The sequence below is a fragment of the Grampus griseus genome, assembly GCF_964374135.1.
Source record: "Grampus griseus genome assembly, chromosome: 2".
NCBI lineage: Eukaryota > Metazoa > Chordata > Mammalia > Artiodactyla > Delphinidae > Grampus > Grampus griseus.
The window spans coordinates 31537328-31681506 of record NC_139018.1 but is presented as its reverse complement, the minus strand read 5'-3'; the positions used below and the strand labels follow the sequence as shown (position 1 = coordinate 31681506).

General features: G+C 39.7%; 3 protein-coding genes across 4 annotated transcripts; all 3 read right to left on the bottom strand.

Moving 5' to 3' along the window:
• Positions 1 to 23565: 23565 nt before the first annotated feature.
• Positions 23566 to 25959, bottom strand: LOC309819412 (disintegrin and metalloproteinase domain-containing protein 20-like; the record flags this gene model as incomplete). Its single annotated transcript, XM_082649558.1, has 1 exon — positions 23566 to 25959. The coding sequence occupies one exon, from the start codon at positions 25957 to 25959 to the stop codon at positions 23566 to 23568; it is 2394 nt and encodes a 797-aa protein (XP_082505684.1).
• Positions 25960 to 57458: 31499 nt separating this feature from the next.
• Positions 57459 to 127378, bottom strand: MED6 (mediator complex subunit 6). Of its 2 annotated transcripts, XM_082648036.1 has the most exons (9): positions 127345 to 127378; positions 124337 to 124496; positions 123178 to 123269; positions 121481 to 121563; positions 121066 to 121174; positions 119519 to 119634; positions 109945 to 109972; positions 109212 to 109338; positions 57459 to 57674 (listed from the first exon to the last, which is right to left on the bottom strand). In XM_082648036.1, exons 1-9 carry the CDS (start codon positions 127364 to 127366, stop codon positions 57656 to 57658), a joined length of 756 nt encoding a protein of 251 aa, XP_082504162.1. In that variant the 5' UTR covers positions 127367 to 127378; the 3' UTR covers positions 57459 to 57655. The 2 variants fall into 2 exon arrangements, with proteins under 2 accessions (XP_082504162.1, XP_082504163.1); XM_082648037.1 differs by lacking the exons at positions 57459 to 57674; positions 119519 to 119634 and having other exon boundaries at positions 108684 to 109338.
• Positions 66314 to 68652, bottom strand: LOC309819005 (disintegrin and metalloproteinase domain-containing protein 20-like). Its single transcript, XM_082649072.1, has one exon. It carries the CDS (start codon positions 68611 to 68613, stop codon positions 66409 to 66411), a length of 2205 nt encoding a protein of 734 aa, XP_082505198.1. The 5' UTR covers positions 68614 to 68652; the 3' UTR covers positions 66314 to 66408.
• Positions 127379 to 144179: the final 16801 nt, after the last annotated feature.

Genomic DNA, 144179 nt, shown 5'->3' with positions numbered 1-144179 from the left:
GGCAGTGATTCATCAAAAATCTTGCTCACCACACTGCATGATTCATCATAAAAAATGCTATCATTTCTCCCATCTTATTACCAGATTTCTCTAGACCTTACTTCCCCATGTTCTTAGCCCGTTTCTTTGTTCTCACCTGCAGTAAAATTTCTCAAACAAGTTGTCTGTGCTTGCTGCTCTTTCCACTTTCTCTCAGATCCATTCCAACCATCACTGACATCATGTTACTAAATGCACCGTTTAGCTCTCTGTTCTCATCTTATTTCATGAGCAAAATTGGACACCGTTGATCACATTTTCCTTCTCTTCCCTTAAACCTGGTTTTCCTTTTACCTCACTGAGAGCCCTTCTCAGTCTCCTGTATTGGTCCCTCCTGTACACCCCAACCCTCTGAACTTGGAGTACCCCCAGGGCACAGTGTTTGATCTACTCTACCTACATTAACTTCTATCCACAAGCTTAATGCAAGCATGGTGACCGCTGCTAAAGTAGAAGACCTAAAGAGAATATAAAGTTTCCTAACATACTATACAGAATGTCCAAGATAAAATAAACATTCACTTGTTACAAGAATCAGGAAACAGCAACTTGAATTAGGAAAGACTATCAAGTGACATTAGCAAAGATTTTAAAGGAACCATCATAAAAGTGCCTCAAAGAGCAATAAACAAATGAAAATTTAGAAAAATCTCACCAGAGCCCCCCCAAAAACAAAAAAAGTGACATCAGTGAAATGGCAGAGTAAGAATCTCCAAAACCTTCTCCATTAACGCAATGAAAACACTGGCAAAAGTTGTCAAATCTACTTTTTCAGAACTTTGGAAATTAAAAAAGGCCTGCAGTGATGTTGGGAACATTTATGTAAGGAGAATGACTGAATCTCGGTTAAAGCAGAAAGCTTGGTGGCATTTTTAGCCTACCTGTTCCCACGACTCGACCCACACTCCTTGGTAAACATGAAAACCAGCAGTCTAAAATCATGATATAAAGCAGTAACCGCTGGAAGGGGCATAATGGGGTGGAGCTCCTTGAAGTCTTATTCCCTGAGAATTTTCATTATTTGACCAGTCTGGTGGTTCCCTGGAAGACCCACTCACAAGGCTGTCTTTAGTTTTCCTGACTTGGAGTTCAACTAGTGCAAACAGACTTCTCCCTGGAAGTGTTTGCTGAAAAACTTCAGAGGCCATTGTTTAACATCATACTGCCTGAGGTGGTAGAAAACAGGGCAAGGAATAGTCTAACCAAAAAACTCAAAGGAAAATATGAGCCATAAGGTGTCCATAGCGGACTCTGAAAAGCTCAAACATATTCCTGACACTCTGGAAGGACATGCACATGAGCAGAACTGTCCACGTGCCCAGAGCAGCGCGTAAGCTCAGGAGAGATCTGAGAAGGCCCTAAACACTCACCTGTGGCTAACCTTGAGGCTCTGAGCAAGCAAGAAGTAACAGCTTAAGGCGAAGTGTAACCTGCCTGGGTACTGAAGGCATACCCAATCAAGCACACAGAGCCCCTTGACAAACACTGGGAAACTTACTGCTTCCAGGTGTTTAAGAAAACCTCTGCCCAATAAAAACAAAAACAGCCCCATTTAAAAATGGGCAAAGGACTTGAATAGACGTTTCCCCAAAGAAGATATACAGATAAACAATAATCCACTGTATGAACGAATGTCCTGCATCATTAGTCATTAGGGAAATGCAAATCAAAACCACAGTGAGATACCACTTCACACCCACTAGTAAGGGTTTAATTTAAAAAAAAAAGTGGACAATGAAAACTGTTGGCAAGAATGGAAAAATCAGAAGCCTCATATATTGCTGGTGGGAACGTAAAATGACGTAGTTTTTGGGAAATAGCTTGGCAGTTCCTCAAAATGTTAAACATGGAGTTACCATATGACCCAGCATTTCTACTACTAGGTATTTACTCAACAGAAATGAAAACACATCCATACAAAAATCCGTACATGAATGTTCATAGCAGCATCATTCATAATAGCCAAGAAATGAAAACAACCTAAATGTTCATCAATGAAAAATAAATATTCCAACTGATGGAATATTAGCCATTAAAAGGAATGAAGTTTTGATACGTTACATGAATGAACCCTGAAAACATTATGCTAAGTGAACAAAGTCAGTCACAAAAGACCATAAGTTATATTATCTATGAAATCTATAGACAGAAGTAGATTAGTGGTTAACTAGGATGGGAGAAGGGTAGAGGACAACACGAAGTGGCCACTAGTGAGTATGGTGTTTCTCTTAGGGTGATGAAAATGTTCTAAAATTAGACTGTGGTGATAGCTGCATAACACTGAATAAACTAAAAACAACTGAACAGAAAACATTAAATGGGCTCATTTTTTAGAATGTAGAAACCAGTAGTCACTGGTCAGATTAGAAAGGTAAATTCTGCCGACTAAATGCACAGTGTGGAAACTGAAACAACAAATATACTCTCTTTTTCAAGTGGTTTGGGAGACAACAAATATATTCTCTTTTTCAAGTGGTTTGGGAGAGCAGGGAAGGACAGTATTATTGGCCTATACCTGGTACTCTAAGTCCTCTTCTGTATGTTGCTGAATAAAGATTCTTATGAAGCAAGCATTAACATTTATCTAAGAGAGGAAATAATTTCAACTTGAAGTATAGTAGTATACTATAGTAATTACGGAATATTTGACTGATACATGATGAAGAGATGTATCTTTAGAGGTCTTTCTAGTAGTATTGGGTTTTAGAGTACTGAATTCAACATTTTCCTCTACAAAAGTAGTTATATGTCTAGGACCCATATTTTGAAACAGCACAGACCTAGGTCCAGTATAGTACAGGTCCAATATAGACACACAGATCAGTATAGAGAAATACACTTGGGAAGAAGTCTACTGTGGTAGTCTCCACTCCATGAAATAAAACAAATGAGGGAAACCTTAGAAGGTACTTTAATACTACTGGTTTTAAGAGCTTAGCTTTGATGATTTTGAAAGATAAGAAACAAAATCAAACTGTCTTCCAGTGGGACATGCAGGTGACCTCAAGGTAGTGACTACAATCACAGTATTTTTGAATGGATCTCTATTTTGTGGCAGGGGAATCTACAGGGAGGATAGTTTTTACACATTCCCCATCAGCTACATTGTCTTACAGCTTTCTTTAAACTTTTAGAAAGATAGATAAAAAGGAGTTTCCGAAGATGAGCAAGAAATCCGCATTCATCAAAGATGAGTAAAAAATCTCATTACTTTTCTAAGGTCACTTCCTTCCTTTAGTCCTGCTTAAATGCAAAAGCTAGTAACTTCAGCTGTACCAAATCCATACCAAAGTAATAAACTATTTAAAAGAAAGTGGACTTTGTCCACATGCTTTTCATTTAAATTGTTTCATTTACTATGACATCAAGGCTTGCTGAAGCAAAGTAACTTGCCAAGGTCAAACTGAAAAGAAACGGAGTGGTCTCGCTGGATTCCCACTCGGGTTGGTGGTGTGTTAAGCCAACAACAATCTAAATTTCAAGACGAACGCAACCTTCTGGGAACTCCGCGTAGGAATAGATGCAAAGAAATAGACACCAAAACTACTTTCAACGTGCTTTAAAAATATCAACTATAATTCAGCGACCATGTTTTGAGGGCTGCTACAACGTGCTTCGTTCAATTCACAAGGATTTATTTAACTCATCACAACCCTGGAAGAATTAAGCCAGTTCACAAACTAATAAGCTGACACCTGAAGATGCCCGAAATTATACAGTTAAATTAAGTAAATACAACTAGTTCCAATGCTGCAGAGTGTCGTCAAGCTGTAGCTGGGGGCGGGCGGGCGCGGAGCGGGGTAGGATGGAAGGTTAGTAATCACCCAGACTTGGGTTAACATCTGGTTCTCACATCACTCCAGAAGCACATCCAGGTAACTACCAAAGAGGTAAAAGGGGGACTCGAGATCCCACTACCAGCGCGGGGAGAGACTAGGAGACTAGGACCGCCTAAACGCCAGCCGCTTCCTAGCCCAGACTGCGGCTCCCGGTCGCACGCGCTACAGTTTCACAGAACTCTCCTTCCAGCCAGACTTGTGGTCCCACCCCTTCCGGAATCCCTCCCCCACTTTTTTCTCACGGCGCTCACCAACATGGGAACTCCGTAGCGAAGAGTCTTATTCTTGCGCAGGGCGCGCATCACCGCGGGGGCGAACATGACTGAACTCTCCGACCCGCTTGGATGCCCAGCCAAACAGGGCAGCTTGGCTTCCCTAATCTCAGTGGCTCTGGGTCCCTCCCGAGGAGTACGGTCCTTGACTGACCTCCTTTCCTTTGCCTTCCCAGTGCAGGGCCCTTGCAGATAGGTCTCCGCCAGGCAAAAGCAATCGATCCGTAGTAACATACTCACGCTTCCCCCCGGAAATTCGAGCGTCAGAGATTTGGTCCGGCAAGCTGGTTTGCAATCGGGACTTAGGGACTTAAGTCGTGTGTGTAGTAACCGTCAAAGGATATAGAAACCTGTACCTCCTGTGTTGTGGGTCTCTTCTTAGAACACTCCCTGGCACATAAAATCAGCTCAATAAAATCAGGTTTGAAAAAGTTACTTTGAACCCAGTACTCTAGCCTCTATAGTTACGTGTGGGATAAGGATGAGGCAGGAGATAGATGGGCTCCAGGCTAGGCATTTACAACTGGCCTCCTTTTCACACCTCCTGGGGTAAGAAGATGAGCTCCAGGCCGGACATTCATTACCAGCCCCCTGTTTGCAATTCCTGAGGCAAAAGACAAACGGGCTCCAGACTACATATTTATGACCAGACTCCTGTCTATATTTCGAGATCTGCACTTCAATATAAGAAACAACAACAGGAATAGAGTAGATAACTGGACATTGGACACTTTTATGGCAGGGACAGAGAGAGGCTAAACCCTGTTAAACGATCAAGAAGTCATACATTTCCCATCCTTGGGGCAAGGGAGACATTGCACATGTGCAGAAAGGCTCCTTGGGGGTTAAAAAGGAGGGAACACTATCCCATAATATTGTGATGCTAAGGCCATCCCATAGGCCTCTGGGCTGTAATCCATCTCGGAAAAAAGTTGCCCACTTATGTTGGGGAGGGTCCTAGGGCAGGTCAGGTGTGAAAAAAGAAATCAGATAATTGGCCAAAGGTAAACAAAGACCTGGAAGAACCTCCCTGTATAAATGACTTAACTGCCTCTTTCCTGAGCTCCTCCTCATTAGGGAGGCTGCCCACACCCTTTCTCTCCAGGTGTGCATCTCTGCCTTGCTTCTATCTTAACTAACCAAACTTTCTCTGTGCGCTCCCACTTGTTTTTGTGCTGTGTCTCTAATAATAAACTTGTACCTATTTTTACAGGTTTTGTCTCCATGAGAAATGCATTTTTCACTGGGGGTAAGAACCAGGGGCGTGGTGGCCAGGATTCCTGGTTTTCATCCAGGCTACCCAGGTTCAGTTCCTGGGCAGGGAATTAAGATCTTGCTTCACACCACCCCTCACTGCTGCCTCCCTGAGATCAGGTAGTTCACCATCTTAATAAAAATAGGGGGGAAAAGTGCTATGAGAGTTTAGGTTGAATGGTAATTGATGTAATGTCTTGGTATCAGTGAACCTTTAATGCTAGTGCTTTTACTGCCAGATAGCCTGTAATCTTCAGTCATTTATGAATGTCTAGTTTCCACTCAGTCACCAACCATTCAGCACACCTTTCTGTAGGTCATTAGGAACCTCGAGGAACACAGAGGTGAAAAGATGATCCCTGCCATAAAGAGGATGGCAATCTAATGGGCAGCAAATGAACCACAGGTAGCTTGGCAAACAGCCCCCCACGTGTGCCATTTGCCAGGGTGAGTCAGAGGAAGCCTCAACTGTCAAGTGTTTGAGATCACATAATAGTATAGAGAGCAGGTGACATAAGACTCATGCTATCCCTGAAATCTTTCCATCTATCCCTGCCTCTCTGTTGCCACTGAAATATTTCTGGTTTAATCCCTTATCACCTTTCTATCTATTAAATTCGCCCCTAAGTGTCTGTAGAAAAGAAATTCCTGATCTCCTTCCTGCCTTTAGGCTGATCTAGTTAACACTCATATCTAGGCCCACCGGGTCTAAAAGAGCAACACAAACAAACAAAAAACTTAATTATAGGGGGACTTCCCCGGCAGACCAGTGGTTAAGACTCTGCACTTCCAATGCAGAGGGCGACAGTTCGATCCCTGGTGGGTAGGAACTGAGATCCCACATGCCATGGGTGCGGCCAAAAAACTTAAAAAACAAAAACAAAACCTTAATTATGAACTCAAGTCTATCTCCCACACTGCTGACAGTTATCTAAGAGACATAAATAATGATGAGATTCTCTTTTTTTTTTTCTGCCTACAGTAGTCACTCCAATTTTCTGAGCAAGTAATTGAAGGGCGTTTGTAATATTACTTTGGCCTGCCTTTACGGCAACTGTTCTTCATTCACTCCATGCTCCATCCTGGAGGAGATATTAACTCCGTGAGTATTGCATGAACTTCCACATCTTCCAGATGCAGCTTTAGGGACACCAGGTTCTTGAAGCCTCCCTTACTCCACAGGCAATGTAAATTATTTCCTCTTCAGAGCTCCACTAGTCTTTGGCTAAAATATATCACAGAGCTCTATCACACTGTATTGTCGGTTTTGGTGTACAAAGTCATTGTTGTCCAAACAGTATATAAGAAAGATGAAAAAAAGGAGAGTGGAAAGAATAGTTCAGGGTTTGAATTTGAACTTTGGGGTTTTGTTTTGAGTTTTGGGGCTGAGCAAATGTATCAACACCCTCCCCCAGAGCATCACCTGAACTGAACCAGGAAGATTATAAAGTGATCAGCGTAAGGTTTATTAAAGTAAGACTGCTAATCCCTTCTCTTACCCCTATTCTTCCAATCTTCCCCAACCCCAATCTCTCCAAAAAAGAGACACCTTGCAAACCTGGGGACTGGAGCAGTAAGAAAGGTGGGAAGACTTAGCCTGAGAGGTTAAGTCACACTACATAGTTGCTGGGAGGAAATTATTTGGATTCATGGGAAAGAGTCTGGAGCAGTTGTAGAATACAGGAGAATTTAGGATTGCAGAGATGGTCTTGTGAACAGGGTTGCTAAGGTTTATGAATAGTCTCCTTCAGTGCTGTGATTCCTTTGTATTTTATTTTGAATTGTTTGGCTTACATTTTTTGTTGTATGTTTGTTTGTTTAACTTATCTCTGTGCAGAGACAGAAACATATAGGGCCATAGGATTTATTAGAGAATGTATTGTGAAGTGTGCAAGAATTTGTATATGGCATTGCCTCTCGCCTTAGTCACTTCTTTTGATACTTCAGAACTCATACAGCATCCAGGTTAGTCAAGTGTATTACTTCTCCAACTTTTCCTCATATCTTAAATGCCGAGGGAACTGTTCTAAAAGTCCAGACCTTTACTTACCTTTTCACTACATAAAATGTCACCTTATGGATCTGACTCCAATAAAGGCTGGCAGTCAGCTAATAGTCAATAATGGATTAAATCATATACATGTATTCTAGGTAATGCCATAGCTAATAATCTGTTATCCTTATCAGATAAAGCATATATTCAATTTAAGAGAATATAGGTCTTCAGTCTCCCATTCATTCCATCATCCAAATAAGCACTTATTAAGAACCTTGAAATGATCTTGAAGGAGCAAATAAATAGTAAGAATTACAAGTATGCTGGAAGATTTTCATGAAACAAAATTTGGGGCAGTGAAAAATTTAAGCACCTAACAAATAATATATATTCTCACTTTAAGCATCACTACTGTATACCTTAGTACATCTATCTGTTAAAGTGATATTTGTCATCATTTTACAATTCTCACAAAAAACACAAAATAACTCATCAGTATGGCTTCTGTTGCTTTCCCATAAATATGACTCAAATCTCAACTGTGTGTTTCTAGTGTTAATAAACAGAAAAATAGTTAACCCAGCCATCTTAACTGTCACGCTTCCACGTGGCAGTTTATAAAAATTTACATCCAGAAAACAAGGCATCTCCACCGTCCATGCCAGTCCCTCAGCACTAGTATGTTCTTGATATCTAGCCAAGTTACATAATCCTCCAGTATCTGCTCTGCCATCACTTAACTCATGCAAGTATATGGGAGTGTTGTTATCAAAATCACCAATCCAAGGGGCTTCCCTGGTGGCACAATGGTTGAGAGTCCACCTGCCGATGCAGTGGATGCGGGTTCGTGCCCTGGTCTGGGAAGATCCCACATGCCGTGGAGTGACTAAGCCCGTGAGCCATGGCCGCTGAGCCTGCGCGTCTGGAGCCTGTGCTCCGCAACGGGAGAGGCCACAACAGTGAGAGGCCCGCGTACCGCAAAAAAAAAAAAAAAAAAAAAAAAAAAAAAAAAAAAATCACCAATCTTGAGAGCTTTAATACCAAAGTTAGGTTTTAGAACTATGGCCAAATTTAATAACTATGGTACAGAAAGATTACTTCATGAATCATCTGGTTTCATAATTGACATCTAGTATATAATTTAATTCACTAAAAATCTTAAAATTTTGGAAGAGCATGATTCCAGACTCATTTTACAGGTGCACAAATTGAGGCTCAGAAAGGTTAAGAAGCTTGCACAACAGTTCACATCTGTACTATTTGTGAACTAGTACAAATGCCCCAACTTGAACTAAACTTCCTATAACATTTCACAATACTATCTCCTTCTTGAACTTCTCTCCTCCCATGGCTTCCATGAATGTTTGGCTCCCATGGATCCTCTCCAACTTTGAGACTTCCTTTTGTCTTCTGCAGCCTTATAAACCTTCAACTGGGGTCTTTAGCTCTCTTCCATTTTTTTTATTTGTCCCAGTGACTCTCAAACTGTAGTGTGCACAGGATCCCCTGGAGAATTTATCAAAACACAGATTGCTGTGTTCCATCCCCAAGGTTTCTGATTCAGTAGATCTGGAATGGGACCTGAAAAACTGGGTTTTCTAACAAGCTTCCAGATGCTGCTGCTGGTGGTGGTGGTCCAGGGACTACACTATGAGAACTATTGCTGTATCCTCTTTGCTGGGTAAACTGAACTTTCACCTTAGCTTCAAATTTTATCACAGTGTGCATGACTTCTGCTACATTTCTAGTAGCCTAAATGGTTTTCTAACACCTCAAAGTCAACATTCCACAAAGATCTCCTTTTGGAGGGGGTAAGGAGTCTTTCCCTCCATTCTAACTAATTTCTATAGCTAGAACTAGAGAGTTGGCTACTCAGTTTCCAATTCAGTCCAATTTCAAACCACTTAAAATTAGTCCTTGACATTATTCAATTAGGAAATTCACTGTTTTGCCTTTATTGCACATTTCTCCTGATAGTGATCATTAACAATCCAGTTTTAGAATTATTCATGTAGTTGTCTTATTACTTTTTATAGAGTATAGGCTACGAGATGAATGGGACTGTGTCTAATACATTTCTGTCCTCCATGACTTTTTTCATAGTCCTAAACCATAATTCATACTTTTTGGAAAAACAAATGAAATGGCAACTGGAAAGGTGGCAAGAGTTTCCCATACCATGCTATACAGTGAAGAATCCCCCATTACTGATTCCTAAACCAAACAAAAATCTGCTGCATAACACTTTGCAGAGAATCAAAGGTAACTCTTCTATACAAAAGTGCTAGAGATCTCTTCTGTACAGATTAGTGAAAGCAAAAAAATTCAAAGTTAATTGCATTGTCTTGAAGTACACTTACTACGTTGATTAAAAACAAGTTTCATGAAGTAGAGAAAATCAGGAAAATTCTAACTTTCCAATTGCCATGGGACTATAAAGCCCATTGAAAGCTTTCTGAATACTGTCAATTAAGCTAACCAGGGCTTCCTTTCTGAGCAGGTGAATGCGTGCTTTTATGATATAAGTCAATGGTGAAACAGGATTTTATCTATTGAAATTTATGTTTACAAACCTTTGCAGAAAAACATATTTAGAAATGTAAAGACAAATCTTTGAATCCAGGGCAAGTAAAGTGTATTTTAATCTAAAGATAAACTTTTTGGAAAGGAAACCATTAAAAAAAATGGCCTATCTGTGGGCTTCCCTGGTGGCGCAGTGGTGGAGAATCTGCCTGCCAATGCAGGGGACACGGGTTCGAGCCCTGGTCTGGGAAGATCCCACATGCCGCGGAGCAACTAAGCCCGTGAGTCACAACTACTGAGCCTGCGCGTCTGGAGCCTGTGCTCCACAACGGGAGAGGCCGTGACAGTGAGAGGCCCATGCACCGCGATGAAGAGTGGACCCCACTCGCCGCAACTGGAGAAAGCCCTCGCACAGAAGCGAAGACCCAACACAGCCAAAAATAAATAAATAAATATTTTAAAAAATGGCCTATCTGTATGTGTGTTTTAAGTGCTTGAGTGACATCTGTTGCTCCGGTTAAAAAAAAAGTCAAATATCATTGTACTATAAAGTTTCCTATACAACAAAACACAATGCACATCCAATAAAAATAGAACTTGACACCTCAAAAGTAAATCTGCTTACTAAAGTGCCACTTCAACATCATGTAACACTTTTTTTAATTTAATTTTTTTTTCAGTTTTATTGAGATAAATTGACACATAACATTATATAAGATTAATGTGAACAACATAACTGGATATACATATATATTGTGAAATGATAACCACAATAAATTAACATTCATCACCTCATATAGTTACAATATTTTTTCCTCGTGTTGAGAACTTTTAAGATCTATAACACTATTAGTAATACTACTTTGCATAACCCCCCAAATCAAAAAGGGTATCAAAATAGAAATTATAAGTTATGTGGCAAGTAATAAAAAGGAAAAAATTTTCATATGAAATCTATTATTTAAGATGACAGAAAATAAATATCCGACTTACAAAAAAAGAAAAAGAAGAACCAAGAGAAAGTATAAAGAGAGAATTAGTCAAAAGAAAAGCTAAGATAAAAGAAATGGAAAACAAACAAAACCAGAAGAATGGATCAATAAAACCAAAAGCTGGTTAGTACAAAGAATCAATTAATAGATTAAGGGAAACAAATTAATGTTAGGGATGAGGCAGAAAATAAAAACGTGTCAAAGAAAATAAAAATGATTACATGAGAATTTCAAGTTATAGTCTATTACAGTAAATCAATTGAACAGCTAGATAAATTGATGTTTTGGTGATAAAACATAAATGATCATTTAAAAGTCGAACATAACAATTACTATGGAAATTGGAAATTTACCATTAAGAAGAACTAGGCAGTTGGCTGTGACACAGGAGGAAACATTCACGTTAATTGAGCCAAACCATATCTTGCAAAAGTCTAGTTCAGGGGCTTCCCTGGTGGCGCAGCTGTTAAGAATCCTCCGGCCAATGCAAGGGACACGAATTCGATCCCTGGTCCGGGAAGATCCCACATGCCGGGGAGCAACTAAGCCCGCACGCCACAACTACTGAGCCTGCACTCTAGAGCCCGTGAGCCACAACTACTAAGCCCGCACACCTAGAGCCTGTGCTCCGCAACAAGAGAAGCCACCACAATGACAAGGCTGCCACCACAACGAAAGAATAGCCCATGTCACCGCAAGTAAAGCAACGCACAGCAACAAAGACCCAATGCAGCCAAAAATTAATTAACTAATTAATTAATTTTAAGAAAGTCTAGTGCAAAATTTTATTCCTCCTCTATTAAGATCTTCTTAGGGACTATTATATAGGTACTTTTACTGGTTCCTTAAAGGAATTTACCATTTCATGGATTCAAGAGCCTTTTCCCCGACACTGTATCATCACCGACCTGATATCAACTTCCTTTGCCAGTTGTTTGAAGGTTTCTGGAAGAATTTGAGTTCTTATGGCTTGTCCTTTATGTCCTCCCTAGGTGCAAAGCCCTTTACTGTCTACATATGTTGGGTATCCCTCAAACAAAAAAGTATCACTTTTTGTGGAGCCCCAGAGTGGATGCCCAGGGAAAATTTAGAAACCCAAGAGGAAGGATTGGAGTCTAGAGTGACAATGAGAAAATAAGGCAAATTTGAAAAGAAGCATAAATGAGTAAGTAGTTGGTATTAGAATGGACTGATGGGTGGAGAAGCTAGATGTTAAAGGGGAGCTGGAAACTTCTAGGGGATTTCTAAGCAGGGGAGAGATGGGAATACAAGCCACCCCACCCCCTCACTGTCCCCCAGAGCCAGGTGAACAAGGGGTGTCCCATGGGTGGCAGCTGCAAAAACCAGGCCACCAGACATAAAAAACTAAGTCACCAGCCGTATGGTGGAGTAAAACTCCCCTCCAGGAGACACTGGTGCACTGGAGTGTAGCAGAGGGACAGCTTTAAGACAGTGCCCGCCCTCCAAGGTCTCTGAAAAGGATTAGAGTCAGCCCTTAGATGAATGTTTAGTTAGAGGCCTGCCCCTCAGATCGCAGTCATGATGGTTAGCTAATAGGCTTCCTTCACAGAAAGACCAAGCATTTGGGTCTGTTGCCTTTTGCTGTGTCCTGGGGGCGGTAGCTGTTTAAGAACTCTTTCTCTCTTGGCTACAATCCTGTGGGACCCAAGATCATAGGCCCCACTGTCCTCCAGAGCCAGGCAATGTAGAGGTGTCTCCTGGCAGCAGCCACAAATATCTGGGTGCCAGACAGAGGGGTATGAGCGCCTTTCTAGGTGACATCAGTTATTACAGTCCCACGGGACAGGAACGCAAACTCCCCTGGCCTCCAGAGCCAGGCAGTTAAGATGCACGCCTTTGGCAGCAGCCGCAAAGATCTGGGCAGCAGACGCATGGAAAAGGTCCCTTCCAGGAGAAACGGGTGCTCTGGAGCATGGCAAAGGGAGAGTGCAAAGATGGCACCCACCAGTCTCTGTCGCTGGAGAGTATTCCAGCAGGCTCCCGGATGTATGTGTTAAATTAGATGCCTGCCCCTCAGGCTGATGCTTTAATATAAGCAGGTGAGCCTCCTTCACTTTATTTTTAATTTTTTTAAAGTTTTATCTATACAATTTTTATTTTATATTTTTTAATTACAATGTCTTCTTCCAATTTTATTGAGATGTAATTGAAAAACAGCTCTGTATAAGTGTACAGCATAATGATGTAACTTACATCATGAAATGATTACCACAATAAGTTTAGTAAACATCCATCTCATAAAGATACAATATTAAGCAATTAGAAAAAATTATATTTTCCTTGTGATGAGACCTCGGGATTTACTCTCTTAATGACTTTCACATATAACACACAGCAGTGTTAATTATATTTATCCTGTGGTACACTACAATCCTGGATTTACTTATTGTAAAACTGGAAGTTTGTACTTTGTGACTACCTTCATCCCTCCCCGCAACCCTGCCTGCGGTAAGCACAAATCTGATCTCGTGTTCTGTGAGTTTGTTTGTTTGTTTGTTTCGAGGTATAATTGACCAAAAACGCTATATTAGTTCCTGGTATATAGCATAGTGATTCCATATTTCTATACGTTTCAAAATGATCACCATGATAAGTCTACTTACCATCTGTCACCATGCAAAGACATTACATGATTATTGACTATATACTCCACAGAGTACGTGTCATAGCCATGACTCATTAGTTCTGTAACTGGAAGTTTCTACCTCTCAATCTCTCCTCCCCTGCCTCCCCTCTGGCAACCATCTGTTCTCTGTATCTGTTCTCTGTATCTATGACTATGTTTCTATTTTGTTATGTTTGTTCATTTGTCTTGATTTTTATTTATTTTTATTTTTTTATAAATTTATTTATTGTTTTTATTTTTGGCTGCATTGGGTCTTCATTGCTGTGCGTGGGCTTTCTCTAGTTGCGGCGGGCAGGGGTTACTCTTCGTTGCAGTGCGTGGTCTTCTTATTGTGATGGCTTCTCTTTGTTGCAGAGCATGGGCTCTAGGCACACAAGCTCCAATAGCTGTGGTGCGCGGGCTCAGTAGTTGTGGCTTGCAGGCTCTAGAGCACAGGTTCAGTAGTTGTGGTACCCAGGCTTAGTTGCTCCACGGCATGTGGGATCTTCCCAGACCAGGGATCAAATCCATGTCCCCTGCATTGACAGGCGGATTCTTAACCACTGCACCACTAGGGAAGCCCTGTCTTGATTTTTAGATTTCACATACAAGTGAAATCATATAGTATTTGTCATTCTTTGGGTGACTTGTTTCACTAAGCATAATACCCTTTAAGCCCATTCATGTTGCCACAAATGACAAGATTTCATTCTTTTTTATGGCTAAGTAATGTTTTACTCTATAGATGTATTGTGTGTATATATATATATATAATGCATACCACATATATAAAAATACATATATATAAATACATATATATATATATATATCACATCTTCTTTATCTATTCAACTATGGATGGACTCTTAGGTTGCCCCCCTATCTTGGCTATTGTAAATAATGCTGCAATGAACATTGGGGTACATTTATCTTTTCAAATTAGTATTTTCATTTTCTCAGGATAAGTAACCAGGAAGGGAACTGCTGGATTGTACGGTAGTTCTATTTTTCATTTTTTGAAGAACTTCCATACTCTTTTCCATAGTGGCTGCACCAATTTACATTCCCACTAACAGTGCACGAAGGTTCCCTTTTTTCCACATCTTGCCAACACTTGTTATTTGTTGTCTTTTTGATGATAGCCATTCTGACAAGTGTTTAATATCCCTAATGATTAGTGATGTACACCTAAAACTAATAGAATATTATATGTCAATTATACATCAATACAAATTATTTAAAATGTACTGGTGCAAGGGGCAACATCATCTTTAAGGAGTTCAGTTGAGTCCCTCATCTGTAGAACAGTCTGATGATACATTGTCACAGACCAGTGTTTGTTAAGAGCTCTGAGGATAATGAGTTCTCCCAAGTAACAGAGGTCAGGGGCTGCACTTAAGAGCCTGAAACTACAGGACCAGAATTAGCATCAAAATTGCCAATATTGGAGGGGCTGCTGAAGTGATTTACCTTTCACCTAAGGACTTCTGAGGTGCTAACAGACAATGTCATTCTAAGACAAACAGATGAGTAGCCAGAGAGTGCTGCTTAACATCTATAATCAGAAGAAGGCAAAGTGGGAGGAGCAGGAGACTGAGAATGGTCGCACCAAAAAAAAAAAAAAAAAAAAATAGTGATGCCTGCTCAGTTCATGTGGCAAAGCTAATTTTCAAATACAGAATCTGTTGACTAAAGAGATCGCTGTGCTCCTAGGAGGAAGGACATATCAACATCATGACAAATAGATTATGTAGTGATTCTCCCAGTCCTTTCCCCAAGAAACCTACAACCATTTCCTTGGGAGACAATATGATAGGGATAGAGAAACAACTAGAATTCAGAAGAAACAACTAGAATTTGTTCACCGTGGGAAGGTAGACACAAGCGTCACCATTAAAGACTAAAAGAGGCAGTAGTGGTTATACGTTTCACATCACCATTGAAATCACCAATCCAACCTTTACAGGAAACTTATCGATCCTAATGAGTGATTATAGACAACTAACTCTCCCAAGTATAATGTCTTATTGTGGCTTCTATGTCAGATATACTATCATTGCTAGAGGATATTAAAATGGCCTCAGGTGCATAGCATGCAGCCATTGATTTGGTTAACTACTTAATTTCTATTTGGATCAGAAAAAAGCATCAAAAGAAGGTAGCATTCATGTGGCATGGATAACCATATTTGTATATTTGCCTCCAGGGCCATGTCCACCTTTCTACATCTGGCATATTATCTGAACAGATTTAGACCCTCAGAACATACAGAGGACATCGTACTGATTCATTATATCAAGAGCATCATGCTGATGGGACCAGGCGAACGTGAGTTGGTTAGTTCATTAGAGGGCTTATAAGGAGATATACATTGCAAGGTTAGGAGATAAATCTTACAAAGATTCAGGGACAATTCACATTATCAGAGTATTTAGGTTTACAGTGGTATAGGTAATATTCAGACGTACCCCGAGAGTAAAGGCAAATTGCTTCATGGTGCCTTCCTTACCACAAGGAGGGTGCTGGCTGATATATATACTTCTTTGCATTACTGAAGCAAACATTTCACACCTATGAATATGATGCTGGATGATAATGAAGGTGGCCATCTTTGAGTGGGAACACAAGGCAAGAAAGGGCCTTGCTTTCTTGCTAGCCTGTGTAAGCAGAAGCCATAATTTGGGCCATAAAGTCTGGCACGGCTGATGTCTTTGACCCTGTGGGAAACTGGTGGTAGGGGTGAAGATGTGGTGTGGAATCTGTGGCAGGCCCCAAAGGAGAATCACAACATAGGCTGTAGGGTTTTGTAACAAGGCCATGCCATCAGACTATGGAGAAACAGCTCTCTGTGCATTGGGGGAACCTGAGCAAAGTGAGCTTTTAGTCCATGTGGCCCCATATGAGCACGTGTCCTGAATCATTGTGTATCAGCTAGGTTTCTCTGGGCCTGGCAATCCATAAAATCAGATGGATCTGGCAGCAATTCACAGAAAACTCAAAATAGAACATCCAATACCAAGCTCATACAAGAGGAGAAGACATGTGTACGTTGTATGAGCAGGTATTTGAAGTCATCATATCACTCACCATGGTTTCACCAGTCACTTCACTCAGCTTCCATATATGCCCACATGGGGGTTTTGTTCAGTCAGCTAAATGAGGAATAAAATGCCTGACTTTGGTGCATGGTTGGGTGGGCTTGGTATGTGGGTTCAAACCAAACATGGAAGATGACTGCATAATATTCCTCTTCAGAGATGACTCTAAAAAGAGAGAAATAACAAAAACTAATATTCTTGGGCAGTTTTATGGCTAGTACCTTGGTCGTCTACCTTATGTGGAAGGTCTCCAATTAGACTATTTCAGGTGGCTAAGAGCCTTGTGAGCTGGTCAGGGCCTGAAATAAAAAGGACTAGAGTGTCAGAGAAAAAGGTGTTCTAGGGTAGAGCTCTGTGGCTGCTCATATAGCTGCAATCAGGAAGTGTGAAGATTTTCTTTTTTAAGTATAGTTGATTTACAATATTATGTTAGTTTCAGTTTATAGCAAAATGATTCAGATATATCTCTCTATATATCTCTATGTGTATCTATCTATCTATCACTATATGGTGCAGATTATTTTCCATTATAGGTTCTTACAAGATATTGAATAGAGTTCCCTGTACTATATAGTAAATCCCTTTTGCTTATCTATTTTGTGTATAGTAGTTTGTATCTGTTAATCCCATACTCCTAATTTATCCCTCCACTCCCTCCCTTCCCCCTTTGGTAACCATACGTTTGTTTTCTATGTCTGTGAGTCTGTTTCTGTTTGGCATATAGATTCATTTGTATTATTTTTTAGACTCCACATGTAAGTGATATCATATAATGTTTGTCTTTTTTCTGCCTGACTTACTTCACTTAGTATAATATTACCTAGGTCCATCCATGTTGCAGCAAATGGCAATATTTCATTTTTTATGGCTGAGTACTATTCCAGGGTATACACATACCACAGGTTTTTTAAAAAAAATCTTTTGGCCACGCCACACAGCATGTGGGATCTTAATTACCCTAACAGGGGTCGAACCCGTGATCCCTGTGCTGGCAGAGCAGAGTCTTAACCCCTGGACCACCAGGGAAGTCCCACATACCATATCTTCTTAATTCAATCGTCTGTAGATGGGCATGTGGGTTGTTTCCATGTCTTGGCTATTGTAAATAGTGCTGCTATGAACATTGGGGTGTGTGTATATTTTTGAATTAGTGTTTTCATTTTATCCGGATATATACCCAGGAGTGGAATTGCTGAATCTTATGGTAGTTCTATTTTTAGCTTTTTAAGGAATCTCCATACTGCTTTCCATGGTGACTGCACCAATTTACATGCCCACCAACAGTATACAAGCGTTCCCTTTCCCCCACATCCTCTCCAGCATTTATCATTTGTAGACTTTTTAATGATGGCCATTCTGACAGTTGTGAGGCGATACGTCATTTTGATTTTGATTTGCATTTCTCTAATAATTAGCGATGTTGAGCATCTTTTCATACGCTTCTTGGCCATCTGTATGTCTTCTTTGGAGAAATGTCCATGTAGGTCTTCTGCACTTTTTTTTTTTTTTTTTTTTTTTTGCTGTACGCGGGTCTCTCACTGTTGTGGCCTCTCCCGTTGCGGAGCACAGGCTCCGGACGCGCAGGCTCAGCGGCCATGGCTCACGGGCCCAGCCGCTCCGCGGCATGTGGGATCTTCCCGGACCGGGGCACGAACCCGTGTCCCCTGCATCGGCAGGCGGACGCTCAACCACTGTGCCACCAGGGAAGCCCTTCTGCACATTTTTGATTGGATTTTTGTAGCACAGGTTCATGCCTATCAAGAAGCATCCATCCTGGAAAAGGCCCTGAGCAACCAGGCAGACAAAATGACTCAGCCAATCAACATTAGACAATCTTCACCGTTGACCCACCATGGAACTGGCACAATGGGCACATGAACAGAGTGGCCATGGTGGCAGAGGTAGTGGCTACACTGAGCTCAATAGCATAGACTCCCACTTGCCAAGAAAGTCAGTCCAGGTACTACCGTCTCTAAATGTCCAACTTGCCACAACAAAGATCATTGCTGAAGTCCTGAGAAGTCATTATTTCTCAAGAAGACCTAGCAGTTAATTGGTGGGAAGTCAACTACCGTGGGCCCCTTCCAATCTGGAAGGGCCAGCATTTGGTCCTCGCAAGAATAGATAGTAATTCTAGATGTGATAAGTAGCCTTTTGTGCCTGCAGAGCCACAGCCAGCATCAGTATTGGGGGCTTGCTTATGAAATGTGTGATCTTTAACCATGGAATCCCACGTGGCTTAGGATGTGAACAGAGACCTCAGCCTTCAGTGAATGAGGTAAAGGAATGGGCCCATCCCAATGGAATCCATTGTTTGCACCACATCAAATATTCACTGGCAACCACCCGCACACTGCACTGCAATGAGCTACTGAAGGCACAGCCGAAACATCAGCTCAGAAACAATATCCTGGAAGGATAGAGTGCCATCCTTCAGGGTACAGTGTGTATGTTCAATCAAAGACTGCTACATGGTACTGTATATCCATTATGAGGAATATATGGGACCGGGAAGCAAGGAGTAGAAGTTGGGTGGCCCTACTTACCATGACTCTTAATGATCCACTGGTGGTTTTTCTGCTTGTCCTCCCAGCAACTGTGTATTCTCCAGGGCTGTAGGTAGGTCTTGGTCCACAGAGAATGCACTTTTGCCAGGGATACAGCATGAATGCCATGGAACTGCAAGGTACAGTGGCCATCAAGGCCCCTCAGTCATCATATGTCCAAAGACTAGCTTGTGAGAGCAGGAGTCACCATTATGGATGGAGTCATTGACCTGGAGTAGCAGGGGAGTTAAGGCTGCTATTCCTCAGTAGAGGCTTGGAGGATTACCTTTGGAACCCAGGTGATACTCTTGCCAGACTCCTGGAACTCCCTTGCTTGGGCAATGGTAACTGGAATGGACTTGTGCAACAATCTTGGCCTGAGAGGTCTCAGACTCCTCGAGGATAAAGATGCAAAATTTTTTAACAAACAATATAGAGAGTCTCCTGTTTTTCCTGTATGTTGTACCCTTCCCCATCTGCTTTCTCCTTTCTTATACTCATACCCCATGAGTATCTAAAACTACCACAAGGCTTGCAGAAACAGTTCTCAGCAATAGTGTTCTGTTGGTTATCGGGACTCCTTCAAGGGGCAGGATAACAGGAAAGAGCCTCATGCACTCGTCTTGGTTAAAGGTGAAACTGCTGCTAAAGTTAAAATATAGGACAGTTCCTCCGATTCTTCCTCTTACAGAAACCCTGAGCCTGCTTCAGCTGTGAAGTCACCTGGTCTGCTGTTGTTCTCTGTTATGCCTCAACTCAGTGAAGGCTTTACCCTCTATTGGAGTCACAGAAATCTTAAAAAAAAAAAAAAAGTTGGTGCCATTGCTTGGGAGAAGGTGGAAGAATTTCCAGCACTGCCTGGTGGGGTCAAAAACAGAACTGATCAACTGATCTTTGGTGTGGAGGTAAGTCCTCCATCTCTTCTTCTTATTTTTTGTTTGTTTTTGGTTTTTTTGCTTGTTTCTTCATAGTTGGAGTTGCGGGGCCATGACCATCCCTTGAAGGTCAACCTTTTGTCAGACTGAGGTCAGTAATTTTCTTCTGCTTTCTGGAGAATTTTGGACAAGCAGAGAATTAGGCATTTTTCCTAAGGTAGGTCATGTCCCTCCTTCTACCTCAGACTTCTTTTACCCGGGCAAACTCCTCTTTTACCCAAACTGCTGGTCAGATTTACTCTAGAAATATGGTCTGCCAGAAAGATCCTTACTCTATTAATTTCTTCTCAAAGTTGCATGGTTTCATTGAGTACGATCTCAAACTGTAGTGGCCCTTTGGTTCCTTGGGCATGTCAGACTTGTGAGTGTGGCACCTTAGAAGAAAGGGCATTAGAATAGCCATCACACCATGGGCAGTCTACCTCAGTTTGAGGTAGAGATAGATGGGCCCCTGGGCTGCACAGCTGGTGTTTGTCAAGTGGAGTAAAAGTGAAGCTTTGTTCTCGCCCCAGACACTCCAAGGGCAAAGCTAGTGGCAGAAGCTGAGCTCTGCTGAAGTAAAGAGATAAGATGACCACTCCTGAGGTCAAGGAAAACTTCCCTGTCTGCACATGCGCAGGAAGGCTCCTCGGGGATCAAAAAGGGAGGGGCGCCACCCCCTAATAATCTGTGGACATACCCCTAGGGGCCTCTGCGGTGGGATCCATCTTAGCAAAATGTTGCACGTGCATGTTGGGGAGGGCCCTAGGACAGATCAGGTGTGAAAAAAGCAACAAGATGATTGACCAAAGGTAAACAAAGACCCGGAAGAACCATCATATATAAGTGATTTAAATCACCTCTTTACTGCACTCCTCATTAGATTAGAGAGGACACCCATACTCCTTCTCTCCTTTCTCTCTGGGTGTGTATTTCTGTCTTGCTTCAGTATTAAATAAACAAACTGTTTCTCCGGTGCTCTCCCATTTATTGAGCTGTGTCTCTAATAATAAATTTGTACCTGTTTTTGCAGTTTTTGCCTCCTTGAAACATTCTTGCTTTCAAATGGGGGCAAGAGCCATGGGGACTTTTCTTCTAGCCTCTAGTCCCTGGTGGTCTAGTGGTTAGGATTCCTGGCTTTTCACCCAGGCTACCCAAGTTCAATTCCTGGGCAGGGAACTAAGATCCCTCTTCAGGACAGCTCATTGCTGTCTCTCTGAGATCAAGTTGGTACAAAGAAGCCAAGAAAGGAAAGATTTTGAACAGATTCTAATATTCTGCGACCCCTAGTATACAACTTTCACATTGCTTCTTCCTGTCCCAGAGACCTTGTCTTTCTATGTCTACCTATGTTTGTGTGTCTCACAACCCCACTCCTTTCTCACCTTCCTCCTATCCTTCCCCCTGTTTTCCTTTCTGCCCCCTTGATTCTCTTCTTCACCTTCTGGTGCTCCCACTTACCTTTGTTCTGGAACTTCACCCTTTCTTGATATGCCATAGCCCTAGCAATAGGAAAAAAAAAAATCTTCTAAGGCTATCCCTGAGCGTGTCTGCCCTTATTTGACTGGGAATAATCCAACCACATGAACTTGACTGTAATGATTCAGTCTCACATATCTGGCACCAATTAGAAACTGCTTTTCAGGAATACCCATGTTGGAGCTTAACACGAGACAGCCACCTTTTAAAAGTATGGCCTATACCTGGAATATCAAATGTTGTTTAGAAACATAAAATAGACTGGAGATCACACTCAGCCTCAGGGTAAAACACTTAGGTCAAGATTTTGGAGATAGCCTGGTAACCAAAGAGAAAACATACACAATTGACTGTATGGTACTACAAATTAAACACCTTGAGGGAAACAAAAGGTCCTTCACCAGTGCAAAAAGACCAATAAGGACATGAATAGATATCAGAAAAATAGAAATAGAGAAAAAAAGCTGTAGGGGCCACAGTTTTCACCTTTTGGCAAATGGACTGCTAATTTGAAACAAAATCACCCCGACCACACACCCCGACCCACAGGAAGAAAGATACTTTGTTTTCATCAGGTGCCTTTGGATCAAGGAGAAGTAACCATGTTCGTAAATGGTCATCCAACTTCGATTTTAATAGATATTGGTGCAAAGAGCGAATGCTGTAACATATGTTTGACAAGGGTATAGTAAACTGGGTCTCAGACCTGTCAAGGATGAAGATCCAGATTACTCTACTAGATAAGCTCTGTGGACAAGAAATGCTGCCTAAGAGAACTCTATAAAAGTTGGACAAATTAAAATGTCACAGAGTGGCAATCCCATTGATTCTCTACTGCTGCATCCTTCCTCTTCCCTTAGGTAGCTACCCTCATCTGGACTCCATATTTAGAAAGGGATTTGATCCAACGTCTGAGACATTTTAATAGCACGAATATAACACATCTCACTTATGAGACCTGCTTCTAATACTCTCTGATGAAGCGATTGCTTCCTGTTTCCTTTTATGTAAGTTTTTGTTCCTGTACGTATTATACATCAGGCACGCAGTTTCATCCTGTACTTTATAGACTGGCTGTGCTTGGGCAATTCCTAGGATTTTAAATGTGAGATGGTATGACATTAATAACTAGGGCCCATAAGAAGTGATAAATCAGTGATCAATGGCTCCTTGTGTGATGGCTTTACAATAAAAGATATCAAATGCCGAAGTCCTTATACTTGGAATACTTCTGTTTTAGCACTACCCAAGATAATAATGAGAATGAAAGAGTCAGCATTTATTAAGTGCCTAACATATTCCAGGCCCTTCTTGGGGCCTTTCTTTGGACCATCACAAAACCCCAGAAAACTATATTTCATCTCTCAGTGTAACGTGTCACATATAACCTTGATCCTCTGAAAGCCTATGACTTTGGACAAGATCACATACTTAGCAGGTTGTTGAACTACTGTTGATATTCATGCACTTATGACCCAAAATTTTTGATCTTCCTACTGTATCTGTCAAGGTGTCTTTTATGCTATCTTTTATGTTAGGCTTATTTAACACTAGCAAAAACATGAACGAATGACACAAATCTAGTACATAATCAACTAAGGGAAAGTCTAATAAACTATTAAACAAGTGCATACCGGTTCAAACAAGGAGTGCTACAGGCATATCTGTGAAACTTTAGTATGCACAACATAAATAAGTATAAGTCCTCTTGTTGTTGAATCTAACAGTTCCCACTATCATCTACAGGAGTAGTAAGACTATGATCAGATATAAAATATTAAATGCATTTAACCACACAGACCCTTTTTAAATTGCCAAGTCATTTTATTTCAAGATAACAACTTGGGAAGAGTTATAGAATTACGTAATTAATCCTGTAAGAGTGATTATCGATCATTTCTTCCAGTAAGTGCCAAAGTAATTTTCTCCATTTTGTGTGTTCCAGTTTGTATTTACTTGGGTTCAAGAGGTTATTTTTTCCAACAGTTTATTTTTCGTTTTCCATAGTATCTTTTACATAGAAAAAGGCACCTATCACCGCTGAAAGCAAAAGAAGGGAAAGACGAAGAAGCAGTAGAGCTGTTCCTCTGTTTATATTCTCTAGTAGCCTGGCTCGAATACCTATTTCTCTGGCAGGTGGGGGGCCACTATCTACACTGCCGCCTGGTCCTTTCTTGCTACAATTTGGTGGTTTCCAGCCTTGCTGACAGTGACAATGTCTTCGGTTGTTGCATACCCCTCTGTAATTGCACATCTTGACATCACAGTCAAAACGCATGTCTTGAAAAGAAGTACAGTTTTGGTTCTTACAGTATGATCCTGGGCCACATGATGCACCATCCACTACAAGCCCCATTTCTGGTGAGTCTGTCCCAAAGTGGGCATCGTACCCAAAGCAGCTTTCTGGTTTAGTACCTTGTACTACTATATGATGAAATGTAGTGTGCTCCCCACCACCAGGAAGTACCTTCACATTAGCACAGTGCAGCATTCCACACAGAACATCATCTTGATCACATTTTACAGGTTTTCCTCCTCCTCGAAGCACCCTCACACCACAGTTCCCAAATCGGTCACCTATGATATTCAATGTATTATAGCATGCTGGTGCAGCATCTTTTACCTTATAGCCAAAGAGGGCTTGACACTGCATATCACGGTCACTACAGTTTCCCTTCACGCAAACAGCTAATGGCGAACATGGGGTTCCATCCTGGATATAAGTGTCAGCTGCACAAACATGCGTTGTCCCGTTACAGTATTCTGGTAAATCACAAATACCAAGAGTATCTCTGCAGAGAGTTCCAGGTTGAGCATATTTACACTTAACACAGCAACTTCCTTCATTGCAATCACTGCCACGGGTGAGGACACAATTGTTCTGACAACACGGATCCCTAGCACAGTCTTTTAAGGTGCCACAGTCACATTCTTCCCTCTGATTTATGATCTTGTCACCACAGCGAGGAGCTACATAAGGAAAATTACGGTATGGTACATTTGGTATACTCAAACAAGGATCCCACATAGAAACCCGCTTATACAGTTGGCTATATGTACAATTGCTCATCATATCTAGAAGACCAGGCTCAGGAGCCATGATGCAGTGATCTCTTCGAAAACAGTGACAACCTGGACCATCGTGTACACAGCCCAGAACATGACCTATTGCATGTGCTGCAACAGTTGCAGCTAAAAATATGTGATAATTTGAAACAAATACAAACGATACTCCCCAATTGGGGTTGCATATTCCTTCATGGGAGCTAAAATATGAGGACCCAGCGATTTTATGTCCTGTGAAAAGCATTGAAGTATCATGAGGAATTTGTTTAAACCATCCCCACCATTTCCATAAACCAAATTCCCTTACTGCAGCTGCAGCATCAGGCCACTCATATAAATTCATCTTATCCATGCCATCCCATATGCACATAAGACGAATCAAAACCTGAAGTTGACCCTGGTAGAAAATGGTATGCAATATGTTGTTTATAATCACTACATACTCTATTATATGTGTATGATTAGTGTCCTGAACAACTAATGAGTTAGAAACTGTGTAGTGAAGTTTTAAGTATTTCCTATGCGGCCACCACAAATACACAGGAGCTGCTCTAGGTATCTCAGCAGTCATCGCCTCCTCATATGCTCGATTTGTATCTTTCCTTTCAATCTTACATTTTGCATCCTCTGCTGGTGTTTTTTGCGACACAAGCTGAGAAATCACATGCTCGAATTTGGAAGAAGCCTCCAGTGGTTTGATTTCGTAAGTGAAGTCATCCACCTGCAGCATGCCACGCAGACCCCCATAGCAAGTGTCCAGTGTGCCCATGGACCCAGGAACCCCTTCCAGGTAGCTAAAGTAGTAACAGTCTCGGGGGATAAAAGGGTAGTCCTCCTGCACGGCGCCTTGGTCGTTATCGGTGATAACAGGAAAATGCCTGGGCAGCAAGCTCTTCTTGACTCTCATGTGAAGCACGTGTCTTTGGCCACTGAAGCGAATCTTGTAGGAGAGCTGGCCTTGTGTTGCAGCTCCACGCACTCTGTGGGACACCTTCCTGGGGATCACAATTTCAGAGGAAGTGAAGCGCCAACCTGGGGGGTCATGGGAGCAGCAGGTCGGAAACAGGAGTAGCCAGAGCAGAGGCAGCCAGAGATCACCTGCCAGGTGGGCCTGGGCCCAGGCAGGCCCCATGAGTGAAGAAGCCTGTGACCAAAGAAATCCACTCCAGCGGGAGGCAGGCAAGACTATCCCTGCAACAGCAACTGCTAAACAGCAGTCTAGTCCTGAGGAGAGCAGAGAGAGGCTGGAGGCTGGGCCTCCCCAGAGAGGTGGAGGAGGGAGGGGGAAGCTCTTACATAACAATGGTGTATTCATGAGGGGGAGGGGCTGTGCTAAGTGATCCTGGGGATCCTGGCACAGGGCTCTTAGAGAGGAGGAAACATGGGAGAAATTAGGAAAAATGGAGTGTATAGCTTGGGCTGAATGGTCCCACGGTCTCTTGGAGAAGTCACAGGGGAAGAATCAGTGGTTTGGTGCAATTTTAAGACAGTGATTGACATTTTTTCCCTGAAACCAAAATGAGACAAGGCTTCAATTTGTAATCAAGAAATTACGAAATGGAGAGGAGAGTGGAAGCTTCTTTTTGTAAGAATTTTGAGGAAAGAATCAGATTCTCTCATACTTTATAAAAATGGAATGTGTTGGGGGTGATTTACGGAACAAAAGAATAAATAGTGTCACGAGTAGAAAAGGTAGGCTGGATAATAATAGTTTCTAATAAAGTTAAACTTATACTTGCCCTACGTCTCAGTGATTCCAGCCATAAGACGTTCCCCACAGCGATTCGTATGTGGATATTCATAGCAGCATTATTCACAAGTTTATTCCAGAGACTGGAAACAAACAACCAGTACTCAATAGATGAATGGCAAACAAAATGGCATATTCATTCAGTGGGATAATCCTCAATAAATCTGAACAAGTTTCCAACATGTGTAAGAACATGGATGTATCTATCTCATAGATATTATGATGATAGAAAGAAATCAGACCAAAGAAACTTCATATAGGACTTCATTTGTATGAAGTTCTGGAATAGTCCATAGTAATATAGGGGAATAGAATTTAAATCACTGTTTTCCTGATGTGAGGGAAGGGAGGGATGGAGGGAAGTTTCTGGAGTGATGGGAAACTTCTGAATCTTGATTGGGGTGTGCTCAAGATGAACGTTTGAAATCCTCACCCCCAAGGTGGTGGTATTAGCAGGTGGGGTCTTTGGAAGGTGATTAGTGCTTTTATAGAAGATGACTCAGAGAGATCCTTCACCCTTTTACCCTGTGTGGTTATGGTGAGAAGATGTCATTTATGAGCCAGGAAGTGCTTCTCACCAGACATTAAATCTGATGGTGCCTTGATCTTGGACTTACTGGCCTCCAGAACTGAGAAATAAAGTTCTCTTATGTATAAGTCACCCAATAATGGTGTTTTGCTGCCTTAACATAATATAACATAAAATCGGTTCCTGGAAGTACTGTTGTAGGTAACAGTTACCTGAAATTGTGTGAATGGCATGGAACTAGGTATTGGATAGAGATTGGAAGAGTTTTGAGCAGAAGACTAGAAAGCCTACAGTGCTGTGGACAGACTCTTGGTGACAGCCTAGAAAGAAAAGAGAAAAGTTGCATAGAAAACCCCCAACCTCCTTAGAAAATACCTTAGAAAATACCTAGGTAATCTTGAACAGATTGGTAGGATATGGACTGGAAAGGCCATATTAATGAGGCAGAAATGGGGATTATGTTATTGGACAATGGAGGAAAAGCCATTTGTTATCAAGTAGCAAAGAAATTTGGCTGGAGTGGGTTTGGCTGGAGTGGGTTTGTGTCCTAGTGTTTTGTGGAATGTACAACTTTAGAAAATAAGTTGGATATTTAACTGGGGAAATATCTCAGCAAAGTGTTGAAGGAGTGGCTGGCTTATTTCCTTTTGCTATAAGCTTCTAGTAAAATGTAGGAAGAGAAAAGTGATTTAAAGATGGAATTATTCATCAAAGAACAGTGGAACTTTAAAGATTTGGAAAATTCCCAGGCCATCCATATAGAAAAGACTGAGAAAGCATGGTCTGAATAGAACACTAAGGATGTGGTCAAGCAAACCACTTGATAAGATTAGTAAGTCATCTCCACAAGTCAGGAGCTATGTACAAGACAATAGCAGAATCACCCCCTTGCTCCAAAGGGTGATCCAGAGATCATCAGATCAATTTCAAAGGAGGGATCTCCAGTGCCTTCAGGACCTTTTCATGCCTTATCAGAGGCATGACAGAGTTGCCACACACTTGGGTTCCATTCCCAGCACTCCACAGCACAGGCAACAGTAGCCACTCCTCTAGAAGGCACAGACAGCAGGCTTTGGCAGTGTCCACGCTGGGCATTCTCCATTGGTGTGCAAATTCCACCCAGATTTTGAAGGATGGAGATTACTGGAGCCGAGGGCCTATGACCCTGGAGAGGCGGCCACCTTACAGAGCACACACTAGGGTAGTACCCAGCAGAGCCATGGGGGCAGGCCACTTCCAGGACCCCAGACTAGTAGAACCACTGCACATTATTTAAGCCTGGGGAGCCACAGGCATATGACTTCAGTCCATGAGAACTGCAGTGTGGGCTGTGCTCAGCAAAACCATGGGGCAGGCCTCCAGGAGTCTTGGGTGTCCAACCTAGAACTGCCAGCCCAGTGTATCTGGAAGGCAGGACCTTCACTCCAATGGATCCGGAAGTGAAACAAAATCCCCAGTGTGCCTAGAGGGAAGAACACGGAGCCAAAGAGAATTAATTATTCTCTTGCCTTAAGATTTTGGACATACTTGGGACTGGTCGCTCCTTTCTTCTTTCCTATTTCTCCCTTTTGGAATGAGAGTGTCCATCCTGTGCCTGTCCCACCATTGTATTTTAGAAACATATAATTTGTGTGACTTTAAAAAAAAATTATTCAGGGAGTTCCCTGGTGGCCTAGTGGTTAGGATTCTGGGATTTCACTGCTGTGGCCTGGGTTCAATCCCTGGTCAGGGAACTTAGATCCCACAAGCCACATAGTGTGGTGAAAAAAAAATTATTCAGAAATATCCCTATATAATTTAAAGATAAAGATTGAGGCTTTGGGGAGGACCTTCAAGGAGTAAGGAGGAGTAAGACGTGGTGATCACCTTCTTCCCCACAAATACATAAAAAATACATCTACATGTGGAGCAACTCCTACAGAACATCTACTGAACACTGGCAGAAGACCTCAGACTTCCCGAAAGGCAAGAAACTCCCCACGTACATGGTCATGTGGCTGACATGGTCTTGGTGCTCCAGCCAGGTGTCAGGCCTGAGCCTCTGAGGTGGGAGAGACGAGTTCAAGACATTGGATCACCATACACCTCCTGGCCGCACTTAATATCAATCAGTGAGAGCTATCCCAAAGATCTCCGTCTCAATGCTAAGACCCAGCTCCACTCAAGGATCAGCAAGCTACAGTGCTGGACACCCCATGTCAAACAACTAGCAAGATAGGAATACATCCCACCCATTAGCAGAGAGGCTGCCTAAAATCATAATAAGTTCACAGATACCCCAAAACACACCACTGGATGTGGTCCTGTCCACCAGAAAGACAAGATCCAGGCTCATCCACAATAACACAGGCACCAGTCCCCTCCACCAAGAAGCGTACACAAGCCACTGAACCAACCTTACCCACTGGAGGCAGACACCAAAAACAATGGGAACTAGGAACCTGCAGCCTGCAAAAAAGGAGACATCAAACACAGTAAGTTAAGCAAATGAGAAGACAGAGGAATACTCAGCAGATGAAGGTAAAAGTAAAAACCCACCAGACGAAACAAATGAAGGGAAATAGGCAGTCTACCTGAAAAAGAATTCAGAGTAATGGTAGTAAAGATGATCCAAAATCTTGGAAATAGAATGGAGAAAATACAAGAAACGTTTAACAAGGACCTAGAAGAAAAAACCGAACAAACTATGATGAAAAACACAATAAATGAAATTTAAAATTCTCTAGAAGGAATCAATAGCAGAATAACTGAGGCAGAAGAATGGATAAGTGACCTGGAAGATAAAACAGAGGAAATAACTACTGCAGAGCAGAATAAAGAAAAAAGAATGAAAAGAATTGAGGACAGTCTCAGAGACCTCTAGGAGAATATTAAACGCACCAACATTCAATTATAGGGGTCCCAGAAGAAGAAGGGAAAAACAAAGGGATTGAGAAAATATTTGAAGAGATTATAGTTGAAAACTTCCCTAATACGGGAAAGGAAATAGTCAATCAGGTCCAGGAAGCACAGAGAGTCCCATACAGGATAAATCCAAGGAGAAACATGTCAAGACACATATTAATCAACATATCAAAAATTAAATACAAAGAAAAAATATTAAAAGCAGCAAGGGAAAAGCAAAAAATAACATAAAAGGGAATCCCTATAAGGTTAACAGCTGATCTTTAGCAGAAACTCTACAAGCCAGAAGGGAGTGGCAGGACATATTTAAAGTGATGAAAGGGAAAAACCTACAACCAAGATTGCTCTACCCAGCAAGGATCTCATTCGGATTTGACGGAGAAATTAAAATCTTTACAGACAAGCAAAAGCTAAGAGAATTCAGCACCACCAAACCAGCTTTACAACAAAGGCTAAAGGAGCTTCTCTAGGCAGGAAACACAAGAGAAGGAAAAGACCTACAATAACAAACCCCCCAAAATTAAGAAAATGCTAATAGGAACATACATATCGATAATTACCTTAAATGTAAATGGATTAAATGATCCAACCAAAAGACATAGACTGGCTGAATGGATACAAAAACAAGACCCGTATATATGCTGTCTACAAGAGACCCATTTCAGACCTAGGGACACATAGAGACTGAAAGTGAGGGGATGGAAAAATATATTCCATGCAAATGGAAATCAAAAGATAGCTGGAGTAGCAATTCTCCTATCAGACAAATACACTTTAAAATCAAGACTATTACAAGAGACAAAGAAGGACACTGCATAATGATCAAGGGACCAATCCAAGAAGAAGATATAACAACTGTAAATATTTATGCATGCAATATAGGAGCACCTCAATATATAGGGCAAATGCTAACAGCCATAAAGGGGGAAATCGACAGTAAACAAAAATAGTAGGGGACTTTAACACCCCACTTTCACCAATGGACAGATCCTCCAAAATGAAAATAAATAAGGAAACACAAGCTTTAAATATCACATTAAACAAGATGGACTTAATTGATATTTACAGGACATCCCATCAAAAACCAGCAGAATACACTTTCTTCTCAAGTGCTCATGGGACATTCTCCAGGATGGATCATATCTTTGGTCACAAATCAAGGCTTGGTAAATTTAAAAAACTGAAATCTTATCAAGTATCTTTTCTGACCACAATGCTATGAGACTAGATATCAATTACAGGAAAAAAATCTGTAAAAAATACAAACACATGGAGGCTAAACAATACAGTACTTAATAACCAAGAGATCACTGAAGAAATCAAAGAGAAAATCAAAAAATACCTAGAAAAAAAATGACAATGAAAATACGATGACCCAAAACCCATGGGATGCAACAAAAGCAGTTCTAAGAGGGAAGTTTACAGCAATACAATCCTACCTCAAGAAGCGAGAAACTTCTCAAATAAACAACCTAAACTTACACTTAAGGCAATTAGAGAAAAAGAACAAAAAAACCCCAAAGTTATCAGAAGGAAAGAAATCATAAAGATCAGATCAGAAATAAATGAAAAAGAAATGAAGGACACAATAGCAAAGATCAATAAAACTAAAAGCTGGTTCTTTAAGAAGACAAACAAAGTTGATAAACCATTAGCCAGACTCATCAAGAAAAAAAGGGAAAAGACTCAAATCAATAGAATTAGAAACGAAAAAGAAGTAATAACTGACACTGCAGAAATACAAAAGATCATGAGAGATTGTTACAAGCAACACTATGCCAATAAAATGGACAACCTGGAAGAAAAGGACAAATTCTTAGAAAAGCACAAAATTCCGAGACTGAACCAGGAAGAAATAGAAAATATAAACAGACTAATTACAAACACTGAAATTGAAACTGTGATTAAAAATCTTCCACCAAACAAAAGCCCAGGACCAGATGGCTTCACAGGCGAATTCTATCAAACATTTAGAGAAGAGCTAACACCTATCCTTCTCAAAATCTTCCAAAATATAGCAGAGGGAGGAACACTCACCAACTCATTCTATGAGGCCACCATCACCCTGATACCAAAACCAGACACAGATGTCACAAAGAAAGAAAACTACAGGCCAATATCACTGATGAACATAGCTGCAAAAATCCTCAACAAAATACTAGCAAACAGAATCCAACAGCACATTAAAAGGATCATACACCACAATCAAGTGGGGTTTATCCCAGGAATGCTAGAATTCTTCAATATATGCAAATCAATCAATGTGATACACCATATTAACAAATTGAAGGAGAAAAACCATATGATCATCTCAATAGGTGCAGAAAAATCTTTTGACAAAATTCAACATCCATTTATGGTAAAAACCCTCCAGAAAGTAGGCATAAAGGGAACTTACCTCAACATAATAAAGGCCATATATGACAAACCCACAGCCAACATCATTCTCAATGGTGAAAAACTGAAATCATTCCACAAAGATCATGAACAAGACAAGGTTGCCCACTCTCACCACTATTATACAACATAGTTTTGGAAGTTTTAGTGACAGCAATCAAAAAAGAAAAAGAAATAAAATGAATCCAAATCAGAAAAGAAGAAGTAAAACTGTCACTTGCAGATGACATGATATTTTACATAGAGAATCCTAAAGGTGTTACCAGAAAACTACTAGGGCTAATCAATGAATTTGGTAAAGTAGCAGGATACAAAATTAATGCACAGAAATCTCTTCCATTCCTATACACTAACAATGAAAGATCAGAAAGAGAAATTAAGGAAATAATCCCATTCACCACTACAACAAAAAGAATAAAATACTTAGGAATAAATCTACCTAGGGAGGTAAAAAGCCTTTACTCAGAAAACTATAGGACACTGATGAAAGAAATCAAAGATGATACAAACAGATGGAGAGATATACCATGTTCTTGGATTGGAAAAATCAATATTGTGAAAATGACTATACTACCCAAAGCAATCTACAGATTCAATGCAATCCCTATCAAACTACCAATGGCATTTTTCACTGAAATAGAACAAAACATTTCACAATTTGTATGGAAACACAAAAGACCCCAAATAGCCAAAGCAATCTTGAGAAAGAAAAACGGAGCTGGAGGAATCGGGCTCCCTGGCTTCAGACTGTACTACAAAGCTACAGTAATCAAGACCATATGGTACTGGCACAAAAACAGAAATGTAGATCAATGGAACAGGACGGAAAGCCCAGAGCTAAACCCATGCACATATGGTCACTTTATCTTTTTTTTTTTTTTTTTGTGGTACACGGGCCTCTCACTGTTGTGGCCTTTCCCATTGTGGAGCACAGGCTCTGGATGCGCAGGCTCAGCGGCCATGGCTCATGGGTCTAGCCGCTCTGTGGCATGTGGGATCTTCCCGGACTGGGGCACGAACCCGTGTCCCCTGTATCGGCAGGGGGACTCTCAACCACTGCACCACCAGGGAAGCCCTGGTCACTTTATCTTTGATAGAGGAGGCAAGAATATACAATGGAGAAAAGACAGCCTCTTCAATAAGTGGTGCTGAGTAAACTGGATAGCTATATGTAAAAGAATGAAATTACAACACTCCCTAACACCATACACAAAGATAAACTCAAAATGGATTAAAGACCTAAATGTAAGGCCAGACACTATAAATCTCTTAGAGGAAAACATAGGCAGAACACCCTATGACATAAATCACAAGATACTTTTTGACCCACCTCCTAGAGAAATGGAAATAAAAACAAAAATAAACAAATGGGACCTAATGAAACTTAAAAGCTTATGCACAGCAAAGGAAACCGTAAACAAGATGAAAAGACAACCCGAATGGGAGAAAATATTTGCTAATGAAGCAACTGACAAAGGATTAATCTCCAAAATATACAAGCAGCTCATGCAGCTCTATATCAAAAAAACAAACAATGCAATCAAAAAATGGATGGAATACCTAAATAGACATTTCTCCAAAGAAGATATACAGATTGCCAACAAACACATGAAAAGATGCTCAACATCACTAATCATTAGAGAAATGCAAATCAAAACTACAATGAGGTATCACCTCACACCAGTCCGAATGGTCACCATCAAAAAATCTACAAACAACAAATGCTGGAGAGGGTGTGGAGAAAAGCAAACCCTTTTGCACTGTTGGTGGGAATGTACATTGATACAGCCACTATGGAGAACAGTATGGAGGTTCCTTAAAAAACTAAAAATAGAACTACCATATGACATAGCAATCCCACTACTGGGCATATAACCTGAGAACACTATAATTCAAAAAGAGTCATGTACCACAATGTTCATTGCAGCACTATTTACAATAGCCAGGACATGGAACCAACCTAAATGTCCCTGAACAGATGAATGGATAAAGAAGATGTGGCACATATATACAATGGAATAGTACTCAGCCATAAAAAGAAACAAAATTGAGTTATTTGTAGTGAGGTGGGTGGACCTAGATTCTGTCATACAGAGTGAAGTAAATCAGAAAGAGAAAAAAATACCATATGCTAACACATTTATATGGAATCTAAAAAAAAATGATTCTGATGAACCTAGGGGCAGGACAGGAATAAAGATGATGACATAGAGAATGGACCTGAGGACATAGGGAGTGGGAAGTGTAAGCTGGGATGAAGTGAGAGAGTGGCATGGGCATATATACACTATCAAATGTAAAATAGATAGCTAGTGGGAAGCAGCTACATTGCACAGGGTGATCAGCTCGGTGCTGTGTGACCACCTAGTGTGGTGGGATATGGAGGGTGGGAGGGAGATGCAAAAGGGAGGGGATATGGGGATATATGTATAGATATAGCTGATTCACTTCGTTATACAGCACAAAGTAACACAACATTGTAAAGCAATTATACTCCAATAAAGATGTGAAAAAAATTAAAAATAAAATAAAAACAGTAGTGGGAAAAAAAAGAGATTGAGGCTTTCACTGAAGGTGGTTTGAACTTATCTGGGCCATTATGTGACTGATGTCACCTTTCAATCATCTTTTCTTCCTGTTTCCTCAGGTCATGATCTCCCAATGTCCAGTGTAGCATCTCATTTATTTCTAGAGTGATTAAATTTCTGGAGGCTTAGAAGTCTGAGATCAGAGTGCCATCATGGTTGGGTTCTGGTGAGAGCTGTCTTTAGGGTTCCAGGCTGCTGAATTCTCCTTGTATCTTCTCATGGCTTAAAGAGACTTGTGTGTGTGTGTGTGTGTCTCATAAGAAGTTTATTGTGTCTTCAAGACCCTACAATGTAGACTCTTCTCCCAGAGAAGGGTCTTTCAGAGACAGGGACCCATTATCCATATGAGTTGCTCATTTGTCATTTTCATAAACAGCTGGGATCCTCCTCTTGTATTTCTTAACCTCCTGGATTCCCCATGTTACACATGATAAAACACTACAAATGGCAACGTGATGTGAAGGATGGACACCCAAGTGCAGTGCAGTGTGTTGAGGATGCGCTTGTTGAAACACTGCAGTAAGCGTGCTGCTGGAAAAGGGGAACAAGGTCATCATGTGCTGCATCCCCATCAGATTCCCAGACTTGCAGCAGACCATGATCACAGTGGTGCCTGAGTCATCTCACCCACTACGGTTGTGGGAAGCCACCTGCTTTTTTCTTTTTTTTTTTTAGTATTTTCTTTTCCACTTCCAAGGTAATCAAGGCAGAAGAAAAGAGAACTTACTGTCTTATCAGAGAGTAGAAGGTATTTTGTTGAATAATATAAAGAGTTAACAGTCTGGCACTGTGTCATCTTAAACATGAAAGGATGTTGTAGTGAGACATATTGAATATTCCAGTAAAACTATTGTGATGATAGTCCCTCTGCTAAAAGACCCCCATATTTTTTTCAAATTAAATCATAAACAGTATTTGAGTATTGATATCTTTATTCCCATTCTACCAAAAAGAAAACAAAGAACATGAGCAATTTATCTACTAGTCAGAAAAAAAAAGGTTTATAACTAAAAAAGAAAAACAAAAACAAATCTTTACTCTCTAAGAGCTGTTGATTGCTGAAATCACTTAAATTAGAGATGTCAGTGGAATTTTAGCAGTAAATAAAGTAATTCCTATACATGTTCATATGGAGACAAAAGGCAGCTGCTCCAATTTACTGATTCTCTTTTGAAATTGTTTTTTGTATAAAAAATTTTTAATTTTGTTACAGTCAAATGTGTCAATCTAATGTTCTTTTATATTTACTGGGTTTTATATTTTCGCTTGAGATAACTTTGAGATAATCCTTTTTATTTTCTGGGATTATGTTGACTTCAGTTTTCATGCTTAAATTTGGAATTTATTTTGCTATAAAAAATTAAATAGAAATCCAACCATATGTTTTTTCAAATGGCTAGCCAGTTAGCCCAATACACTTTACTGAATAAGTCATTGTTCACTGCTTTAGTGGTGAATTAAGATTCTGTATTATATTTTAAAGTTAATTTGTTAGAGTCATATTATTTTCCTTGCAAATTTTTACAAGAAGCTGTAACTTTTGCAATATTTCTAATTTGAGGAAAAGCTGCATTGTTATTTTATGTTGGCTGAGTTAATTAGGGCTGAGTATGTCAATTATATCAAGATTAGTGGATAAAATTAACCTCCTTATAACAAACATAGAGTCTTACCTACTCTCTAAATTTGGGTTCCCCAAAAAGCATGTGCTGAGACCAGGGTTTAGGTGGAGTTAGTTTATTTGGGAAGCACAAAAAAAAGTATATTATGAGCAAGTTTCCACTGTGGGCTACTGGAGCCATTCCCTGTGGACTCTCTAAGTCATGTGAAACACACCTTGGAATATTCCTCCATGGTGTAGGAGAAAGCTGTCAGGAAAAGAAGTGAGATACAGCATTTGAAATAGGAAACTGTCAGAGAATGGAAACTGTCTCCTGCAGCTGCCAGTGAACTAAGGTGGAACAGGGGGATGTAGAGTGGACCATCATATACTGTACCCAGATTCTCTAGAAAATAGATGCTGAGGCAAGGATTAAATGCATATGTATCTTCTGTAGTATGGTGACAATTCCTATACAGACTAGTGGCTTCCTACTTTACAGGAGTGTATTTGGCCCATCCATGGAGCAGGCTAGGAGCAAAAAGGAGTGAATACATCTGGAAGCAACTCTTAACCAATGAGAAATGTTTTGCGAATAAATCTCACAGTTTCCCCAGTCCTCATGGGACAATTCTGAGGTATCTGACAGTGTCTCTCAGAGAGTCCACAGTAGAATTGTGTCCTAGTTGCTCATGTGGTCACTCACCCATTAATGTATGCTTGATTTGCTTTTATCCCTTTCCTGTCTCAGTTTCCCACTCCTTTACCATGCACTCAAATCTTGGAATTTCATCCCAAATAAACTGCTCATACTCAAATTCTTGTCTCAGGATCCATTTCTAACAGTTGATACAAGAAGTGTTCCTTCAAAGAAGGATCCATAAGATGTGAGATTTTAGAATTGGATCAGTTACTTAGATTGCAACTAGAACACATAGTCCAGCCAGTAGAAACTAGTGTGCAGTAACATTGTAAACTAAGACTCTCACTTGTGGTGTGCTGGGATGAGGTACAGACAGAAGTAGTGCCCTGGATTATACATTACTCCTGGTATCTGAATTAGAAATGCAAGAATTATGAGGTTAGTTAACTAGTGAAGAAGCCATGAAGAAAGAAAATTGCAGGTTCAGGTTAAAAAATGTGAGTGTGGTGTGACTGTCCCAAGACCTCTATGACAATGTTTACAGAGAATCTCATCCTACAGACTGTACTGAAAATAATACCCAAGATTTGTCATAAATGTGCAGAATTATAAAGATCACTGGGTTTAGATGTCTGGTATGTTCCCCTAAAAAATCAAAGGTCCTATTAGAGGAGAATTGTTATCCTAAGATTTTGGATGAGGACATCTGAGGGGATGCATTTGAAAACTTGAATTGTGAGGTTTTCTTGAACACTCTGGGCCAGGAGAACTCATTCCCTAACACTTGCTAGAAGAGAGCAGTCTCTCATTGCCTGGAGACCATGCTTCACCAAAGACTACGCTTACCCTCCTGAAGATCTGTCCTTAATTTCCCCTCATAGCATCTAGACCTATAACTAGGGTCAGTCCTCAAAGTGGCCCAAGTGGGGCTGTACAGTTCTTAGTATGAGAGGAACTGGATCCTTTCTCAAGAGAATGTAGGGAACTGGCTAACATATACCATTAGAAGCCAGAAGGATATATATAGGAATATATCCTGAGGATACTGGATGAGGAGAAATAGAATATAAGATTATATAGGGGAAAGCTTTTACTTGTTAAATTTTTTAATTTTTTATATTTCATTAATGTGTCATTCATTCTTCCATGAATGCTATAGATTTTAGCCTAATGAAATATCTTTTTCCAGTACTTCTAATTGTCCATGCTCTTATTTCTATTCATGTTTCATTAAAAAAATTTTTTATTGGAGTATAGTTGATTTATAATGTTGTATTAGTTTCGGATGTACAGCAAAGTGAATCAGTTATACATATACATATAACCACTCTTTTTTTAGATTCTTTTTCCATATAGGCCATCACAGAGTATTGAGTAGAGTTCCCTGTGCTATACAGTAGGTTCTTATTAGTTATCTATTTTATATGTAATACTGTGTATATGTCAATCTCAATCTCCCAATTTATCCCTCCCCACACTTATCCCCTGGTAACCATAAGTTTGTTTTCTACATCTGTGACTCTACTTCTATTTTGTAAATAAGTTCATTTGTACCCCCTCTTTTCTATATTCCACATATAAGTGATATCATATGATATTTGTCTTTCTGTGTCTGACTTACTTCACTCAGTATGACAATCTGTAGGTCCATCCATGTTGCTGAAAATGGCATTATTTCATTCTTTTTTTATTGCTGAGTAATATTCCATTGTGTATATGTACCACATCTTCTTTATCCATTCCTCTGTTGATGGCCATTTAGGATGCTTCCATGTCCTGGTTATTGTAAATAGTGCTTCAGTGAAAATTGGGGTGCATGTATGTTTTCGAATTATGGTTTTCTCAGGGTATATGCCCAGGAGTGGGATTCCTGGGTCATATGGTAATTTTAGTTTTTTAAGAAACCTCCATACTGTTCTCCATGGCGTCTGTACCAATTTACATTCCCCCCAGCGGTGTAGGAGGTGATACCTCACTGTAGTTTCGATTTGCATTTTCTAATAATTAGTGACGTTGAGCATATTTTCACGTGCTTGTTGGCCATCTGTATGTCTTCTTTGGAGAAATGCTTATTTAGATCTTCCCCCCATTTTTTTGATTGGGTTATTTGCTTTTTTGATATTGAGCTGCATGAGCTGTTTGTATACTTTGGAGATTAATCCCTTGTCAGCTGCTTTATTTGCAAATATTTTCTCCCAGTCTGAGGGTTGTCCTTATATAGGGAAAAGCTTTTAAATAAGGAAGTTCTTAGGACTTAACATTCTTGCAAGGATGCCCAGAGCTTATCCTCATGTGCTGCTGGAATTATTGCATCTTCATGACTTGGAAATGTTGGTGGACTATAATAATTGAGGTGGAAATGCTAGAACTACTTTGGCAGTTAAGTGAATTTGGGGGTCAGAATATTCAGGGAAGAAGGCTTGTTAGGAAATGGATTTACTACAAATGACCAGAGAAATCACTGCTGACCTTGTTTATCTGGAGGTCCTAGAGGACACTATCTTCACTCAAGCTGTAAGAAATTCACTTGTCAGAGGAAAGCAGGCATCATTGGGACCTCAGTGGTAGCTGTCTTTGTAGGCCAGATATGATGGCCTACAATAATAGTAGAAAAAAGGAGACAGCCCTTAACTAAAAACAACGGTGGACATAATTACTGTAATGGGCAGTAAGACTGTAATTGCAAACATTGGGCCCTGACATAAGTGTATTTGATGCTATCTCTAATAGATTTTGGTTCTCCTAGGGATGAGATAGCTGGGCAGGTAATGAGGGCATTTATTACTTTACACAGCCAATAAAAGATCAAAAGCTGGTGATCAATAGACTAATGAAACTTCTGCAATGGGCATCTCTTGTCCAGTTTTCAGACCGAAGTCAGAATATCACCGATCTTTTATTGCCAATTAAAGGAGAGACCAGGTATTTTTTAGGAAGGACCCTGAAATGTCATCACAAATATATAAAATAAATATTCCCCTGACTTGTTCCCCCAACAGGACCTTGTTTCCCGAAGGGGCATGTTCGTCAAGTGGATACACATGTACCAGAGTAACCACTCAATGGGGAAAGAGGGAATACTCAGACTATCAGATGCAAGGTCTGACCTGACACAGATACCACAGAAACCAAAATGCCTCATGAAGGAGACCATATAAGAAATAAAATCCTGATCCAACGGCATCTCACAATGGGTCCAATGGGCACATGAACCCATTCTGTGGTAATTTCCCTGGGTCCTGAGTGCCTAAACTCAGAAGTTGACAGTATCCTCAAAGTGGTTCTTTGGTCTATGGAGTAAAAGTTATAGTGGAAGGAAATACCGAGTAAGAGGACCTAAAAATTTTCCCCACATCCATGCACCTCCAGCCAAAATAGTAAAACAGAAGGACTAATACATCATGAGTGAAAGAGAAGATCACTAATGACTTAAGGGTTGAAGAGTGGTGATCCACATCACATTCTCATTTAATTTACTGCTTTTCTGCTGCAAAGATCAAATAAGTCTTGGTGAATTACCATAAACTTACCCAAGTAGAGGCCTCAAACATGCATAGCATGCTGGGTATATTAACTTTACTGGAAGAGATCAGCACAGTATCTGGCACATGATATATACCCATTGATCTGACAGATACATTATTTTCAGTCTCTATCAGGAAGGAAGATCAAAAGCAGTTAGCATTCTCTTGGGATAGAAAGCAGTATACATTCAAAATCTCACTTCAAGGCTATGTTAACCCTTCTCTTCTCTGCCACAATATAGCTTAAAAATAATTTGATCATCTTGACACTCCTCAGAACATCACACTTGTCCACTATATTATGGTATCAGGTTAATCAAGGGAATCCCCATAAGGTTATCAGCTGAATTTTCAGCAGAAACTCTTCAGGCCACAAGGGAGTGGCATGATATACTTAAAGTGATGAAAAAGAAAAAGCTGCAACCAAGATGACTGTACCCAGCAAGGATCTCATTCAGATTCGATGGAGAAATCAAAAGCTTTTCATACAAGCAAGAGCTAAGAGAATTCAGCACCACCAAACCAGCTTTACAACAATGCTAAAGGAACTTCTCTAGGTGCGAAACACAAGAGAAGAAAAGGCCCACAGAAACAAACCCAAAACAATTAAGAAAATGGTAATAGGAACATACATATCGATAATAACCTTGAGTGTAAATGGAGTAAATGTTCTGAACAAAAGACACAGGCTGGCTGAATAGGTACAGAAACAAGACCCATATATATGCTGTCTGCAAGAGACCCACTTCAGACCTAGGGACACATACAGACTGAAAGCAAGGGGGTGGAAAAAGATATTCCATGCAAATGGAAATCAAAAGAATGCTGGAGTAGCAATACTCATATCAGATAAAATAGACTTTAAAATAAATACTGTTACAAGGAATAAGGAAGAACAATACACAATGGTCAAGGGATCAATCCAAGAAGAAGATATGACAGTTATAAATATATATGCACCCAACATAGGAGCATCTCAATACATAAGGCAAATGCTAACAACCATAAAAGGGGAAATTGACAGTAACACAGTAATAGTGGGGGACTTTCTAACACCCCACTTACACCAATGGACAGATCATCCAAAAAGAAAATAAATAAGGAAACACAGCTTTAAATGACACAATAGACCAGATAGATTTAATTGATATTTATAGGACATTCCATCCAAAAACAGCAGATTACACTTTCTTCTCAAGTGCTCATGGAACATTCTCCAGGATAGATCACATCTTGGGTCACAAATCAAGCCTCAGAAAATTTAAGAAATTGAAATTATATCAAGCATCTTTTCTGACCAAAATGCTATGAGATTGGAAATCAATTACAGGAAAAAAACCCTGTAAAAAACACAAATACATGGAGGCTAAACAGTGCAGTACTAAATAACCAAGAGATCACTGAATAAATCAAAGAGGAAATCAAAAATTACATAGAAGCAAGTGACAACAAAAACACAACAACCCAAAACCTATGGGATGCAGCAAAAGCAGTTCTAAGAGGGAAGTTTATAGCAATTCAATCTTACCTCAAGAAACAAGAAAAATCTCTAACCTTACACGTAAAGCAACTAGAGAAAGAAGAGCAAAGAAAGCCCAAAGTCAGTAGAAGGAAAGAAATCATAAAGATCAGAGCAGAAATAAATGAAATAGAAATGAAGAAAACAATAGCAAAGATCAAAAAAACTAAACGTTGGTTCTTTGAGAAGATAAACAAAATTGATAAGCCTATAGCCAGACTCATTAAGAAAAAAAGAGAGAGGATGCAAATCAATAAAATTAGAAATGAAAAAGGAGAAATCACAACTGACACTGCAGAAATACAAAGGATTATAATAGACTACTACAAACAACTATATGCCAGTAAAATGGACAACCATGAAGAAACGGACAAATTCTTGGAAAGGTACAATTTTCCAAGACTGAACCAGGAAGAATTAGAAAATACAAAAAGACATATCGCAAAATGAAATTTAAACTGTAATTAAAAATCTTCCAACAAACAGAGTCCAGGACCAGATGGCTTCGCAGGCGAATTCTATCAAATATTTAGAGAAGAGATAGCACCTATCCTTCTCAAACTCTTCCAAAATATTGCAGAGGGAAGAACACTCCAAAATTCATTCTATGAAGCCACCATCACCCTGATACCAAAACCAGACAAAGATATAACAAAAAAAGAAAAGTACAGACCAGTATCACTGATGAAGATAGATGCAAAAATCCTCAACAAAATACTAGCAAACAGAATCCAACAGCACATTATAAGGATCATACACCACGATCAAGTGGGATTTATCCCAGGAATGCAAGGATTCTTCAATATATGCAAATCAAACAATGTAAAACACCATATTAACAAATTAAGGAATAAAAACCATATGATCATCTCAATAGATGCAAAAAAGCTTTTCACAAAATTCAACACCAATTTATGATAAAATGTCTCCAGAAAATGGGCATAGAGGGAACCTACCTCAACATAATAAAGTGTATATATGAGAAACCCACAGCAAACATCATGTTCAATGGTGAAAAACTGAAAGTATTTCCACTAAGATCAGGAACAAGACAAGGATGCCCACTCTCGCCATTCTTATTCAACATAGTTTTGGAAGTCCTAGCCATGGCAATCAGAGAAGAAAGGAAATAAAAGGAATCCAAATTAGAAAAGAAGAAGTAAAACTGTCACTGTTTGCAAATGACATGATACTATACATAGAAAATCCTAAAGATGCAACTAGAAAACTTCTAGAACTAATCAATGAATTTGGTAAGGTTGCAGGATACAAAATCAATGCACAGAAATCTCTGGCATTCCTATACACTAATGACAAAAAATCAGAAAGAGAAATTAAGGAAATAATCCCATTTACCATCTCAACAAAAAGAATAAATACCTGGGAATAAACCTACCTAAGGAGGCAAAATACTTGTACTCAGAGAACTATAAAACACTGATGAAAGAAATCAAAGATGATATAAACAGATGGAGAAGTATACCATGTTCTTGGATTGGAAGAATCAATATTGTGAAAATGACTATACTACCCAAAGCAATCTACAGATTCAATGCAATCCCTATCAAACTACCAATGGTATTCTTCTCAGAATTAGAACAAAAAATGTTACAATCTGTATGGAAAAACAAAAGACCTTGAATAGCCAAAGCAATCTTGAGAAAGAAAAATGGAACTGGAGGAATCAGGCTCCCTGACTTCAAACTATACTACAAAGCTACAGTAATGAAGACAGTATGGTGCTGATACAAAAACAGAAATATAGATCAATGGTACAGAATAGAAAGCCCAGAGATAAACCCACACACATATGGTCACCTAATTTATGACAAAGGAGGCAAGGATATACAATGGAGAAAAGACAGTCTCTTCAATAAGTGGTGCTGGGAAAACTGGACAGCTGCATGTAAAAGAATGAAATTAGAACACTCCCTAACACCATGCACAAAAATAAACTCAAAATGGATTAAAGACAGAAATGTAAGGCTGGACACTATAAAACTCTTAGAGGAAAACATAGGAAGAACACTCTTTGACATAAATCATAGCAAGATCTTTTTTGACTCACCTCCTAGAGTAATGAAAATAAAAACAAAAAACAAATGGGACCTAATGAAACTTAAAAGGCTTTGCACAGCAAAGGAACCCACAAACAAGACAAAAAGACAGCTCTCTGAATGGGAGAAAATATTTGCAAATGAAGCAATGGACAAAGGATTAATCTCCAAAATATACCAAGAGCTCATGCAGCTCAATGTCAAAAACAACAAACAACCCAATTAAAAAATGGGTGGGGGGCTTCCCTGGTGGCACAGTGGTTGAGAGTCCGCCTGCTGATGCAGGGGACACGGGTTCGTGCCCCGGTCGGGGAGGATCCCACATGCCGTGGAGAGGCTGGGCCTGTGAACCATGGCCGCTGAGCCTGCACGTCCGGAGCCTGCGCTCCGCAACGGGAGAAGCCACAACAGTGAGAGGCCCACGTACCGCAAAAAAAAAAAAAAAAAAAAAAAATGGGTGGAAGACCTAAATAGACATTTCACCAAAGAAGATGTACAGATGACCAAGAGGCACATGAAAAGATGCTCAACATCACTAATTGTTAGAGAAATGCAAATCAAAACTACAATGATGTATCACCTCACACTGGTCAGAATGGCCACCACCAAAAAACCTACAGCAATAAATGCTAGAGAGGGTTTGGATAAAAGAGGACACCTTTGCACTGTTGTTGGGAATGTAAATTGATACAGCCACTATGGAGAACAGTATGGAGGTTCCTTAATAAACTAAAAATAGAACTACCATAGGACCCAGCAATTCCACTACTGGGTATATACTCAAAGAAAACCATAACTCAAAAGGACACATGTATCCCAATGTTCATCACAGCACTATTTACAATAGCCACGACATGGAAACAACTCTAATGTTCAACAACAGTTGAATGGATAAAGAAGACGTGGTACATATATATAATGGAATATTACTCAGCCATATAAAGGAACAAAATTGGGTCATTTGTAGAGATGTGGATGGACCTAGAGTCTGTTATACAGAGTGAAGTAAGCCAGAAAGAGAAAAACAAATATCATATATTAACACCTATATGTGGAATCTAGAAAAATGGTAGAGATGAACCTACTTTTAGGGCAGGAATAGAGACATAGATATAGAGAATGGACATGTGCACACATTGGGGGAAGGGGAAGGTGGGACTAATTGGGAGATTAGGTTGCCATAAATACACTACCATATGTAAAATAGCTAGTGGGAACCTGCTGTATAGCACAGGGAGCTCAGCTTGGTGCTCTGTGATGACTTAAATGTGTGGGATGGGGGGTAGGAGGGAGGTCCAAGAGGGAGGGAATATAGGTATACATATAGCTGATTCACTTCATTGTACAGCAGAAACTAACACAACATTGTAAAGCAATTTTACTCCAATAAAAAATAATAATAAATGTTAGCTACACAAACACTAATCATAAGAAAGTACAGTTGATAAATTGACACCAGAAAAAGTTGACTTCAGGACAAAAAATTACTACCAGAGATTGAGAGGGACATTTTGCAATGATAAAAAGGTCACTTCATCAAGAAAACATAACAGTCCTAACTCTATAGGTGCATAATAATAAAAACATAATAAACATAAAGCTTAAAACTGGCAAATTAAAAGGAGAAATAAACAAGGCCATTATAAGTGATATGATGATTTCAACACTCCTTTCTCACTAATTGATAGAACAAGTAGAATATCAATAAAGATATAGAAGACTTGAACAGAAGTATCAACCAATTTGACTTATGTGATATTAGGAAACATTCTACCCAACAATAGGAGAATACACGTTCTTTTCAAGTGCACATGGAACATTCACTATGCTGGTCTATGAAATAAGTCTCTGGAAATTTAAGAGGTTTAAAATTATTCACAGAATGTTCTCTGAACAAAATGTAAATAACTTAGAAAACAATAACAAAAAATTTAGGAAACTCACCCAAATATTCCGACATTAATCAACACACCTTTAAATAACTTGTGGGTGACAGGGCAAATCATGAGGGAAATTAGACAATATTTGAACTGAATGAAAATAAACTTACTACATATCTAGATTTATATATTTAAATATTCAAATAAAATATAGAATATGTAGTATATAGAATATTGCCTATTCTAGGATTTCATATAATTTAAAGAGTATGCATTCTTTTGAGAATTGCTTCTTCCACTCAGCATATTTTTGGAGGTTCATCCATTCTACCTATTCATGAAGTCTCTGTAGTTTTGTCATAAGAAAAGACATATAGATCAATGGGACAGGATAGGGAGTCCAGAAAGAGATCCATGCATACATACTCTATTGATTTTATGGCAAATTTACCAAAGTAATTCAACGAGGAAATGAAAGTTATTGACTCTGGCACAACTGAATATCCTTTTTTGGACTTTATTATTACTACTTTAAATTAAAATATAGTTGATTTACAATGTTATTAGTTTCAGCTGTAGAACATAGTGACAATATTTTTATAGATTACACTCCATTTAGAGTTATTATAAAATAGTGGATATATTCTTTGTGGTTTACATTACATCGTTGTATGTTGCACATCCTTGTATCTTATTAATTTTATACCTAGTAGTTTGTACCTCTTAATCCCCTTCCTCTGTTTTCCCCCTCTTCTCACCCCTCCCCTCACTGGTAACCACTACTTTGTTCTCTGTATCGATGAGTCAGTTTCTGTTTTGTTATATTCATTCGTTTTATTTTTTTGATTTCACATTTAAGTGAAAATATACAGTATTTGTTAGGTTGCTTCCATATCTTTGCCATTGTAAATACTTCTGCTATGAACATTGGGGTACATATATCTTTTCAAGTTAGTGTTTTAATTTTCTTTGGATATATACCCAGGAGTGAAATTTCTGATCATATGGTAGTTCTATTTTTACTTTTTTGAGGAACCTCCATACAGCTTTCCATAGTCGCTGTACCACTTTACAGTACCACCAACAGAGTACCAGGGTTCCCATTTCTCCACATCCTTGCCAACATTTGTTATTTGTGGTCTTTTTGATGAAAGCTATTCTGAGAGGTATGAGGTCTTATTGCATGGTGATTTTGATTTGTAGTTCCCTGATCATTAGTGATGCTGGGCATCTTTTCATGTGCCTGCTGGCCATCTGTATGTCTTCTTTGGAAAAATGTCTCTTCAGGTCTTCTGCCCATTCTTTAATTGGGTTGTTTATTTGTTTGTTTTTTATATTGAGTGGTATGAGCTGTTTACATATTTTGGATATTAACCCCTTATTAAATATATCATTTGTAAATATCTTCTCCCATTCAGTAGATTGTTTGTTCACTTTGTTGATGGTTTCTTCACTGTGCAAAAGCTTTTAAGTTTAATTAGATCCCATTTGTGTGTTTTTACTTTTAGTAAAAGTTAGTTGCTTTAAAAGAAAACAACAGATTTCTTTTGTTTCTTTTGCCTGAGGAGACAGATCCAAAATAAAATTTATTTTTAAGACTTATATAAAAATGTGTACTGCCTATGTTTTCTTCAAGGAGTTTAATGGTTTCCAGTCTTACATTTAGGTCTTTAATCCATTTTGAGTTTATTTTTGTATATGTTGTGAGGAAATGTTCTCATTTCAATATTTTACATGTAGCTGTCTAGCTTTCCCAGCACCCCTTTTGAACAGACTGTCTTTTCCTCAATGTACTTTTGTGTCTTCTTTGTTGTAGACTGTGACAGTTTGCTTCTGGGCCCTCTATTCTGTTCCATTGATCTATATTTCTGTTTTTGTGCCAGTACCATACTGTTTTGATTACTGTAGCTTTGTAGTACTCTCTGAAGTCTGGGATGGTGATTCCTCCAGCTATGTTATTTTTTTTCTCAAGATTGTGTTGTCTATTCAGGCTCTTTTGTGGTCCCATATGAATTTTAGGAGTATTTGTTCTAGTTCTGTGGAAAATGTCATGAGTATTTTGAAAGGAATTGCATTAAATATGTAGATTGCTTTGGGTAATATGGCCATTTTAATATTAATTCTCCCAATCCAGGGACACAGGCTATCTTTCCATTTCTTTGTATCATCTTCAATTTCCTTCATCAGTGTTTTATGGTTTTCAGAGCACAGGTCTTACACCACCTTGGTTAAGTTTAATAGGTATTTTATTCTTTATGGTGTAATTTTAAACAAGATTGTTTTCTTGCTCTGTCTTTATGATAGTTCATTATTAGTGTGTAGAAAAGCAACAGATTTCTGTGTATTAATCTTGTATCCTATAACTTTACTGAATTTATTGATTAGTTCTAATCATTTTTTGGTGGAGACTTTAGGATTTTCTCCATATATTACCAGGTCACCTGCAAATAGTGACAGTTTACTATTTTCTTTCCAATTTGGATAAATTCTATTTCTTTTTATTGTCTGATTGCTGTGGCTAGGACTTGCAATAATATGTTAAATACAATAGAAATGGTGAGAGTGGGTATCCCTGTCTTGTTCCTGATTTTAAAGGAAAAGCTTCACCATTGAGTATGATGTTAGTGTCGGTTTGTCATAAATGGCCTTTATTATGTTGAGATATGTTCCCTCTATACCCAACTTGATGAAAGATTTGTCTTGAATGGGTGTTGAATTTTGTCAAATGTTTTTTCTGTGTCTATCGAGATGATCATGTGATATTTTATCCTTCTTTTTGTTAATGTGGCATATGACAATGATTTTTTTCAAATGTTGAATCATCCTTGCATCTCTGAAATAAATCCCACTTGATCATGGTATTTAATCCTTTTTACATATTGTTAAATTCAGTTTGCTAATATTTTGTTGAGGAGTTTTGCATCTATGTTCATCAGAGATATTGGCCTGTAATATCGCCTGTTTTTGGAGTATCTTTGGTTTTGGTGTCAGGGTAATGGTGGCCTCATAGAATAAATCTGGTAGTGTTTAGTCCTCTTTAATTTTGGGGAATAATTTGAGAAGGATAGGTATTAATTCTTTATTCGTTTGGTAGAATTCCCCTGTGATGGCTTCAAGTGCTGGACTTTTGTTTGCTGGGAGTTTCTGGATTACTAAGTCAATTTCACTGCTAGTGATTAGTCTGTTCAGATTATCTTTTTCTTCCTGATTGAAACATTGTATGTTTCTAGAAATGTATTCATGTTTTCTAGATTGTCCAATTTGTTGGCATATAACTGTTCATAGTATTCTCTTATGATTGAGTTTCTGTGATATTGGTTGTAATTTCTCCACTTTTATTTCTTATTTTGTTTATTTGGGTCCTCTCTCTTCTTTTTTAATATCTTTATTGGAGTATAATTGCTTTTAGTTTCATTGATCTTTTTATTGTTGTTTCTTTCTTTCTTTTGGTCTCTATTTTATTTATTTCCTCTCTGATCTTTATTGGTTCCTTCCTTTTGCTGAATTTGGGCCTTGTTCTTTTCTAATTCCTTTAGATGGTAGACTAGGATGGTTATCTGAGATTTTTCTTGTTTCTTGTGGTAGGCCTGTATCACTATAAACTTCCCTCTTCGAATTGCTTTTACTGCATCCCATAGACTTTTGAAAGTTATGATTTCATTTTCATTTGACTTGAGGTATTTTCTGAACTTCTATTTAATTTCTTCATTGACACATTGCATTTTTAGTGGCGTGCTTTTTTTTTTAGTTTTCATGTGTTAGTGTTTTTCCCATTTTTCTTCCTGTAATTGATTTCTTGTTTCATACCATTGTAGTTGGAAAAATGCCTGATATAATTTCTATCCTCTTAAATTTGTTGAGACTGGTGGCCTAGCGTGTGATCTATCCCAGAGAACTTTCTATATGCACTTGAAAAGAATGTGTATTCTGCTGATTTTTTAAAACATCTTTATTGGAGTATAATTGCTTTACAATGGTGTGTTAGTTTCTGCTTTATAACGAAGTGAATCAGTTATACATATACCTATGTCCCCATATCTCTTCCCTCTTGCATCTCCCTCCCTCCCACCGTCCCTATCCAACCCCACTAGGTGGTCACAAAGCACTGAGCTGATCTCCCTGTGCTATGCAGCTGCTTCCCACTAGCTATCTATTTTACGTTTGGTAGTGTATATATGTCCATGCCACTCTCTCACTTTGTCCCAGCCTACCCTTGCTCCTCCCCGTATCCTCAAGTCCATTGTCTAGTAGGTTGGCACCTTTATTCCCATCTTGCCCCTAGGTTCTTCATGACCTTTTTTTTTTTTTTTTTGGTTCCATATACATGTGTTAGCATACGGTATGTGTTTTTCTCTTTCTGACTTACTTCACTCTGTATGACAGGCTCTAGGTCCATCCACCTCACTACAAATAACTCAGTTTCATTCCTTTTTATGGCTGAGTGATATTCCATTGTATATATGTGCCACATCTTCTTTATCCATTCATCTGTTGATAGACACTTTGGTTGCTTCCATGTCCTTGCTATTGTAAATAGAGCTGCAATGAACATTGTGGTACATGACTCTTTTTGAATTATGGTCTTCTCAGAGTATATGCCCAGTAGTGGGATTGCTGGGTCGTACGGTAGTTCTATTTTTAGTTTTTTAAGGAATGTCCATACTGTTCTCCATAGTAGCTGTATCAATTTACATTCCCACCAACAGTGCAAGAGGGTTCCCTTTCTCCACACCCTCTCCAGCATTTATTGCTTGTAGATTTTTTGATGATGGCCATTCTGACTGGTGTGAGATGATATCTCATTGTAGTTTTGATTTGCATTTCTCTAATGATTAATGATGTTGAGCATTCTTTGATGTGTCTGTTGGCAATCTGTATATCTTCTTTGGAGAAATGTCTGTTTAGGTCTTCTGCCCATTTTGGGATTGGGTTGTTTGTTGTTTTAATGTTGAGCTGTGTAAGCTGCTTGTAAATTTTGGAGATTAATCCTTTGTCAGTTGCTTCATTTGCAAATATTTTCTCCCATTCCGAGGATTGTCTTTTCGTCTTGTTTATGGTTTCCTTTGCTGTGCAAAAGCTTTTAAGTTTCATTAGGTCCCATTTTTTTATTTTTGTTTTTCTTTCCATTTCTCTAGGAGGTGGGTCAAAAAGGATCTTGCTGTGATTTATGTCATAGTGTTCTGCCTATATTTTCCTCTAAGAGTTTGATGGTGTCTGGCCTTACATTTATGTCTTTAGTCCACTTTGAGTTTATTTTTGTGTATGGCGTTAGGGAGTGTTCTAATTTCATTCTTTTACATGTAGCTGTCCAGTTTTCCCAGCACCACTTATTGAAGAGGCTGTCTTTTCTCCATCTGCTGATTTTGGATGGAATTTCCTTTAGATATGTATTAAGTGCAGCTGGTCTAATTTGTCATTTAAGAGCACTGTTTCCTTATTGATTTTCTGTCTGGATGATCTGTTCCTTGATTTAAGCAGGGTGTTAAAAGTCCCTTACTTTTTTTTTTTTTTTTTGCTGTACGCGGGCCTCTCACTGCTGTGGCCTCTCCCATTGCGGAGCACAGGCTCCGGATGCACAGGCTCAGCGGCCATGGCTCACGGGCCCAGCTGCTCCACGGCATGTGGGATCTTCCCAGACCGGGGCACAAACCCGTGTCCCCTGCATTAGCAGGCGGACTCTCAATCACTGCACCACCAGGGAAGCCCTAAAATTTATTTATTTATTTATTTAGGCTGCGTTGGGTCTTCATTGCTGTGTGCGGGCTTTCTCTAGTTGCAGTGAGGGGTTACGGTGAAGGGGAGCTACTCTTCACTGCAGTGCATGGGCTTCTCATTGAGGTGGCTTCTCTTGTTGTGGAACATGGGCTCTAGGTGCACGGGCTTCAGTAATTGTGGCACGTTGGCTCAGTAGTTGTGGTTCATGGGTTCTAGAGTGCAGGCTCAGTAGTTGTGGCGCACCTGCTTAGTTGGTCTTCAGTGTTTGGGATCTTCCCGGGCCAGGGCTCGAACCTGTGTCCCCTGCATTAGCAAGTGGATTCTTAACCACTGCACCACCTGGGAAGTCCCCTGTATCATTATTTTAGATGCGCATTTAAGTGATATCATATGATACTTGTGTTTCCCTATCTGACTTACTTCATTTAGAATGATAATCTCAAGGTCCACCCATGTTGCTGCCAATGCCATTATTTCATTCTTTTTTATGGCTGAGCAATATTCAATTATATATATAATGGAATATTTTTTATATATGCATATATCCATTCATTCTTCTTTATCCATTCATCTGTTGATGGACACTTAGGTTGCTTACATGTCTTGGCTACTGGAAATAGTGCTGCTATGAAAATTGGGGTGCATGTATCTTTTCAAATTAGAGGTTTTGTCTTTTCTGGATATATGCCCAGGAGTGGGATTGCTGGATCATATGGTAACTCTACTTTTAGTTTTTTAAGGGACCTCCATATTGTTTTCTAAAGTGGCTGTACCAATTTGGAAACTTTGTAGACTTTTTGATGATGGCCATTCTGACTGGTGTGAGGTGATATCTCAGTGTAGTTTTGATTCACATTTCTCTAATAATTAGTGATGTTGAGCATCTTTTCATGTGCCCATTGGCCATCTGTATGTCTTCTTTGGAGAAATGTCTATTTAGGTTTTCTGTCCATTTTATTTTTATTGGGTTGTTTTTTTGTTATTGAGCTGTATAAGCTATTTGTATATTTTTTGAAAATAAGCCCTTGTCGTTCATGTTGTTTGCAAATATTTTCTCCCATTCCATAAGTTGTCTTTTCATTTTGTTTATGGTTTCCTTCACTGTGCAAGAGCTTATAAGTTTGATCAGGTGCCATTTGTTTATTTGTAGGTTTTTGATTTGTGGTTACCATGGGGTTCAATATATTATTACATCTACTTGTTTTAAACTGATAGTCATTTAAGTTCAAACACATTCTAAAGGATCTACAGTTTTTACCCCCCTCCCCAAGGTTTTGAAATTAGATGAAACAGTTAACTGTCTTGTGTTTTACATCTTTATACCTACCCCTTAATTGTTTACTGTGTTACAGTTGATTTAAAAATTTTTGTATTTTAAACTTTGCACTAGCTTATTTAAGTGGTTGATTCACAGCCTTCAGTATATGTTTGCCTTTACTAATGGAATTTTTCTTTTCTAAAAATTCTTACTTCTTGTTGTAGCCTTTCCTTTTCCACCTAAATAAGACCCGTTAACGCCTCTTGTAGGGTTGGTTTAGTGCTGGTGTACTCTTTTAGTTTTGCTTGTCTGAGAAGTTCTTTATCTCCTTCAATTCTGAATGTTAACCTTGCTGGATAGAGAATCCTAGGTTGTAGATTTTCCTCTTTCAGCACTTTAAATATATCATGCCACTCCCTTCTGGCCTATGAAATTTCTGCTGAAAATTCAGCTGATAGCCTTATGGGGGCTTTCTTGCATGTTACTCTTTGTTTTTCTCTGCAGCCTTTAAAATTCTCTATCTTTAACTTTTGTCATTTAATTATTATATGCCTTGTTGTGGGTCTCTTTGCGTTCGTCTTTGTTGGGACTCTGTGCTTCTTGCGCCTGTTTCTTTCTTCAGCTTCAGGACATTTTCAGCCGTAATTTCATCAAATATATTTTTGGCCATTTTCTTTTTCTCTTCTCCTTTTGGGATCTCTGTAATGTGTATATTAATACATTTGACATTGTCTCAGAATTCCCTTAAAATTTGGGGGTTTTTTTCTGTTCTGATTAGGTGATTTCCATTATTCTACCTTCCAGATCGCTTATGTGTTCTTCTGTATCACTGTGTCTGCTGTTAATTCCTTCTAGTGTATTTTGCATTTCAGTTATTTTATTCTTCAACTCTGGTTCTTTTTTATTTCTAGTTCCTTATTAAAATTCCATGTTCATCTATTCTTTTCCCAAGTTCAATTAGCATGCTTATTACTAAAGTTTTGAACTTTTATCTGGTAAATTATTTATCTCTTTTTCATTAGTTGGTTTTTTTCAGGTTTGTTTTTTCTTATTCTTTTATTTGAAACATATTCCTCTGTCTTCTCATTTTGTTTAATTTTCTCTATTTCTATGAAATTAGGTGAAACAGTTAACTGTCTTGGTCTTAAAGACATGTCCTGTGTGGGGGCATCCCTATGCAGTCTACATGTGCCCAGTGGCTTTGCTGGGAAACTGGGATCTGAAGTGAGCACTGGCTGTGTCATCCTCTGGGGTGTGCTGGCCACCACTGCCTTGGTGGGAGGTATGGCTGGAGTTTCAGGGGCTAGAGTCAATTCCAGGTGTAAGCCTGAGCCTCTCCCATGCTTAATGTTCAGCACTCCCTGTCAGGAGTGGAGGCAGTGTCCAAAGGGCTGGAGCAGGAGCCCTGAGGGAGTTGGGTTTCTCCAGGTTGTGATGGCAGTCCCCACCTTGGTTTGGGGTGTGGCTGGGTCCTGAGGGCTTAGGACTGTTCTTCTGTGCTCATTTCACTTTTTCCCAGGTGTGCATACCCTGGTTAGAGGCTAGGTCAGAGCTGGAGGGGTTGGCATCACATTACTGAGTTTATTTCACCCCCCACTCTCTGAGTATGCACAGGGACACACGCTCCAGTGATGGTGTTTTCCGTCATGGAGTTAGTTTTGCTCCCTCCCAAGTGTGTGCACTGATGCATGTGCTGGCAGTGGCTGCCTCTGTCCTGGTCAGAGGCAGGGCCAGCGTCTGAGCCAGCTCCATTCCCTCTAAGTGTGTACACTCTTGTTGGCAATGGCAGCCTCTACCTTAGTGGAGAGAAAGAGTGGCTGGGGCAGGAGCTCAGTGCAGGCTGGGGAGGGGAGCTGGGAACAGGTGCCGGGGCAGTTCTGGCAGGCCAGCCAGAACCCCAGGCAGTTTTCAATCTGCTGCCTCCACACTGTGACTGTGAGTGAGCAAGTCTGTGCATGTGTTCTTTAAGAGCAGAGTCTCGGTTTCTTATAGTCGTCTGGTTAAGTCTCACTGGTTTTCAAACCAGCTAAGGGGGCTCATCTTCTTGGTGTTGGACCCCAGGGCTGTGGTTCCTAAGATGTGGCTCAAAGCTCTCACCCCCCAGGAAGATCCCCGAACCTGTGATATCCCCCTCCTCTTGTGTGTCCCCTGCTAGGGATGTGGGTCCCAACCAAATCACTTCTCCTCTCTTCCTAACAGACTCTGGGTGGATCTTTATTTACATTCTTGGTTGTGGAAGAGCTTTCTTGCTAGTCCCCAGGTCTATTTCAGTGAGAGTCTCTCTATATGCACTTGTAGTTTTGATGTGTTGATGAGGGAAGGTGAGCTCAGCATCCTCCTACTCTACCATCTTGATCTCTGCCACAACTGAATATTTTTATTTAAAAATAAAGAAGAAAACCCGCCACCACCTTCCATAGTAAACAGAAATAAACTCAAGATGCATCACAGATGCAACTATAAAAGTTAAAACAAAAGAACTCTCCCCAAAATAGGGGGAAATCTATGTAATATTAGGGTAAGCAATAATTTTATACAGCATACAAAAAGCACTAACCATAAAATAATTGGTAAATTAGATTTAATCAAAATTAAAATTCTCTGTTCTCCCAAGACACTGGTGAGAAAATGACTGGGAGAAAATATTCAATGTACATATACATGAAAACACTTCCAAAAGAAGACATAAAAATGGTTAGTAAATACATGAAAAAAATGCTCAAGGTCATTAGTCATAAGGGAAATGCAAGTTAAACCACAGGTATATACCACTACAAATCTACCAAAATGGTACAATTAAAAGTCTGATGGCACCAGGAGTCTGGAGGGTAGAGTAACTGGAGTACTCAACCATTGTTGGTGGGAGTTTCAACTGTTATAACGACTTTGGAACACATTTTCGGCAGTTTCTCATAAGATGAAATATACACTTATTCTATGCCCAATAACTCTACTCTTGGATGTTTACCCGGCAAAAATTAAACACATGTTCTCCAAAAGACTTGTATATGCATGTCCATTGCAGCTTTACTTACAAACAGGTAAAATACTGGAAACAACCCAAAGATTCATTAACAGATGATTGAAAAAACAAGTTTTGTTAGAATCATATAATGGAATACTGCTGATACAAGCAACAACATGGATGAATCTCAGAAAGAAAAAAAAAGCCAAGTGAACAAAGCAAGACTCAGATAATACTATTTGATTGAATTTATATGAAATTCTAGAATAGGCTACATTCTATAGTGACAGAAATCATATCAGTGGCTGCATAAGGTAGAGAATAGGGGCACTGACTGCTCAGGGGCACAAGGAAATTTGGGAGGTAATGGTATTGATCCATATGTTGATACATATGTATTATGTGTCAAAACTCATCATACTGTTACACTTAGAGTGGGTGCATTCATGATATTGTATATAAATTATACATGAATAAGTCGACCAAAAAATCATGAATTCATATTAATACTTTCTTTCAAAATGAAAGATAATAAAATTTTAATTTGACTTCTTTGATTGCTTACTTGTAACTTTTTTCTGTTACATTAACTTTGCTACCTTTTGCTTTATCCTATGCTGTATATCAAATACAGTCAAAGTAATTATACCAATATTATTACTAACAATAAGACTGTTTGAAAGTCACTTGAAACAATTCTTTTGTCTGTGTGGTTATGTCATCAACATGATATGTGTTTAGGTTTATTTATTTGTTTCCAATTTTGAGTAATTGGTATTTTAGGGGTCAATTTTTCTTTATATCAGTCATTTACATGATCTCAAACTGAACCATATAACCAGTGCTGTTCAAATAAGTCTTATTTCTATTCTGAACTCTCCCCCATCTTATTTTCCCTATTCCCCTCTAAGTAACCATTTTATTAACTTTTGGTTTATTTTTCCAATCTTTCTTTTTTTTGCAAATAAAAGAAAATAAATGTGCCTATCTGAACCAATCCTCTTTCTTACAAAAAGAGCAGCTGTATATTACATGTAACGTGATGAATATAGCGTTGTATCCCTTAAGAACAGGTCCTGGAGATCACGTCATATCAGTGTATGGAAATCGTGCTTATCCATTTTAAATGTTGCCACGTATCCATTGTGTGGAAGTATCATATTTTATTCAACTAGTCCTCTGTGGGTAGGCATTGGTGTGGGTAGGCTCCCAATCTTTTGCCATTATATGCCACAAATAACCTTATACCAAAGTAATTTCAAAGTTTTGAAGTATATCTTTAGGATAAAATTCCAGAAGGATTGCTGAGTGCAAGGTTAAGTGCACATGTATTTTTGCTGAATATCAACAAATTCCACTCCATAGAGGTTCTACCAGTTGTCTTTACCACCTGCACTGTATGTGAATTTTGTTCCCCATAATCTCACCAAGAGAGTGTGATACATTTGGTAGCTTAGAGAGGGCTGCAACTTCTTTGACCCTACTCCCCTTGATATGTGGGGTCTATTTATATCCCTGTAACAGTTAATTCTATGTACCATATTGACTGGGCTAAGGGATGCCCAGATAGCTGCTAAAACATGATTTCTGAGTGTGTCTGTATTTCTGGAAGAGATTAGCATTTGAATCAGTAGACTTAGTAAAAAAAAAAAAAAGGTCACCCTCACCAGTGCAGCTGGGCATCATCCAATCATTGAGGGCCTGAATAAAACAAAAAGGCAGAGAGGAAGGGTGAATTTGCTTTCTCTGCTTGAGCTGAGACACCCCTTTATGCCACCCTCGGACATCAGTTCTGGTTCTCAAGCCTTCAGATTTGGACTGGGTCTTACACTATCAGCTCCTCTGATTCTTAGGCCTTAGACTCAGAATGAATTACACCACCGGCTTTCCTCGTTCTCCAGCTTGCAGATGGCAGACTGTGGGACTTCTTGGGGTCTATAATCACGTGAGCACATATACTACCAGTTTTATTTCTCTAAAAAACCTGGACTAATATGGATTTTGATACCAGGAGTGGCTTTAGAGGAACAGAATTTTAAAGATGAGTTTTCTGAATTGGTTCTGGCGTTGCTGAAATTGGCTCTCTAATCTGATTAAAGACTCTAATAACTCTTTCCAGTAGTAAAGAGAGTACTGATAGTCTGTGGTGAACTGTTGATTAAAGATAGGTAATATATCTGCATCGGAAACTCCTAATCAACCACTCTATGAAGCAAAGAGAGAAGTGGATACTTTTGGATATTTTTTTAAAACTAAGGGATAAATGACATTGGTTGGTTGCCTAATGTTGCTGGACAAAGTGGTGAAAGAAAAGCATGAACCCAGGGATTCCAATTCCCAGCTCAGGCACTCCGTAAGTGCTCTAAGAGCTCCTACGCACGCCCTGAAGTAGAGCCTTATCTCTAGGAGTCACAGGGCTGAAACTGGTGAAAATGAAATACAGAAACTCATTTTGAGATAGGCTGAATTACAACACAAATTGAACTCCCAGCCTCACTGTTCAAGTGAAGGGACTGATTAGGAAAGAACGAGATCCTGTAAGTTAGGATGGGATGTGTGAGAAGACCCTGATGAAACTGTGGAAACTGAGCCTTCTCTAGTGAGTCTTCCTAACCAGGGGAAGAGTTCTCCCCCACACACACACCCAGTAGCAGCAGCCTCCCCACCCACAGTGGTAGCAGCTTCTCCATCTCTATCTGAGGGGATTAACCCTGCATTGCCTGAGGAAACAGTAATGGCCTCCCCTGAGATAGCTGCCACGGAAAACAATGCTGATTCTCCTCAGGACCCACCCCACTACACGCTCTGCTTCTGGACCTACAACTAGAGTCAAGACTTAGCAGACCTCTAGAGGTGAGGTACAAAGTGTGACCCATAAGGGTGTGTACTACACTTCATGAGAACTATTTGAGTTTTCTAATCTATACAAGCAGATGTCCAGGGAACATGTGTGGGAATGGACTCTGAGGGTGTAGGATAATGCTGAAGGGAATGTAAAGTTGGATCAGGCTGAATTTATTGGTATGGGCTCACTAAGCTGAGATTCTGCATTTCATGTTGCAGCTTGGGGAGTTAGAAAGGGCTCTAACTGGAAATACCCAGCCTCTCTTGGTTTAATGTAAAGGAAGGGATTCAGAGGCTTAGGGAGACTGAAATGTTAGAGTGAACTTGTCATTTAAGACTTACTCACCCACACTGAAGGGGTTCAGAGGACATACCTTTCACTAATATTTTGAGAAATAAATTTATGAGGGGAGCCTAACATCCTTGAAGGGCTCCATGATGGCTCTTCCCTGGAGGACAGATCTTAGAGTGGGAACCACGGCCACTCAATTGGGAAGCCTAAATGCAATAGGAATATACGTATCCTAGGGTGGCAGGGGCCAAGTGGTGGCACTCAAGCACCAAAGACAAGGAAGGCAAGATTACCATAATGAACAGTAGAGACAAAGCAGCAATCAGAAAAGTCAGACTCATGCAAACTTTTGGTCTTGGTGAGTTAATCACGATGTTCCTAGAAGAGAAATGGAAATTCTCTCTTGATCTAAATAAGCAGAAAAGCTCTAAGTCAAGTGAACAAAAGTCACTTAACTCAGAAAAACAGAGAGTCACAGCCATTCAATCAATTCCCAGAGTTAAGCCAGTTTACAGACCCCAAACCCCTTGAATGAATGGGAGACCAGTTCCCCTTGAGGAAGGACCCTGATACACTAATGAAAATTTGTACAGTTAACTTTTCTCCCAGCCTTCCCTAGAGGGACCTGTGGCCCTTTACCAGGGTAACTGTACATTGGGGGAAAGGAAATAATCATACCTTTCAGAGACTACCAGACAGTGGATCTGAACTGACACTGATTCCCGAAGACCCAAAACATCACTGTGGCCCTCCAGTCAGATTAGGTGCTCATGGAGGTCAGGTGGTCAATGGAGCTTTAGCTCAGGCCCATCTCACAGTAGGTCCAGTGGCTCTCTGAACCCACCCTGTGGTTATTTACCCAGTTGCAGAATACATAATTGGAAAAGACATATTAGCAGCTGGAAAAATCCTCACATTGGTTCCCTACTTATGCAGTGAGGGCTATTATGGTAGAAAAGGCTAAGTGGAAGCTATTAGTACTGTCTCTACCTAGGAAAATAATAAACCAAAAGTAATACCACATCCCTCGAAGGATCACAGATACTACTGCCACTATCGAGGACTTGGAAGGATGCAGGGGTGGTGATTCACACCACATCCTCATTCATCTCTATTTGGCCTGTGCAAAAGACAGGTGGATCTTGGAGAATGACAGTGGATTACTTTATTGTAAGCTTAACCAGGTGGTGCCTCCAATTGCAGGTGCTGTACCAGATATGGTTTCATCGCTTGAGCAAATTAACACATCCCGGGGTACCTGGTATGCAGCTATTGATGTGGCAAATGTCTTTTTCTCCATACTTGTCCATAAGGTCCGCCAGCAGCAGTTTGCTTTCAACTGGCAAGGTTAGCAATGCACATACACTGTTCTCCCTCAGAGGCATATCAACCCTCCAGCCCTATTCATAATTTAGTTTGCAGGGATCTCAATCACCTTTCCCTTCCACGGGATATCATACTGGCCCATTATATTGATGATATTATGTTGATTACACCTAGTGAGTGAGTAGTAGTAACAACCCTAGGCTAATTGGTAAGACATTTGCGTGTCAGAGGGTGGGAAATAAATCTGACTAAAATTCACTTCTACCTCAGTGAAATTTATAGGGGTCCTGTGGTATGGAGCATGTCAATATATCACTTCTAAGATAAAGAGGAAGTGGAATCTGGCTTTCCTACAACCAAGAAAGAGGCTCAGTACCTAGTGGTCCTCTTTGGATTTCGGAGGCAACATATTCCTTCCTCATTTGGTGTGTTACTCCAGTCCATTTACTAAGTGACCTGAAAAACTGTTAGTTTTGAGTGGGGCCCAGAAGAAGAGAAGGCTCTGCCCCAGGTCCAGGCTGCTGTGCAAACTGCTCTGCCACTTGGGCCATATGATCCAGCACATCCAATGGCGCTTGAAGTCTCTCTGGCAGGTACGGACACCGTTTGGAGCCTTTGTCAGGCTCCTATAGGTAAATCACACTGCAGGCCTTTAAGATTTTGGAGCAATGCCGTGCCATCACCTTCGGATGACTGCTCTCCTTCTGAGAAACAGCTCTTGGCGTATTAGTGGGCCATAGTAGCTACTGAATGCTTGATGATGGGCCACCAAGTTGCCCATCATGAAATGGGTATTATCTGACCCACCACGCCATAAAGTGGGCCTGCACAGTACACTCCATCATCAAATGGAACTGATATATACAAAGTCAGGCCCAAGCAGGGGAGCCTCATGGGGAGTTCCCTGTGATCAGTTGACAGGGGAAGAGAAGATCTGGGCCTGGTTTAGAGATGGTTCTGCATGATATACATGCACCACCTGAATGTGGACAGCTGCAACACTACGGCCTTTCTCTGGGACATCCCTGAAGGATAGTGGTGAAGAGAAATTCTCTCAGTGGACAGAACTTTGGGGAGTTCACTTAGTTGTGCACATTGCTTACAAGGAGAAAAGGCCAGATCTGTGATTATATACCAATTCATGGGCTGTGACCAAAGGTTTGTCTGCATGGTTAGGGACATGGAAGAAATATGATTTGAAAATTGGTGACAAAGAAATATGGGAAAGAGGTATGTGGATAGACCTCTCTGAATGGTCAAAAAACATGAAGATATTTGTGTCCCATGTGAATGCTCACCAAAAGCTTACATCAGCAGAGGATTTTAATAACCGAGTGGACAGGATGACCCATTCTGTTGATACCAGTCAGCCTCTTTCCCCAGCCACCCGTCATCACCCAATGGGCTCATTAACAAACTGGCCATGGTGGCAGGGCAGGGTTGGCAGTTATACATGGGCTTTGCAACATGGACATCCACTCACCAAGGATGACTAAGCTACGGCCACCAATAACTGCCCAATCTTCAGTGGCAGAGACCAACACTGAGCCCCAAATATGGCAACATTTCCTGCAGTGATCAGACAGCTACCTGGTGGGTGCATGCCAGAAGAGGGTTCATTACACTGGACTGCTTCCTGTACAGAAGGGGAAGCATTTTATTCTTACTGGAGTAGACACTCTGGATGTAATTTTCCCTCCCTGCACCCAATGCTTCTGCCAAAGATACCAACCATGGACTTACAGAATGCCTTATCCACCACCATGGTATTCCACACAGCATTGCTTCTGATCAAGGAACTCACTTCATAGGAAAAAAAAAAGTGGCAATTGGTCCATGCTTATAGAATTCACTGGTCTTACCATGTTCCCCACCATCCTGAAGCAGTTGTCTTGACAGAATGGTGGAATGGCCTTTTGAAGACTCAGTTATAGTGCCAGCTAGGTGGCCATACCTTACAGGGCTGGAGCAAGGGTCTCCAGAATGCTGTATATGCCCTGAATCAACGTCCAATATATGGTGCTGTTTCTCCCAAACCCAGGATTCATGAGTCCAGGAATCAAGGTGGAAATGGAATTGACACCACTCATTATTTTTTATTTTTTAAATTTTATTTATTTATTTATTTTTGGCTGTGTTGGGTCTTCATTTCTGTGTGAGGGCTTTCTCTAGTTGCGTTGAGTGGAGGCCACTCTTCATCGCGGTGCGCGGGCCTCTCACTATCGTGGTCTCTCTTGTTGAGGAGCACAGGCTCCAGATGCCCAGGCTCAGTAGTTGTGGCTCATGGGCCTAGTTGCTCCGCAGCATGTGGGATCTTCCCAGACCAGGGCTCGAACCCGTGTCCCCTGCATTAGCAGGCAGATTCTCCACCACTGCGCCACCAGGAAAGCCCAACACCACTCATTATTAACCTTAGTGACCCACTAGCAAAGTTTTTGCTTCCTGTTTCCATGACTTTACTCTTTGCTGGCCTAGAGGTCTTAGTCCTAGAGGGAGGAATGCTTCCACCAGGAGACACAACAATGATTCTATTAACTGGAAGTTAAGATTGCCATCTGCCATCATCAAAACATCTACAAACAATAAATGCTGGAGAGGGTGTGGGAAAAGGGAACACTCTTGCACTGCTGGTGGGAATGTAAATTGATACAGCCACTATGGAGAACAGTATGGAGGTTCCTTAAAAAACTACAAATAGAACTACCATACAACCCAGCAATCCCACTACTGGGCATATACCCTGAGAAAACCATAATTAGAAAAGAGTCATGTACCACAATGTTCATTGCAGCTCTATTTACAATAGCCAGGACATGGAAGCAACCTAAGTGTCCATCATCGGATGAATGGATAAAGAAGATGTGGCACATATATACAATGGAATATTACTCAGCCATAAAAAGAAACGAAATTGAGTTACTTGTACTGAGGTGGATGGACCTAGAGCCTGTCATACAGAGTGAAGTAAGTCAGAAAGAGAAAAACACATACCGTATGCTAACACATATATATGGAATCTAAAAAAAAAAAAAAAGAAGTCTCTGAAGAACCTAGGGGCAGGATAGGAATAAAGACGCAGACATAGAGAATGGACTTGAGGACATGGGGAGGGGGAAGGGTAAGCTGGAACGCAGTGAGAGAGTGGCGTGGACATATATACACTACCAAATGTAAAATAGATAGCTAGTGGGAAGCAGCCACATAGCACAGGGAGATCAGCTCGATGCTTTGTGTCTACCTAGAGGGGTGGGATAGTGAGGGTGGGAGGGAGATGCAAGAGGGAGGAGATATGGATATATATGTATATGTATAACTGATTCACTTTGTTATAAATCAGAAACTAACACACCATTGTAAAGCAATTATACGCCAATAAAGATGTTTAAAAAGAAAAGAAAAGAAAAAAAGACTGCCACCTGGCCAGTTTGGGCTCCTCATGCCTCTGAATCAATAGGCAACGAATGGAACTATGGTGATGGCTGGGGTGATTGATCCTGATTACCCAGGGGAAATTGGACTACTTCTCCACAGTAAAGGTAAGGAAGAGTAGGTCTGGAACACAGGAAATAGCTTAGGGTGTCTCAGTATTACCATGCCCTGTTATTAAGGTCAATGGAAAACTATAACAACCCAATCCAGCATTGGCCCAGACCCTTCAGGAATAAAGGTTTGGATCACCCCACCAGGTAAAGAACAATGATTAGATGAAGTACTTGCTGAAGGCAAAGGGAACAGAGTGGGTGGTAAAAGAAGATGGTCATAAATACCAGCTACAACCATGTGACCAGTTATAGAAACAAGGACTGTAATACGTTGCGAGTATGTTCTTATTTTTATATGAATACATTTGCATTCATATTTCCTGTTTGTTTTCTTTCCTTTCTTTTTCCTTGTTATTTCCTCTTATTCCCTTAACATGTAGCATAAGACATATTGAATTTATATCATAGTATCTCATTATTAATTTCACATCATAGTATTTAAGTTACCGGATATCAGGAAGAACAAACATCCCTGAGGGCTTTACTTCCTCTTCTGGGGAAAGGATAAATATATAAATCACCATATCCTGTTGGTTCTGTTTCTCTGCTGAACCCTAATACAAGTACCATTCCATGATGGGTTGTACACACTAAACCAGAGGCCTCTACATGGGTGGGAACCAGGGGCTGGAAGGAGAAGTGGCACCACTTACCATCACTACCTATGACTCACTGAGGTGGTTCGTGCCTCCTGTCCCCTGCAACTCTAGGCTCTGCAGGGTCACCAAATGGGTCATACTTTCACAGTAGGACAAAGCTGGAGTCCCACCTGGGCATTTGGGGCTCCCTGTGTCCCTGCAGTAGCAAGAAGAGGTGTCACAGTCTTGACAGGCATACTGGAGCCTAATCATTGAGAGGAGGTAGGGCATATGTGTGGAACCCAGGTGATCTCCTTAGGTGCCTCTTTGTATTTTCTAGCTCTATTGCTACTATAAATGGATAGATTCAGCAATCCGAGCCTGAGAAAGACATGGTGACCAGGCACTCGGGTGCTTTAAAGATAAGGGCCTGGGTAATAACACAGGGTTAACATCCAACCCAAGTCATCAGAATGCTATCTAGAGATGAGGGAAACTAGAACAGATAGTGGAGAGACAGTATCAACTTTAGCCCCAGAACCAAACACGGTACTAGGGTCTCTGCTTCATCCCACTAACCTCCCTCTTCTATGGTTCCCCACAGGCAGAGATGCCTGCCAGAATCCTGGAGGAGCTGTTTCCAGAACATATAAAGAAAAGTTGATCAGAGCAATGCAAAGACCAGACTGTGGAATTTCCCAATGAGCCACCTTCATCCTCCTCCCAGGAAAGTCTTGCTGACCAGCTGCTGGGATTACGATCAGCACAGAGCCTCCAGATGTTAGCTCTTTGGGGTCAGTCTCAGTTGCTGGGAGGTGCACGGCCAAGCTCTTACCCTTCCCAGGGCACTCACATCCAGTGAATAAGCAAGAGGAGGGAATGAAGACCAGGCCATTTTGGACCAATCCAAGACTAGTCTGTCAGGCAATATTCATCCTAGAGCTTGCTGCCAGGTTGGCCAAGGCTGAAATGTGAAATGGCCAAGGCTATTTCTCATCTGCACAACTGACTTCATCAACCTTTCTCTCTAACCTTTAATTCAGTGTCTGCTACTGGAGAACTCAAACTATCATAATGAAGTAACTACTGAAAGCACCTAGATGTCCTAGGGCCAAGGGAACAAAGGAAAGAGGTTGGGTTCATTCAAGTACTGGTGATTTAAGGAGGCCCCCTGCAGAGCAGGCACCAAGACCTCTAAGGAGAGCAAGTGACTAGCTGATGCTGGTGCTTCAGCAACTCAGAGGAGGACCACACTGCTAACCCCAGAGCTGCAACTCTGATCTCTGAAAGTATCAGTGGTCATCTGGTGTTGGTACTTCTAATGAAGAATGAGGGTAGTTCTAACAGGGTCAACAAAACTGCAATCCAAAGCCAAATGTGGCTACCAAAATGACAGAGTAACTCTTAGCACACAAGAAAGTAAACTCCCTGCTCCCTTCATCCACCATTCCAGGCTACTTCTACTGCCCCCTTTTGGCACAGCTACCTGGAAAAGAGCTGGCAAAGCAGCAACGGGGTATGTAGCGGCACATCCCGGACATTACATTTTAAGAATACAAAGGTGGGAGGAGGTTTACAACTGATGAGACATTAGCTTAAAAATGTGACTTTGCCATGCCTTTGCTCAGGAAACATAAAGAGATGACTTCCAGGAAAAAAAATGAACTTTTAATATTGCTTAACACACTGAAGAGTAAGTAAGAACATGCTAGGAATCCTTCCGTGAAATATTAATGCTTATGATTCTGACATGAGGGATCCTTAAATTTTTCTTGAAACAGTCAGACATGCCCTAATACTTCTCTACTATTAAAAGAAAAACCAGAGATTTAAAAAAAAATGAAGCAGGAGCCTTAGTCACCTTCTTCCTCCTCAGTCTCTTTTTCTTCCATCGTTTCTGCCTCCTCCTTTTTATGTTTCTCATAAAGCACAAAGATGCAACGTAAAAATAAACAAGTCAAAGGAATAAGCCACAATAATGGCTGTTTTCCCTTCTCCTTCAGTCCTGTCTCTTCTGCTTGGGGATTAAAAGGTGGGCCACTACTATTACTACCTCCATTGCCTTGCTGTTCACAGTAGGGAGGTGCCCATCCAGGATTGCAGTGGCATTGCTGTTTATTATTGCAGATCCCCTTCATATGGCAGGTCTCAGGCTGACAGGCTTGTGGTACACGAACCATACTGACACACTTGTTGCGGATACATATCTTTCCTGGACCACACATTGTGCCGTCTTTCACTTGACCGATATCAGATATGGACATCCCTATATGATAATCAGTGCCCCAACAAGTGGTGTCATTGAAGTGAAGCTGATGCACTGTGGAATGTTCTATCAGATTAGGAATTACTCCCACATTTTCACACTGAACTCTCCCACACAGGATATCAGGGGATGCACATTTTACGTACTGTGTGTCTTTGATACCACAGTGACCAAATCGATTTCCTTGGGTGTTGATTTCTTTGTAGCAACTCTGAGGTGCACTCCTTGCATCTTTGCCAAATATCTCCCTGCACTGTTCATCATGGTTATTACAGCTCTTTTGATAGCAGTAGGCACCATCACTACAGGGAATCCCATCCTGCACATATACATCTTCTGGGCACTGATGGGATGTCCCATTGCACCACTCTGGAAGGTCACATTCACTGACCTGTTTTCTGCACAAAGTCCCTGATGACATGACCTTGCAGTCTTTACAACAAAGCCCGAAAGCACAAGCAGCTCCAGGCTTCAGAGTGCAATTCAACAGACAGCAGGGATCATTTCTGCACTGCTCTATGGTTCCACAGTCACACTCCTCTCCTTCTTCAACCACTAGGTTCCCACAATACTTCAGCCTAAAGATATTCCCTGGATGTGGAGGAGAGTAAAGACATAATCCATTACTGATAAGATTGTCCCAATACTCGGCATAACTGCAGTTGCTGAATTTATTTGTCACCTCTCTGGCAGGAAACATTATGCACCACTGAAGTTCACACACACACCATTCAGTATCATGCTGCATACCTAAATTATGACCAAGTTCATGGGTCACAACAATTGCAAAAGCATACAGACTCTCGTCTTCAAAAACATTAACTCCACTATTAAAAGGACGCTGGCATATTCCACCAACATAGGCAAGTCCAAGCGTTATGCCAAACGATTTCTTTATGAAAAGATGGGCCGCATCATGTGACAGTCGGTGATCAAGGCTAAAATACTTCCAAACAGAAAAATCCTCCAAAAGCTTATCTATGTTATCGATGGGAACTGGGTTTCCTTTAGTCCAGACTTCAAGCCCAGTTAAAATTACAACAAGTTCCAAAGAGTGATACAAGCTACCTATTATATTGACAACATCAAGTATTTCACGCTGCACTACGGACACATTACTTTCCGAGTGAACGAATCGAAGATTGTCCACAACCACTACCAACTCAAGAAAACGCAAGTGGGTCCACCAGCCTGTGTAAGAACTTTGCATCAGAGTGAAATTATGCAACTCTTGCAACTCCAGTTGGCGTGCTATATCCTCTTCTGTTAACCCACATCTCATAGGTGGGAACTGTGTATCATCACTGTCTATCTTATACACCCAGTGTTCAAATGTGGCAGAAAACCTAACTGGTTCAATTTCATAAGCAAGATCATTTATCTGTAGTATTCCTCGAAAACCTCCAGAACAAGTACTGAGGGCAACCAGGGACTTGGGAACCCCCTCCACATAACCATGATAGTAGCAGTCATCAGGAACAAAAGGCTGATCCTGGCGGAGGGCACGCTGGTCTGTGTAGGTGAACACTGGGAGGTATCTGGAAACCAAGAACTTCTTGACCCTCATGTGGGCAATGTGTCTCTGGCCCCCAAACCGCAGGCTGTAGGAGAGCCAGCCCGGAGCCTTTGCATTTCTGCCCCTGCCAGTCACCTTCAAGGGGATCACCAGTTCTGGAGGGGAGAAGTGCTGGGAGGCCCTGGCCTGAGAGTGGTCAGAAATGAACAAAGACACCCCAAATGAGAGCAGCAGAAGAGTGGCTCTGATGTGCACCAGGGCCTCACCCACTGCCATTATGGAGGCATCTGTTTAGGGCTGAAGAGGGCAGGGCATCAGGCGCTACTGGTCTGGCTCCTCCCTCTGAGCTGTTCAGGGTGCAGGGCTGACCTTTATGGATCTATGTCCTGGAAGAGGTGAACCATCAGAGCTTCAGTGCTGAAAGTGAAAACAGAAAGAAGAGCTAGGATGGGGTGGTTGGGGCAGGGAGGGTGGGGGGCTGGAGAGAGAGAAGAAGGTGATTTCAATTGGGACAAGGCTTGAATCAATAAAATTCCTGAGATTGTTTCATATATAAGTAAGGGCAAGGGGTGGGGGAAGAGCAGGTTACCTGGGAAAGAGATGAAGGAAATGCGTCATAGGTTGGTAATTATTGAACCTGATAAAGATTCATTATATACTGTTCTCTAAACATGTACACTGGCATGACATTTTCCCTACTAAAAAGATTGACATCTGACTCCCAATTTCTCCTCTACCCAAAAATCTACTGATACTCTGCTAGCTTCAGTAAGCATGTAGACAGCCCATCCACAGCTCACCATTTTTTTTATCCCTTTATTCAGACAGTTTGATCCATCTTTCCTTCTCTTCTACAGACATCTTATCTAGCCCCCACTTCTGTTTGAGGTTAGCAGTCAAACTAAGCCTCACTTAATGGACTCATTAGTTTTGTGAGACTCCTCCAATCAAGACAAATTTTTATTTTATAACGCATTCTTACCTGCAGAAAATCCCTGTACATTCAAAGGAAGGCATCCATACTGACGGTGTAATAGGGAAAGGGGCTGCTATTTGGGCACAGCCCCATTGCCTCCAATCACAGCATGGAAGCAGCAGCCTTCTCTCCACCCAGCCCAGCTGCATCATGTTCTGAATCATTAGAGACTCATCTTGGCTGTGTAAATACAGATTCCATTCTATATTTTACATGGCTGGTGAGTTAGCTGAATTCTCTAGAGAAAGCTGGACTGAAGAATTTAAAACTAGAATCAGTTCACTAAAATGTTCAAAGACTACAATTTGAATGGACTTTCTTCATACCTGTTAAAAACATAAATTTTACCTCAGGTAAAAGCTAATTTCACTCATTTTCTGATTTTCAGTTAAAAGTATCAATAATTTGTGCTTCCCTGGTGATGCAGTGGTTAAGAATCCACCTGCCAATGCAGGGGACACAGGTTCGATCCCTGGTCTGGGAAGATCCCACATGCCATGGAGCAACTAAGCCCGTGTGCCACAACTACTGAGCCTGTGCTCTAGAGTCCACAAGCCACAACTACTGAGCCCGTGAACCACAACTACTGAAGCCCATGTGCCTAGAGCCTGTGCTTCGCAACAAGAGAAGCCACTGCAACGAGAAGCCCGCAAACTCGCAACAAAGAGTAGCCCCTGCTCACTGCAACTAGACAAAGCCCATGAGCAGCAACAAAGACCCACCACAGACAGATAAATAAATAAATAAAATTTAAAAGTATCAATAATTTGCTTAATATTTAAAAACAAAAGTTAAAAAAAATTGGAGACACATTTGAACACATATTGGTGGCCGAATATTCTAAATAAGGACACAAATGGGTTCAGTAGTAGAGAGCGTAAGAAATATCCTCAGCATTATGATGTCAAAAACACCTGCACACTCCTGGATACTTTTCCAGAACTAATGTATGAATACTGGAAGCCAAGAATACTAGATGAAACCTCTTAGGGAAAGCACCTCTGATATAGGTGAAATCCTAGTGACCAGATTTCCTTTCCATGTCTCTCTTCATGATATCCCTGGCTACAGATTTGGGAGTATTAAGATGGAAATGTGTGAGTTGGAAGAGGATTATTAAAGCATTATAAAGAGGAAAATAACCTATATTAAGCTTCATCAGAAATATGTGGTAATAATAGAAAATTTCATTGCCAAGAATCTTTGAGTCATACCAGTCTTTGTCACTATTGCACTATTCCAAAGACAAGTCCTGAAGGACCATCACATTACCATTAATTACGTGAACTGGTGTCACACAAAAGCCCTTCCTCTCTAGCATTACCTGTACTTCAAGCAGTGTAAGAATCTTCTTCTGTATCAGTAATTAACTCTTCTATTTCCAGCAGCTATTTCAAACTCCCCAAAACCCCTATTTTACCTTGTCTCCACACACTCTTAGTCACAGCTATTTCAGTGTTTCAAAAACTTAGGTCACAAACCATTCAGGGTCACGAAATCCATTTAGTGAGCCACAACTAAATAAAACAACAGAAAACATCAGAGAGCTTCACACAGATCAGTATCACCTGCTATTACCTGTCACCACAGAAGCTACAGCAGCATTCTGCTGACACATCTTACGCTGATTATCAATTATTTTCTGAACCCCAAAACTAAATTTTTTTTTTTTTTTTTTGCGGTAGGCGGGCCTCTCACTGTTGTGGCCTCTCCCGTTGCGGAGCACAGGCTCCAGACGCGAAGGCTCAGCGGCCATGGCTCACGGGCCTAGCTACTCCGTGGCATGTGGGATCTTCCTGGACTGGGGCACGAACCCGTGTCCCCTGCATTGGCAGGCGGACTCTCAACCACTGCGCCTCCAGGGAAGCCCCCAAAACTAAAATTTATACTTTGTCTATGTAGCTGAAGATGGGAATCTGCACATTATATTACCCCATTTCTAGCTGGCTTCCTGAAGAGTTTTGTCAAGAAGGGCATGAGAGGGAGAATAAAAGGCAAAACGAAAGGACATGGGGCTCTACCTGTTTGCCTGCTGTTACTTTCAGTGACCACCACCTGCAATGGGATCTTGCTCTGGTGGCAAGAGTCAGTTACCACATTCCCAGAACCAGCTCCATCAAGCCCTATCAAAGGTACCCAGGGGACAGTGCCCCCTCCTCAGAAGTCTGAAAACCAGATGTACAGAGCCATCTTCCAGTACCCTGGGCAACCCACACCAGCCAGCCAGTGTCTCTTTCTCAGATGTTCCCTGGCTATACCACAAATCTCCTTGATACAAGCCCCATAAAAGAGCACACACCCCTTCTCTGATATCTGAGTCAGAGTTTTAGAGGACCTTTTTCCAAGTCCTTAAGGAACCAGCACCAGCTCAGCATTACCTTATAGTAGGTACAGCTATCAACTCCACAAAACCCCTTTTCTGAGTTCCAAAATTACCAGCATCACCTGGGCTTGTAATGCCCTATCTTCTACACTCCAGGTCCAGACATATGAGGCCCATTGTGACAGCTTCTAGGTTATGATAACCCCAACCTCTTCCCTTTGTTCCCCCAATCTTACGGGTAGAACTCCTTCTGGCAACTCATACTTCTGTGTACCTCAGTGTCCCCTTTTTTCCCTTTTCAGTCCTCTATTACCTTTTCAAGAATTCCCTATAGTAATTGCTCTTGGTGGGTTTCTCTTTTCTGAACTAGATCTTGACGGATACAGGACTTGGTACCAAGAGTGCTGCCAAGAGAGACAGACAAGATGGGACTCTGGGATTGGCTTGGGTATGTTCATGGCCTTAACACAACACTGAACTCCTTTTTTTTTTTTTTTTGGGCGGTACGCGGGCCTCTCACTGTTGTGGCCTCTCCCATTGTGGAGCACAGGCTCCGGACACGCAGGCTCAGCGGCCATGGCTCACAGGCCTAGCCGCTCTGCGGCATGTGGGATCTTCCCGGACCGGGGCATGAACCCATGTCCCCTGCATCGGCAGGCGGACTCTCAACCACTGCACCACTAGGGAAGCCCTGAACTCCTTTTGAATGGGGAATGGGCACATAGTAACACCACAATTAATTAAATTACTACTCACGTTGATTGTGATGAAGTGCCCTACTGAAGCAAGTGTGTGGGGGACCAAGGGAGGGCTGTGATGATGCCTATAAGTATCTCAAGGACTGAGGTGTGGAATAGCTATACTAAATTCTAATGGAGATTTTGCAAAATGAGGTTCAAGGCTCTAAATTCTCAGCTCAGATTTCTGATAATGGTGGACAACGCCCCCGCCCCCCCTCCCCCAAATCTCTCTTTTAGCCACATGGCCAACTTCAAAGAAAATCAAAATTTAACTGTGGAGTTACAGAATCACAGAGTAAGCTGAATACAGAGATTTGCCAAGACTGTAGTGGGAAATCTGATTGAGACGGGAAAAAACCTTGACACTTGAAAAGAGGAATTCCAGGTGGACTGGATTGGTTCTGAGTATCTAGATGCTCCCAAGTACCCCTGATTCTCCTTTACCAGGGACGGAGACTACACCTTTCCTGTCTGAGACGTCTAACCACCTCTAGCTGGAGATGCTGTAATTATCTCAGCTGGGAAAATTTTCCTGCTAGGGGATGCCTAGTATCCTCAAGACATACTCCTACTGCCCCTTATTGGCTCTAAATGCAAATCAGAATCTAATTCAACATGCTCCAGAGAAAAAGGTTCAACGTCTGAATTGAGAGGAAAGAAAAGGTACTCTAAAATAATAACAATAGTTTACTAATTTATATTGGCAAAAGAAAGGAAATAAACCATATTAGTAGCAGAAAAGACGAAGTGGTTACAGAGATAAAGATATACCTAATAGGATAAAATTCAAGAAGAATTTGTATCTACTTAACAAATAGCTTTGAAATACATAAAGCGAACACTGACAAAACAAAAAGGAGAGGGCTTCCCTGGTGGCGCAGTGGTTGAGAGTCTGCCTGCCGATGCAGGGGACACGGGTTCGTGCCCCGGTCCGGGAAGATCCCACGTGCTGCGGAGTGGCTGGGCCCGTGAGCCAGGGCTGCTGAGCCTGCACGTCCAGAGCCTATGCTCCACAATGGGAGAGGCCACAACAGTGAGAGGCCCACTTACCGCAAAAAAAAAAAAAAAAAAAAAAAAGGAGAAAGAGAAAAATTCAAAATCTACTTGTACGTATTAGCACACTGTCAGCAATGGATAGAACAACCACCCCCCCCCCAAAAAATGAATAAGGAAGTAGAAGATTTAAGCAAAGATAATCAAGTTAATCAAGTTAACCTAACTGATACATATAAAACACCCATCAAAAAAAGTGAGATGACAAAGAAATATGTTAAAGATGAAGGAGCAAGGTAAGAACCTACAAGACCAAATAAATGAAGAGGAAATAGGCAACCTACCTGAAAAAGAATTCAGAGTAATGATAGTAAAGATGATCCAAAATCTCAGAAATAGAATGGAGGCGTGGATTGAGAAAATATAAGAAAAGTTTAACAAAGATCTAGAGGAACTAAAGAACAAACAAACAGAGGTAAATAACACAATAACTGACATGAAAAATACACCAGAAGGAATCAATAGCGGAATAACTAAGGTAGAAGAACAAATAGTGAGCTGGAAAATAGAATGGTAGAAATAACTGCCAAGGAGCAGAATAAAGAAAAAAGAATGAAAAGAATTGAAGACCGTCTCAGAGCCCTCTGGGACAACATTAAAGGCACCAATATTTGAATTATAGGGATCCCAGAAGAAGAAGAGAAAAAGAAAGGGTCTTAGAAAATATTCAAAGAGATTATAGTGAAAAACTTCCATAACATGGGAAAGGAAATAGCTACCCAAGTCCAGGTAGTGCAGAGAGTCCCATACAGGATAAACCCTAGGCGAAACACACCAAGACAAATATTAATCAAAATAATAAAAATTAAATTCAAAGAAAAAATATTAAACGCAGCAAGGGAAAAGCAAAAAATAACATAAAAGGGAATCCCCATAAGGTTATCAGCTGATTTTTCAGCAGAAACTCTGCAGGCCAGAAGGGAGTGGCAGGATATATTTAAAGTGATGAAAGAGAAAAACCTACAACCAAGATTACTACCCAGCAAGGATCTCATTCAGATTTGATGGAGAAATTAAAACTTTTACAGACAAGCAAAAGTTGAGAGAGTTCAGCACCACCAAACCAGCTTTACAACAAATGCTAAAGGAACTTCTCTAGGCAAGAAGCACAAGAGAAGGAAAAGACCTACAATAACGAACCCAAAACAATTTAGAAAATGGAAATAGGAACATACATATCGATAATTACCTTAAATGTAAATGGATTCAGTGCTCCAAACAAAAGACACAGACTGGCTGAATGGAGACAAAAACAAGACCCGTATAAATGCTGTCTACAAGAGACCCATTTCAGACCTAGGGACACATACAGACTGAAAATGAGGGGATGGAAAAAGATATTCCATTCAAATGGAAATCAAAAGAAAGCTGGAGTAGCAATACGCATATCAGATAAAATAGACTTTAAAATAAAGACTGTTACAAGAGATACGGAAGGACACTACATAATGATCAAGGGATCAATCCAAGAAGATATAACAATTATAAATATTTATGCACCCAACATAGGCGCACCTCAATACAAAAAGCAAATGCTAACAAAAATAAAAAGGGAAATCAACAGTAACACAGTAATAGTGGGGGACTTAACACCCCACTTACACCAATGGACAGATCATCCAAACAGAAAATTAATAAGGAAACACAAGCTTTAAATGACACAATAGACCAGATAGATTAACTGATATTTACAGGACATTCCACCCCAAAGTGGCAGAATACACTTTCTTCTCAAGTGCACATGGAACATTCTCCAGGATAGATCACATCTTGGGTCACAAATCAAGTCTTGGAAAATTTAAGAAAATTGAAACCATATCAAGCATATTTTCCAACCACAACACTATGGGATTAGAAATCAATTACAGAAACAAAAAAACTGTAAAAAGCACAAACACATGGAGGCTAAACAGTGTGCTACTAAATAAGAGATCACTGAAGAAATCAAAGTAAAAAATACATAGAAACAAATGACAGTGAAAACACAATGACCCAAACATATGGGATGCAGCAAAAGCAGTTCTAAGAGGGAAGTTTATAGCAATTCAATCTCACTTCAAGAAACAGCTCAAAAAAATAATTTAACTTTATACCTAAAGGAACTAGAGAAAGAAGAACAAACAAAACCCAAAGTCAGTAGAAGGAAAGAAATCATGAAGGTCAGAGCAGAAAGAATTGAAATAGAAATGAAGAAAACAATGGCAAAGATCAATAAAACTAAAAGTTGGTTCTTTGAGAAGATAAACAAAATGGATAAACCTTTAGCCAGACTCACCAAGAAAAAAAACGGAGAGGACACAAATCAATAAAATTAGAAATGAAAAAGGAGAAATTACAATGACACCACAGAAGTACAAAGGATTAAAAGAGACTACTACAAGTAACTATATGCCAATAAAATGGACGACCTCAAAGAAATGGACAAATTCTTGGAAAGGTACAATTTCCCAAGACTGAACTAGGAAGAATTAGAAAATATAAATAGACCTATCACAAATAATGAAATGGAAACTGTAATTAAATGTTTTCCAACAAACAAAAATCCAGGACCAGATCGCTTCACAGGCGAATTCTATCAAACATTTAGAGAAGAGCTAACACCTATCTTTCTCAATCTCTTCCAAAAAATTGCAGAGGGAGGAACACTCCAAAATTCGTTCTACGAGGCCACCATCGCCCTGATACCAAAACCAGAAAAAGATATCACAAAAAAGAGAAAATTACAAACCAATATTACTGATGAACATAGATGCAAAAATCCTCAACAAAATGCCAGCAAACAGAATCCAACAACACATTAAAAGAATCATACACCATGATCAAGTGGGGTTTATCCCAGGAATGCAAGGATTCTTCAATATATGCAAATCAATCCATGTGATACACCATATTAACAAATTAAGGAATAAAAACCATATGATCATCTCAATTGAAGCAGAAAAAGCTTTTGACAAAATTCAACACCCATTTATGACAAAAACTCTCCAAAAAACGGGCATAGAGGGAACCTACCTCAACATAATAGGCCATATACGACAAACCAACAGCAAACATTATTCTCAATGGTGAAAAACTGAAAGCATCTCCTCTAAGGTCAGGAACAAGACAAGGATGTCCACTCTCACCACTCTTATTCAACATAGTTTTGGAAATCCTAGCCATGGTAATCAGAGAAGAAAAAGAAAAAATAGGAATCAAAATTGGAAAAGAAGTAAAACTGTCGCTGTTTGCAGATGACGTGATACTCTACATAGAAAATCCTAAAGATGCCACCAGAAGACTACTAGACCTAATCAGTGAATTTGGTTAGGTTGCAGGATAGAAAATTAATGCACAGAAATCTCTTGCATTCCTATACATGAACAATGAAAGATCAGAAAGAGAAATTAAGGAAACAATCCCATTCACTACAGCAACAAAAGGAATAAAATACCTAGGAATAAATCTACCTAGGGAGGCAAAAAACTTTACTCAGAAAACTATAGGACACTGATGAAAGAAGTCAACGATGACACAAACAGATGGAGAGATATACCATGTTCTTGGATTGGAAGAATCAATACTGTGAAAATGACTATACTACCCAAAGCAAACTACAGATTCAATGCAATCCCTATCAAATTACCAAAGGCATTTTATACAGAACTAGAACAAAAAATTTTAAAATTTGTATGGAGACACAAAAGACCCCAAATAGCCAAAGCAATCTGGAGGAAAAAAAACGGAGCTGGAGGAATCAGACTCCCTGGCTTCAGACTATACTACAAAGCTACAGTAATCAAGACAATATAGTACTGGCACAAAAACAGAAATAGAGATCAATGCAACAGGATAGAAAGCCCAGTGTTAAACCCACACACCTATATCAACTAATCTATGACAAAGGAGGCAAGGATATACAATGGAGAAAAGAAAGTCTCTTCAATAAGTGGTGCTGGGAAAACTGGACAGCTACATGTAAAAGAATGAAATTAGAACACTCCCTAACACCATAAACAAAAATAAACTCAAAATGGATTAAAGACCTAAATGTAAGGCTGCACACTATAAAAACTCTTAGAGGAAAACACTCTTTGACATAAATCACAGTAAGATCTTTTTTGACCCACCTCCTAGAGTAATGGAAATAAAAACAAAATAAACAAATGGGACCTAATGAAACTTAAAAGCTTTTGCACAGCAAAGGATACTATAAACAAGACAAAAAGACAACCCTCAGAATGGGAGAGAATATTTGCAAACCAATCAACAAAGGATTAACCTCCAAAATATATAAATGGCTCGTGCAGCTCAATATTAAAAAAACAAACAACCCAATCAAAAAATGGGCAGAGGACCTAAATAGGCATTTCTCCAAAGAAGACATACAGATGGCCAAGAGGCACATGAAAAGCTGCTCAACATCACTAATTATTAGAGAAATGCAAATCAAAACTACAATGAGGTATCACCTCACATGGTTAGAATGGGCATCATCAGAAAATCTAAAAACAACAAATGCTGGAGAGGGTGTAGAGAAAAGGGAACCCTCCTACACTGTTGGTGGGAATGTAATTTGATACAGCCACTATGGAGAACAGTATGGAGGTTCCTTAAAAAACTAAAAATAGGGCTTCCCTGGTGGCGCAGTGGTTGAGAGTCTGCCTGCCGATGCAGGGGACACAGGTTTGTGCCCCGGTCCGGGAGGATTCCACATGCCACAGAGCGGCTGGGCCCGTGAGCCATGGCCACTGAGCCTGTGCGTCCGGAGCCTGTGCTCCGCAACGGGAGAGGCCACAACAGTGAGAGGCCTGTGTAACGCAAAAAACAAAAAAACAAAACAAAAATACTAAAAAATAGAATTACCATATGACCCAGCAATTCCACTACTGGGCATATACCCATAGAAGACCATAATTCAAAAAGACACATGCACCCCAATGTTCATTGCAGCACGAGTTACAATAGCCAGGACATGGAAGCAACCTAGATGCCCATAGACAGACAAATGGATAAAGAAGATGTAGTACATATATACAATGCAACATTACTCAGCCATAAAAAGGAACAAAATTGGGTCATTTGTAGAGACGTGAATGGACCTAGACTGTCATACAGAGTGAAGTAAGTCACAAAGAGAAAAACAAATATCGTATATTAACGCATATATGTGGAATCTAGAAAAACTGTACAGATGAACTAGTTCGCAAGGCAGAAATAGAAACACAGATGTAGAAAACAAATGCATGGACACCAAGCGGGGAAAGCCGGGGGAGGGTGTGACTTGGGAGATTGGGATTGACATATATACACTAATATGTATAAAATAGATACTTAATAGGAACCTGCTGTATAAAAATAAATAAATAAAAATGTTTAAAAAAGAAAGAAAAAAAAAACTTCTGATCTGTAAAGACCTTGTTAAGAAAGGAGAAGAGACACAGACTGGGTGAGAATATTTGCAAAACACATATCTGATAATGGATATTATGCAAATTACACAAAGAACTTCTAAAATTCAAAAATAAGAAAATAAACAACCCAATTTAACAATAGGCAAAAGACTTGAACAGACATCTCATCAAAGAAGATATACAGATGACAAGTAAGCATATAAAAAGACGCTCCACGTCATATGTCACCACGAAACAGTGAATTAAAACAACAAGATGCCACTACACACTTAATAGAATGGCCAAGATCCAAAACACTGACAACACAAAATGCTGGCAGGGAAGTAGAGCAAAAGGTACTCTAGTCCACTGCTAGTGGGAATGCAAAATGGTACAGCCACTTTGGAAGACAGTTTGGTAGTTATGTACAAAACTGAACATACTCTTACCACACAATCCAGCAATTGTGCTCCTTAGTGTTTGCCCAAATGAGGTGAAAACTTATGTCCATACCAAAGCCTTCACACAGATGTTTATAGCAACTTTAGTCATAACTGCCAAAAGTTGGAGGTGACCAAGGTGTCCTTCAGTAGGTGAGTGGATAAATAAACTGTGGTACATCGAAACAACAAAACACTATTCAGTGCTTAAATAAAAAAACTATCAAGATATGAAAAGACACAAGGGAACTTAAATGCATATTACTAAGTGAAGGAGCCAATCTGAAAGGCTGTATATTGTAAGACTTCAACAATATGACATTCTAGAAAAGGCAAAACTTTGGAGACAGTAAAGAACATCAGTGGCTGCACAGAGTTAGGGAGAGGGAGGGTGAACAGACAGAGCACAGAGGATTATTACAGCAGTGAAACTATTCTGCATGATAAAATGGTGAATATATGTCATTATACATTTGTCCAAACTCAAAGAATGTATAACACCAAGAGTGATCCCTAGTGTAAACTACAGACTTTGGATAAAAATGACATAGCAATGTAGGTTCATCGATTATAACAAATGTACACTCAAGTGTGGGATGTCGATGGTAGGGAGGCTGCACTTGTGTGGAGCCAAGGGAGTGGGGTATGTGAGAACTCTGTACTTTCCACTCAATTTTGCTGTGAACCTAAAACTGCTGTTAAAAAAAAATATACAATCTATTGAAAATTTCAATGACTAAACAAGGGAAATTAAATACTATTTTAAATTAAAATAAAAACAAAAATCACAATATACAGAATGCCACTAGAGCAGTATTTAGAAGGAAATTTATAGTATTAAATGCCTATATTAAGAAATAATAGGGAGAAATAGACAGCAATACAATAATAGAAGGGGACTTCAATACCCCATTTTTATCAATGGCGAGATCATCCAGACACAAGATCAACAGGGAAACATTAGACTTAAACTACACGTGATATCTGATGGACTTAACATCAGATATAATACATATACAGAACATTTCTCCAAAAACAGCAGAATACACATTCTTGTCGAGAGCACAGGGAACATTCTCCAGTATAGATCACATGTTGAGCCAAAAACAAGTCTTAATAAATTTAAGAAAACTGAAATCATATCAAGCATCTTTTCCAACCACCATGGTATGAAACTAGAAATCAATTACAAAAAGAAAACTGGAAAATTCACAAATATGTGGAGATTAAACAACATGCTATAACAACCAATGGGTCAAAGCAGAAATCAAAAGAGAAATCAAAAAATATCTTGAGAAATGAAAATGGACATACAACATACCAAACTTTATGGGATGCAGCAAAAGCAGTTCTAAGAGGAAAGTTCATGGCAATAAATGCCTACATTAAGAAACAAGAAAAATCTCAAATAACAACCACCCTTTACACCTCAAAGAAATAGGAAAAGAAGAACAAACTAAGCCTGAAGTTCATAGAAGGAAGGAAACGACAAAGATCAGAGTAGAAATAAATGAAATAGAGACTAAACAGATAATAGAAAAGATGAATAAAACTAAGAGTTTATTTTTTGAAAAGATAAACAAAATAGAAGAAACCTTTAGCTAGATTCATAAAGAAGAGAAACAGCACCCAAATAAAACTAGAAGTGAAAGAGGAGATGTTACAACTGATACTACAGAAATACAAAGGACCATAATACAACAGTATGAACAATTATATGCCAACAAACTGGACAACCTAGAAAAAAATGGATAACTTCCTAGAAACATACAATCTACCACCTACTAAGACTGAATCATGAAGAAACAGAAAAAGTAGACAGATCAATTACTAGGAAGGAGATTGAATCAGTAATCAGGAACCTCTCAACAGAGAGCGGAGTCAAGATGGAGGACTAGGAGGATGCGAAATTCATGTCTCCACACAACTAGGGCACCTACCAGGCACCAGTGGGGGGACCATGGACACGTAAGGGGATGGGAGGAATCCCCAGTGACCGGGTAGGACGTGGGGCATGGGGGGAGTGAAGCGGGAGGAGAAGTGGAGATGGGACGGGACTGACGCCCCTGAGGGGCGGCTGAGGGAGGGGAAGGGATCCCACGGTCGAAGGGGGAAACTGAGGGACGGTTGGGAGGACAGATCAAAAGACAGCATGGTCAGGTTTCCCCTGCCCACATGGGTCCCTGGGAGACTGCTGAGACCCTGGACCTTATCCTCTGCCCACCAAGGGCCCCTCCAGCCACGTGGGTCCTGAGGAAGTGGGAGGGAGGGAAGGGGGAGCAAAAGTGAAGGCCAGACCTCTGGGACTGGCACCCCTGAGGGGTGGCTGGGGGAGGGGAGGAGTTCTTACACCCAGAGGTCCCACCCAAGGTTAGGAGTCCAGTGGGGATGAGGGATACTCTGGGGGAGATGGTGGGGTGGGACGTGGAGGAACAGAAGGGAATGTGGCCAGCGCTTTCCCCATCCACTTAGGCACCGGGGAGCCTGTTGGGCTGCTGGGCCTAATCCTCTGCCCTTGGAGCCTCCCTCCTGCTGTGCAGAGCCCAAGCCCCGCCCCTACACCCCCACCCAGGGCCCCACCTCTACACTCAGAGACCCCCTCTGACACCCCCTCTAATGAGCTGGGCCTAAACCCCACCCACATACACTGACCCAGGGCTTTATCTCCAAACTCCGAAACTCCGCACTCCAGAGGCCCTCCTTTGAAAGCACTGCCTCCCCTTCTGCACAGGTCCTAAGCAGAGGCCCTGTCCCAAGCTTGAACATCGCCCTGCCTAGGCCCCGCCCCCAAGGCCTTTTCTGACTGCATGGGTCCTGAGCCTTGGCCCCACCCCACCCTAAACCCCACCCCTGCTTAAGTTCCACCCCTGTCTAAACTCTGCCCCCCATAGTCAAGGCTTTTTTTTTTTTTCTTTTTTCCTCTTTTAGATTGGGGTTCTGTTTTACCTTGTTGATTCACTGTTGTTGATTCATTTATATTTTTATTTTTTCTGATAAATATTTTATTTTTCTAATTTTATTTTATTCTTTATACTTTGTTACTGTTCTCTGCTTTTGGCTTGTTCCCCCCACCCACCCCACCCCACCCCCCCTTTTTCTTTTTCGTTTATCTGTTGTGGTTTTATTTTACCTTGTTGCAGTTGTTTCAATTATATTTTTATTTTTCCTAATATATTTTTTATCTTTTGAATTTTATGTTGTTTTTTATTCTTTGATATTGTACTGCTCCTTTTTTTCCTTCTCTCTCTTTTTTTTTCCCGCACCATGCAGCTTGCGGGATATTGGTTCCCAGGCTGGAGGTTGGGCCCAAGCTCCTGTGATGGGAGCTCTGAGTCCAAACTGCTGAACTAACAGAGAACCCCAAAACCCAGGGAATATTAATCGGAGTGAGGCCTCCCAGAGGTCCTAATCTCAGCAGCAAGACCCAGCTCTACCCAATGGCCTGAAAACTCGTGCTGGATGCCTCAGGCCAAACAACCAGTAAGACAGGAATACAGCCCAACCCATCAAAAAAAAAAAGAAAAAAAAAAACAACAAAAAAATATATTACAGATGAAGGAGCAAGGTAAAAACCTACAAGACCAAATAAATGAAGATGAAATAGGCAATCTACCTGAAAAAGAATTCAGAGTAATGATAGTAAAGATGATCCAAAATCTTGGAAACAGAATGGAGAAAATACAAGAAACATTTAAGAAGGATCTAGAGGAACTAAAGAGCAAACAAACAGTGATGAAAAACACAATAACTGAAATTTAAAATACTCTAGAAGGAATCAATAGGAGAATAACTGAGGCAGAAGAATGGATAAGTGAGCTGGCAGATAAAATGGTGGAAATAACTTCCAGGAAGCAGAATAAAGAAAAAAGAAGGAAAAGAACTGAGGACAGTCTCAGAGACCTCTGGGACAACATTAAACACATCAACGTTTGAATTATACGGGTCCCAGAAGAAGAAGAGAAAAAGAAATGGTCTTAGAAAATATTCAAAGAGATTATAGTCAAAAACTTCCCTAATAAACTCATCAAGAAAAAGAGGGAGAGGACTCAAATCAATAAAATTAGAAATGAAAAAGGAGAAGTTACAACAGATTCCGCAGAAATACAAAGCATCCTAAGAGACTACTACAAGCAACTCTATGCCAATAAAATGAACAACCTGGAAGAAATGGACAAATTCTTAGAAAGGTATAAACTTCCAAGACTGAACCAGGAAGAAATACAAAATATGAACAGACCAATCACAAGCACTGAAATTGAAACTGTGATTAAAAATCTTCCAACAGGGCTTCCCTGGTGGCGCAGTGGTTGAGAGTCCGCCTGCTGATGCAGGGGACACGGGTTCATGCACTGGTCCAGGAAGATCCCACATGTGCGGAGCGGCTAGGCCCGTGAGCCATGGCTGCTGAGCCTGCAAGTCCAGAGCCGGTGCTCCGCAACGGGAGAGGCCACAACAGTGAGAGGCCCGTGTACCACACACACACACAAAAAACCTTACAACAAACAAAAGCCCAGAACCAGAGGGCTTCACAGGTGAATTCTATCAAATATTTAGAGAAGAACTAACACCTATTCCTTTTCAAACTCTTCCAAAATATAGCAGAGGGAGGAACACTCCCAAACTCATTCTATGAGGCCGTCATCACCCTGATACCAAAACCAGTCAAAGATGTCACAAAAAAAGAACACTACAGGCCAATATCACTGATGAACATAGATGCAAAAATCTTCAACAAAATACTAGCAAACAGAATCCAACAGCACATTAAAAGGATCATACCCCATGATCAAGTGGGGTTTATCCCAGGAATGCAAGGATTCTTCAATATATGCAAATCAATGTGATAAACCATATTAACAAATTGAAGGAGAAAAACCATATGATCATCTCAACAGATGCAGAAAAAGCTTTTGACAAAATTCAACACCCATTAATGATAAAAACTCTCCAGAAAGTAGGGATAGAGGGAACCTACCTCAACATAATAAGGATCATATATGACAAACCCACAGCCAACATCATTCTCAGTGTTTACAACCTGAAACCATTTCCTCTAAGATCAGGAAGAAGACAAGGTTGCCCACTCTCACCACTATAATTCAACATAGTTCTGGAAGTTTTGCCCACAGGAATCAGAGAAGAAAAAGAACTAAAAGGAATCCAAATTGGAAAAGAAGAAGTAAAACTGTCACTGTTTGCAGATGACATGATACTATACATAGAGAATCCTAAAGATGCTACCAGAAAACTACTAGAGCTAATCAATGAATTTTGTAGAGTAGCAGGATACAAAATAAATGCAGAGAAATCTCTTGCATTCCTATACACTAATGATCAAAAATCTGAAAGAGAAATTACAGAAACACTCCCATTTACCATTGCAACAAAAAGAATAAAATACCTAGGAATAAACCTACATAAGGAGACAAAAGACCTGTATGCAGAAAACTATAAGACACTGATGAAATAAATTAAAGATGATACAAATAGATGGAGAGATATACCATGTTCTTGGATTGGAAGAATTAACATTGTGAAAATGACTATACTACCCAAAGCAGTCTACAGATTCAGCGCAATCCCTATCAAACTACCAATGGCATTTTTCACAGAATTAGAACAAAATATTTCACAACTTGTATGGAAACACAAAAGACCCCGAATAGCCAAAGCAATCTTGAGAAAGAAAAATGTTACAGGTTCCCTGACTTCAGACTATACTACAAAGCTACAGTAATCAAGACAGTATGGTACTGGCATAAAAACAGAAATATAGATCAAAGAAACAGGATAGAAAGCCCAGAGATAACCAACACACATATGGTCACCTTACCTTTGACAAAGGAGGAAAGAATATACCATGGAGAAAAGTGGTGCTGGGGAAACTGGACAGCTACATGTAAAAGAATGAAATTAGAACACTTCCTAACACCATACACAAAAATAAACTCAAAATGGATTAAAGACCTAAATATAAGGCCAGAAACTATAAAACTCTTAGAGGAAAACATAGGCAGAACACTGTATGACATAAGTCACAGCAAGATCCTTTTTGACCCACCTCTTACAGAAATGAAATAAAAAAATAAATAAATAAATGGGACCTAATGAAAGTTAAAAGCTTTTGCACAGCAAAGGAAAACATAAACAAGATGAAAAGACAACCCTCAGGGGCTTCCCTGGTGGCGCAGTGCTTGAGAGTCCGCCTGCCAATGCAGGGGACACAGGTTTGTGCCCCAGTCTGGGAAGATCCCACATGCCACAGAGCAGCTGGGCCCATGAGCCATGGCTGCTGAGCCTGCGCGTCCGGAGCCTGTGCTCTGCAACAGGAGAGACCACAACAGTGAGAGGCCCGCGTACAGCAAAAAAAAAAAAAAAAAAAAGACAACCCTCAGAATGGGAGAAAATATTTGCAAACGAAACAACTAACAAGGGATTAATCTCCAAAATATACAAGCAGCTCATGCAGCTCAATATCAAAAAACAAACAACGCAATCCAAAAATGGGCAGAAGACTAAATAGACATTTCTCCAAAGAAGATATACAGATTGCCAACAAACACATGAAAGGATGCTCAACATCACTAATTAGAGAAATGCAAATCAAAACTACAATGAGGTATCACCTCACACCGGTCAGGATGGCCAACATCAAAAAATCTACAAACAATAAATGCTGGAGAGGGTGTGGAGAAAAGGAAACCCTCTTGCACTGTTGGTGGGAATGTAAATTGACACAGCCACTATGGAGAACAGTATGGAGGTTCCTTAAAAAGCTAAAAGTAGAACTACCATATGACCCAGCTATCCCACTACTGGGCATATACTCTGAGAAAACCATAATTCAAAAACAGTCATTTACCACAATGTTCACTGCAGCACTATTTACAATAGCCAGGACATGGAAGCAACGTAAGTGTCCACTGACAGATGAATGGATAAAGAAGATGTGGCACATATATACAATGGAATATTATTCAGCCATAAAAAGAAATGAAATTGAGTTATTTATAGTGAGGTGGATGGACCTAGAGTCTGTCATACAGAATGAAATAAGTCAGAAAGAGAAAAACAAATACCATTTGCTAACACATATATAGGGAATCTTAAAAAAACAATGTTTCTGATGAACCTAGGGGCAGGACAGGAATAAAGACACAGATGTAAAGAATGGACTTGAGGACATGGGGAGGGGGAAGGGTAAGCTGGGATGAAGTGAGAGAGTAGCATTGACATATACACACTACCAAATGTAAAATAGATAGCTAGTGGGAAGCAGCTGCATAGCACAGGGAGATCAGCTCAGTGGTTTGTGACCACCTAGAAGGGTGGGATAGGGAGAGTGGGAGGGAGATGCAAGAGGGAGGGGATATGGGGACATATGTATGCATATAGCTGATTCAGTACGTTATACAGCAGAAACTAACACAACATTGTAAAACAATTATATGCCAATAAAGATGTTAAAAAAAAAGAACCTCTCAACAAAGAAAAGTCAATGACCAGATATTTTCAACTGTGAATTTACCAAACGTATAAAGAAGAATTAATACCAATTGTTCTCAAAGTCTTCCAAAAATAGAAGAGGAAGGAACACTTCCAAACTCATTTTATAAGGTCCTCATTACCAATACCAAAAACAGACAAGGACACTATAAGAAAAGAAAACTACAAGCCATTATCTCTAATGAACATAGATGCAAAAATACTCAATAAAATATTAGCAAACCAAATTCAACAATATATTAAAAATGTCATACACCATGATCAAGTGGGATTTATTCCAGGATAAGTCAGACAGAGAGAGACAAATATTGCAGGACCTCGTGTATATGTAGAATCTAAAACCAAACCCACTGATACAGAGATCAGATTGGTATTTGCCAGAGGCAAGGGTGGGGGCGTTGGGTAAAATGGGTCAAAAGATACAAACTTCCAATTATAAGATAAAACAGTCCTGGGGATATAACATACAGCATGGATACTATAGTTAACAACACTGTATTGTATATTTGGAAGTTGCTAAGAGAGTAGATCTCAAAAGTTCTCATCACGGGCTTCCTTGGTGGTGCAGTGGTTGAGAGTCCACCTGCCGATGCAGGGGACACGGGTTCATGCCCCAGTCCGGGAAGATCCCACATGCCGCAGAGCAGCTGGGCCCGTGAGCCATGGCCGCTGAGCCTGCGCGTCCGGAGCCTGTTCTCCACAATGGGAGAGGCCACAACAGTGAGAGGCCCGCGTACCGCAAAAAAAAAAAAAAAAAAAAAAAAAAAATCATGGAAAAAAATATATATATAAGGAAGAAGAGAGAACAATTCTATACAAACTCTCCAAGAAAACTGAAGAGGAGGAAATATGTCCCAACTATAGTCCTTTGCAGCCACCATTACCCTGATGTGGAAATCAGATTAAAACGTACATTAATACAAAAATTCGGATCAATGTTCCTCATGAACATAGATGGCGAAATCCTAAACAAAATGTTAGCAACTGAATTCAACAATATACAGGGCTTCCCTGGTGGCACAGTGGTTGAGAATCCTTCTGCCAAGGCAGGGGACACAGGTTCAAGCCCTGGTCCAGGAAGATCCCACATGCCACGGAGCAACTAAGCCCGTGCGCCACAGCTACAGAGCCTGCACTCCAGAGCCCACGAGCCACAACTACTGAGCCCACGTGCCACTACTACTGAAGCCCACATGCCTACAGCCCGTGCTCTGCAACAAGAGAAGCCACGACAATGAGATGCCCGCGCACCGCGACGAAGAGTAGCCCCCGCTTGCCGCAACTAGAGAAAGCCCGCACGCAATGAAGACCCAACGCAGCCAATAAATAAATAAATTTATTTTAAAAAACAATATATAAAAAGGATAATACACCATGATCAAATAAAATTTATCCTATGGATATAGGGTTGGTCTGAAAATCAATCAATGTATGTTACCATATTAACAAAGTTAAAATGAATAATCACATTGAGAAAGGAAGACAAAGAGTACACAGCCATTTTGGAAAAGGAGCAAGGGAACGGCCTGGAGCAAACAGGCCTAACAAGCCCAGTAAAACAAAGCACCTGAAGGCTTGGGTCTTTGAGACAACAACTAGAGACCCACAGAAGCAAAAGATTATCTCTGTCCCACTGATGTATGTACAATTTCCAAAGGACAAAAGCGGAACTATAAATCCACCAGAGAGCAGAATCACTGAACTCCCAGCTCCCTAAAAGCTAGAGATACAGGCCTGACACACACTCCTAAGCTGTTGTTTCAGGAAGCAGACCCCCACCCGATGAAAACTGCTGACTGCAAGCACATGGACCCCAGACCAACAGAAACCAGAACGCTGATGACATTCAAAACTTCACTTTGATGCCAACCAAACTGAGAACTGAGCACAAGCTTATCAGGCACCCTGTGGCCCTCACACTGCCTTTAAAACCCTTTCCCTGAACATCCTTGGGGAGTTGGCACTCTTTCACCATCTCCCTTGTGCACAAGCTATCCTTTCAATAAAAAGTATTGCTTGCCTAAGAATCTTTTGGGAGTGATATTCATTTCTGTACTACTGCTGTCCAAGAATCCGGAGAAAGCCCAGTAACAATCTGATCACATCAATAGATCAGAAAAATCATTTGACAAAATCCAACATCCATTCCTAATAATAACTCCCAGAAAACTGTCAATAGAAGGGAACTTTTCAACATGATAAAGGGCATCTATGGAAGAATCTACAGCTAATGGTAGATTTTAATGGTAAGACATTGAATACCTTCCCCCTAAAATCAGAAACAAGACAAGAGGTTCTGGCCAGTGCAATCAGGCAAGAAAGAGAAATAAAAGGATTCAAGATTAGAAAGGAAGATTTAAAATTGTCTTTATTTATAGATGACATTTATAGATGTCTATGTAGAAATCCGAGGGAATCTATAAAAAAAGGTACTAGAACTAGTGAGTTTAACAAGCTCAAAGGACGCAAGATGAATATGCAGCAGTCAATTCTATTTTTATATACTAGCAATGAACTTGAAATTAAAATTTTTAAAGAATACTATTACACAGCCAAAAAAAAAAATTAAGTACTTAGCAATAATTCTGACAAAAGCTGTGAAAAACCTGTAACTTAAAACTATAAACATCAGTGAGAGAAATTAACACCAACCTAAATAAGTGGTGAGATCTTATTCACTGATCTGAATAATTAACATCATTAAGATGTCAATTTTCCCCAGAATGACCAATCAGAAGGTTTTACTTGTAGAATTTGACAAACTGATTCTAAAATTCAAACAGAAATGCGAAAGATCTAGAATAGCCTATCCACTTTGAAAAAGAAGAAAAAGTTGGAGGACTACCATTTTCTGATTTCAAGACATATGAAGTTAGTCTCAAAACAGTGGGTTATTTGTGTAACAATAGATCAATAGAACAGAATAGAAAGACTAGAAATACACCCACACAAATTTGGCAACAGATTTTTGACAAGTGTACAAAGGTAAATCACTGGAGAAAGGATAGTCTTTTTACATACAGTGCTGGACAACTGAATGGAAAACAAAAGAACTTACTTTCATACCTTGAACCACATACAAAAATCAGTCCAAAATAGACCACAGTCCAACATGTAAAACTGAAAACTATAAAACTTCTAAAAGTAAACAGAGGAGAAATGTTTTTTTCTTTTTAGGAGAAATCTTTTAAACCTAGGGCCTAGGGTTAAGCAAAGATTTCTTAGATATGGCAGAGAATGTAAAATCCATAAAAGAACAAATTGATAAGTTGAACTTCATCAAAACTACAAACTTCTCTTTAAAATATTTTATTAAGAGAATGAAGAGACAAGCCACAGATTGGGATAAAATATTTTCAAAACATATATTTGCTGAAGGACTATTCAAAATATATAAAAAGCTCAGTAAGAAAAGAAACAACTCCTCAAGAAACAGGCAAAAGATGTGAACATATACTTTATCCACTCCCAAGTTTTTACCCAAGAGAAAAGAAAGATCAGGTTCATACAAAGATTTATACATGAAGGCTCATAGCAGCTTCATTTGTAATAGTCTCAAACTAGAAACAAGCCAAATGTTCATCAACAGGAAAACAGATAAGCAAATAATGGTGAAGGTTTCAGGGGTGTACACATATGTCAAAATTTAGCTTGTTACACAATTTAAATATGTGCAGTTTATTACAGATTAAATAAACTGCAATAAAGCTGCTTTATTAAAATAAAAATTTTAAGGGGTGAAAAAATGATACTATATTAAAGTATTGGCAGTCCCTAACTCTCTCTCTCTCTCTCTCTCTCTCTCTCACAAGCGCACACACACACACACACACACACACACACACTTCACTATCTACTTCAGGTGTTTAGCAAAAATGCAGCAACACCCTCTTAGTCTTCCTCACGGAAGCTCACTTACGTTATATCGCTCTTACAAACAACCAGCTGCTGGCTTTAGCAAACTTTTATCAGCCCACAGTGGAAACAAGTTAATGAAAATTTAGTTTTGCCTTTTTGTTCAGGACCGACACCAAGAAGTGAACCAGGCTTGGGCTCTCAACTTCCATAGCCTCTGGTTCCAGAGTGCTAAGATTCCCTAAATTTCTCTCTTCTGAATTGAATTCCCATCACCCCAGTGCGCCCTTTTGCTGCTGTCTTTCCTCTACTGTACACCCTCTCACTCCTCCCCTCCAAACCGAGTGATTGCCTGCTCAGTTCCCTCTTGTTCTCACTCTGCTTTTCCCCTTAAGTCTCTCTGTGGCCACCTTCCAGACCCTGGAACCTTGGCGCCAGTTCCTTATAACGGACAAACACTGAGGAACCGCCCTTTTTCTTTGGGGCGGGGCGGGGCGGCGGCCGCCGAACCCAGGAGGCTGGGTTACCGCCTTGGAAGAGGATTTGCCTCGGAAGCAAGAGTTTCAGACTCAAGTCTCCAACACCCACCTTCCTAGCACAGCTGACAGCTGCCCCCAAGCTCTCCGAAAGGCCGCATCCTGGAAAGCGAAAGCGGTGTGGGCCGGGTGCCTGCCGCTGGGCGCCCTCCTGCGGCTCAGGCTCCAGGCACTCCTGGCCCCCGCGCGGGCTCCTCGCAAACTCAGCCCAACGGGCACTTGGTCTCCCACGCAGTGCTTCCCCGGAAGGCCTCCAACGCCCCCAGAGCACGTGGAGCCTTCGATGTGTCCCGCGGGCTGGCCGACAGCTGGCACCCACGTCATTCGTCTACAGCCTAAGAAGCTCTTGGTTTCCAGACACCTACCTACATGGAGCAGGGCGGCTTCCATGAGAATCAGCCCTTCATCCAGAATACCTGCTACTCTCATGGTTATGTGGAAGGGCTCTCAATTCCCTGCTTGTCCAGCATTTGGGGGCCTTTCGAGGGATGCCACTGATAAATGATCTCACTTATGAAACAGAGCCCTTAAGGACTCTACCACATTTGAACACCAGCTGCATAAGACAGTAACAAGGTTCAATTCCCATGCAATGCAGCTTAGAAGAGGAAATAAATATGTCAGAAGCTGGAGTTCAAGGCAGAGAATTCAAAACTGCCACAATGCCACAAAATAGCTACTCCCATGGCTGGTGGACCCACTGGCCCTTTGTGGAGTGTGCTTGTGGTGGTGGACAATTACAGTTTCAATTATTCAAATAACAATGTCTCAAAGGCAACAGAAGTTATATTAAATGTGATCAATGTAACAGATTCCATCTACCTATGGCTAGGCCTTCATGTTTCTTTAATTGGGATTGAGATTTGGAACCAGGGGAATCTTATAAATGTTGAACAACACATGAGTCAACTTCTTGACAGCTTCAGTGAATGGAAAAGTATTCATCTTTATCCCCGTCTGCCACCTGATTTGGGGGATCTGTTTGTGTGCAAGGATTTTCCTAATATATTTAAGTTGGCCTGAATCTCAGGAATGTGCTACTGTCATTTTGGGCTAGCAGTTTATAAATTCCTCAAAGATAAATCGATTGCTTTCATTTTGCAGTGGTCATTACTCACCAACTGGGTCATAATCTTGGTATGTCTCATACAGAGGAATTCTGTTCATGTAGGAAAAAACATTGCATCATGAATGCCTATAATACAAATACCAGTGCTTTTAGCAACTGCAGTTATGGAAGTTATTTTAACCTCATTAACCACAAAGGAGTCTGTCTGATGAATACACCAGCTTCTCAAAACATTATCCCATTGGAACAATGTGGCAACAAGGTAGTGGAAGGTGAAGAAGATTGCTGTGGGCTCAGAATGTCAGTGCAGAAGGGATCTGAAACCTTGGGCAGACTGTGCTTTTGGACCTTGCTATGTAAAATGTAAGTTTGCTTCTCTTGGAATGCTCTGTAGAGCACATGTCAGTGAATGTGACCTTCCTGAGCGGTACAATGGAAGTTCAAGGTGATGCCCAGACAATTTCTATGTGCAGGATGGGATGCCTTGTGGTGACAGCACCTACTGTTATCACAAAATGTACAACAGCCACAATAAACAATGTCAATATATTTTTGACCAAAAAGCAAGGAGTGTCCCCCAAGCTGCTACAAAACAATTAATGTGCAAGGAGATTGTTGTGGCCAATATGGCGTGGAAATTCAACATACAAAAGATGTCTTCCTTCAAATATTTTGTGTGAAGGAGTGCAGTGTGAATATATAGAAACAATTCCCAATCTAAAATAACACAACGCCATAATTCAGATAACACTGTTAACGGTACCAAGTGTTGGGAAACCAGCTACCACTTTGGGAGGGATACAGTTGATATTGGAGAAGTAAAAGATGGCACCTTGCATGCTCTAGGCAAGATATGTACGAGAAGGAGCTGTGTCAATTATTCAACCCTCAACTCTGCAAATTATAGAAATGTCATAAGAGAGGAGTATACAACGATGAAAAACATTGCCACTGTAGATACAAGTGTGCTCCTCCCTACTGTGACTTTACAGCCTATGGAGAAAGCTCAGACAGTGGTCCCGCTCCAAGGGGCAGTGTCCTTCCCTCACTATTAACAATTCTTTACACAGTAATTCTAGTCCAACTCATTTTCCTTGCCTCAGTATCGTTATGTTTTTATCAGAGTACTACTCTGTTTTTAAGAGTCCCTACTCAAGAAGAGTAAAAGAACTTAAAACAGGAAATAGAGTATTGCAAAATATTCACTGATTTAAAGAAAATGTCTTTGGAAAGAGAAGACATTGCATGATCATTGTCCAATGACCCACAGTTCATTAATTTAGAAAGTCTGATTAAAGGCAGATATTCTTGGTTCTCTGTATTTAATCAAAAGATAAGCAGGCGCCTAACTTCCAAAATTAAATGTCTTTTACTTTTCCTTAGTATTTAGTTCTTTCTATTTAAGGCAGGGTTGCTCTCAGCAGGAAACCCTGGAAATATGTTCCAGTGTTTTCATTATACTAGCTCTGTGGCTACACCCTTTAACCAGGTATAAGGGAATAAGTGTGTGGCATAATAACTAAGACAAAGCATTAAAAGGTATAGGCTCCTTTGTAATATCTGAAGTAGAAATGGTAGAGGAAAGAATAAGGCTAATAAACAAAGAGCCAGAAATGAGATGAGAATTACAAAAAGATATTAAAAGGCAAAACTCATGGAGTCAAAGGAAAGCACAGGAAAATATGCTTTCTGTTTCTATGGTTTTCCTAAAAGCAGGTAATGGTCTGAAAAGATCTCCAGTGAATTAGTTTCGGAAAGGAATCTGGCAAGAGAGAGAGAGAGAGAGAGAGAGAGAGAGAGAGAGAGAGTGTGTGTGTAGTGCCAAGTACACTGTACAGAGCTGTGGAGACTCTCCTGCCCTCTAGAGTTGCTCCATGTCTAGCTGGGATGAACAGATGTGAGAATTTACAGAATTACAGTAGAGGAGGATAAGTGCTCTAAGATGGTGTACACAGGGTTCTTGGAAGCATAAGTTACTGGAGGGGAGAAGAGGCAATCAGAAAGGTTTCCTAAAAGAGGTGACAGCTAAACTGAGTCACCTCAGAAGGAAAAGTGATAATGAAAGTAGCCAACCCTTACTGAATGCTTATCAAGTATCAGGTTCTAATGTAAAATAATATTAATTAATTTAACTTTCAAAAAACAATCCTCACATGTAGGTATTGCTGTTATCCCCATTTTATAGTTGGAGAAACTGGGCACAGAAGGATTGGATAACATACTCAAGGACACGGATGGCAAAAAATGAAGTAGTATTTGAACCTAGGCTGTATTCTTCATCATTAAACTAAGAGTTAAAATTATGCATAGCAGAGAAGACAGTGCACAGACTTTAAAGTTGGAGAATCCGAGTTCTGCCACTTATTAGCAATAGTACTTCCACATTTCAATCTCTGCAAATTTTTAGTTCCTTGATTGTAACACCACTATCAGTTGCCTACAGGATTGATGTGAACATTAAAGATAGCGCACGTAAAACATCTGTCGCATAGTAACGATGGTGGTGTTGCCTTCCACACTCTCTGCTGTTCCTCATAGGCAAAAGTCAAGGGCAAGCATGGCACAGGGAGATCAGCTCGGTGATTTGTGTCCACCTAGAGGGGTGGGATAGGAAGGGTGGGAGGGAGATGCAAGAGGGAGGAGATATGGGGATATATGTATATGTATAACTGATATACTTTGTTATAAAGCAGAAACTAATACACCATTGTAAAGCAATTATACTCCAATAAAAATGTTAAAAAAAAAAATTCAAGGGCAAGAACTCAGCATTTTGCTTTGCTGTTACTCAAGTTCCAAAGTATGAATCAGGCCAAGAGTGTTAGGGTGGAGTTTTCTAAGTCATCCTAAAATGTGCTAGTCATAGCATACATGGACCTGGGTGTTCATTCATTCATCCTTTCATTCAGCAAACATTTACTGCTGTTGGGCATGGTGAGAAATGCTGGGGATGTAGCAACAATCAACTCTGATATTGCTTATGGAAGTTAAAGTCTAATACAGGAGGCAGACATTAAACAAATAAGGACAATTGTGTTGAGAACTCCCAAAAGAGAATGTTAGGGCCTGTGAAAATGTATAAACTAGTGTGAGTCAGAAAAGGCTTCCCTGAGGAAGAGACACTTGATCTGAGACGTGAAAATGAAGTAAAAATAAGCAAGCTGGGAGGTAAAATGTAAAAATTTCACGAAAAAGGAACAACATCTTCAAAAACTTATCATTGGCGTTTGACAAAGTTAACCACTCCCTCCTCCTTGAACTGCTTTCTTCATTTGGTTTTCAGGGGCTCACTTCTGGCTGCTGCTACTCATATTCACTGCTATTCTTTCATATCTCCACAACCCTGAATGATGGAGTGTTTTAGTGCTTAGTCCTCGGGTATTTTCCCCTCTCTCTGCACTCATCCTACTGGTGATCTCATTCCACCTCATGGTATTAAAGACCATATACATGCAGATGACTCCAAAATGTGACCTCCAGCCTGAGACTTCTTTAATATCCAGATACATGCTTCCAGCTGCCTACTTGTCATCACCACTTGAATGTCTAATTAACACCTCAAAATAAGTATGTCCAAACTGAATTATTTATCTCCCCCCTCCCATCCGCATCCCTAAATCTGCTTGTCTCAGTCTTCCCCATCCCAGTTAATGACAAATCTATCTTTTGAGATGCTCAGAACAAAAGTCTTACAGTCATCCTTGATTCTTCTTTTTGTTACTTCATATCTAATCTGTAAGCAAATCCTATTGTTGCAACCTTCAGAATATACACAGAATCTGATTACTTTTCACCACCTCCACTATTACCACATGGTCGCAGCTACCATCATCTTTCACCTTGATTACTGCCATAGCCTCCTAATTTGTCTTCTGCTTCCATTCTGACCTGCAACCCTCAATTCCCACACAGGAGACAGAGTGAATTCTTCTACAAGCAATGATGCGTCACATCATCATTACTTTGCTCAGAATCCTCCAAAGATTTCCCATCTCATTCACAATAACGGTCTACAGAATATTCTATAAAGTCCTACCCAATACAACTCCTGCCACCACTACCCATCCCTTCCACCTTATCTCTCTGATTCATCTCCTCCCTATTCTGTACTTTGTTCACTCCTTTTCAGCTGTTCTCCTTGCTGATCCACTAACACACCAAAGCATGACCCCACCTCAGGATCTTTTTAATCCTTGTTACTTCCTTGACCTGAGTGGATGGAAGGAAGGAGAAAGGGAGACAAAGTAAAGGGAGCACACAAAATCTCACATACTCCTGGATGCAGAACAGAAGCAGTTATTTGAAAGGAGCCTGGGTCAGACCTATCTGATGATCTTGGAGAGTCTCTGGAGAGGCAGGAGGCAACTGGAGCTCACCCTGGGGACACAGACACTGGTGGCAGCCATTTTAGGGAGGTTGTCTACCACATGGACACTGGTGCTGGCAAGCGTCATTTTGGAATCCTCCCTCTAGCTTATCAGCCTCAGGACCCAGCCTTGCCCCCACCCAACAGCCTGTAGGCACCAGTACTGGGATGCCACAGGTCAAGCAACTAACTAGGCAGGGACACAGCCCCACCCACCAGCAGGCGGGTTGCCTTAAGAACCCCTGAGCCCACAGCTGCCTCTGGACACGGCCCTGCCCAACACAGAGCCCAGGACCCAGCCCCACACACCAGTGCACAGGCACTAGACCTGATACCTCCAAGGTCCTGCGGCCAGAGGAACTGGGGCCAAGCTCTTCCCACCAGTGGGCAGGCACCAGCTGCAGGACAACTGCAGCCTGCAGACCCAGCCCACCCACAAGCAGGCCAACACAAGCTTTAAGACACCTCAGACACTGCAGCCAGCTGTGTCAGGAACTGGCTCCACCCACCAGCAGCCAGCAGCCTCTGCACAGGCAGGGCCTGGCAACCAAAGATACTGGAGGCCAACCAAGCCTACCAGACCACCCACAGTAGTCAGCCCACCACAACAGAACGACCCACTCAGCCCACATAGGGGGGACCCCTAGAGCATACAGCTCTGATGACGAGAGGGGACTGCACTGCTGGGACACACAGGATGTCTCCTACAAAAGGTTCCTTCTCTAAGGTTGGGAAACATAACCAATCTACCAGTAACAGAAATGAAAAAGCAAGCTAGGCAAAAATGAGGCAACAGAGGAACATATTCCAAATGAAGGAACAAGATAAAACCCCAGAAGAAGAAATAAGTGAAGTGGAGACAGGCACTCTACCTAAGAAAGAGTTCAGGGTAATGATTATAAAGATGACCAAAGAACTCGGAAGAAGAATGGATGCAGAGCAAGAAGTCAGAAGTCTTTAACAAAGACTAGGAAAATATAAAGAGCAACCAAACAGAGATGAAGAACACAATAACTGAAATGAAAAATACACTAAAAGGAATCAACAGTATAGTAAATGATACAGAGGGACAGGTCAGCAAGCTGGAAGACAGAATAGTGGAAATCACTGAAGCTGAGCAGAGAAAAGAAAAAAGAATGAAAAGAAATGAGAACAGTTTAAGAGTCTCTGGGACAACATCAAACATACTAACATTCACAATCTAGGGATTCCAGAAGGAGAAGAGAGAAAGTGGCAGAGAACATACTTGAAAACATAACAGCTAAAAACTTCCCTAAGATGGGAAAGGAAACAGACATACAAGTAATACAAGTACAGGAAGCACAGAGTCCCAAACAGGATCAACCCAAAGAGAAACACACCAAGACACATTATAAGTAAAATGGCAAAAATTAAAGGTAAAGAGAGAATATTAAAAGCAACAAGGGAAAAGCAACAAGTTACATACAAGGGAATTCCCATAAGGCCATAAAGCTGACTTTACAGCAGAAAACTTTGCAGACAGGGAGAGGCACAATATAGTTACAGTGATGAAAAAGGAAAAACCTACAACCAAGAATGCTGTACCCAGCAAGGCTCTAACTCAGATTTGATTGAGAGATCATAAGTTTTACAGACAAGCAAAAGCTGAAAGAGCTCAGCACCACCAAACCAGCTTTACAAGAAAAGTAAAAGGGACTTCTCTAAGCAAGAAAAAAAAAGGCCACAACTAGAAACACGAAAATTGCAAAAGGAAAAAGGTCATCGGCAAAGGCAAAAGTACAGTAAAGGTAACAAAATCAACCACATGCAAAGTGTGTAGGAAGGTTAAAAGACAAAAGCAGTAAAATCATCTATATCTACAGTAAACAGTTAAGGGATATCAAAACAACTAGATACAAAATATGTCAAAAACAGTAATCATGACAGGAGGAAAGTACAAATGCAGGGCTATTAAAATGTTTGAAATCAAGAGATTAGCAACTTAAAACAGCATAGATAGATAGACAGATAGCTACATATAAAGCTCATGGTAAACTCAAACCAAAAATCTGTAAGAGATACATACACACAGAGAAAGGAATCCAAACATAACACTTCACCAGACCACAAAAGAACAAAAGAAGAAGAAACAAAAAAGAACTGCAAAAGCAATAAAAATGGCAATAAGAGCATACATATCAATAATTACTTTAAATGTAAATAGTCTAAATGCTCCAATCAAAAGACATAGAGTGGGGCTTCCCTGGTGGCGCAGTGGTTGAGAGTCCACCTGCTGATGCAGGGGACACGGGTTCGTGCCCTGGTCCGGGAGGATCCCACGTGCCGCGGAGCGGCTGGGCCCGTGAGCCATGGCCGCTGGGCCTGCGCGTCCGGAGCCTGTGCTCCGCAACGGGAGAGGCTGCAACAGTGAGAGGCCCACGTACCACAAAAAAAAAAAAAAAAAAAAGACATAGAGTGGCTGAATGTATACAAAAACAAGACTCATAAATATGCTGCCTAAAAAAGACTCACTTCAGATCTAAAGACACACATAAACTAAAAGTGAAGGGATGGAAAAAGATATTTCATACAAATGGAAATCAAAAGAAAGCCAAAGTAGCAATACTTATATCAGCGAAAATACACTTTAAAACAAAGACTGTTACAAGAGACAAAGAAGTACATTACATAATGATCAAAGGATCAATCCAATAAAATATAGCAATTGTAAAATATACACACCCAATGTAGGACCACCTAAATATAGAAAAAAATATTAACAGACTAAAAGGGAGAAATTGAGAGTAACACAATAATAGTAGGGAACTTTAACACTCCACTTACATCAATGGACAGATCATCCAGACTGAAAATCAGTAGGGAAACAAGGGCACACTTAGACCAGCAGAACACATATTCTTTTGAAGTGCACATGGAACGTTCTCCAGGATAGATCACATGCTAGGCCACAAAACAAGTCTCGGTAAATTTAAGAAAGTTGAAATCATATCAAGCATCTTTTCTGACCACAACACTATGAGACTAGAAATCAACTACAAGAAAAAAACTGCAAAAGACACAAACTCGTGGAGGCTAAAAATATGTTACTAAATAACCAATGAATTGCTGCACTAAAGAGAAGTTTATAGCAATACAACCTTACCTCAGGAAATAAGAAAAAATCTCAAACAACCCAACTTACACCTAAAGGAACTAGAAAAAGAAGAACAAACAAAACTCAAAGTTAGAAGGAAAGAAATCATAAAGCTCAGAGCAGAAATGCATGAAATAGAGACTAAAAAAAGAAAGAAAAGATCAATGAAACTAAGAGCTGGTTCTTTGTAAAGAGAAACAAAAATGATAAACTTTTAGCCAGACTCATCAAGAAAAAAAGAGAGAGGGCCCAAATCAGAAATGGAAAAGAAGTTATAACCACAGAAATACAAAGGATCATAAAAGATTACTGTGAACAACTATATGCCAATAATGAAGAACCTACATGAAATGAACAAATTCTTAGAAATGTACAATCTCCCAAGACTAAACCAGGAAGAAATAGAAAATATGAACAGACAAATTACCAGTAATGGAAGTGATTACTGGTGAAAAAAGTGATCAGCAATTTTTTAAAACTCCCCAAAAACAAAGAACCAGACAGCTACACAGGTGAATGCTACCAAACATTTAGAGAAGAGTTAACACCTATCCTTCTCAAACTATTTCAAAAAACTGCAGAGGAGGGAACACTTCCAAACTCATTGTTCGAAACCAACATCACCTTGATATCCAAACAAGACAAAGATTATCAGAAAAAAATAAAATTAGAGGCCAATATCACTGATGAACATAGATGTAAAAGTCTTTGACAAAACATTAGTAAACCAAACTCAACAGTACATTACAAAGATCATACACCATGATCAAGTGGGATTTATCCCAGGAATGCAAGGATGGCTCAATACCCATAAATCTATAAATGTGATACATATTAACAAATTGAAAAATAAAAATCATATAATCATTTCAATAGATGCAGTAAAAGACTTTGACAAAATTCAACATCCATTTATGATAAAAACTCTCCAGAAAGTGGGTGGTATAGAGGGAACAAACCTCAACATCATAAAGGCCATATATGATAAGCCCACAGCTAACACCATACTCAATGGTCAAAAGCTGAAAGCATTTCATCTAAATCAGGAACAAGAAAAGGATGCACACACTTGCCACTTTTTATTCAACATAGTATTGGAAGTCCTAGCCACAGCAATCAGACAAGACAAAGAAATAAAAGGAATCCAAATTGGAAATGAAGAAGTAAAACTGTCACTGTTTGCAGATGGCATGATACTATACTTAGAAAATCCAAAAGAAGCTACCAAAAACTACTGGAGTTCATCAATGAGTTCAGTAAAGTTGAGGGATACAAAAGTAATATACAGAAATCTGTTGCATTTCTATATACTAACAACAAACTATCAGAAAGAGAAAATAAGGAAACAACTCCATTTTCAACCACATCAAAAAGAATAAAATACCTAGGAATATACTTACCTAAGGAGGTAAAAGATCTGAACTCAGAACACTGACACTGATGAAAGAAACTGAAGATGACACAGATGGAAAGACATACTGTGTTCATAGGCCAGAAAAATTTATATTGGTAAAATGACCATACTACCCAAGGTTATCTACAGATTCAATGTACCTACTGAAATACCAATAGCATTTTTTCACAGAACTAAAACATATAATTTTAAATTTTGCATGGAAACACAAATGACCCTGAAAAGCCAAAACAATCTTGAGAAAGAAATGAGGTGGAGGTATCACACTCCCTGACTTTAGACCACATCACAAAGATACAGTAACCAAAACAGTATGGTACTAGCACAGAAAAAGACACACAGATCAAGGGAACAGAATACAGAGAAAGTCTAGAAATAAACCCATGCACTTATGGTCAATGAATTTACAACAAAGGAGGCAAGAATATACAATGAAGAAAAGACAGTCTCTTCAATAAGTGGTGCTGGGAAAACTGAAAAGTTACATGTGAAAGAATGAAATTAAAACATTTTCTCAAACCATATACAAAAATAAACTTAAAATGCGTTAAAGATCTAAATGTAAGACCAGAAACCATAAAATTCTTAGAAAAAAACATAGGCAGAACACTCTTTGACATAAATCATAGATCTTTGGATCTGTCTTCTAAGAAAAACAAATAAAAGCAAAAATAAACAAATGGGACCTAATCAAACTTATAAGCTTCTGCACAGCAAAGGAAACCATTGACAAAACAAAAAGACATCCTACTGAATGGGAGAAAATATTTGCAAATGATATGGCCAATAAGGGGTTAGTGGGGAGAAAGTGGGGAGGGGCAAGATAGAAGGGTATTAAGAGGTACAAGCTACTATGTATAAAAAAAATAAGCTACAAGGATATATTGTATAGCACAGGAAATATAGCCAATATTTTATAATAACTATAAATGGAGTATAATCTTTAAAAATTGTGAACCACTATGTTGTACATCTGAAACTTACATAATATTGTAAATCAACTATACCTTAATTAAAAAATATTTTTAAATGTGCCAAAGCCTTGAATAGACATTTCTCCAAAGATATGCAAATATTCTGCTTTAATTTTATAATTAATTTTATTAAAATATTTTATGTAAAAACAAATACACAAATGACCAATGAGCACATAAAAAGATGGTCAACCTCACTAATTATTAGGTGTGATTTTGTGATTTATAATAAGAAATATATATTTGGTCTTCTTCCTGGCACAGAACTCCTAAAACCCTTGGAATTTCCTGAGGGGAGAACCATAAAGGTGTCTTTTGTGATGTTAATGAGGTGACTTTTGGAAAGCCCCTATGTCACCTAAAAATGGGAGCTGGTCACCAGAGGAACCAACCTTGTGATTAGAGGGTTTCGATCCCACCCCACCACCACCTCTGGGGATGGAAAGGGGGTTGAAGTTGGGTTTGATCACCAATAGCCAATAATTTAATCAATCATATCCATGTAATGAAGCCTCCATAAAAACCTTAAAAGGACAAGGTTCTGAAAGCTTTCCAGTCAGTGAACATGTGGAGATTCGGAGAGTGGTGCACCCAGAAAGGGCACGGAGGCTCTGCACCCCTTCCCACATGTATTGCCAGATATTTGTACATCACTGTATGTAGCAGCATTATTTTTTAAAAAATATTTATTTATTCGTTTGGCTGTGCTGCGTCTTAGTTGTGGGAGGTGGGATCTTCATTGCTGCGTGTGAGATCTTTAGTTGCAGCACAAGGGTTCTTTAGTTGCGGCATGCAGGCTCCTTTAGTTGTGGCATGCGGGACCTAGTTCCCTGACCAGGGATCGAACACGGGCCCCCTGCGTTGGGAGCGCATAGTCTTAACCATTGGACCACCAGGGAAGTCCCTGTAGTAGCATTATTTACAATAGTGAAAAGGTGGAAGCAACTCAAATGTCCATGGACTGAGGAATGAATAAACAGAATGTGTGTGTGCATACATATATACATACAACAAAATATTATTTAACCTCAAAAAGGAAATTCTGACACATGCTAGAATATGGATGAACCTTGAAGACCTTATGCTAAGTGAAATAAGCCAAAAAACCAAATACTGTATGATTCCAGTTATATGAGATACCTACAGCAGTCAAATTCATCAGGACATCAGTAGAATGGTGGTTGCCAGGGGCTGGAGGAAGGGGAAAAAGGGAGTGTTTAATGAACAGAGTTTCAGTGTGGAACGATGAAGAAGTTCTGGAGATGGATGGTGATGATAGCTGTGCAACAATGTGAATGTAGTTAATGTCACTGAATTGTATACTTAAAGTGCTTAAAATGGTAAATTTTATGTTTTTTATATTTTACCACAATTTTTTGAAAGGTATACAGATTGAAGATAAAACTCTTTTTTATTCCCAGATGACACTGATCATGGATGTAGAAATTCCTAAGCAATGCACAAAAAAGCTACCAGAACTAATTATTGAAGTTAGTAAAGTAACAGGATACAAGGTCTATATACTAGAGACAAACAAATGGAAATTAAAATTTTTTAAACATCTTTTACAACAGCATCAAAAAAATACGTTATGCTTAGGGGTAACTTTAACAAAACATGTATAAGACCTGTACTCTGAAAGCTCATAACTTTACTCTGAGAAATTAAAGAAAACCTAAATAAAAGGAGGAATATAACAAGTCGGTGGTTCTGAATACTCGATATTGCTAAACTGCTAAATTGTCAATTCTCCCCAAATTGATTTATAGATCAATCCCAACCAAATGGACTATACTCCTGAATGTGAAGTGTAAAATAATAAAGCTTGTAGATAATCACAGAGGAGTATATCTTCATAACCTCAATGTAGGGGAAAACCTCAGACAAGACACAAAAAAGCATTAACAATAAAGGAGAAGATTGACAAACTGAGCTACATTAAAATTAAGAACTTCTGATCATTTTTAGGTCACCATTAAAGGGTAAAAAGGCAAGCCAGAGTGGAGAGAAGATACATTTAAACACAATACATGTAACCAACAAAGGATTCTTATCCAAACATACAAAGGACTCTTCTTACTCTATAAGACAAACACAGACAAAACAGTAGAAAAATGTGCAAAAGACACACTTCACAAAAACGGATATTCAAGTAGCCAACAATCACAGGGAAAAAAGCTTAACATCATCAGATCACCAGGAAATACAAATTTCAGCCTCAACAAGATACCACTGTATACCCATCAGAATGACTAAAATTTTCTTTAGTTGACAGTATCAAGGGTCAACAAAGGTGTGGACAATAGGAACTCTCACACACTGCTGGTGGGAGTATAAACTGGAAAATAAAACAACAGAAATTTATTATCTCAAAGTTCTGAAGGCTAGAAGTCCAAAATCAAGGTATGTGCAGGGCCATGTTCCCCCTGACACCTACAGGGGAATCCTTCCTTGCCTCCTCCTTGCTTTTGGTAATTTGGTGTCAATCTTTGGTGTTTTTAAGCTTGTAGATGCAACACTCCAATCTTCTATCTTCACATGGTGTCTCCCTTTGTCTCTTCATGTGGCATTCTTTTTATAAGGTCACCAGTCACATCAGATTAGGGTCTCAGCCTACTCTAGCAAGACCTCATCTTAACTAATAACATCTGAAATGACCCTATTTCCAAATAACGTCACATTCTGAGGTACTGGGAGTTAGGACTTCAACATTTTGGGGGTGAGATGACACAATTCAGCCTATAATATACACCAAAAAGAATATTCATAAAAGCAATTTTTCACAATAGCCCCAAACTACAAACAATCCAAATGTCCATCACCATTAGAATGGATTTTTTAAAATTGTAATACATGTATATAAAGGAATACTGTACAGAAATGAAAAAAAAAGAACTACAATAACATGAAACAACTATGATAAATGTCACATAGTATTGAACAAAGTAAGTCATACATGAAATACACATACTAAATCTATTCATACTAAAAATAAAAAGTAGGCAATAAAAACTAAAAATTTATTTAGGGATGCAAGGTGATGTGGTAAAAATGTAAAGAAAATAAGTGATTACCATAAAACAGGATAAGTGTGACCTCTAATCGGGACAAACATTGTGATTAGGAGGGGACATAAAGGAGCTTCTGGGGCATTGGCAATGTTCAATTTCTTTACCTGCATGGTAAGTTACACAGGTACAATGAACTGTACTATTATTTTGTGTACTTTCTGTTAACTGATATTTTAAAATAATGTAAGTGAAAGAAAAAGGAGCTTTGCTGGAAATAAAAAGTTGAAAAAATACTAGAGTTAATATCTTTATGTCAAATCAAAGTTCATGCTTAAATAAGTGGAAAGTAAGCAAAGTGCAAAAGTTCATATAATATGTTGCCTTTCGTGTTAGAAGGGGAAATAAGAAAACATCTATTCATTTGTGCAGCAGAAATACAGTAAAGGTAAACTAGAGACTAATTAGTTTCATTTCTGTGAGAGGGGCAGGTAGGAATAAGGTGGAAAAGATAGAAGAAATGAGGAAGGGGTATGATACTTAGAATCTCTTTTGGACAGGTCTGACTTTAAGAACTATGCTAATAACTCACACATCCCACAGTACAACAACAAAACAAAATAATCAATAACAATGAGGGGAAAAACTAAAATGGAATTCAAAGCAGAACCAAATGAACTGGAACATCTGATAAATGAGTAGTGTAACCACACTGGGGGAAAAAAAAATTAACCCAAGTGATTTTTAAACACAGTATCTGAACTATATATCTACAAACTAAAGACAAAAAGAAGTCTAAGCAAATACTGAATTCTAATTAAGAGGTTTCTTTTTTTGCAGAGGTATAGGTTAGCAATTCTAAAACAACTTTCTGTTATTCTAGGATTAAGAAAATAAGTAAAAACATTGTGTATAACAAGAAACAGTTCTAATCAATGTGGAAGAAAGTTACAAATGTGAAAGAGAACAGCGTAAACCCTGTGATGAATAAACTGGAATTGGTGTTATCAGTGTGAATTGGTTCCTTTTAATATATATAGAATAGGGCTTCCCTGGTGGCGCAGTGGTTGAGAGTCCGCCTGCCGATGCAGGGGACACGGGTTTGTGCCCCGGGAAGATCCCACATGCCGCAGAGCGGCTGGGCCCGTGAGCCATGGCCGCTGAGCCTGCGCGTCCGGAGCCTGTGCTCCGCGACGGGAGAAGCCACAACAGTGAGAGGCCCGCGTACCGCAAAAAAAAAAAAAAAAAAAAAAATATATATATATATAGAGAGAGAGAGAGAGAGAGAGAGAGAGAGAGAGAGAGAGAGAGAGAGAGAGAGAGAGAAGACAGATATGTGTGTGTGTGGACATATGTGTATTCACTCATGTCACACACATATGTACATATCTATTTCTTTTTCTTTTCTTTTTTTGGCCACGCAGCATGCAAGATCTTAGTTCCCCAACCAGGGATAGAATCCATGCCCCCTGCAGTGGAAGCACAGAGTCTTAACCACTGGGCCACCAGAGAAGTCCCAGTATATATCTATTTCTTAACTCTATCAGCTGACAAAGCCCAGAAGCCATGACACCCCAGTAACAAATGAACACACCTTGCACAAAGATCTTGATTTCCAAATATATTCTCCACCAAAAGGAACTAGGGGTCCTTAGAGAAATGGCTGACTCCAGGGTTGGAATGAGCCTGGGATATCTTATTGTGCCAAAACATAAAGAAAATCCTCAATGAATGACAAGGTCATGTCAAAAGGACCTAAGAATCAGCTTGAAACGGTTCCCATTGGCCCAATCTCGGACAATTTGAGCATCAATATAAATTAATGAGAGTAAAGAAATATAACTCGTTGAATAAATAAGAATCCAAGAGTCTACAATGATATAAATAAATAAGCAGGGGGGGAAAGGAAAGCTCTTCTTTATAGCAGAAAGCCAACTAATAAACACAGAAGGAATGAAGGAATTAGAAAGAAAATCACCATTCGGCAACCGTAATAGTAATAAATGATTTAGGCAAGATTTATCAGTGAATGCTACTGGAGGGTAAAAGTTCTGAGCAATAACAGGGTATTTACAGACCTCGAACTACTTCCCCCCCCCAAAATACCTATAAATTAGAAAAAGAAAAATTCTAACTTTACAGTGGAGTAACCTGACAAACACTACCTTAACCAAGTGATCAAAGTTAACATCACCAGGAATGGGACAAGTTGACAGCACGTGCCTCCACGAGCATCTTTTCCATGGTATTCCTAACAAAAGTGTATTTTTGCAATTAATATGTTAATTCAGAGTAATAGATCCAATTGTTGAATCATTCTCGTAATCCTGGAATAAACAATGCTTGGAATGTGAAAAAAAATGTTTTTAAGTGCATGAGGTGAATTTAATTATGAAAATATATCAAACAAACCCAAATTAAGAGACATTCAACAAAATAACTGGCCTAAGCTCTTTAAATATCAAGTCATGAAAAACATGGAAGATTAAAGAACTGTTTCAGATTAAAGGAGACTAAAGAGCTACGACAACTAAATCTAATGCACAATTCAGGATATTCTTTTGCTGTAAATGACATTCTTGGCATCACTAGCAAGATCTGAATAAGACCTACAGATTAGATAATGGTATCATACTGGTTTAATTCTGATAATTTTACCAAGGCTATGTAAAAGAATGTCCTTGATTTTAGGAAATGCACACTAAAGTTCTTAGGGAAAATGGGCATCACGATTGCAACCGACTCTCAATCCAAAATAAAAGGTGTATATATGTGTGTATTATATGTGTATGTACACACACACACACACACACACACACACACACATACATAGAGAGAAGGAGAGAGAAACAGCAAATGACAACACGAGTTAGAGACAGGGAAAGAGAGACAGAGACTAAAGAATAAGACAAATATGGAAAACGTTAATATATGGGGAATTAGGGCAAAAGGTGTATATAGAGAAATTCTCTGTACTACTCTGACAACTCTTCTGTAAGCCTGAAATTATGTCAAAATAAAAAAACTAAAAAATCTTACACAATACAGAAAATCAGATACTTCATAAAAGTAAGAATCAAAGATGAGAAATTATTCAACCACTTAAAATAATGAAACACCACTTTTTTGCTACGTAATTGGCACTAAAAATGTAGGTGACAATACTCAGTTTCAGCGAGATTCTACAGAACTTGGTACTTTCATATTTTGCTGTTAGAGTAATAACAGGCCAAAAAAAAAACACGTACAGATTCTAATGATTCTATGGCTGGGACTCCATACTAAGGAGATAAATACTAAGTACTGAAAACTCATGATACACTACAGCCTTATTTAAATAATGTAATCACTACAGCCTTAATGCAAATTGTAAATTGGTAAAAACTTAAGTACAACACAGGGAGAGTTTAAGAAAACAGATATAATCACTCATAGGAATTATTCAGTTAACAAAGTATAGTCTATAAAAACTAAGTAAACATGGAATAGCACATACAACAGACATAATATGATAAAGTAAAATTGTATGAACAGAATAATTACAAACTATGGTTTTAAAAATATCTACACACAGGGACTTCCCTGGTGGTCCAGTGGTTAAGACTCCATGCTTCCATGCCACAACATTGTTATAGTATCTGTAGGGTGGTGATATTGCTTAATGAGGTTGTTTTCCTTTTCTTTACCTTTCAAACTGTTAGTAACCTTACTATTTTAATACTGAGGAATATGCAACTAATAATAGAAAATAAGCTTAGCTACTATTTTAACATTAATCCTTTGTGTTTACAAAATGCATCTGGAAATATTTCAGAGGGAAAATAAGGGGGAAAACGTCATGATAAACTAATTTATACAAATACCTTTATCTTATCTTTAAACATGTATCACAGTAAATATGTGAGGGAGGAAGCTGCTCAAGTCCAGTAGGGAAAAGGTTACAAAAGATACATTAAAAATATTCAGACTGAAAGCATGACCATCCTTACATCCTTTCTCAAAGAACAAGCACATTCTATACAAATGATTGTGACAAAGAATTTTAAAGTTCAAGAGCCTGTCACAGTAATGAGGTAAAATGTGGACAAGAGGAGTCTTGCCAAGCGTCTCTCTCGTCCAATACTCACTGAAGTCTCATTCGTTTTTCAGGGGGGCCTTTAGTACCCACAGTCTGTTGAACGTTCTTTGTGGTCTCCTTCTCCTCAGATTTTACAGTTTCTGGTATAGGTTCTGCCTCTTTCTTTGTCTGATCCACTAGACATCAAAAGCAGATATTTTTTGGAGGGGGAGGAGGGTGGAGGGATAAGACCAGTTTAGACAACAGTTAATGTGAATGGTTCAGACTCTCAAATTAATTTAGAACTACTTATCTCAAGTTCTAAATTTAGCTGTTTCATCAGGCAGATGTATAAGAACCAATTTACAAACAAAAAACCTGATAATACAAGCAAATTATGATACTAGACAAAAACACATGACATTTAAATAAGACATTATGCATAAAAAAGATACATAATTATTCTATGCCAGGTCAATGGACAGTCCAATACCTATTCTCAATGATGAAACAGAAGGCCTTTTTTCAAACTTTTGACAACCTAGAATCACCTCAGCTTCTCCACACACCCTCAATACCTGTTCATCCCACTCTAATGCATCTTTCAAATACTAATATCACTACCACAAAAGCACCACCTTTTGGCAATCAGCAGATCAAAGGTTAGGAGTAACAAACTGGCATTAGAGAGTCTAAAAGGACAAAATGATCATAATTCACCTCACATGTTATGATTGTTACTGAGTTAAACAGGCTGTTTGGTCTTATTTCAAGTTTGATAAGAATTATCAGATGAACCATACCTGGGACAGGCTTTTCTCCAGACTTTTGCTGTAATTAAAAAAAAAAAAAAAAAAAAAAAGTGGGGAAGAGGGGTGAAGGAAGAGGAAGAAGAAAACAGGGCAGGTTAGCAAAGCTTTTTGCTTCTTGACGTCATAATTTTCATTAAAATTACACCTGCATGCAAATTATATTATAAATGACTTCATCAAGAGAAACTACTATCCATGTACCATAAAAAAGTAAATTTATCATTTTCTACTTCTTATTCCTGTTCCAGAAAAGACACAAATCTAAAACTAGAACAAAAGAGTCAAACATAAAAAAACTCTTGAGCATCAACAAAGCCCTTTGCCTCTGCACCGAGGCTACAATGCTTTATAAAAAGTTGCTAAGGAGAATCCAATGAGAGGGAATAATGGAGCCTTTCAAGACTCCAGAGGCTTATTTGCACAGGCGATATGAGCTATAAGTAAGTAGAATGAAATTTGGATGTCTGACTTTTAAAGTTGGCAGGTATGGAACGTAAAGAAAAAGAGGTATTTTTCTATGAATATAAGGCTTCTGTTGAGTGTACTATTAGAAATCAAACTGCAGGAAAAAATGATGGGGGCACTAGGAGTCAGGAACAAGGTCAGATCCTTCATTCTGCACAGCAATTCTTTTACTTCAGTGGGCCCTGTCATCTCCCTGTTCTCGCTACCCAAGTTAAATGCTTTAAAACACTTTCCTCCTCCTCTCCCTCCTTCTTCCTTCTCAAGGCTCACAACCTACCCCTCACCCTCAGCCAATAAGGGTGTCAATGTTCTCTCCCATCCATCTACCTCCAAACTTATTACACCTTTATATACAGACATATATACATAAAAAATACCTCTCTATACTTCCCTGTCATCTCAGAATAAAAGTGTTCTCTTTATTTTTATAAAGTTTAATGGCTCCATTTGTTTTCTGAATTTCTTTCTGAATTTACATGCCCTCCTTAAGCTTCTTATCTATTCCTATGACTAGCGACTACACAATTTTCTGATGTCACATGATCCAGATTCATGCTACAAACTGCCTACTAGCCCACTCCAACTACAAGTTCTGGGAACCATTACATTTAATAAGACCAAAACTGAGCTTCCCATTATTACCCATTGTACACAAAAGGTTAATATAGAAGGTCTGAGCTACTATCCTTAGAAGGGCCAGGCTGCAAGGTTGGCCTTTGGCTGGTATCTGGAAATTTGGATGTCAGGAGGGTTCCCACCATTTTGTAACTGATAATGGCAATTCATTATGCCTAGACTGTTTGTATAAAAAATGTTGTTTTTGCTGAATACCTGCCTTCCTTCAAAGAATGTGGAATTTTGGTATGTGCTAGATTGAAAGTACCTACCTGAAAAACCTCCCCCAAAAACGTGGGCACCAAGTCTCTAATGGACTTCCTTAGGCAGAAATATCACTTACACGTTGCTGCATTTTCACTGTTGAGGCAAGAGTGTACTCTGTATGACTCTTCATGGGAAGAAGAGAGTGTAAGGAAGCCTGCAGATGGATTCCTCCAGACTCCACTAATGCCTTTTTTCCTTATATCTGGCTGTATAGCCCTACTATGTCACTGTAATAAATCCTGTGAGTGCTTCAAGCAAATCTCCAAACATGGGGGTGGTCATGGGAATCCCCAACACAACAACATTATTACCTGTTTTATGAACATATTAGGACTTAAACATGTCTAAAGTAATTTGAGGGAACAAATAATTTTTCCTTACTTTAAAACAGGAGAGGATATAGATGGTGTAACATTGAGGAATGAGAAATCGAGAGGGGATATTCTTATACTGCTAGCACTGAACCACTTGAACTATACTGGACACTGGACCATATCCAGACATTGAAATAATGTCATTACCTAATTAGTGCACACTGTCTAATCTTTTCTAGTGAACACTGTCACACAAACTAGTAGGATGTGGTTTAAGATGGGAAAATAGAACAGAGGCGGCCTTTCTGACAAAATTTATCAGGTAACTTTGGAATAAACCTAACTGAAGCAATATCCTATGGTGTCCTAGCAGCTTCTGAAAACAGCACTGAAAAGACATTGATAATAAAAGGCACTGAAGGCCTGAACTCCTATCACATCAGTTTTGGTGTAACTTTCAGTAGTAACAAAAGTTAAAATATGGAAAAAGGAGCTTCAAGGAAAAATGCAGGACTTCTCCAATATTCTCTTGAGCACCCCCATAAAGGGGCAACATCCCTCGGATCCAGAAGTCCTAAGCTACAAATGGTTCTGGGAGACAAAATGGGTAAATAGGGGCTCACAGAAGGCTTCAAGGAGACCAAGAATCTATTTTCTTCTCCAGATCTGAGGAGAAATGCTGTGGGTTGGAGAAACAAAGAGATTATTAAAAGTCCTAGAGAACTTCGATTATTAAAAGTTCTCCTAGGTCTGCTACATAGAGTTGACATACTCTCTCTCTTTGTGAGTTGGCTTTTGGCCCCTGGATGGTTAAAAGAAGGTGAGGTTCTGGAAAATGACAACTTAAGGGTGACTATGGCTAAACCTTTACAAGAAAAATGTAAAAACTCATGGAAGCAGGTAGTCTGCAACCTGCTTAAAATAATTGGGAGGAAATAGGGGAAGAAGAGAGACAAGATTGGCCACGCCTGATAACTGTTGAAGCAGGATAATATCAATAGGTACATGGGGGCTTCATTTTTTATTATTCCCTCTATTTTTATATGCGTTTCTAAATTTCCATAACTTTCTACAAAGTGAAGTTTTTTTGTTTTAAGATTCAAGAGAGTCTTTGAGCTTTCTACAGTGTCCAGCCTAGCTCACCAGGATAGAACAGTACATGGAATTCAAGTCAGGACCCCTAGCCAGAGAAAAAGGAACTGTCAGTCAGCTGGAGTACCACAGAACCCAAACACAGTAGTAAGCTACTGAATGTTCTGGAGGTTGGCTAATGAAAATAGAACCCCTAACAACTATATTTACCCCAAATCTGTTTCTTTTCCTATATTCTGAATTTGGGTTCAACACCAAGTTGATTCTAATCCTAGGCCTGAAACCTCAGAATCATCCATAATGCCAATCTCTCCATATCCAACCACCAAAGTTAGGCAATGCTAAATCTGAAATATACCTTGAATCTGTTTCCTCTCTATCTATGGCCACAGAATTAATTCAGGCTTTCCATAATCTAACTTCTTTGACTCCAAACATCACATTTTTTTAAACATCTTTATTGGAGTATAATTGCTTTACAATGGTGTGTTAGTGTCTGCTTTATAACAAAGTGAATCAGTTATACACATACATATATGCCCATATCTCTTCCCTCTTGCCTCTCCCTCCCTCCCTCCCACCCTCCCTATCCCGCCCCTCTAGGTGGTCACAAAGCACCGAGCTGATCTCCCTGTGCCATGCAGCTGCTTCCCACTAGCTATCTATTTTACATTTGGTAGTGTATATATGTCCATGCCACTCTCACTTTGTGCCAGCTTACACCTTCCCTCTCCCCGTATCCTCAAGTCCATTCTCTAGTAGGTCTGCATCTTTATTCCCGACTTGACCCTAGGTTCTTCATGACCATTTTTTTGTTTTGTTTTTTAGATTCCATATATATGTGTTAGCATACGGTATTTGTTTTTCTCTTTCTGACTTACTTCATTCTGTATGACAGACTCTAGGTCCATCCACCTCACTACAAATAACTCAGTTTCATTTCTTTTTATGGCTGAGTAATATTCCACTGTATATATGTGCCACATATTCTTTATCTGTTCATCTGTCAATGGACACTTAGGTTGTTTCCAAGTCCTGGCTATTGTAAATAGAACTGCAATGAATATTGTGGTACATGACACATTTTCCTATGCATCTTCTATACCATGAATGGTTATCTTCCTAAAACAAACAAATAACTACATTATTTCGTTGCAACTGTTTTTAAACACTTAATGGGTCCCTACTACCATCATCAATAATTCACAGCTAGTCAGTGCTGAGGGTCAAGAAGATGAGGTAGAGGATATCTAAGTTTACTTCAAGAGAGGGTGTATTTGAAAAAGAATGTACAAAAATTACCACTGCTTTCATTTGTCTTTAATGATGATAGTTATTGTTTTAATATTTCAAATAACATTTAATGTACCTGGAAACGTATATTTACAGGAGTGGTACCAGGTTATGGGTTTAAAATAGTGAATAAACACACTGGACCACAGAACTAACCAAAACTCCTTTGTCGAGCATATACGATTCTTCTCAATATGACCTTAATAGAAACTTTAAGTCTCATATTTCAGTACTCCTCCCTTCACAAACACATAAGAGTAATAAAACTTCAGAGTATTTTCTGGTTCTTTTCTTTTTTTTTTTACAGGTACACTGAGGTATAACTGATACATGAAAAATACCTGCACATATCTGATATACACAATTTGATGAGTTTGGACATATACATACACCTGTGATACCATCACCACAATCAAGGTAATAAACATATCCATCACCTCCAAAAGATTTCTTCTGCTCCTTTAGTTTGGGGTTTGTGTGTGTGTGTTAAGAACACTCCATATGAGATCCACCCTCTTACCAAGTTTTTAAGTGCACAACACCATATTGTTAACTGTAAGCAGTATGTTGTACAGCAGATCTCTACAACTTATTCATCTTATATAACTGTAATTTTACAGCCTTTTTAGAACTCCCTATTTTCCCCTTCTTCCATCCTCTGGCAACCACTATAATATTTTCTGTATCTGACTATTTTAGATACCTCATGTAAGTGAAATCATATAATATTCATCCTTCTGTGACTGACTTATCTCAATTAGCACAATATCTTCCAGATTCTTCCATGACACCACAAATGGTAAAATTTCCTTCTTTTTTAAGGCTGAATAATATTAAACTATATGTATATCCCATAGTTTCTTTATCCATTCATCTGTTGATGGACATTAGGGCTATTTCCATACCTTGGCTATTGTGGATAATGCTAAATATTCACAAAACTAATAAATGTGGGAATACAGATAGCTCAGGTTTCAAACTATATTACAAAGCTACAGTAATCAAAACAGTATGGTATTGGGATAGAAACAGACATAAATCAATGGAACAAAATAGAGAGTCCAGAAATAAACCCATGCATATATGGTCAATTAATTTACACCACACAAAATAATTAACTAAAAATGGATTTAAGACTGGAATGTAAGATCTGAAACCATAAAACTCCCAGAAGAAAACATAGGCAGTAAGCTCCTTGACATCAGTCTTGGTGATGAGTTTTTGGGTTTGACATGAAAAGCAAATGCACCAAAAGCAAAAATAAACAAGTGAGACTACAGCAAACCAAAAAGCTTCTGCACAGCAAAGTAAATCATCAACAAAATGAAAAGGCAACCTACAAAATGGAAGGAAATATTTGCAAATCGCATATCTGATAAGAAGTTAATATCCAAAATATATAAAGAACTCATATATCTCAACAGTGAAAAAACAAACAATTCAATTAAAAAATGGGCAGAGGACCTGAATAGATATTTTTCCAAAGAAGACATACAGATGACCAACAGGTACATGAAAAGGTGCTCAACATCACTAATCATCAGGGAAATGCATATCAAAACCACAATGAGATATCACTTCACAGTTGTTATAATGGTTACCATTGAAAAGACAAGAAGTAACAAGTGTTGGTGAGGGTGTAAAAAAAAGGGAACACTTGTGTACTGTTGGTGGCAATACAAATTGGTGCAGCCAATATGGAAAACAGTACAGAGGTTCCCCCAAAAATTAAAAACAGAAATACCACATGATCCAGCAATCCCACTTTTGGGTATATATTTGAAGGGAATGAATACAAGATCTCGAATGGACACCTGCATTCCCACATTCACTGTGGCATTATCCACAATAGACAAGGTATGGAAACAACCTACATGTCTGTCAACAGAATGGGTAAAGAAGATGTGAGATATATATATGTTTGTGTGAGAGAGAGACATATGTGATACACACACACACACACGCGCGCGCACGCGCACACATATACAGGAATATTGTTTAGCCGTGAGAAAGAAGGATATCCTGCCATTTGTGAGAGCATGAACCTGGAGAGCATTATACTAAGTGGAGTCAGACAGGCAAATATGATATATCACATCACTTATATATGGAATCTAAAATGTTCAAACTCCTACAGAGGGTACAGCGGTGCCTGCTAGCGGCTGAGGGGGTGGGGGAAATGGGGAGATGTTGGTGAAAGGTATAAGATGAAATAAGTTCTGGAAATCTAATACACAACATGGTGATTATAGTTAATAACACTGTATTATATATTTGAAAGTTGCTAAGAGAGTAAAACTTAAATGAACTCACCATAAAAAAGAACAGTAATTATGTGACATGACAGAGATGTTCGCTAATGCTATGGCGGTAATCATTTTGCAGTATGTAAGTGTATCAAATCAACAGGTTGTACACCTTAAACTTACACAATGTTATTACACCAATTATATCTCAATAAAGCTGATAACAAAAAGTTTATCCCTAAGTATGTTTTTGATGCTATTATAAGTGGGATTTTCTTGATATCCTTTACTGATAGTTGTTAGTATACAGAAGTGCAACTGATTTTTGTGTGTTGATTTTGTAACCTGCAATTTCACTGAATTCATGTATTAGTTATAACAGTTTTGTAATGGAGTCTTTAGGGTTTTCTATGTATAAGATCATATCATCTGCAAACAGACAATTCTACTTCTTTTCCCATTTGGATCCCTTTTACTGCCTAATTTCTCTGGCTAGGTCTCCCAGCACTATGCTGAATAAAAGTGTGGAGGGTGGATATCCTTGTCTTGTTCCTGATCTTAGAGAAAAAGCTTTGTTCTTCACCACCGAATATGACAGCCGTTTGTTTGTTATACATGGCTTTTATGATGTTGAGGTACATTCCTTTTATACCTAGTTTGTTGTTTTTACCATAAAAAGGGTTTGTTATACGTGGCTTTTATGATGTTGAGGTACATTCCTTTCATACCTAGTTTGTTGTTTTTACCATAAAAAGATGTTGAATTTTCCCAAATGCTTTTTCTGCATCTATTGAGATGATCATGTGATTTTTATCCTTCATCCTGATAATGTAGTGTATCATACTGATTGATTTTAGTATGTCGAACCATCTCTGCACCCCAGGGATAAATCCCACTTGATCATGATATATGATCCTCTTAATGGGCTACTGCATTTGATTTGCTAGTATTTCATTGAGAATTTTTGCATCTATTTTTATTGGACTGTAGTTTTCTTGTCTTGTAGTGTCTTTTGGTCGTTGGTATCAGAGTAATGCTGGCCTCATAAAATGAATTTGGAAGTGTTCCCTCCTCTTTAATTTTTTGGAAGAGTTTGAGAAGGATTGGTGTTAATTCTCTTTAAATGTTTGGTAGAATTCATCCATGAAGTCATCTGTTCCTAGACATTTCTTTGGGAGGTTTGTGATTACTGATTCAGTCTCCTTATTCATTATTGGTCTGTTCAGATTTTCTATTTCTTCATGACTCAGTCTTGGTAGGTCATATGTTCTAGGAATTTCTTATAGGTTACCCAATTTCTTGGCATATAAACTGTTTATAGTAGTCTCTTACGGTCATTTTACTTCTGTGGCATCAGTAGTAACGTGTCTTCAATTTCTAATTTTATTTATTTGAGTCTCCTCTCTTTGTTAGTCTAGCTAAAAGTTGGTCAATTTCGTTTATCTTTTCAAAACACCAACCCTTAGTTTCCTTGCTTTTTTGTTGTTGTTTTTATTGAAGTATAGTTGATTTAAAATGTTGTGTTAGTTTCTGGTGTATCACTGATTCTTTTCTATTGTTTTTCTAGTCTCTATTTCATAATTTTTAATCTTTGTAATTTCTTTTCTTCTGCTAACTTATAAGTGGAAATTAAACAAAACACTCCTGAACAACCACTAGGCCAAAGAAGGAATCAAAAGGGAAATCAGAAATTATCTGGAGAGAAATTAAAATGAAACTACATCATACCAAAACTTATGGGATGCAGAAAAAGAAGTACTAAGAGGGAAGTTTATAGCAATAAATCCTACATTAAAAAGGAAAGATCGCAAACAACCTAACTTTACACCTCAAGAAACTAGACAAAGAACAAACTGAGGGATTTTCTTGGTTTCTGAGTATGTGTTCATTGATCATCTTTCATGTTTTTGGTTTTGCATTTTCTGTTCCCATTTTCTAGATCAGCACTGCCCAAAATATAATGTGAGCCACAAATACAAGCTATATATGTAATTTAAATTTTTCTAGTAGTCACATTTTCAGAAAGAAACAGATGAATTTTATTATTTTTAACCAAATGTATCTAAAAGAGTATCACTGACATATAATCAATATTTTTAACTATTAATGAAATATTTTATAAATTTTTTGTACTAAGTGCTTGAACCCAGTATGTATTTCACACATAACACAACTCAGTTTGGACTAGTTGTGTTTCAAATGCACAATAGTCACATGTGCCTAGGGGCTACTGTACTGTGCAGTTCTAGGTGTTCTGCCACAAATGGCCAACCACACCTAACCTCTTACACTCTGTAGTCACTACTCATCATCTTACACAGAGCTATAATTCATTTATTTATTTATTCAACAGACATTGTTTCATCTTCACACGCAATTCATGAGATTTCTCTAAACTGGCTTTTTGGTCCTGAGTTCCAACTGTGGCCTCTGCTCCCTTCACCACCACGTCACCATTCCAACAGTACACCTCATCCAGTAGAGTCAGGGAAGGGGAAAGGAAAGGCCTATTCTAAAGTCATCTCAGGGTGTGAAAAATCTCAGTCTAAAACAACCCTTGAAAATCTCTTAAATAGGCCCTCCACAGGAAAAACATGACCTTGTGTGTACACAGCCCTGTAAAGATAAGTAAGAGCTGAGGCAAACCATAAGAATAACATGTTCACATATTCCATCTCACACTTACTTCTCTGCAAAAGCTCATTTAGTACCACGGTACGTGAACCTGCTATTGCTGTTGGAATGCCCAAGACAACATAATGGAATTCATATAGCTCCAATGTATGTTATAAGTCTATTTATTATTACTCCTGCCTCCTCCATTTATCATGCCAAACCCTCCACATCAAATGTACTATTCTTCTTATTACAAAGTTTTTATTATTCTATCATTTAAGGACTTAAATACCCTCTACATCAGGGTGGAAGGCAGCACGTACAGTAAAAACAGCATGAGTTTCAAATTCTAGTTTTGTTACCATCTATGACACTTTCAGCAACCTTCTGAATGAGAATATTATTATATTCAGTCCTCACAGTTTACGAAGATTCAATAAGGAATTAAACTTAAGCGCACGGAACAGTACTAATTCCATTCCCTTTACCACCTCCTCCATTAAGTCCTTGAAAAACCTTTCTTTGATGCAGAGATCATTTTTTTAACTAACAAGGAAAATCAGTATTTTTAGGTCACATCTGAAACAGTCCTCAATTAAAAATAAATATGCCAGGAAAAAGTGTTGAATCAAAATTAACCACACGCATTCTCATTACCTGCACAAATCTGGGTGGAAATTTTTGTCTAAGGTCTAGGAGTAAAGCATCCACACGCTGTCTCTGGAAAATAGAGCTCGGTTCTTCTTTCCTTTTGACTTTAGGTTTGACTTTATCTATTAAAATATAAGGTCCAAATCAAAACATTGTCTAAACTACTTTGGTGCCTTATTATTTCACAAATCTTTGTCTGCCATGAATATATTCAAATTTTATTATTTTTAATGGCTGCTATTCCAAAGATAATCCCCCCAAATACGTTAAATATAGCATATACAGAGAAGCATTCAAACTCTCCCTCTGAAATGAGGTTAACATTCTAACATTTAAAAAGCTGATATATCTTTCAAAGACATTTCGGTTTTAGCATGTAAACATGGATAAACATCATTCTTATGTTTCCATAATTATTTAATTATGGAAAACTTTAAGGCTAAATTTTCCATAATTACCTAAGTCACATTCAGATTATTGGTTTGAAATTATCTTGTGTATATTTTAAGTGTATTAAACAGACTTTTCCCGTAAAACCTAATAGGTACAAATGGAAAATGCAACTTTCATAAGCTCAAGTAACCATACTCAATTATGAAGACTATAATCCACTGAAAAAAACAGGACAAACCAAACAACAGAAGATCATAAAGACAAGAGAGAAAAGAACTTGCAAGAAAAATTATGAAGCTAATCACGTGTGGGATTTTCCCTGGGAGGGGAGTGTGCTGGTGGACTGTCTATAAAGATAGGGTTCCAGTTAAGTTTTACTCCAAACATTTCATTAGGGTAGGGGCAAAGAGCTCTTGGGAGAAGTTTATTCAACTGATGCAAACTTTCCTAAGTCAAATGTTGTCGCCGGGACCTACTATTAAGAATAAATATAACTGTATCTCAAAGACCATTCATTCCACGGGTCTGAATTTTATTTAAAGGCTACCTTTTCCATAGTAATTCATTCTAAGTTTCTATTTCTCTAGAAAGAAATGCAGAATATAGGTATACTGCTATAGATACATTTCTAGAAGTACTTTTATTAGTAAAATATGGTACAGAACAAGTAGCAGATTAGCAGCTATGGCAACTAGAGGACCTGGCATCACGACAGGCGGTAACATAGAAAGATCAGAAAACAGACTGTTCATCTGGAGATAGGGTTTTAAGAGCATCTCCCCTATTTCAAAAACTTGGAAGACTTGGGTTCCAGATTTCAAGATGACTCAACAGTTTGGTAAGCAGGAAATATCATCATTACTCATTCCTCATCACTGATTTCCCCTACATGTCCTAAATATTTTAAAACCTTGTATCAACTTATCAAAGATTATCATGTACCAAAGAGATTAAAATTTGTACCTGTTCCTATGGGAATGCTATTATTACCACATCTAGTTACATGAATCATAGCTCTGACAATGTCATCATCCTATGAAACCTTCCCACAGAGAAGTAAAACACAGCTAGAAATCATCAATAGCCATCTTCCGAAAGAAAGCAGCTTCATTCTCTGAGTAACAAAAAGTGTTTTAGGAGGGTCTCGGTGTCCCACCTACCTTGCTCTTCGTGATCTTTGAAGTGCCACCAATACCCTTTGGAAGGATGATATCGACAGTATGACATAGCTTCATCAAAAGCTGACTGAATGCCATGTACCACAGTAAGCTTAGAAAAAGAAAACAAATTCTGAATTTCTCATCAATCATCCAAAATTTACAAAGTGAACACAAAATATTACATATGCAAAGACAGTAAATCTTCTGCTTTTCAGAACCTGAATCGCTATGTATCTAGGGGTGGTATATACTTTGAACATGGAGTTGGCCCACAGGAACCAATGCTTCAGATATTCTAATAGTCAACACTTTATACCAACGTACACAAGGGAGAGGAGTTCCTGTTTAATTCTCGGTAGCAAGGTAGTTCGGTTAGAAGTTTTCTTTAATGTTTAAAGTATGTAAAGACACTCACCACTCTAGAGTTTATAACTGATCCCAAGTCTGGTGCCTGATAGATCACTCCGGCAATAATATAGTAATCAGCCAGTGGGATAACTAAAGCAGCGAGGAAAAAAAATGTTTATCAATATAGCTATGCACACAAACTGCTAAATATATTTCCATAAAAAGAACAACTAAAGTTTAACATTTTCCCACACTAAAGCTTAAGGTAGGGTTTGGCAATTCCTGTTTTTGTAAATAAAGTTATATAGGAAAATAACCACACTCATTCATTTGCGTTATTATCTAAGGCTGCTATGGCACTAGTTGAATAGTTGTCTCAGAGACCATGAGGCTCCAAAGCCTAAAATATTTAGTCTCTGGACCTTCACAGAAAAAGTTTGCTAAAAAAAACGTTTGCCCTAGGAGCAGTGCTTCTTAAACTTTAACGTGCTTTTGAATCACCTGAGTATCTTGTTAAAATCAGATTCTTACTCAGTAGGGACGATGCATTTCTAACAAGTTCCTAAGTGATCCGATGCTGCTGTCAGTCAACCACACTTTGGGGAATAAGACCTTAGAGCAAGAGAGATTTAGGGCCCAGGATGAAGATACCAGACACACTGAACTTGCCTCTGTGCCCCAGTCCGAGGTCCTACGGAATAAAACAGTGGCTAGTGAGGCTGGTGCCATCTTCTGTCGCTTCTGTACCTGGAACCCTTCCATCATGGAACTCTTGTCCCCAGCCTTGTCTTTGTTCTAAGTTTCTCTGGGCAGGGACTCTAGATCTTTGACTTTTTTTTTTTTAATTAATTTATCTTTATTTATTTATTTTTGGCTGTGTTTGGTCTTTGTTGCAGTGTGCGGGCTTCTCATTGTGGTGGCTTCTCTTGTTGCGGAGCATGGGCTCTAGGTGCTCGGGCTTCGGTAGTCGTGCCTCACGGGCTCTAGGGCGCAGGCTCTGTAGTTGTGGCACACAGGCTTAGTTGCTCTGCGGCATGTGGGATCTTCCCGGACCAGGGCTCGAACCCATGTCCCCTGCACTGGCAGGCGGATTCTTAACCACTGCGCCACCAGGGAAGTCCTAGATCTTTGACTTTGAAAGTAAATTTGGATTCTTGACTCTGGAACCACAACTTCAGTAGCAAGTCATTCTCTGGAATCAATACTAGGGTGAAGGTTATTCTCAAAGGTCTTGATGAGAGTATCTAATTTAAGAGATGTAGCTGGTCATCTCTGGAATAGGTGACTAACTCTTTGATTGAAAATCAAGTCTGAATTCTATACTTTTCAGTATGATTTCTAAAGCAAGTTTTTGTCTGGTAATTTTGATTGAATGTATCAATGAGGATTTTCCATTGATCTTTTATGAATTTGGTGCAACTGCATCTGCCAAGAATTAAACCTGATTTCCTTCTGAGAGACTAGAATTTGACAGGCAGAGGACGTCTACATGATCAGCCCTCAATAAAAATTCTGGACTCAGAGTCTCAAACGGTCTTCCCTGAGCTCTGAGCAGACATAGTACACACTGCATTTCACTACTAGAGGGAAGGTGCACTTGGTGTGGCCCCTCACAGAAGGGAAAGCATAGGAAGCCTACACATGGATTCCTACAAATCCCTAAAACAGAACCCAATCCACAAAAATAAGAACATATATAGCTCAGGAGTAAATAAATCATGGTATTTTAAGAAGAAAATAATGCCTAAAGTTTACATATTTTACCTTGAGTAGGGGACTGCCGCTGTTGCTTTCGAATGATAAAAAGAATGGGCTCTTGGGCATGTAAAAGGATGTATTCCACTCCAACCATCTGACTGAAAACAGGACACAGACACTCAGAGATCTATGAATGCCCTACAAACAATTCTCTAGAACATTCAAATTATCACATAAAAGTATAGCAACATTGTAAACAGGATAAAACTGCCTATGTTTGATATGAAAAATTGGCTGTTCAATAAAACTGGCTATTTTTCCCAGGTAGGTGGGGCTCAAATAAAGTAAGATTTCGTTTTTAAACAACAACAAAATTTCTCTACAAAAATTCATGATGAACTTAAATCGGAGTATTTTCAGTCATGAGAGTACAATGAACCTACATTTCAAAAAAGGCAACCAAAATACCAGGATGCTTCCTGACCAAGGAGATCTATAAATATATATAAAATATTAAAATACACATGAACACTATACCTGTCTTAATATAGATCACTACTATATATTGTACCCAACCAGAAAACATCAAAAACCTTATCCTCACCCCCAACATATTTTTTCCTGACATACTATGTTTAAAAGCAACACCAAGGTATCTCAGTAAATGTAAATATTTACCTCAAAACAAAAGCTATTTAAAATACCAGAAATTTAATTTCTTAGAACCCCTGCTCTCCATGTTTAGCTGACAGATGAAAAACTTCATTACACAGTTGTTTCAGAAACTTTTATAATAGTAATGAATTATTTAGCATCCCAAGTCTGAAGAATCTTGCTAAATTTGGCTAAAATTTTATTTGTCAAACAAAGAAAAATCTACTATAAACTCGACTATGGTTTAAGACATCAAATTACATGTAGAGGAGACAACATATATAGTTACCTGGTTAAGGTAACAGTTGCATTGCGGAAATCAATGAGATTTACATCTAAACCTCATAGTTGCATTTTAACTAGACAGTAATATGTGCAGTTATAAAGAAAAGACTTCCCAGGTTACAAGTGACTACTAATAATTCCTTTGCATGTCAAATCTGCACAAACCCAAACAAAACTCCGGTTCTTCCAACACTTCTACTCTGTACTTCATGATTCACAGCTTGAAAGAACTATTCATTACAAAATCTGCAGTTGGCAAAAATGCTACCTTCTTATAATAACTTACTTTAAGTGTTCTAATGTTAGCCTCTGCATTTTGACCACTTCATTATTACATGTCCTGTCATAAAAAGGATTACTTCTTTCTGAAAAGTAATCCAGGACACTTCCACTGTTCAAAATAGGGATCCAGGAACTGTCAACCCAAGAGATTCCCAGCAGATTATCTATAGAAAAGAAACAAAATGATAAAGGATGAGAAAAGAGAAAAAAATCCAATCCAACAAACATTTATTATGCATATAATGTAGGAGGCACTATGAATATAAGGATGACGTGGATCCTAACCTACATACCCTCACAGTCCCGCAGAAGAGCTAAGTATGCAAGAAAGCAATGACAACACAAGATCCATAATAAAGGTATGAATAAATGTGTTATGAGAGCACAGTGGAGCAAGCAGAATACCTTACCTGAGGGAACAGGAATGGTTTTTCATGGGATGAGGAGGAGGTGGGTTTTAGCACTATATGTTAAAGAATAAATAGAGGCTCACCATGGAGAAAAGAGAGGCAAAGTAATTCCAAGCAGAGGTAATGCATATACAAAGGTAGGGAAATATAAAAGAATATTATATGTTTAATTGGGAGATTCTAATTGACATATATACACTAATATGTATAAAATAGATAACTAATGAGCCTGCTGTATAAAAAATAAATAAAATTCAAAGATTCAATAAATAAATAAAAGTACATTATATGTTTAAAGAATAACTCAATTAGGTGAAGAAGTTATAGGATTTGAAATCTAGAGAGGTCTTTCAAAATATCGGAAATCCTGAGTTTTTATAATGTTGGCAACTAATTCAAAAATTTTCAAACAATATGTATGCCAAAGAAAACACATCCATCGCCACTAATGGGAGATCTTCCAATTAAAGAGACAGAAATAAGTTAGGAATCTATTATTATAGATGAGATAATAATTATGTAAAAGGGGCAAATGAAAAGTAGAATGCCCTTAATTACAGCCATACAATTTCACATTTTAAAGAATTAAACTTTAAATTTTTCAAAATGGAAAAAGAAAACAAAGACATGATAAGTAGGGCTAGATAGCTTTAATTAATGAGCTTTTATTGGGTACTGGCTGCAATGTTTCATACCACTGACAGTACTAAATCCCACTAGCTGTAAGTCATGAAACATCAAATTGCCTATATAATTACTGGTTGAAGAAGGAAGAATGGAAAAGTTCAACCTCCCCATGCCTTAGTTTTCTCATCTATAAAATAGGGATTATAATAGTATCTGCATGCTAGATTATATATGTAAAATGCTTAGTACATTGTAATAACCCAATAAATGTTCATTATGATGATGGTGGTAGTGCTGGTAGTCAATTTCTTTTAAGATTAATATGAACAAACTTATTTCTGGCTTAACCAAAGGCTGTCCTAGTTTGTGCCTCTTTTTTTTTCTAGTTTATGCACTTCTAAAAAATATAGAAACGTCTTTCATTCTAAAAAGGTATAGGTTTACTAGATATTCAAATGGTCAAGCTAGATTAAACTCATTTTAAATGTCACTAATCTCTGCAAAGCCTTTCTCTACTTTGCAAGGCAGAAATAATGGTTTCTTTCTCTATGTCCTCATAGGGGTTTTTATATAGTTTTATAATTGATTATTAATAACCCACAAGTACAAATGTTTTCCCATTAAATGCTGAGTTTTTTAAGGAACTGGGGCTGTGGGTTACTCATCAGAACTAGCACAGGACCTGTTTGGTAAGAATTAGAAAATGTTTATTAATTCATGATTAAGGGCTAAGGACGTAAATTTACACACACTCCAGTATCCAAGTATGTTCAGTTACAAACTAGTTAACTGGGGTTAAGAGGGTGGTGTGTGGCTGTGAAATAGGATATATTAGTTCTCCTACATAGAAGCTACCTGTGACCACAGCCCAATAGACTACACTACCAAAACAAGCAGACTCCAACTATTTCTTACCATCTCCACTGTTACCACCCTAGTCTGAGCCACCCCCAAATCCCCATGCATTACAAAAATGCCTTCCTAACCGGTCTCCCTAATTCTACCTTTGCCCTCCTACAGTGTTCTCAGCAGTCAAGGTGATCCTAAAAAAAAGTAAGTCAGGTTACGTTCATCCCTTCTGGTCAAAACCCTCCAGTGGTTCTCTATTTTACTCAGAGGACAAGCCAAAGGCCTTACCACGGCCTACAATTCCTGTATGAACAAGCCACCACACCAATTCTCTCTCTGACCTCATCTACTTCCCGCCTCCTCGCTCACTGTGCTTCAGCCATACTGGCCCCCTTGCTGTTCTTCTGACATGTTCCCACCTTAGAGCCTTTGCAATGGACCTAACAAATCTAAATAAAAAGTTATGAAAGCTAAACAGCCTCGTGGACTAAATGTTCCTCTTTTGTATTCAGTAGCAAGGGAGAGCATACTGACATGGCTCTAATACAGCTCTCTAACAGTCAGCAAGTAATGAAATTAGGTACTTGATATTCTCACTTATAACGAAAGACAAACATATAGTAAACATTATCCAGAACTGCTGAAGATCACTGGACATTCTGACAATATATAAATGACAATATATTTGGAATATGTGTGCTAGACTCCAATTTGGTTAATATAGAAAAAGGAACCTCAAACGTCAGGAATAAGGTAGGCCCCAGGCCAAGTGCCAAGAATGAACCAAACACTGTCGGCTCATGACCCCACCCCCTTCTCTGTCGTTCCTTCACCTGGACAGAACAGCCCCAATACTGCTGTAGAGATACGTATGTAGGACAACACCACAGGGCTCAAAGCCCAGAGCTTATTCCAACCCCTTCGTTTTGACTCTTCTAAGAGACTCCTGAAAAACTGCGAAAATCTAGGCAATTTTTCGACAGATTGGCGCTTTGGGTCGTTCACAGAAAACATTCCAAAGAGCTTGGGAGACATCACAAGGGAACCGGAATCTTGCCCCCAAGAGCTATAAATCCCTAAACCAGCTCCCAAACAATCAGGAAACAAAGGGGACAGCACAGGTTACCTCGGATATCCACCGCCGCCATAGTCCCAAAAGCGTCCTCAGGTTCTTCTTCCGGCGCAGAGTAAACGTAACAAGTCTGAGACGAAAGAGCTCGCTGCAGAGCAGAGGAATGTTAAGCAGGAACCAAAAGAGGGGAGGAGACTGCAAGGCCAGGAAGACAGGGCAGGGAAAGGGAAGAAGCGGAAAGAATAGGAGGTGGAGCGGGGCGGGGCTGAGGGGCGGGGCTGAGAGAGGGTGGGGCGGGGAAGAGGGGAGGAGCGGAGAGAAGGGGTGGGGCGGGGCTAGGAGGTGGAGCGGGGCAAGGAGGAGCGGGGAGGGATGGAGCCGGGAAGTAGAGTTGGGTTGGGGGGAGAGGGGTGGGACGAGGCAGAGAAGGGCGGGGCGGGGCTGGGAGGTGGAGCGCGGTGGGTAGGGAAGGGGTAAGAAGGGGAGGGAGAGGCTAGGAGCTGCTAGCAGGAAGGAGAGAGCAGCGCCAAAGGAGGGAGAGGTAGAGGCAGGGCATACTACCGGGGTAAAAATTTGGAGACTTTGAGGAAAAACAGAGTGAGCAGAGCCCTGCCCAACGTCCACCACTGAGGGATTCGAAAATTCGACCTTGGGCTTCCCTGGTGGCGCAGTGGTTGAGAGTCCGCCTGCCGAGGCAGGGGACGCGGGTTCGTGCCCCGGTCCGGGAAGATCCCACATGCCGCGGAACGGCTGGGCCCGTGAGCCATGGCCGCTAAGCCTGGGCCTCCGGAGCCTGTGCTCCGCAACGGGAGAGGCCACAACAGTGAAAGACCCGCGTACCGCAAAAAAAAAAAAAAAAAAAAGAAAGAAAATTCGACCTTGATCTCCTGTGATCGTTTATAAGAACAAATTCTGATTGTGCAGAGTTGGGGGTGGTAACATCTTTCATTTTAAAAGCTCTTTCAGGTGTATCCAATGAACTGTTCAGTTTAGGAGCTACTGGCCGTTGTTTTTCACCCTACCTCAAGTGTGGGGATGGGCAGGACTAAGCAGGAAAAATTTGACAGTCGTTAGCTTTTATGTGACTAAGCCCATTAAAAGTCTAAAGCCATTGAAGAAACTATTACATGCCTCTGAGACAAAATTTTCACAAGACAGGAAATGCTTCTGAAGCAAAATATTAAAAAGATTAAAAGAAAGGGAATACCCCTGGGTCCCTGAGTAAAGACCTAGTGTCTGCATTCCGGCTAATCTGGGCTAGATAGCAAGATGCCAGAGAGAGAATAATTCTGTGAAGTGCAGAAGCCATAGGAAGCCTTAGAAAGATTTTCAAGCTCCATAAAAGCAAAATGATGAGGATATCTGCAAGCAAGACCCAGATGCCAAGAAGAGAACCTGCAAATCTGAAGAAGCCCTTTTCATGGTGATGAAGTGTTAGTGCCTGTATCTGTTCCAAAACTTAGGTACTATGAAGGTTCCCCCAGAATTTAACCACAAAACAGAGGTAAGGGGGTGGGGGACCATGAATTTATTGGAATTTTCTACCTCATAGACTGGGAATTCAAAAATTTTAACTCTAAGTGGCATACAAATATATTGCTTTGTTATACTCCACTTTTTGAACTGGGATTTTATACTTGAGATGGTATGTATACAGTATGTGTCCCAATAAAAGCATGCACATGCACAGAGCAGAGTTTTCAAAGGAGAAAGGCGTGGTAGGGTCCTGGTGGAGAAGGCATTCCAAAACAGGCGTTATCATGTCCAATAAACAAAAGTGTGGAACATCAAGCTTTTTGCTTTGTTTTGTTGATTCTGTTTTCTTGTGTTTTTATTAGAAGAGGATTAGGAAGAGGTACAACAAAACACAGATCTGTAGGTAATAAAACATACGGTAAGCATGGTAGGCCAGACCTGGGAGCTCAGCCTTTATCTTGTAGACAGTGGGAGAAATGTAATTGGGCTTCCATTTTAGAAAGATTGTCCAAGGAGCATGAGTTGGAGGCATTTATAAGACTGAAAACAGGGAGTCCGTTTAGGAGACTCTTGCAAACTAAATGATGTCTACACTCATACAAAGGCAGCAGTAGCTGAGGGAAGAAAAAGGATGACAGATATTTAGGAGATAAAATCAAAAGGGAATTAGTGACTAGTAGATGAGCTTGAGGAAGGAAAGGCAGGAAATAAAACATTATTCCCAGGATACTGCTTTATAAGACTAAGTATTGTTAATCAAATTAGGGATAACAAGTAACAAGTAAGTAGGTAAAAAGGGGAGTAATGATTTTTTTTTTTTTTTTTTTGCGGTACGCGGGCCTCTCACTGTTGTGGCCTCTCCCGTTGCGGAGCACAGGCTCCAGACGCGCAGGCTCAGCGGCCATGGCTCATGGGCCCAGCCGCTCCGCAGCATGTGGGATCTTCCCGGGACCGGGGCACAAACCCGCGCCCGCTGCATCGGCAGGCAGACTCTCAACCACTGCGCCACCAGGGAAGCCCCATGATTTATCTTTGAACATGTCCATCTTATACATGAAGTGTCTACAGGACATTCTGTATACTAGAGTTCCTTAGCCTTTGCATTATTGACGTTTGGGGCCAGATAATTCTTGGCTGTAAGTATGGGGAGCTGTCCTGTACATTGTAGAATGTTTAACAGCAATCCTGGCTTCTACCCACCAGATGCCAGTAGCAGCAACCCCGTCCCAGTTATGATGACCAAAAATGTCTCCAGACATTACCAAATATCCCTGGAGGACAAAACTGCCCCCAGTTCATAACCACTGCTTACAAAGGTATCTATAGTAGTATGAAGTCAAAGCAGAAAAGTTTCAGGAAGAGAGGAGTACTCACAGTGTGAAGCAGATATGTGAGATAAGGGCTATGAAGCAGGCATTGGATTCGGTAAATAGGAAGCCCCTAACAAGAATAGTTTTTGTGGAATGATGAGGGTCAGAGGAGAGTATGTTCAGGAGTGAAGGGAAGTGGCATTGGGTATAGTCTGTATTTTCAAGGCTGAGAGGGAAGCCTAGAGTGCTACCTGGAAGCTGTATGGACATAATAATACTGAAATGTGAATATGTGGATAGGCTAAGGTAAAAGACCCAGAGAAGATCTTCAATCACTCTTCAGCAAATTCATTCATTCATTCCGTCAGCCACCAATCATTTAATACCTACTCTGTGTTTTGCTCAGCTCTAGTTGCAGAGGATAAAGCAGTAAACAAAGCCTCTGACTTCAAGGAGTCAACAAGTCTGATGGAAAAGACAGACGATAAACAAGTACATAAATAAAGAAGAGCATTACAGACTGTGATAACAAAAATGGGGGGAGATGAGACAGCGATTAACTGGAGGAAGCCACTTTGGATACGATGGTCAGGACAGACCTCTCTGAGGAGGTGATATATCTGAGCTGATACCTGGAGGATGAGAATGAATCAGCCACATGAAGAGCTGGGGCTCAAGCTTTTCAAGCAGAGAGAAGAGCATACAGACCCTGCAGTGGAAAGTGGCTTGGTCTGGGAACCAGGAAAAGGCCAGTTTAAACTGAATCACATAATAAGTGAAGGAGGAATAGTGGAAAGAGACGAGGAAAGAAGGTAGGAGTCAGATGATAGATGGCCTTGTAAATAAGTTTTTTGTTTTTTGTTTTTTGTTTTTTTGCAGTACGCGGGCCTCTCACTGTTGTGGCCTCTCCTGTGCGGAGCACAGGCTCCGGATGCGCAGGCTCAGCGGCCACGGCTCACGAGTCCAGCCGCTCTGCGGCATGTGGGATCTTCCCGGACCGGGGCAGGAACCCGTGTCCCCTGCATCGGCAGGCGGGCTCTCAACCACTGCGCCACCAGGGAAGCCCAATAAGTTATTTTTTTATTCAAAGGAAATGAGAAGCTATTAAAGACTTTAAGGGGTAGAATGCCACAAAGGTATTAGTTCTAACTGGAAATTTGCACTGGATGTCAAAAATAGTTGCTGTTTATTGAGCCACTTACTATGGATCAGGCACTGTGCCAAGCCCTTTGATGAATTACCTAGTTTTCCCCTAACAATTTTATGAGGCAGATGCTATTATTACTCCCATTTTGCAGATGAGGAGACTGAATGAGGCAGATGAATTAGCTGCTCACAAATTATTATCTATGTGAGTACATCGTTGATCTACGTTTTCCACTCCCCTTGTATCTAGATGTAGCTACCTAGGTAGTTCTCATCAATGGAATATGGATGGAAGTGATTAGTGTCATCCCCAGGCCAAGCTGCTTAAAAGCATGGGTGCCTTTTCCACTCTCTCTCTCTGCTTCCACTTGGTAGATATCACAGAGACCTTCAAGTCATGGATTGAACATGGGGAGAGCCAGGATCTCTGAATGGCTGACCATGGTGCTGAACCTCCCTGCTGACCTACATTGGACCTTGATAAAAACAAGAAATAAGGTTTTATTGTGTTAAACCACCCCCCAACACACACACACAATTTGCTTTGTACTCTCTCTTCTATAAAGTCAATAAGGGTGATGTAATCTACTCCCTCTTCTGTAGGATATGCTAAAAATTTGTACCTGCCTCCCCTATATACAATATGGCCCTTTGAGGCTTTGTGGTTTGGGGACTTACATCATTTGACATGCAAGTGTTAGAGTGCAAATGAAAGAGAAAAGCAAAAAGCTCTTCAGTAAGAGGGTAGGAATGATTTTCTGATTGGTTAAAAGAAATTCATAGCACATTAGAAACAATTACCTGCTCGCACCTTCCTCCATATGGCTACGATCCAGATTCCTCACATAGGTGCCTTTTAAATACTTGACACACTGCTCCTCTTTACCATGTTTTACCTTTTTTAACATTCTCTCCAATAGTCTAAATTTACACACATCATATCCTCCCACTTCTTTACCTGTGTGCCCTTCTTTATAGGGATACCTCTATAATTCCAGGGCCTGAATTAAGACTTTTTCCTAAAAAGAAGTTCTCTAGACTATAAACTCCACAAGGACACGGTCAGGTATGTGTTTGCCTGATATAATTGATCTAGTCCCTGGCATGGTGTCTTCCATGTACTAGGTGCTCGACAAATATTTGTTGAATTAACAAATCATGTATAAATGAATGGATGATACAATGGCCCTCAGATCAATAACAAACTTCTGCATTTCAATAATAGATAAATGTAATGGGATTGTTAAGTGGAAATGGATTTATGGGAATGTATAAGAAAACTTAAAATCTCTCTTGATCTTAGAACAATGTAGAACAAACAACAACAACTTCATTTATGCTAATGTTCTGGAAATCCACAGAATAAAAAGAAAAACACAAGATTGTATTTTGTGTGATATCCTACCAGAAAAATGTTCTAGAAAATATTAAAGTTGTGTGAGTTTTTTCTTTCTTATTTAATGAGCAAAAAGCCAGCTACTTCAAAATACAGAACAGGACAGAAAATCACCTCAGAATTACTTAGGAGGTATCTCTGAAAAGTTACCCTGGAACCTCTGGGAATGGACTTGATGGTCCATGGAGAGATATGTTACCAAATATTTCGTATTTTAAGGGTTGTGAGAAAATCTACACTACCCCTGCATGGCAAATACCCAAACCTGACCCTGGGCAGTACCTCTGAAGGCAGCTGTTCGCCTTAGGAATTAGCTATAATTGTAGACCAAAAAACCCGATCACTAAGAGTTCAACCCTAGAATCCCAAACATAGAGTACAGATAAGCTTAGTCCAGAAGAAACAGAATCTTCTTCCCTCCAAGAACCTCTCCTTGGATTTTGTTCCCATTGCAGGACAGTGGTCAAGTATCCATGAGACTGGGCAGTACTAAACCTCCAATAAGACTCCATGCAGCATCACAAAGCAATAGCAAAGGCTGACTGGGACTTCCCTGGTGGTCCAGTGATTAAGACTCCAAGCTCCCAATGCAGGGGGCCCAGGTTCGATCCCTGGTCAGGGAACTAGGTCCCACATGCATGCCGCAACTAAGAGTTCGCATGCACAACTAAGGAGCCCGGGAGCCGCAACTAAGGAGCTTGCCTGCCACAACTAAGACCCGGCGCAACCAAATAAAAATAAATACCAAAAATATTATTTAAAAAAAATTGCAAAAGCTGACTAAATTGATTAGACTTCACTATGACATTCAAAGATGGCTAATAAGTCTCATCCTTCGGGCGGAGCAGGCTGCTGAACTGTTTTGTTAATTCTGGAGTGAAGCAAAGAGAGTATCCCAAAGAAGATCGTTAGCTAACCACAGCAAGTAGGGCCCCAGAAAGTGATGCTGAAAGTCAAATTGCTATATCTCAAGTGACTATGCCAGCAAACCTTGGGAAAGGAGTGGCTGAGGCAATAGCTTGCAAATCTGCTGGTAGATTTTGCTTTACTCTTAGGGACTTACAAGTAAAGGATTTGGTAGTTTCCTCAATAAGATTACAGGAAAGAAAGAAGTAATTCCTTGGCCTTATTAGTGATAAAATTGTTCATAGTATTCTCATATTGTCTTCTTAATCTAGGCTATAGCTGCACACATGTCCCCATTTTTAATCATATCTTTTCTTCTTTTTTTTTGATTAATGTCACTAATGATTTACCCAATTGGATTGTATTTTTTTTATAAATTTCTTTTTTTTTTTTTTTACTTATTTACTTTTGGCTGTATTGGGTCTTCGTTGCTGCGCTCAGGCTTTCTCTAGTTGTGGCGAGCAGGGCTACTCTTCGTTGTGGTGCACGGGCTTCTCACTGCTTCTCTTGTTGCAGAACACAGGCTCTATGCATGCAGGCTTCAGTAGTTGTGGCTCACGGGCTCTAGAACACAGGCTCAGTAGTCATGGCACATGGGCTTAGTAGCTCTGTGACATGTGGGATCTTCCCAGGCCAGGGCTCAAACCTGTGTCCCCTGCAGTGGCAGGCAGATTCTTAACCACTGCACCACCAGGGAAGCCCTGGATTGTATTTTTTAAAGAACAATATTTAGCTTTATTAACTCACTCTGTGGTATCTTTTCCTTCTCTCTCTCTCTCTTTTGGTATCTTTTTCTATTTCACTTATTTCTGCTTTTATTTTTTTTTCTTTCCTTCCTTCTACTTTCTTTGGCTTTATTCTGTTGTTCATTTCCTAATTTCTTGGGATGAACATTTAGTTCGTTAATTTTCAGCCTCTACTTATTTCTTCAATAAGCATGTAAGGCTATAAATTTTCCTTGAAGAAACCTTTTCACTGTATACCTCAAGATTTGAAGTATAGTGTTTTATTATCATTTGTTCAGTGTTCTTTAAGTTTTAATTCAGTTTATTCTTTGACACATGAGTTACTTATATGTATTTTTTTAACTTCCAAATCTATGGCATTTTAAAATTTATCTTTTTGTTGCTAGCATCTAACTTAATTGTTTTCAGAGAACATGTTCTCTATAATAATGTTCTCTATAATAATATTCTTTGATATTTGTTTGGGTTTGCTTTATGCCTTATATGATCATGTATGCTTAAGAAGGAAATGCATCCTTTGAGTGTTGGTTACAGAATCTGGAAGCATTAGACACCCCCAACATCTCAAAACTATCTTTTTCTGGTCTCCATAGCATTACATTCCTAACATTTCTGCTGCCTCTCAGACCATTCCTTTTCTACTTCTTACATTGGCTTCTCTTCCTCTATTTTACCCTCAAATTCTCTAATCCTTAGTTCCATGTCTCATTGTTTCTATCTTCCTGCTTTTCACTCTCCTCTCTAGATGATCCAGTTCACACTGTGGCTTCAATTTCCATCTATGTTATCACGGTTTACAAAGTAGCCTAATCTAGATCTCTCTCCTAAGTTCTAGGAACATATTTGCAACTGCCTTCTGGACAGCTCCAACTTGCTGTTTTGCGTCCCACACTGAAAGATTTTCACTCCTGCCTGTATTCTTTTTTTTTTTTTTTTTTTGGCGGTACGCGGGCCTCTCACTGTTGTGGCCTCTCCCATTGCGGAGCACAGGCTCTGGACGCGCAGGCTCAGCGGCCATGGCTCACGGGCCCAGCCGCTCTGTGGCATGTGGGATCCTCCCTGACCGGGGCACGAACCCGTGTCCCCTGCATCGGCAGGCGGACTCTCAACCACTGCGCCACCAGGGAAGCCCCTGCCTGTATTCTTGATCTTAGCTGAGAAACCTTGCCTCCTCTCTTCCTGACTTCACCAAATCTCGTCCATTCTCCTCAGGCACCTCCCTTGTATCAGGCTCCTCCTCTGCGTCACCATTGCTGTGCTTTTCATCTCAACCCTGGTTCTGTCTTGCTGAGCACTGTTGCTAGGGAAACTTTTCTTTGAAAAGTGTTTTCTTGTTCTAAAATCTCTACTGACTCCCTATTTTCTGCCCACAGAATGAAATGTAAGCGGGCCTCAACTTGCTTTTCAGCTTTATCTCCAAACCACAAACCACCACTCACACTCTGAATCCCTCCTACAATACTGAGCTTATTGAAGATTCCAGAACTGCAGAGGGTGTTTATGTCTTTGAACCCTTGGAAGTGGTTCTACCTGGAAACTTCGAATGCTATTCTCTCCCTTCCTTCACTCACTCTCTCAGCTCAGTATACAGGAGAGCAAATGTGCATGGGTACACGTGCATACACACACGAACACACACATTTACCTGGAAAGATCTACCTATGTGTAAGCAAGATTAGAATGGGGGGAAAGGTTTATATTCTGGGTTTTTTTAAGTTTATTATTTTGCAGATGCTGCCAATGAGTGATGAATGTGATTTCGTTAGAGGGGAGTAGGTACAGGGAAAAGTCAGGAAATGGTTAATAAAATCTGTGTTTGCAGATAGTTCCCTTCTCTTTATCCTCTCTCTGCTGACTTAGGACATTTTCTTTAGATTCCATGAAATGATAACACGTCCATTTTCACTCCTTCTCAGACACCTAATTGCCCAGGTTTTTAGATGACTCCATCTCCTAATCCACTTTCGTGTTACTTTCCCTTGGGATTGGTTGCCTGGTAACTCTGACACCAAGCTTGCTTTCCTAGTAATTATGCTCTTCGTATTCTCCAATAATTATCTCCTGCTGAGTTTTCTTACAGTTTATTTCTAAATTTCATATATGTGGACCTAAGAAAATAATTTTATTTTCTTAGGGTCATGTATAAAGTGTATTTATAAAGAACATTTACCAAATGTTTATTGGTAGAAGGAAATTTTCTGGGTTCATGTTCCATTTCCTGCCAGATAAAGTGACCCTTTGCTTCACAGACTATCTGTCCTTGTGAGTATGGCTTTATGTGAACCTGACATATAATGTGAGCCAATTCTTTACCTTCCTGTGAGTGCTCAACTGTAACATTCAATGTCATTTCACAGAACTGGATTAAAACAAGATAAAAAATTCACTAACAGCCAAATAAAACTTAAAAACAGAAAAAATGTATGAGATGATAGACTTTGTAATTAGTGTCTTTTCTTGTGTCTCCAGTCCATGCCAAAAGTTATTCCCAAGTTATATGCAAGAAAAGTATCAATGCATATACTATTTGGATATGCCATATACCCATGTAAAATGTAAAACCAAATTATACATGTGCTAGCATTCAGGGCTTTGTTTTTTAACATGCTATATACAAACATGGAAATATCTGTCTGATTTGTGGACAAATCACTCAGAGAAACAATCTGTCTTCTCAGTGATCATTCATCTAATCATTTGTATTTATCTATTGAGCTGTCAGTGGTGGGTGAGTACAAAATGGCCCTGTGACCCAATATTGTAATACAAATTGAAAAGTGATGTAATAGATGTTACTATTACAGGCTTACAGAAGACAAATCAACTGTAAAGTTCATGGGGAGCTCATGGGGAGCTGTGGAATAATGGGGAAATCCTTTTATGCTTAAGACATTTAAGTCTGTATTTTTAAAAAATATTTATTTATTTATTTATTTGGCTGTGCCAGGTCTTAGTTGACACATGCAGGATCTTTTGTTGTGTCATGCGAGCTCTTAGTTGCGACATGTGGGATCCAGTTCCCTGACCAGGGATCTAACCTGGGGCCCCTGCATTGGGAGCGTGGTTTCTTAGCCGCTGGACCACCAGGGAAGTCCCCTAAGTTTGTATTTTTAGATGATAAGACATAGTTGTACACATGTATACACTCAAAGATGAGATAAGTAATTCATAATTAATTTGTGCTGCAAATTTTATTACCCTTCTTACCAGAAACTTATATTTACATAAAAGAGTTTGTCGGATCTCAAAAGCTAGATTAAAAATCACAATGTATCTGTGGCATTTTGATATAGAATGAAAATAAATTTAATTTTGATGCGTAGTTAACATTGAAATAAGTCAAATTTTAAATTAGAGTCAGTTCAAAGTGGTATTTAAAAATCACACTTGTGTGTATAAATTCGGTAAAAATATTTTTCTCCATTCAGACATAGCAAACATAGGTAGAAAGAGTTTTACAAAGGTAGAGTGTTGAAATTATTTGGTTATGTTAATGTTGTTTATTATGAATGCAAAGCATTAAAAATACCTGACTGGACTCTAAGAATGCCCAAAATAGAAAAGTTTGATCCTGGCTTAAAAGTTCTTGGTGGAATCACACTTAAAAGTATCACTGTTACATGGCAGTTCAATATCACTTGTTCAACCATATTCCATGAGATACAGCTGTGATAAATGCTAAGGAATAAAGGAACTAGAGTTGGTAATGACTATTACCTTTCTCATTCAATTCACCCAAATTAATATTATTCTAGGCATAAAAGGCTGGTTAAGCTGAAACATAACAAAGTTAAAATACAATCAAGTTGGAGAAAATGTCAGCAAAAATAGGAATAATAGTTAATATTTACATATTAAGTACTTACACTATGGCAGGTACAGTGCTAAGCACTTTTAAAAGATTGCTGCACTTAATCATCCCAACAACCTCATGTATTACTTACTATTAAATCTACAACTCATAGAACCAGACAGTAGAATCGTGGTTGCCAGGAGCTGAGGAAAACTGGGGAGATGTTGGTCAAAGGGTATAAACTTTCAGTTAAAAATGAATAACTTCTGGGACTCTCATGGTGATTATAGTTACTGATACTGTACTGTATACTTGAAATTTGGTAATAGAGTAGATCTCGTGTTCTCACCATACACCCCCCCCCAAAATGGTAACTATGTGAGGTGATGGATGTGTTACTTAACTTGACTGTGGTATTCATTTCACAGTGTATATGTATCACCACATTGTACAACCTAAATATATACAATTTTTATTTGTCAATCATACTTCAGTAAAGGTGGAAGGAAAAAGTTGCTACCTTACATATGAGGAAACAGAAGCTGAGGGAAGTTAAACAAGTCACTTGAGGTTATAGTGATCAGTGGTGGAGCCCAAGTCTCCAGTCCCCTTACTCTTTCCCATTTTTCTGTTCTGCTTTTTACATATTGAACACAAAAACCGAAATTTGAACTTGTATGAAAAGATGAGTATGATTTTTTTTTTCCTAGAAGACAAAAGGCAATGGGCACTTTGGCTGGGGGAATAGCTAATGCAAATTCAGATGTGGAAGGGATTTTGTTCAAAAGAGAGCAGGTATATTGTGCATTGAGCAAACAATGTGATGATGCTGGAAGATGATGTTGAAAGATAAGACCCTTGTGCCCCATTTGTTTCAGATCTTATTTGCTTAAGAGTTTTGACTTGATCCTAAAGGCATCGGCTAGTCAATGGAGATTGTTATTTGATCATGGAAACTCAGATGTCAGTGTGGAGGCTGAATTCGATGATTACTAAGGAATAGCTCCTAACAACCCAGACAAGAACTGATGATGGACCAATCTAAGGCAGGAACTCCCAAAGTAGTGGAGATATAGACCTTGGAGAGGTAAAAGAAATTTGCTCTCCTCCTCCCAGATGCAAGCACTTCAATCAGCTGTTGAGTATGCGTAAAAATGGGAATGGTCAGCAAAAAAGTGCAGTCCTGAGTTTTTCCACACATCAATAATATTTCCTGATGTGGGTTCTTCTTTACCAGTCCAGATGGGGAATTATCACTTGCAGACTTCAGAGGAAAAGGTAATTATAAAATTCATTAGGCTTCCTGAATGAAGAAGTATAATTAAACCACCATGGGCAAAGAGCCTCGTCTGTATAATTTAAAGCTATGCAGCGGGTCATTGTTTATGTCTCCAATCTCATCTACATGTAGCTAATTCATAATCATGCTCCATCTGGCCAAAATTAGTTACATTATTCTGTAGGCCAAGCGAGAATATTTGTTTTTTTTAAAGAGGTTTCAGTATCCTAGCCAGTGTAGTCTCACGTGCATCTGAATTATCCATTCTCCTTTTCTCGAAATATTTGAATCTTGCTAGAGTGAAAAGTAAAAATAGAATATATGGAATGTATAAGAAAAAACTCTTGTTTCAAGAGCCCAGCACCCTTAACAGAATGGGGTTAGGATAGGATATTCTTATACCTATTTAAAGGACAGAGAAACCAGGCAGGTCTGTGCCAAGCTGCCAGATGTTGAGGTGTTCAGTTAGGATAACAAGCCAAAATGAAAGCAACAATCAAACCTCTTTATTCATTTACTGCAACAGTGCAAGTAAGAGGCAGAAGCGAAAGGCATTGGCTCCCTAGTGTTGCATTTTCCTCCATGGAATGGCCCCAGGCAAGGATCAATGGAAGCACAGATGGGAGATATCATCTCCCTGGCAAGGAGCCCTGAACAAAAAGCTCCTGCTCTTTTACAGACCTGTGTGTCTACAGGAAGGAAGAGGGGAAAGGGCTAGGTGTGAAAAGTACTGAGTCAAAGTGAGAAAAACGGCCTCATCACCTCCCTGATAATGAGGTCCTGGTGGAGGGGCTTGGAAAATGTCTCAGCCAAAGCCCCGGGTAAAAAGACTTCCAAATGGAGGTGCCCGGGCTGGAAATGAAGATATGCATATGAGCATGGCTTGCCCAAGAAGGCCTGAGTCACTGACTGCAGCTCCCTCCAGAAAACTACAATGCACAAGTACGATGTGGGGAGGGCAGCTTCCCGCATGAGGCCTGCCAGGCAATTACCAAAGTCCTGTAATTCCCTGTGGTCAAACCTGACCACACAGAGGATTTTGTCCTGGAGCCACACTACTCAATGTGAATCCAGATCTGATAATAAGTTGAAATGGGTTCACGTGTCCAGCATATGCCAATCTGCTAAAAGCCATAAACTGTGAATAGAGAGAATAAAGGAAAATTTTTGGTCTAATGTTATGCAACTGCTAAGGGTAGTTGGCAGTCTTGATTTTATATGTTATATCTGAGAAGCCCAAGTACAAAGGTTAGGCCTGGGGCTTGGGTAGGGAAAGGAGAAACTGGGATTTTCCCTCTTGCTTCCCAACTTTGCTGATTTCTCAGCAATCTGTACATTGGAGTTTGAGAAGAGAAGGGAAGAGAGAAGGAGTGGTGCTCTGAAAATACTTGACCTTCTCAGGCCAGTGAACACTCATTGTGTCAGCCTTCACCATTTAGGAAGTAGACATCAGCGCATGCTGTGTAATTTCAGAGCAGTGGCAGGAATCTCCTCATCTGACCTGGAGGCAACTCATTTCTCCGACGGCTGTTAAATTTTTCCCTTAATTTCCATTCTCACTGCCTCTCACTTAGGTTATTATAACAGACTTTGGATTACTGTCTCTGCCTCTGGTTTATTTTTCCCACTGGACTATCTGATAAGCCTTAAAAGACATAGAACCAGAGCTTCTTCGGAAGTCAGTTATGTAGAGTTGGTAACTGAAGCCCACGGGAATGAATAAGCTCTCCTAGACAGTGATGTAATAGTAAAAACAAATAACCAAACTCTTCTACTAACGAACTAGGGAAAGAGCACACACCCATCTTTCACTTATTCAATAAATAATTATTATGAATATTTATTATTATACCATTACTACATTCTAAGGATTAAGAAATTCTACCCAGGAAATAAGGGGAGCAATGGGGTGGAGTTTTCAGCAAAGGTTTTGTATGACATTTGAGCTGACATGAAAGATGAAGGGTTTTTTCCAGATGAGGTAGGGAGGGGAGGAAAGAGAGGAGTACGGAGGAAAAAGGAAGTGAAACAGAAATATTTAGAAATGAAGCATCCTGGAATATTCAAAGTATTGCAAACATTTCCCTATGTCTGGATAAGGTGGATAATGAGTGAGATGAGTGAGTATAAGAAACAGTAAGAGGCAAAGTGAAGCCCAGTAATTGGAGGGCTCGTAGTCCATGATAAGTAATTCGGGCTTTATTCTGTAGGCAATTCGGGCACCATTGGAGAAGTTTTTTACTTAGAGTAATAATAAGGTAAGATTTTCATTTTAGAAACCGCAATCTGGCAATTGTATGAGACAGTTTGAAGGGTATAAGTGACTGGAGAGACTATTGCCTATGGTGTAAGTGAAAAAGAATATGGGCGTGAGTAGGGAAAATAGCAATGGAATGAAGAGGAAGGAATGGATGCGATGGGCATCAAGAAAGTAGAATTTAAAGAACTTAGTAACTGAATAGATGTGGGAGTGAGAAAAGTCCAGGGTGATTCCTAGTTATTTGGCTTGGGTGAATGGTTTGATATCATTCACTGAGACAGGGAATAAAAGAGGAGAAGGGGAGTTTTGAACATATTAAGCTTGAGATGACTATAGAACATATAAAACTGTGCGATCCAGAAGGCAATTGGAATAAGAGCTAGAGGTCAAGGGAAAGCTGTGGACTAGAGTCTTATGTGCCTGGGCAATGTTTGAAGCAAAGAGAATTCATCTTTCCTCTGTAGCCCTGCCAATGACCTTGTTCATGACCTCATCATCTCTCTTTTGGACCACTAAAACATTCTTATTGATCTTCAATCTCTACCCTTGGCAGTTCATTCTTCGTATTCCCATCAGAGTGATATTTCTAAAATACAATTATATATATTCCACCATTTAAAACTTCTCATGGCTCCCTACAAGTCTGCAAAAGAAAAATCTATACTTCTAACTTTGGCTTTCTTGGCAGTGAGAGAATAGAGCAGCCTTACTAAAGACATTTATTTTTACATCATACGTTGTAAGGCTCTAACACTTTACAGTTATCCCCCAGGATATCTCGCAGAAGTGGTTCCCAAACATATGTATATTGATTACCCTCCGAAAAGACAAGGTCAGATGGCCAAGATCCTGAGCCCCCATATTCTTCACAAGTTGTCTTCAACTTTAACCGTAAGATCTCACACATACCACGAAAATAATTGCTTTTCATTACCAACCTATGACTTTGGCTCCAAACCCCAATGCATTATCCTGGAGAACTTGAATGGACAACATAAGAGCCACCTAGAACAGGCAATTCTCAAAACTCCAGGTGAAACACAGGTGGAGGGCATTCCTTGGCCCCTTGCCCCTAGACCTATTCCCTGATCATTACCCTCAACTATTTGTCATCCTAGTGACAATAAAAAGCGACTAAATAAATGACCCAAGGGAACAGAAGGTTCTCCCTGCTCTCTAAATCACTAAAATGTGGGCCAGAGATTTTACACCAGCAGCTGCTACAGCACACGCCACTTACAAGCATCTTTTGTTAGCCAACACAGTGAGGCCCCACACAATATTTTTAAAAAAATCTTCATCCTTTCCTTGCCATCCAAACATGAAAAATGAACTTGCAGAAGGGGTGGCGGTGCTCTTTGCATTTTGACATTCGACAATCAACTGGAACAAAAACAGTATTCCTCCTTCGATGGGATATTTATCTTCCAGTTCATCACCTCTGACCCAGTTCTCTCATGGGCGTTAGGCCAGTGCTTTTCAATCATTAATGCGCCTGCGAATCACCTGGGGAAACTTGTTAAAATTCAGTCTCTGACTTGGTAGGTCTGGGGTGAGGTCTGAGATTTGCTTCCAGATAATGCTTCTGCTGCAGGCCCAGGAACCACACTTCGGGTGACAAGGAATTACATAGGTAGCACAGTAGTTAAGTGCTTCTCTGTGGAGCCAACAGTCTGGTTTGGGATTCTAGTTCAGCCACTTACTAGTTGAACCACCCTGGGAAAAGTTCCTACATTAACTGTGCCTCAGCTTCCTCGTTTACAAAGTGGTGCTAATAACAGTTCTTAATTCAAAGGATTCTAGAAAAGAGAGTGAGTCCTACGTGACAATCCTCAAAAGAGCGCCTGGCACACTGTAAGAAACCAATGAGTGCTAACTATTATTATTCATTATTGAAGTTATAGTAGGTCCCTCCCCTGCTTAAAATTATGAACTGGTTTTCCATTGTCCTCAGGATGAAGTCCAAACTCCTTGACATGGATTACAACGCCCTTTGTGACCTGACCTCTGTTCTCCTCTCCAACCTCATCTCTCTCCTTTTGCCCCTAGCCATGCACTCTAATCTCTCTCATCTTGATCCTTCTACTCATGGAGTTCTCTCTACCTAGAATAACCTTCCCTTTCTTTACCCAGCCAACTCCTAGAAGTCCTTCAAAACTTAGTTGAGGCAACTCGAGTTAGTTGTGTTGGAATTCTTCCCAGACCCTCCCCATCACCACTGTGAGTTAGGTAGCTCTCTTAAATGTTCCCATAGCATCCTAGCACTTCTCTCACAATATTTATCACATTTATATTGTAATAGTCAAATTGTCTCTGTCTTCTTTGGGGCAACTCCTGTGGTCATAAGCTTTCAGTGTGTCCAGTGTGGCATTAATAAATGAATGAATGACCAAATATGTTTCTTGGTGCTGCTGTAGATCTCTATTGGCCCAAATCCTTTGATTAGACCTCTTCTTTTATGGGTTGTGGATCACTGACCTTTAAGGATCCAGACAAGCTATAGCCCCATCTTCCCATCCCAGGGATGCACACATATTCACCACTGCCATGACCCCGCCAAGTAACTGGTATCATAGC

Coding starts and splice junctions, on each gene's coding strand:
- MED6 (XM_082648036.1), bottom strand. CDS start 127,366: ATGGCGGCGGTGGATATCCGAG. Junction 121,564..123,177: donor GCGGCAGTCCCCTACTCAAG/GTAAAATATGTA, acceptor TCGCTGCTTTAG/TTATCCCACTGGCTGATTAC. Junction 109,973..119,518: donor TTCCACCCAGATTTGTGCAG/GTAATGAGAATG, acceptor TTTTAATTACAG/CAAAAGTCTGGAGAAAAGCC.
- LOC309819005 (XM_082649072.1), bottom strand. CDS start 68,613: ATGGCAGTGGGTGAGGCCCTGGTGCACATCAGAGCCACTCTTCTGCTG.